The sequence below is a fragment of the Triturus cristatus genome, chromosome 6, assembly GCF_964204655.1.
Source record: "Triturus cristatus chromosome 6, aTriCri1.1, whole genome shotgun sequence".
In the NCBI taxonomy this organism is placed as follows: Eukaryota; Metazoa; Chordata; class Amphibia; order Caudata; family Salamandridae; genus Triturus; species Triturus cristatus.
In genome coordinates, this window is record NC_140589.1 from 281,655,107 (window position 1) to 281,799,285 (window position 144,179).

Genomic DNA, 144,179 nt, shown 5'->3' on the forward strand with positions numbered 1-144,179 from the left:
AAGCTAAATAAACACTGCCAGATAGTTTGCCACCACAAACACACTACATCACAGTGCAGCTGACTGACAAGAAGGAATAGTGTGGATGCAGGTGAAGTAAGTGTATCCAAAAGCATGATGGGGTTTGTAGTCACAGATAATGCTCCCCCTCCTTTTTGGCCCATCAAGACCTCTCTGAGACATGCCCACTTCCCAGGGAGTGGAAAATGACTGACAAGATGGCTGACACTGGGTCATGCTGTGGGGAGCACAAGGCCCAGCTAGGGCATGTGCGCAAATCAGAAGCAGGACACCACTGACTGACATCCTGAAAGACAACTTGCACGCCCTCAAATGGAAGCACGTTTCATGGTGGGATGTCTGGCTGGGTGGGAAGGAGGACTGACAGCTCTGACCATATTTTCCAGCATGTGGAGACACACCCCCCTCAACACAAACTCCACACAACTCACAGGGTAGAATGCATTGACCCACACCTCAGTGAAATATCAGCAAAAGATACCCCGTACTGGGTGCTGCTGTGTGAAGCACAGGGGCTCTCTTTGGACTTGTAGCCTAACAAACACCAGGATTTCACAGTCAGCCATCTTGCCATTGCTGTCACACCCCCTCACAGGGAAGCAGAGTCAAGAGGACGGAAGTATGGGCATGCTGGGAAGGGGGGTGTAGCCAAGAGTATGATGGGACTCGCAGTCACAGACAACCTACACCCACCCACATGGCCCAGCAAGATCAAACTGAACCATACTTGCCTCACAGGGAGTGGGTGGGGACTGTCAAGATGTCTGACACTGGGTTCTGTTGTGGGGAGCACAAGGCCATGCTGGGAAATGGGCAACAACAAACACCAGGACTTCACAGTCAGCCATCTTGCCATTGCTGTCACACCCCCTCACAGGGAAGCAGAGTCAAGAGGGAGGAAGTATGGGCATGCTGGGAAGGGGGTGTAGCCAAGAGTATGATGGGAGTTACAGTCACAGACAATCCACACCCACCCACATGGCCCAGCAAGCTCACACTGAACCATGCTCGCCTCACAGGGAGTGGGAAGGGACTGACAAGATGTCTGACACTGGGCTCTGTTGTGGGGAGCACAAGGCCCTGCTGGGAAATGGGCAACAACAATATCAAACTCTGTCCGTGAAAAGCTGGGAAAAAGCAGTGTACAGACAGGCATCTGTTCGTACAGTAGAAAATGTCATGTTTGTGAACCATTGATGCCTGTAGAAACATAACTCACATTGTGTCTCTTCCAAACACAGGTGGTGCTGGGCACCCAGCACCAAATGAAGAGGATTCCCAGTCCCAGACTCTGGTGGACACTGAGCTCTCTGGTTTGACTCTGTCTCTGTCCTCTTCAGATGATGACGACCAACCTGGCCCCTCCGGTGTGAGTCATCATGCAGCACCAGCAGCATCAACATCTGCACCCCCTGTACCCACGCCTCCAGCATCTGGAAACCGAGAGGGCACCCCCGCCAACACGGACAGACCAAGGCCACTGAACACCCACAGCACAGGGACACATGACCCCCCAGAAGCTACAGCAAACACCACCAGCAACACAACCCAAGGGGTCCCAGTGCCACCTGTGCTGGTCATGCCCGTGTGGATAGGGGTGCTGGGAGGGGTGGGAGGCAGAGGGCATGCCTTGCAGAGGGGTCTGGACTGCATGATGACCCCCAACTGGCACGCATCATAGATGCATACCAGGATAGCACCTGAGGATTTGGCCAGGTAGTGGGGATCCTCAAGGACATGCAACAAGAGCAGGCTGCCCACCATGCCCGCAGGGAGGCAAAGTGGGATGCCCTTACTGCGGTGCATCAGGACATACTCCAATGCCTCCGCCAGATCAACACAAACCTGTCCACCCCTCCCTGTGTGGCCACAACATCTTTTGCAACACCATCTGCCAGGGCAATGTTCTTTGTGCGCAACCTGTTCACCTTGTTTAATCGCACACAACTTGCCCACATGACATGGAGGGTTCATGTTGGGCCAATGTAGCAGATGACTGTGGACTTTACTCTGGACATTTCATCTACCAGCACTTCCAACTCTAATGTGAACTTTGGATTCCAAACCCAATGTACAGCACCCACCATCCTGTGCACTTTCCTCACACATGTTTGAAAATAAACTCACCAGTACACCCTACTTGCCTCAGTTGTGATTCCAACTTGTCATGTGTCATGTGTCATGGAGATGTCAATCTGCTACACAACACAGTGCATGCCAAATACTGCAACAATGTGACCAACGTTAGGTGAGTCATGGTGATGTGACAAATGTGAGGGAGACACACCACTATGGCAACACAACACATACTCACCATGGCCATGTTACTCATCCCACACAATGATGTTGACCTGAAACACATAGGTATGCCCAAACACAACACCTATCCACAGTCATTGGTAACAAGTCCACAGGTGATGTAAGCAAATGTCACTCAGATGTGGGAAGACAGACAACGCACCTAACAAGGCATAGCACAGGTTCATTACACATCAGCAACATGTTTATTCGAAATAGTTGCAAGGCAATTGCACGTTACGGTGGACACATGGTCACAGAGTGTCTGAGAATTGGAATCCAGGTGTGTGGCACATCACTTGATGCCAATTGACTACTCCCACACTGGTGTCGGATTCTGGGAGTTGGGGGTCAGTGTTGAACAAACAACAGGCAAATTACCCTGTGAAGGACAGACACAAGACACAGTCAAAAGCACAGCAGAACACGAGAGAAAAGCAATACACATGCACAAAACAAGAAACCTACACAAAAACAAGTTAGCAGTACTAACCTATTGTGGAGTACACACCACCTGAATGGACACATTACAGGCTCACTCCATACATTGACATAACAACCCTGGAAACTCACATTCAGGTGAAGAAGTTGTTGATGAGCTGTGAGTGGACGTCACCCTCATCTTCATCATCACTGGCACCGGACAGTGGCGGCTCCCCCATTGGGGTGTGGGGGCGTCGCCCCACTGCTTTCTCGCAGTGTGAGAAGGCAGAAACATAAATGGTAATATCTACCACCATTTATGTTTCTGCTTCTTCTCGCACGTCGAGAAAGCAGAAGTGCCTTGTTGGGGGTGGGCGGTCCTGCTCGAGGGCAGGGGGGAGTGGCTTGCCCACTGTTGTAGGTACTGACTGTTTGGTCGGCCTTGGGGTCGACCAAACAGTCAATACCCACAACAGTGGGCAAGCCACTCCCCCCTGCCATCGAGCAGAACCGCCCACTCTCCCTTTTTCTCTATGTAGGCTGCTACATGCAGCAGCCTACATAGAGAAAATGGCCCGGGTGGGCCGCGCTCTGCTGCGCCTCACCAATCACAATGCTGCCATTGCAGCGTTGTGATTGGCATAGGTGAGGGAGGCTGCCTTTTCTTGATGACGACGCTGGCGTTGCAGGAATTGGATTCGAAAACGCAGGAGGATGGCGAGGTCGGGAGTCATCTAGAAGCTGAGGTGGCTGACGCAGGATGGTAAGTTTTATTTTATATATATTTTTTTAATTAAACCCCTCCCGCCTCCCCCCGTGACGACCCCATTTCCACGCTCACCCGCCCGTCATGCCGGTGCACCAACTCCAGGAGTTTCTGAAGCTTTAAATGTATGTCTAAGATCTATAAACTTCAATTCCCAGAATGCATTTGAACTTGATAATTTACATTGTCTGTTCTTGTGTCAGATAATCCCATCCCGATGCATTTCGGCGTAGTAGCCTTCGTCTGAGGATATTCTGTAAATTAGGTTATTGTTAATGTGGTAAATGCACTTTTACATGACGGGAATGTTTGGTTAGAAAACGATAGTGATTGGTGATGGTGATTGTCAAACTAAACATGAATGAGGGCTTAGAGGCTCAGTTTTGCTGCTACGTGCTGGTCAGGCGCTGCTCTGCATATTTTGCACATATTGTATTGGTCCTCATACTTGCACTTTAAAAACGAATCAAGAATCATTCCAAAAGCTTTTAAGTGTTTTTAGACTGTAGTTTTTACCTTATTGGAGCTCACGTGGGGTATGGGGATTACTGACTTCCTGGTCTCCCGTGGTGCCGCCGAGAGCCGCCATCTTTGCATAGGGGCGGTCTAGCTCTCGGGCACACGGGACCATTTAGATGCGTGCCGGTCAGACGCGCAGTGGCCGCACGCAGCGGGCGCGCCGCGGGCGCGCCTAAGGCGCGCTTAAGGCAAGCCCGTCTGCGCCCGTCCGCGTCCCGAAAGCGCCCAGCGCTAGCCACGCTGTCCGCAGCCCTCGGACTTTGGTGACCCCGCTGGCATACAGCCGTGGGGATTTGATGCTACTTAGACCTAGCGTATGTACAGCAAACCCTAGTTGGGATGTGGGTTGCCTCCGGTCGTCAATCTGTACTGAGTGTCAATTCCACCTGAGCTCTGCCCAGAGAGGGTTGGATTCTCGTAACGGGGGCCTGCTAGAATCAAAGTCTGCCCTACCATTAGAGCCGGGCTGAGAAACAGTCGGTCGTTGGTGAAACACTACCAGGATATATTTGATCTTATCCTGGACCAACATCTCGACCTCCTGTTTATCACAGAGGCCTGGATGAATGATTCTTCTAATCCAATCGTCCAGATGACGATTCCAGTGGGTTATAAGATTTCCCGGACGGACCGCCCTTGGGGCAGGGGGAGTGGTGTTGCCATTGTCTATAGAGACGTTTGGGAGGTGACCCAGGAACACAATATTGTACTGGGGCAGGGTGAATTTCTGGACTTCACCATTGCTTTTTCGGCCCACAAAACGCTGGGTGGTACGTTAGTTTACAGGCCGCCCGGCTTTGCTGGACCTTTTTTAAGTGGTCTTGAAGAGGTGATTGTTCCTCGTGCTCTTCACTTCTCACAATATCTTTTTTGGGGAGATCTTAATATTCATTTGGATGAACGGGATTTGGGCAATACTCGAGAATTTTTAGATTCCTTGGATCTGTCCCAGCTTACTCAATGGGTTAGTCTCCCTACCCACTGTGGCGGCCATATCCTAGACCCTATTTGCTCTAATTTCCCTATTTCCATTGAAAACCCTCTCCCAGTCCCTTGGTCAGATCATTTTTTATCCTGTTTCACGTGGTCTGTGAGTGATGGGGTCGCTCCCAGTCCTCCAACGGCCAAAATTGATCCGGTAGCTTTTCGGGTCTTTTTAGAAAATTCCAGGATTACTCTCCCAGCCGATTTGAAAGGGGCTTTAGGTTGTTTCCCAGGGTGGATTGGGTGGGCAGTGGATAGTCTCTCTCCCCCGTTATGTCGTCATCGTTATAGGGACTCCCCCTCGAAACCTTGGTTCTCAGCTGATTTGAAAATGCTCAAACAGCACTGTAAAAAGCTTGAACGTCGCTGGCGCACTGACTTCTGCCCAGTGGCCAAGAGGGCACTGAGAGAAGCCCAGAAGGTTTACTATCTGGCCATTTGGAAGGATAAAAGTCTTTATTACACCGATCGGATCGAGTCCGCCAGCAATAATTCCAAGCAGATTTTCTCTATTGTCCAGAGTTTCATGGCTCCTGAAGCCATGGCCACTAAACTCCCAGTTTCAGCTGCTTGGTGCGAAAAGCTGTCTGACTTTTTTGTCGCTAAGATTCGGATCATTCAGGCGACGTTTGTTGGCCAGAGCCTTGCTCCGGCGGTGGGTCCTACGGCTGCTTTTTCGCTGCCAGCCTTTGCCTCTGTCGATCTCTCGGAGTCCCTCAAAATATTGCAATCTGTGAAATCTGGGTCTCCATCGGATCCGTGTTCGGCCAGGCTTTTGGCTTTGATTGCCGATTCAGTGAATTATGAGGTCAACATACTTATTAATCTTTCCCTCAATGAGGCAGTCGTCCCATTGGAGTGGAAACAGGCAAAAATCATCCCAATGCTAAAAAAGCCATCCCTTGATTCGGGGGACCCAGCGAACTATCGCCCTATCTCTTTACTCCCCTGTCTTGCGAAAATTTGTGAAAAGGTAGTTAACAAACAGCTTACCGATTTTGTTGAGAGCTCTAGTTTACTACATCCAGCACAATCAGGATTTAGAGCCACCTACAGTACGGAGTCTGACTTAGTCGAGGTCTCAGAATATATCAGAGAATATCTGGACTTTGGCGGTAGTGCAGCCCTCATAATGTTGGATTTGTCGGCTGCATTCGACACTGTTTCTCATGCACTTCTGTTGGCTCGGCTAGCGGATATTGGTATCACTGGTCAAGCCTGGAAATGGCTGGAATCCTTTCTCTCACGGCGCTCGCAACAGGTTTGGCTTCCGCCTTTTTCGTCTCCTCTTCAATTGGTTACCACAGGAGTTCCACAGGGATCTTCGCTGAGCCCCCTGCTTTTTAATATATATGTCACTCCTTTGGTTCAATTGGCAGAGGAACGTGTTGCCAAGATCGTTGCCTATGCCGATGACACTCAGCTCCTGTTTACCTGGAGTAAATCGGAATTCTCCACATCTAGATTGCAGGGGTGTCTGACAGCCGTTTTCCAATGGCTTTCTGCCGCTCAATTGAAATGCAATGAGGATAAGACGGAAATTCTCCTTTACGGAAAATTTCCTCCTCATTTCAGGGATTCTCTCCGGCCATCTGATTATCCTTCACCATCTTGTACGGGCCTCCCAGTTAAAAGTTTGGGGGTCTGGTTTGACGAGCAGCTGTCTTTCTCGACCCAGATTAAAAAATTGATGGGGAGTTGCTTCGGGATACTAAGGTCTCTCAAGAAGTTTCTGCCATTTTTACCGAGACCAGCGAAGGAAACAGTGGTCCGGGCACTGATCCTCTCTCGGCTCGACTATGCTAATGGACTATATCTAGGTCTTCCGGACTATATGTTCAAAAAACTGCAGGTGGTTCAGAACGCGGCAGCTCGGCTGGTGTTGAATATTCCTATTAGGAAGTGCATTGGACACTATCTGCGCACACTGCACTGGCTCCCGGTCAGGAAACGTGTTGAGTTTAAGGCCGTGGTCCTTACGCATCGCGCTTTGTATGATAGGGGTCCTCCCTATCTTAGAAAGCGTTTTGCTTTCTACATGCCTACCAGGCATTTGAGATCGTCATTGTAGCTGCTTGCGCATATTCTTCGGGTGCGTCTTCAGCGAATGGGGGGGTAGATCTCTTGCCTTTAGGGTAGCCACGGTGTGGAATACACTGCCGTTCTCTCTGCGTGCTTCTCAAGAGCCGAGTAATTTCAAGAAGCAGCTTAAAACGTTCTTGTTCTAATCTCTTTCTCTGCTCTGCTGACCTTTAGGCTCGCGCCGGGACACTCCCAGGAGTAGCTGTGCGCGCTATAAAATACAATACCATAACATATATTAAGTGAGCGGTGTTGCGTGTTTAAAAAGGTGATGGCGTGAATAATTAATTGAAGTGACCAGTGGGTTTACAGAGCATGGTGAATATAGCGGGTATAGAAATAGTTAGTAACTAAATGTGCCGAAAATCAGTGACCGAGTATCAATGGAGGCTTCTGTGTGTGTTAACAGAGTTTTTTAATGCGTGATTTTACAGCGCTAGCCTTAAACCTGTAATTGGCGAGAAAGAAACTCACTGGGGTGTTAACTGTGCCTCGTACGCATGCCAGAGCAAATGGATATTGAACGTTAACGCTTACCGGTAACAACCGTTGGAGAAAACGCGAGTGTCATTCTTGGTGAATCGGGTTCACATGGTGCTGCTGTGAGTTCTGGATGTTGCGTGCAGGAAGGGGTGGGGTTATATGAGTATGAGCGGTTACACGGGGCATAGAAATGAAAGAGAGGTGCCGGTGAAAGAGTTACAGAGTTACTAAATGGTAATGTGAGAATCACTATGTGATCGGTGAGAGTATAACGGTCACACTATTGAACAAAAAGAGACTCCTGGGTAAAAAGCATTGGACATAGTTCAAACAAAGTTTGGAACATGTACGTGAACGGTCTTATACAGATACAAAAATATATGTAATGAAGAAAACCATGTCAATGATAAACAAATATAGAGAGGACTTAATCAAAGATAACATAAGTATTCTATAAGTTCGTTCATGCCTGACGGTTTCATAGAGTTCAAAAGGAAAATCCAATGATTTTCTCATTGCAATAAAAAAATTGCGATTGTCTCTTCCTTCCTGTCTATGGATTACTTCCACGATGCAGTATTTTAGTTGGCTGATGTTGTGCCCTGCTTCCAAGAAGTGTTGTGCTACTGTGGATTTGGTCTGTTTGGTTCTGATATTAGACTTATGTTCATTTAGCCTTATTTTGATTTTCCTTTCAGTTTGTCCTATGTAGATTTTGCCACAAGGGCATTTTAACATATATATAATGTTTGAAGTATTGCATGTAGCAGTTACTTTGATGTTAATTTTATGCCCTTTCATGGGATGTGTTATATAGGATTCTTTGATTATGTTGTTGCAATTGTTGCAATTCATACACGGGATTGTGCCTTTAAAGGTGCCTTTTGCTGGTAGTAGACGTGGATGTTGTAGTCTTTCTCCAATATTTTTATTTCTGGTATAGGCAAAAATTGGTTCTTGCTTGAAGATGTGATTAAAATCCTGTTCCATACTCAAGATTTGCTAATGCTTTTTGATGATGCGTTTGTATGATGCGCTCATTGTGGAATATTTAGATCCTACTGTATATTGATCCTTCAAAAGGGGTTTTGGGGTGGTGCACCACCAGGTAAGTTTACCAGTAAATTACACCAAGTGGTCTGTAGTTGGTATATAAACAAAGTCTTTATTTTAATTCAATTGTTGACACAGAGCCTCAGCCAACGCGTTTCGTTCAATAAAGAACTTCGTCAGGGCATGAGTAACGATGCAAGTGCAATCCAATAGCGCCGGAGTTCATGTGAACCAGGAGTCGTCTCTCGGTAGGTTACGAGATGTGCTGGGTGTGCAGTCCTTAACAATCATCCAGTGCCACCATGATAAGGGCACTGTAGAGGTATCTGTGTTAAGACGGAAGTTCGCGTCCTCCCCTGGGAGTATCCCGTCTGTATATTGATCCTTGGATGACTTTGTTTGGATGTTAAATAATTCATTCCTGTTTTTTAGTGAACTGCGGTCCTTCGCCTGTAGTAGTCCTGGTCAGGGTATCCTCGGGCTTTGAATCTCTATATGGTAGTTTCTAGCTGTTTCTTTGCTCTTGACGGATTTGATATTATTCTTTTAATCCTCAACATCTGTGAGTATGGTGTTTCTTGAGAGGGTTTGGATGGAAGCTTTGGTAATGAAGAGTGTTGTTTCTGTCAGTTTCTTTCCTGTATAGATCGGTTTCGAAACCTGTAAGAGTCTTAGTTATTCTGACGTCCAAGAAAGTGATGGATTGTGGCTGGATGTCAAAGGTAAATTGTATGCGTCTGTCGATTTGATTAAGCTTATGAAGTTGATCTGATAGTACAGTTGTTGGACCTGTCCAGAGGATGAAGATGTCGTCGATGAATCTAAGGAATAGTTTTAAATGGTTGGACCAAGGTTGCGTGGTTAAAATGTGTTCCTCCTCGAAGCGGTTCATGAAAATATTAGCATATGCCGGTGCGGCATAATTTCCCATGGAAGTACCCGTCTTTTGTTGGAACCAGTCATCTTTCCACTTGAAATAACTGTATAACAAGGTAAACTCCATGAGTTCCATGAGGAAGATTTTTAGATCTAATTCATAGTCCATTTGTAGTAAGGCGTGTCCGACTGCTTCTATTCCTAATTGGTGCGGAATGGATGTATAAAGTGAGTTGACATCCACTGTGCACAGTGAAATTTCTTCGACCTCTGCGATGGAGACTTGATTGAGTTTATGTAAAAAAACGGTAGTGTCCCTGATGTATGTTCTCTTGGAGATAACATATGGTTGTAAGTGACGGTCAAGGAATTTTCCGATGGGTTCATGTAAGCTTCCCTCAGTAGTTACTATCGGTCGACATGGTGGTCTGACCGGATTTTTGTGAATTTTGGGTACCATGAAAAATGTCGGACTTTTGGGATTGGGTTGTATGAGGAATTTCCTGACTTTGTCGTTGATAACTTCATTATCAAATGCTTTGTGGACAATGGTTTGTAGTAATCCCATAAATTGCTCTGTAGGATTGGTTTCCAATTTCATGTAGGTATTAAAGTCTTGTAAGTGTGTCATTGCTTGTTCGTTGTAGTAATTGGTGTTTAAGATGACCAGCGCGCCACCCTTGTCAGCTTTGGTGCACATTATGTCTGTCCTTAATGATAACGCTTTCAATATGCCCATTTCCTTGACTGTAAGGTTATTGTGTTTGGGTCTCTTTTGGCAATTGAGTTTGGCTATATCATTCTTAACGAGTGTTTCAAAGATGTCTAGACTTTTATGGCTGACAGGTGCCATGAAAGTACTTTTCAAATATAGTCCTTTTAATGGATCTTCTCGGTTGTCGGTGGTGGGTTCCACAACGTTTTCGAACAAATGGCGTAATCTAAGTTTCCTCATGAGTTTTTAAAAATTAATATTGCGTTCTAAGGTGTTGGTATTGGTGGTAGGTAGAAAAGATGTACCTTTTTGTAGGATTTTTAATTCAACATCATTGAGATGGTAATCTGAAATGTTGATAACTAAGTTGTCCTTTGATTGCCTTTCTTGCTCTTGTCTTTCTTCGCTGTTGTTGTGCGAGTCTGAGGTTGATCCTTGTCCTTGTCCTTGTCTCTTTCATTTGCTCCTCCTGGGTCGTCTAGTTCCTTTGGGCCTCCCCCTAAAAAAGGTATTTCTCCAATAGCGGAACTTGATGTTGATATTGATGTTATAATGGGAGGGGTTGGAGCTGTTGTTGAATTCAAGGTTTGTTCATTTCTTAATGGTCTTTTGGATTGGCCGGTCATGTCACTATCTGAGGAAGAGGTGTCAGCGTTTGAAGTGTAGGGTTTAATCTGTCTACGTTTGGCGTAGATATCCGCCCACGTATATACTTCCCCCATTTTGTAATCGATGGTATCCCTGCGGAATTTACGTATCTTGCATTCGTTAATTTCTGCTGTATGTTTTGCTAGTTGAGTGTTGATGTCTTCCAGTGTTTTAGAAAGTTCCTCAGTTGTCATTGATTTGTCAAGTTCGGATCTGACATTCTGGATTTCCTTAGATAATTACTCTAGGATACTGGACAGTTCCTCGATAATTGATAAGATAAGGTCCAACGAACATTTGTTTAGGATGGCAAACCATTTGTCCTTGAACTTTTGCACATTTTTGCATAAGAAGGGTTTTAAAGGTATCCTTAGTCCCCTGGGGATCCTTTGAGCCTTATGGTACCTGATCATAGTACTCGCATGTAGGCGTTGGTTTATTTCTTTTTTGGATAGGTATAGAAGTTGACGTATGTTTTGTTCTTTAGTGCCAAACCAAACAGACCAAATCCACAGTAGCACAACACTTCTTGGAAGCAGGGCACAACATCAGCCAACTAAAATACTGCATCCTGGAAGTAATCCATAGAAAGGAAGGAAGAGACAATCGCAATTTTTTATTACAACGAGAAAATCATTGGATTTTCCTTTTGAACTCTATGAAACCGTCAGCCATGAACGAACGTATAGAATACTTATATTATCTTTGATTATGTCCTCTCTATATTTGTTTATCATTGACATGGTTTTCTCCATTACATATATTTTTGTATCTTTATAAGACCGTTCACGTACATGTTCCAAACTTTGTTTGAACTATGTCCAATGCTTTTTACCCAGGAGTCTCTTTTTGTTCAATAGTGTGACCGTTATACTCTCACTGATCACAGAGTGATTCTCACATTACCATTTAGTAACTCTGTCACTCTTTCACCGGCACCCCTCTTTCATTTCTATGCCCTGTGTAACCGCTAATACTCATATAACCCCACCCCTTCCTGCACGCAACATCCAGAACCACAGCAGCACCATGTGAACCCGATTCACCAAGAAGGACACTCGCGTTTTCTGACAACGGTTGTTACAGGTAAGCGTAAACGTTCAATATCCATTCGCTCTGGCATGCGTACGAGGCACAGTTATCACCCCGGTGAAATTCTTTCTCACCAATTACAGGTTTAAGGCTAGCGCTGTAAAATCATGTATTAAAAAACTCCGTTAACACACACACGAGCCTCCATTGATACTCGGTCACTGATTTTCGGCACATTTAGTTATTAACTATTTCTATACCGCTATATTCACCATTCTCTGTAAACCCACTGGTTACTTCAATTAATTATTCACGCCATCACCTTTGTAAACACGCAACACCGCTCACTTAATATACTGCCTTCCTTCATGTTTAGTTTGACGATCACCATCACCAATCACTATCGTTTTCTAACCAAACATTCCCGTCATGTAAAAGTGCATTTACCACATTTACAATAACCTCATTTACAGAATATCCCCAGACAAAGGTTACTACGCCGAAATGCATCGGGATGGGATTATCTGACACAAGAACAGACAATGTAAATTATCAAGTTCAAATGCATTCTGGGAATTGAAGTTCATTAAGTATGAACCAGAAAATCAAATGAATTCAAATGAATTGTGAAGCAACATATTCATTAAAACGAATTGTTTTTCAAAGCAAAACAAGCCTTTGTGTTTAAGAAACATATCAACAAGAGAAACCTTTATTCAGAAGGACTCTTTACCTGTGCCCGAGGGACATACCCCACGTTCATGGGGATGCACCAATATTGATATTTTTTACTCTCCAGTTCAGTGAGTGATACCTTGGTGCACGGCACATATGGATAAATTATCTTCAACCTGGTAGTGCGCACACTACTTCTTCGATAAGTTCTATAAACAACATCCTTCTCTGATTCCTCTAATGGGTGTTCTCTCCTGAGTGTGAAACGCGTTGACCGCAAGTAATCTTAAAGGATCTGAGCTTCATTACAAGCTAGCGTGGGCTGGGTCTAGCAAAACTGAAAGAAGCCTACAATGGCTCCTCCATTACCTGGCAGCAATTCCGACTGTGGTTTTAGACCAGCTGTGTCACGTTTGCGGCCCGACCGCTGCCCCCTTCAGGACCGCGTATACAAAGCCGCCCGTTGGAACCGGGCAGCAATACTGCTCCGCGAGATTCGGGACATTTGGGGGACTACTGAGGGAGCCAAGCAACTACCGCTCCCAGCGGCCTGTGTTTCCGGCGACGCGCGTGCACCGGAAGTGACGCGGCGCAAGGTCCGGGAGGCTTCGTAAGCCGGTGCCGGAGGAGAAACGCTCGCAGATTATTCTGGAGCTTGAACCAGCAGCATTGAGGAATCCTAAGAGGTGGTTCCCGGGTGCGGTAAGGGTGTCAGTGACACCGCCAAGATTCCTTTTGCCCACGCTAGTGTTTTCTTCGCTAGTCAACCTGGTAACTTCCGGTTTGACTGCCAATTTGTGAGACTCTTGAGAACTGCTTAATCTGTCCAGTATTGTGCGTGGGACGCAAGGCAAAGAGTGACATTACCAGGTGGTATGATTGCAATACCACGCTAAGGATATTTTGTACAACCATATTTCTGCCATACAAGTCGTTAACAAACAACGCCATATGTTATACCTGATGCCATATGTTTACCAGTGATAAGTGTGTGTGTTTGTCTCGTCTTCTAGCTGGGGGCTTATAGAGTGGCAGCTAGGCTGCAGCATAAGACCTCCTTTCCCAGTGACGCCTACAAGCACACCCTTTCGGGTGGGTAATTGTGTTATGTCCTCATGGAATGTATATTCTAATGCGGGGTGAACTGGGGGTTTATGTGTTGTTTGTTTACCAACAGTCCTGCCAATTGAGTAGTGTGTACCGACTGCGGCAACCCTGAGCAAACGGAAACTAGCTGGCCCTGAAGAGGCTTTGACAAACATTAATCGCCCTTCTTCTGGCAAAGCTAGATTTGGTTCTTTTCTTTTACAGGTAGACCTAGTTGTTTAGGGGAGAAAGACTGGTGGGGTAATTGGTTGACCTGTATGGCATAGTGTTAACAGACCTTGTGTTTTCTTTACAGATCTCCCTCCCCGCTGTTCCCTTCCTTTCCTTCCCCCGATTGACCCCCTTAAGCTTCTGTGCCTTTACGGCAACTCGGAATTAGGGTTGTCAATAGGGGGACCCCAATTGAGCAACAAACCGATCCTGAGAGGCCTCCGTGGGACCTGACGAGCGGATTTTCCTTTTGTTGCCAGTGGGCAACACTTTTCACAATTAGCACATTAGCGTTTTAGCCGGGTGACGGTACTCGGTCCAGTGACACCGTGGCTGCCCCCATGTAGACGGTAGCCTCTGAACAAAAAACCTGGATACATAGAAACCTTGCTTCTGTGTATATCAGCTCTGTCAGGGAATCTTTGAGGTGTCTAAATCTTTGTTTTCACATACCTTGATTAAGTGCATTAATTTGCGCGGGATTTGTATGAGATGGTACTAGTCTGGTCTGATACAATAGGTTTTTCCTCTTGACACCCTTAGTGTCAGAGTTGAGCACAAAAAACCACTTCACTCTCCTCTCTCTCTCTAGCACTCTACTCTCTCTGTACACATCACCCACGCAGAGAGGGAGAAGATATGAATGAAGGCCGGTGCTGGCTACTACAAGGCCGTTCGCTCGTGCCTTCAACTGAGCTTAAGGCGGAGGCCTCGCATGATATTTAGCGATCATCTCTTCCTCTTCCTGTCCTGGGCTCTCTTCCGGCTTGTACTCTCTCCATGCCACAGTCTGGGCTCCGGACAGTTGTCCGATTCTATCCTTCTCTCTCTGGCAGACTTTATCGCTAATTCCTGCCAACCTGCCAGTCTCCACCACATGGATAAGCTGCCACTCAGGGGATTGTATGGTCACTTATGTTCTGCCTCTTAATGTCAAACTGAGGTCTCTGTCCCAACCACGGAGAATGAGAGACAGGCCCATTCTGAAGTCAGGACCTAATGAGCTCCCTGTGCCTGTTGCTATCTTTTTCTTTTTAATCAACCCCTGCCCTGGGCAGCCTGAAGACACTGTAATATCAATAGATAAAGAATACACAAAAAGCAGAGAGCAAACCAGCTCAAGTAAAAGCCAAACACTGAGCCTGTTTGAGTATGAAGTGTCTTTGAATTCCAGACCATGCGTGGGGGCATCATGCCAGGAGACATGAGTACAGTTTTACAAACAGCCATTGAAAGGTTTGAGACTGATACCTTTTTATTGGGGCCCTGAGGCAACCTCGTCCTGCCTGTGTGAGCACTAAATAACTACAACAGTAAGGCAGGTATTATCACAGAGGGAAATGTGCTGAGAGCATTTAAAAGAACATTTTAAATATATTACTAATCACCAGCATCTTTTCCACATATTGAGAGGTACCTGGCCTTCTAAATGACTGAAAATAAGTGATTCGTACATTTTATTAGGGCACATTGTTCACGGAGCTCTGCGTTTAAAGCAGCCTCCTCGGCATTTCACAAGGTGTCCAGTCCCGTCCTGTCCTGCAGCGGGGTCACTAATGCACGGCATGACGCCCAGCTACCTGTGAAATAATGCCATTAGCGCACGGGTCTGGGAGCAGAAACCCACTTTTATCATGTTGTTAAGTCTAAACCCCACGTATCGGTTTTTATTTGATTACTTTGACATAGGTAACTGACTTCAATGACAACGGAGTAATCCCCTGCGGGGAAACAGTAAATTTTTTGATTTGATGTATTGTTTTTGGGAATTTGAGGCATGCTTTAATTTCTTTGACAATTGCGTGTTTGAAAGCACCACTCATATAGTTTTCTGTTTATGGGGGAATATGCATCATTTAAGGAGTGGTGGCAGTTCTGTTGCACATAAAGCTCTCTGATCAGGAGGCATTAAATAACGACTTATGTTTGAATAGCACATATGATATATACTATATTATATATATTATGCCTGTTGCACAGACGATTGCCATTACGTGATTATTGAATATTAATGTTAATGCCTGAAGTGGTGAGCTTTGCTTAATGTGACTGTGGCTGGTTTTAACCTTTGTGTGATTTCCTGATTACATCAGGGTCTGTTGTTCTGTTTTGCCTAGTTCTTAATGGGGGTGTCTTGTTTCTGGCCATTGGTGACCAGCAACTCTGGAGAAGTGTTTTTGAATATTGTTTTGAGACAACCAATAGTTTTTACTCCCTTTGAGGTTCAGGGGTTTCAAAGCCAGTGTGTGCCGATTGTATGGGGATGTAAGCTCGAGAATGAAGGAATTTCTTGCATCTAATTATGCCATTGAATGTTATGCTGACTCGGAGAAACCCCCCCATAGGTTATTCCGGCTCGCTCGCTAAGCTCGCTCGCCTCAGTGCAGTACCACGCTAACAATACGTCACCATTTTCAAATATCACCAGCCGCCACTGGTGCCGGAGGTTGGTCATCGTCATCCTGGATGAGAGGCACCTTCTTCCGCACTGCCATGCTGTGTAGCATGCAGCATACAAGGATTATTATGCACATCTTTGCAGGTTCATATGGGAGGGCCCTGCGGTCTTGTCAAGGCAGCGAAAGCGGCTTTTCAGGAGGCCGAATGTCTGCTCAATAACCCTCCTGCTCCAACCATGTGCCTCATTGTAGCGCATCTCGGCTGGTGTCACAGGGTTCCTGAGGGGTGTCAGCAACCACGGCATGTCGGGGTATCCGGAGCCACCTACACACACACAAATGAACAAGTAGCTGATTTTTGTAGGAGTGCGGAATACAACATTGACAAACACACACAATGATAAACAGTCAGTACACACCGACAAGCCAGGCATGCTGAGCTGGCATCTGTGACATCAGCGTTGCAATGCGACTACTCCTCATTATGTAGGCATCGTGCGCTGAACCAGGGAACCGTGCACACACATGTGTGATACACATGTCTGCAAGACATACCACCAGAGCATTGATCGAGTGGAAATGTTTCCTGTTACAGTATGTGTTGGACCTGGCCCTTTTGGCAGGTACACCCCTAAACTTTTTGCATTTATCCTGGCCTTTTTCCCTATGTAGTGTTAGTAGTTTTAGGCCTCTAGGCCCTATAGCACTCTATCCCCGTGTAAAGTGAGTGCGCTCTGTGTTACATTTAGTGAGACTGGCCTGCCCTCCCATAGGAATGCATGGGGGATATGTGTGTCCATGATAGTACCTGATGTGAGAGGAGTTCAGGGGCGAGTTTGGTATGTGCGAACTCGTGAGAATAAATGCTGCGCAATGGTGTGCGCAGATTTAGTGTGACTGGTGGAGAAGTGCCACTTCTAGAAGTTGGCATTTCTGTGTGCTGTGTGATGCGAATTGCCTGTCTGGCTTGTGATTGAGAGGAGCTGAGAGGGCTGGGAAATTCCAGGAGCCAGGGTGAGTCTGCCCGGTGGTGAATGGAGAGATCTGCATGTAGATGGGAGGGAGGAGTTGCACCTGGGACCTGAATGGGGCTGGGCCTTCCCTTCACAATGCTGGCTCCACCTCCTGTGGTGCGTCTGATGTCCCTGGCCTGTCCTGTGAATAGAGAGGGGAGCTGAGCAAAACAAAGTGCTCCTGAACCATTGTATCTGGTTCTCCCCTTGCCCTACAGTTGCAGAACAAAGGACATTTCTGTATAAAAGAAGGGGCTGTGACCCCATGAAAATGTTCTTGTTCTGGACTTGAATCTACCAGGGGCGTGCTGCTGCTGGGGCCCAGGGAAAGGCTTGCCTCCCTGGGCCCTGTTCTGCCCCTGGGTGCCTGGAGGACTTCTTTTTGGGGACCCTTCTGCCCTGCATTGCCCCTTGATCCCTAAAGGAACTCTTGCTGGACTTGCTCTTTTCTTTTTAGGAAGGTCTGTCTTTCTGCAGGTAGCGCCTAGCACCTTGTGAGCGCTACGATTTATTTTAATTATCCCCCAGAGGAGCACGAGGTCTCTGCAGCACTGAACTGCCCTTCAAGGAGAGGGAATCCCCGGTGTAGGGATTCCCCCATGCTTCATGATCTAGCGGGTGCCCACCCCGCATCGTGGTGCCTTTCGCGGGTGCCCACCCCGCTTCATGTTTTATTTTCAATAGCAGGAGCCCACCCTGCTTTACATCCCAATTCGGAGGGAGCCTACCCCTCATGGCGCCTGTTGGATTTTACCGCGGGAGCCCACCCCGTGTTTCACCGCTGCGGCCCGAGCCGCTAAAGAATCTGTCCCCGGGCCGCGCTCAGCGTGACCCAGAAGTCAGGGAAGCCTTCCCTGGGACAGGGGCGGGGCCTCGCCGGTCGCGGGAAGTTGCCTTAGGTTCATGTGGTAAATAATTTAATTACCGGGACTTAATTTGATACAGAAACATAATAAAATAGCTCAGTAAATAAGAGGCAGAATCCGTGGTATTAGAGGTTCGGAATGGGCTTTATTCCAATGGTCGATTATAATCGGTTGCTCCAGGTTCCATCACCACGAAGGTTCAGGAAGTGAAGTACATACGTTATTGACAATCAATTACTTTTATACAATAAGCATTACAGTGAAGCAAATACAAGAGGCGTAACAATTGATAGTGGAGATAATATATTCATACGTGGCAAAGATAGGCGTAACTGGGTGTGTTTAAAGAACGTCATCAGATGTGATGTCATAAGAGGGTGGTTACATGAAAGAATTTCGCAATGTCAGCAGAAATACTTGGCAGAAATGCGCGCGCAGCAGCATGACGTGTGATTGACGTGCAGCTAGGGGGTGAAGGGGACTTGACATTTAGCTCTACATGTGGCGACAAATGTCTGGAGGGTCAAGTCAACCTAATCCCAAATCATATCTAACATCCTATGTTTAAAGAACTATGTTATCCAAAAGAGAGGCCTTCTTGGAGTAGAATCTTATTCTATACTAACTATACTGACTGTTAGTGCGTGTACAAGCGTCTAAGTGTCTACACTAGATGCGAGGGCAGGAATCTTCCATGGTAACAGGGCTATGAATTACTTGCATAAAGACAGAGAAGCCGGGCCTTTGCTCAGTAGCTGGCAGAATGTTTACTTAAGCTACTAGACAGGAATGCATTGGGCAGGGAGCGGAGCAGATAATTTTCGAAGGTGAAATACAGTTCTTGGCAGGCAGCAAGCTGATGTCAGACATCGAGAGCCGCGCAGAGGATGAGACAAAGTTCATGGTCACAGATGCAGGCTCGGACTGGAGCTTCAGAGACAGAAAGCAAGAAAAGCTTGATGACAGAATCAGGGCCTACTTGCCTGGACTGTAAAATGGCATAAGTGAACCATATAAAGGCGGTGGCCTTTCGTACTTAGGAATGGAATATCCGGCCCATTCATGGCGGATCTGAAAGAGGACATGTTAACGGTGGACGCACATGTATTTGTGTCTTCATAACTGGAACTGGAGGAAACATACATGTACTTGTAACATGCACATAGAACCGTTGGGGTCCAAGATAGGGGACATAACTGACCAGAAAAATCCATATTTCCACATTCCCTCCTTGTCCCCTACTTGCCCGTCAAGAGATATCAATCTTCATTAATCCATTGATCTGTTCATATAGCATCATTTGTTCTTCTTCCTTCTTCCGGGATCTTGAATGAAAATCTTGATGTGGAATGCACGATGTGGCACACAGACCACAAATCGCTGGTCCACATTGCAGGCATAAGCAGCAACTGAATAGTATGAGAAAGCCAATACCTAGGAAGGATAGAACTCTCCATCCCCAGGCTGATAACACGCTCCAAAACCAACCGGACCAAGTCCAGGTGCCTGGATTCTGGTGTATCTGGCTTACAATCTTATGAAGGTGCGTTATAGCTTTATATACAGATGGCGAATTTTCTGGTATGAAAATGCAACAGCTTGATCCGATGACCCTACAAGCTCCGCCCCTATCGGCCAGGATGACGTCAAGGACAAGACGATTTTGAAGCACAACAATCCGCATAGCAGACTGCTCTTCTGTCAAATTGCCTAAGGCGGAAATAGTTTCGTTCACTACTGCTTCAAGGGTTCTAGTCAATCTACGTATCAGCTTACTATTAGTAACGGTACCTATATAGGGAAAGAGACCTTTATTGAAATCTGTGTATTTTTCCCATGCTGTTTCAGTGTAGTCGACTATTGGGAGATCTCTCCTTTCTCTATTGTGTACTAAATGAGTATTTCTGTGATAATCAGGAGGAGCTAGAAAAACAGGTGGCAAAAGGAATCCAATGTAGCAAGTACCATCCCAATCTAGAGGCAAACGTACATATGCCGTCTGACCACATATAAAATAGGAATGGCGGGAAGCTCTAAATGTAGACTTGCCTTGATCACTGAACTCTATTACAGTGGTGCATCTACTATGGCCCATATGTATGGAACCATTCTTTCTTACACATAATTCACCTTTTACTGGAAATACTGACATGGCGGGCAAACTTGGATTAGCTTCGGATTCGACATTCAAGATCAGGAGATTAAGCGTAAAATTACCTAATCCATATACTTCATTTTCTAGATCAGTTCCTGTTCCTTTGGGAAGTCCCTCCTTGTTGGGGTGGCAGACTTTAAGTAAAACTAAGTTCAGATTTCCCCATACCCCATTGTCTTGATAAACTGCAGAGTTCGAATCTTGGGAATTAATTAAACTAAACCATGCTCCACAGGAGCCGTTGTGTGTGAACGGATATGGAAAAAGAGGTAGAATTCCTTTATAGTTCTGATAGGGAGGGAGTCGGCCACATATCCAACAATTTGTAGCATTGCTAACCTGATGGGAATGATGTAACATACTAATAAAAGTGTTATTGCGCAGCGCAAATCTGTATGACAATTCATGCGGAGGTAATTCGCTAAAAGAATGTTCAGCAGTAATATTATAAACATGTCTAGAAATAGGATAACATATGTGCAACAATATACTTGCAGTAATTATTAAAAGACTAAGGAAAAACGAAATTAATAACGTCACTGTACAATGACTACGCAGTGATTTACAGTACGCCTGTCGTTTCAGCATTTTTCGGGTGTATTCTCTATTCAGGTCCAAGGGATACATGTCAGAGACAATTCAACCGCTTCACCTCGGAGAGGACTTAAACAATCAAATTGCTTGACTGATTGGACCTGAGCTTTAGTTTATAATGTTCGGCATTACTTTTTTCAACAAAAGGAAGTTTTGAGTCAATGGGTGAAGACACACAAGGTGTAGTTTTTATATCTGATGGTAGTCCATAAAATTTCTTGATATGACTTGAATGAATCCAGCCTTTCCTGCCTTCGATCTTCACGGCTGTCCTCGTCGTTAATAACACGAGCTGAGGCGACCTCCACCTAGGATCCAGCTGAGTCTTTCGATCAAAATTCCTCACGAAAACGAGATCCCCCGGAATTACGTCATGGGGTTTCACTTCAGTGTTGTTAGGAAAAGCTGCAGCTACCTGTGAACGACAAGATTGTAGTGCAGACATCAAGGAAGCCAAATAATCTGTCAGCATATTACAGTCAATATCAGTTATTTTACGTGGTATAGGCGTCCCCCACATATTTGGTGGTCTACCGAAGATCACCTCATACGGGGATAGCCCTGTTCGAGAGTGTGCTACCATTCTCATGTAAAAGAGTGCAACTGGTAATGCTACTACCCAGTCGACACCTTTTTCCCTGCATATTTTGGACAGTCTGATTTTCAAAGTTTGATTATGTCGTTCCACGAGACCTGCTGCCTCGGGGTGTCGGACACAATGAAACTTCCACTGATATCCTAGCAAAAGTGAAACGTGTTTCATTAATTCGGATGAGAACGGCTGGCCGTTATCTGAGTAGACAGCACGTGGTAAACCGTATCGTGGGAAGAATTCTCGAACTAGCTGCTTGGCAGTAGTCGGGGCAGTGTAATCTGATACCGGGTACGCTTCGGTCCAACGGGAAAGAGCACAAACAACTACGAGAACATATTTGAATCCTCGACATCGTTCCATCTGGATATAATCCATCTGGAGGACTTCAAAAGGGTGATCAGGAGGCTGAAATCCACCCTGCTCTACGGGAATGCTTTTTCCTGGGTTGAACTGACAACATATCATACAGGTACGAACTTTTTGTTTCACTGCTGCTCGTAAATGCTTGTTGAACCAAATATGTTGAATGCTGTCTAGCATAGCTTTCTCTCCTAGATGCGCTGGACTATGGACAGTGTTAATAATGACTTGGACCATTGAATCAGGAAGGAACCACACAGATTTTTCCTTCGTCATCCATCCTTGATCCGTTTGGATCCCTCCTAATTCAGTCCATTTCCTTATTTCGTCTGGAGTAGCATGTGTCTGTATGTCAATTACATCAAGAGCGGGATCCTTAACCATCATGCAATGTGTTGGTGTCTGGACTATTGTCTTTGTCATGTCGGATGTTTGAGTTTGAGCAGTCTGTTTAGCTGTTCTGTCAGCTAGATCATTGCCTTGAGAAATGATATCAGTAATTTTCGTATGAGCTTTACATTTCATAATCGATATTGCAATGGGCAAATGTATTGCATCTAATAAGGCATGAATGAGGGGTCCGTGCTGAATGTGGGCACCGTGAGAAGTTAAATAACCTCTCTCTCGCCACAGCACGCCGAAGTCATGTACAACTCCGAATGCATAACGTGAATCAGTGTATATGTTGACTTTTTTATTTGTGGCTTGAATACAGGCTTGTGTCAGAGCGACGAGCTCTGCTGCTTGAGCGGACAAGGTATTTATACACTTGGTTTCAATAATTTCAGTGTCTGTTGTGACTGCGTAAGCGGCCACTAACTCTCCTGTACTTGTTCTCATACATGAACCATCTACATACAACGTCAGGTCTGGATCTGACAATGGAACATCTGTCAAGTCTTGTCTGGGTTTCGTCGTGATTGTAATAACATCAATACAATCATGAGCTAGTGGGTCTGTTCCATTTACAGGTAAAAGTGTGGCAGGATTCAATGTGTTACAACGTCTGATTTCTATATGTGGCTGAAACAATGTTAGTTCATACCCTGTAAGTCGTGCTATAGTCAAGTGTTGTGTTTGCGTTCGATTCACAAGAACCTCTACTGCGTGTGGTACTTGTACTGTCAATGGATGTCCTAACACTATGGCATCGCTTTGTCTGATTGCTAAAGCTGTCGCTGCCACTGATTTCAGGCACGCAGGCAGAGCCTGAGCTACGGGATCTAATGTACTAGAAAAATAAGCACACGGTTTGTGTGATCCTGCTTGTTCCTGTGTGAGTACTGACAAGGCAGTACCTTCTCGTTCTGTAACAAAGAGTGTAAAATGTTTTTTGTAACATGGTGTTGCTAAAACAGGTGCTTGACATAAAGCTTTCTTTAGGCTTTCAAAAGCTAGTGTGTGTTCCTGAGTCCAAGGGAGAACAGTCGATGTGGCTGCCTCCTGTGTTGTTAATTGAATGAGTGGTTTTGCTAGAAATGCATACTGAGGGATCCACTGCCTACAATATGAAGTGAGGCCTATGAAAGCCCGCACCTCCTTTTGTGTCTTGGGTATTGGCATGTTATCTATTAACTGAATGCGGTCGGGTGTAAGCTGCCTTCCCTCCTTGGACAGCGAGTGACCAAGGTAAATAACTCGCTGGACACAGAATTGCAGCTTAGAAGGGGACACCTTGTGCCCCTTTTCGGCTAGAAATTGTAAAACCGTCAGTGATGCTTTTTCACATTCAGGTTCGCTTCGGGCGGTGATCAGCAGATCATCGACATATTGAAGCAGAGCAGTGTTGACTGGCATGTGGATACTGTCGAGTTCTCGTTTCAGTGCTTGGCTATAGATGCTGGGGCTTTCTGTAAATCCTTGAGGTGCGCGTGTGAATTTAAAGCTACGTCCATTTAAACTAAATCCGAACAAATATTGGCTTCCCGGATCTATTGGGACGCTGAAAAAGGCATTCTTGAGATCAATTACAGTAAAGAATGTTGCTTCGGAATCAATAGCTGTCAGTAATGAAGAGATGTCTGGAACTACGGGGTATTGTGGTACAATACATTTATTTAATTCGCGCAGATCAATTACCAATCGATATACTGGGGGAGCCTTTGGATCAGTTCGTTTAAGAATCGGAATTATCGGTGAATTACATACATTGGAGTCGGTCTCCACAACCACTCCTTGGCCGATAAGTTCGTCAATGATTTGCAGTAAAGCCATTACAGCATCTGGGGGTAACTTGTATTGTCGCATTCGTGGTAGTACCACTCCTGCCTTTAGTGTGACTCGATATGGTGTAATGTTCATGCAACCAACATCTGTAGGGCCTTGTGCCCATAGATGTGTCGGTAAAGTCTGCAGTCGGGAATCCATATCTCGAGACACATAATGACCTTTGAAATCACGTAAAAACAATCTTACTCCTTCCGGAGAACAACATATTATAGCTCCTAGAGCTTTCAGTGTTTTTATTCCTAACAAGTTTTCTGGACATGATTTAGTAAGCAATAAATCTGTAGTTCTGGTCAAGGGTCCTATCGTAAGTGGAAGAGGCTGTGATTCTTCATTAACAATAGGTTTTCCTGAAAAACCAAGGGAAATATTCTGTGAGCCTGAGAGGGGTGCCCCTGGAACTTCACTACGTTTTATGGTTGTTCGACTTGCCCCTGTATCGAGTAAAAATTTTGTATCTTGGCCTAATAATTCACTATGTACATAAGGTCCTTCTTGGTCTACAGGGACCTCGATAAGGGGTAAGTCAACTTCCCTCTCTAGGCTGGTTCATGCGTATCGTTGATAATCAGGATAGTCATACTGTGCGGTCTGGTACAGCTGTCGTGTCGTGGTTTGTGTGGCAGCAGCCGGCAACGCTGGTGCGGCTGGCACAAACTGTATAGACTGTTGTGGAGCTGGCATGGCCTGTGCATGCTGCGGTGCTCCTTGTTCATTCTGATCCTGTCTGGGTGGCCGTGGTCTTTCTTTTGTATTACCTATAGCGATATTATGTTTTAAAACTGGACAATCGTGTACGTAATGACCTGGCCTTTTACAATAGTTGCATGTCCCTTTTACAGGTCCTGCTGAATCACCGGAATGTGTCGTACCCTTTTTATGTCCTTCAGCTGGAACTGTCTGAGAGACTAGCATTTTCATTTTTGTGTCTTTCATGCGTCTTTGTTCATGTTCTTGTTCCTCTCTAATTCTATTGTAATGATACTGTAACATTTGTAACATCTGTGATGGGGTATTACCTTGCCATGTACTCTCGAATTTTAATACTCTATTCTTCACTTGGGGCAAAGAATTTTCAACTAATTTTGTCACAAACAGATGTGGGTATGACTCGCTACTTGCTTTTATACCACTATTTATACCAAAACATTTTTCGAATCGGGCATAGAAATCACTAGTGTCTTCATCTTGCTTTTGTTTACAGGCTGAAATTGCACCCCAGTCTTCCTTTTTCGTAGTTAATAAACGTGGCAGTACCTGTACTAGTAAACCTGGTAGTGCTTTAGTTTTGTCCCCAAGCCCCGAACCTGGACCTCGGGCCTTTTCTTCATTTTCTAATGCTGTCCACTCTATCTTTTGGTCTCCTACCTCCCACTCTTTTTCCTTGAGTTTTTCATAAATGCCAGCAGGCATTAATACCTTTAATATTGTCATAATGTCGGGATAGGTATACTCTCCCATGAGTAACATATCTTTAATTTCTCGGTGGAAACCCGCTGGGTCTTTGTCATGACTGGGTACCACTTTCTTCATTTCTAACAATTCTATTTTCGATATGGGCGTATATACATATACACGTTTAAACTGATTATCTTCGCCCTTTATTGGGTGTACTTCTCGTAAAGGATTCTGTCTGTCCATGTAATACATCGGTCTTTCCTTGATGGGCAATGAAACATGTTCTGGACATACAAAAAGAATGTACTGTTTTCTAGATTCTAGTATTTCCTTAATCAACTTAGTACCTGAACCTTTCCATTTATTCGTGAGTAATTCAGTCAATATATCAGGTAAGGGACCAGGATCTGAATGTTGGCTTTTATATAGTATAAGAAGTTGTTGAATCATATAAATCCCAGCTAAACGCTGTTCATCTGGGGTGAGGTTCAAAAATGTGTGTGCTACTGTATCATCACCATATTTTCCGGGACTGTCAATCCAATGAACGGCTGACCTGGCTAATTCTTGTTCATCCATAGAATCGAGAAAATGATAACCCCTTCGTTCTCGCAGTAATTTGTCAGCGGCTTGGAACGAATGCTCGGGGGATCTCATATTTATTATAGGTGTTTGGAAATTCCTGTTATTATCTGGACATATCGGACGTATCGGGTCAGTAAAATATCTAGTACTATTACAAGATCTTCCTCTACCTACATAGGCTATGGTTTCTGACTGTCCTGTGGACGGTCCTGATCCTTCTTCCTCCTCGTTTTGTTCAAACTGGTCTACCGTTAATCTTTCTTCGTGTAGGCGTTCTATTTCTTTACGGATCTTTCTGCACATGGCTATTATACATTTTTGTCTATCATGTCTCCCTTCTGATATATTCTGGCTCCATCTGGTAAGAGTTTGCATTATTTCCGGATCTACCCCCGGTCGGTCTTGATTTCTGATTATGCAATTTATGAGGAAACGTAACAGTTCCCCCTGTATCTCCACTTTCTGGTATTCCATAGCTCTGTTAATACATTCAGAGTCTCGCCCTGTTTGGACATAATGATATATATTATCTAGATGCATAGTCATTCCTGGTAACTTCCCTAAATACACCGCGGCTCGTCTGATACGTAATGATGCCAGGATCATTTCGTCCTCTTTGCCGGGCACAGGGTCATATCTACAATCTACTAGAAGTTCCTTAAGCGTGCGGGCATTTATGAGTTTGGGGGTACGTGGATGTGCTGACTCTTGAAAGGTAAGTTTATTTATTCTGGGTGGCGTAGAAAAAATATTGGTAGCACCTCCGGTAGCCCCGTCTGGAGTATCGGGCGTGAAAGGATTCGTAGAACGCGATACAGCAACTATAGGTGTGGACGACACAGCTATAGAAGTAGCTGTAGGAACAGATGTGGAAACGGACGTGCTTGCCGGAACTTGTGTCAGGATTTGATGCTGTAAGGATACAGGATCTTGGCGTTGAACCTCCCCGGCCAACGGTCTATGTGGGGCGGGGTTAGCATACTCGGGAGCTGCGTCATCTAAATATGAGGAAAGAAAAACATCTTCTGCGGTTCTAGGATGCCCCTTAGGATGTACCTTTATTGGAAATAATGGGGGTGGCAAGTCTTTTGGTATCCCCGCAGTAGCCTTAGGTAATCCCTCGGCCAGAAGGGGATACATACCCTTCATAAGGGCATGTCTTTGTCTGTCTACTTGTTCTGATTTTACTCGTGTACCTTCTTCAATTAATAGATTTTCTTGAACTTTATTTGAATTCTCTTTACTCTTCTCTTCCTGTCTACGTGCTTTTTCTGTTCGTCTATACGATTCTTTACGCCATAATTCAATGGCATCTTTCTGTGATTGTCTAGCTTTCTTTTTCCATAATTCTTCCTCTACTTTCACGATGCACTCTGCATCCCAGGTCCCAGTTGCGGGCCACCTCTGACTTTCTGGTAATTCCTTAGTGTAGTCTACCCATAAATCGAGAAATAATATAGCGTCTAGGCCGTGTTTATGATACATGAAGTACCCTGGAGTGCCCCTAGGAGGAATAGGAACAGCTTCTTCGAGTACCCCTTTTCTAGTTGTGATCTGTCTTAATTTCGAAAAGAGCGGCATATTGAGAACTGGTCTGCTACTTGATTTTGAACAAACTTAATACAATAACACACAATAATGAACAGTCATTCATACCACAATATGCAGGACGTATCAATACATTTAACATTTAACATTTAAAATGAGCAACGGTGATGATGACGATGATCTAAGAACTTAATCACTAAACATAATACTCGGCATTTAACTGAATTTTTCTGAATTTATATACTTGATATACTAGATATACTGCTAAACAGTACAGATACACTGCTGAAACAGTGCAGACCGGATTTGTGTACCCAAACCCGTCTTGACCGGCACAACCTATGTGCACGTCAGAACGCCTCCCCAGTAATGGTACTCACCGGGTAGCTCGGAACGGAAGGCCTCGGAACGGATCTGAACTGAACTTGAACCGGACTGGACTCGACTTGAACACTTCGGAAACCGGACTTGACTTGGGACTTCGGAGACTGGTGGGCCTCTGTGTACCTCGGATCTTGCTCTCTCAGCTAGGCTCTGGTCGGGATACTTCGCACTTCTCACCGCCTCGTCTGGGTGTTGATCGCAGCCTCAGTCGCCCCCGCTTGACCGGAGGGAGATACAGGAAATCCTGCTGGTACGCGTTGTTGTCCGTCCAGCTGTGGCAGGAGACCGGGCCTGCAACGCACCGCCGGCGCGTGAGATGAGAAAGTGTCCCTATTCGGGCGCCATTCATGTGGTAAATAATTTAATTACCGGGACTTAATTTGATACAGAAACATAATAAAATAGCTCAGTAAATAAGAGGCAGAATCCGTGGTATTAGAGGTTCGGAATGGGCTTTATTCCAATGGTCGATTATAATCGGTTGCTCCAGGTTCCATCACCACGAAGGTTCAGGAAGTGAAGTACATACGTTATTGACAATCAATTACTTTTATACAATAAGCATTACAGTGAAGCAAATACAAGAGGCGTAACAATTGATAGTGGAGATAATATATTCATACGTGGCAAAGATAGGCGTAACTGGGTGTGTTTAAAGAACGTCATCAGATGTGATGTCATAAGAGGGTGGTTACATGAAAGAATTTCGCAATGTCAGCAGAAATACTTGGCAGAAATGCGCGCGCAGCAGCATGACGTGTGATTGACGTGCAGCTAGGGGGTGAAGGGGACTTGACATTTAGCTCTACATGTGGCGACAAATGTCTGGAGGGTCAAGTCAACCTAATCCCAAATCATATCTAACATCCTATGTTTAAAGAACTATGTTATCCAAAAGAGAGGCCTTCTTGGAGTAGAATCTTATTCTATACTAACTATACTGACTGTTAGTGCGTGTACAAGCGTCTAAGTGTCTACACTAGATGCGAGGGCAGGAATCTTCCATGGTAACAGGGCTATGAATTACTTGCATAAAGACAGAGAAGCCGGGCCTTTGCTCAGTAGCTGGCAGAATGTTTACTTAAGCTACTAGACAGGAATGCATTGGGCAGGGAGCGGAGCAGATAATTTTCGAAGGTGAAATACAGTTCTTGGCAGGCAGCAAGCTGATGTCAGACATCGAGAGCCGCGCAGAGGATGAGACAAAGTTCATGGTCACAGATGCAGGCTCGGACTGGAGCTTCAGAGACAGAAAGCAAGAAAAGCTTGATGACAGAATCAGGGCCTACTTGCCTGGACTGTAAAATGGCATAAGTGAACCATATAAAGGCGGTGGCCTTTCGTACTTAGGAATGGAATATCCGGCCCATTCATGGCGGATCTGAAAGAGGACATGTTAACGGTGGACGCACATGTATTTGTGTCTTCATAACTGGAACTGGAGGAAACATACATGTACTTGTAACATGCACATAGAACCGTTGGGGTCCAAGATAGGGGACATAACTGACCAGAAAAATCCATATTTCCACATTCCAGCGGGGCTCCCTTGAGCGGCTGGGAGCCTCGGGAGCCCCCAGGTGAAAGAGCCGTGATGCTGCGACCCCAGGCGGGACTCCCTTAGTGAAGAGGGAGCCCCGCAGGCAACCACAGCACGATCGGGAGAGGCAGCCCCAGATGAGAGACGAGCCTCCTGATCCCCACCGGCGCAGAGAGCAGCAGAGCTCGGCAGCAGGATGGCCCGCAGCCCGGTGAGTGAAGAGGGCTGGGGGGGAAGAGGGGTCCAAGGCACAAGTACCGGTGCCTACCCCCTGAGTGGCCTCACATGGCAGAGGGCCGCTCCATCGTGTGCATGTGTGGTTTCAGAGCCCGTGTGGCTCCAGCAGAGCATGGTGATTCGAAAGCGCCAGTGCGCTCCCTTGTGGGCATTTGTGTTTTTGAGCACCAGTGCACTTCAACGCTTGAGGCATATTTACTTTAAAGGGCCACGATTGTTAAAAGGGCCAGAGGAGCCCGTGTTCTTTCCCACGTTTGCCCCCATAATTTTTAGAGCCTAGGGGGCTCCAACGTTTGGCACATTTGTTTTAAGGGCCACTGAGAGCCCATGACTCATTTGATTATTTACAGCTGCCCAGCAAATAGTGGGCAGCTGCACCGTTTAGGCCCAATTCCTGAGAGGGACAGAAGTGGCACAGAGGTTCCAGGCATTCCCCAGCTGTGCAGCAATTAGTGCCAGCTGCTAAGTTTAGGCCTGCGCAAAGTACGCACCCTTGACTGTCGCTGCATTGGCAGCAGCCCTGACTTTTTGACAGAGGGCAGGTGAGCCCTCTTTGGGATGGCCAGTTGGCCAGGGGATCGTTAGGTTTATAGGGCGCCAGGCCCTACTGTGATTTTAGGTGCTAGGAAATGTGATTCCTGTAGAATGATTTACACACCTGTGTTGATATCTCTTAATGTGTTTTATGATTATGAGGTTGGTTCGCATATTATGGTTTATGCTAGTGAGAGTTATTCCCTAATGTAGTTATACTTAGGAGGTTAGGGTCCAACGCATTTAGATTGGTGAGATGATTGCCTCATGTGTTTATGATGGTGAGATGGGCGCAGAAGGTAATTTGCGCCTGGTGTGATGCTGTGCATAATGTAGTTTATGTTACAGGCCAATGCTAAGTACAGTGATTACCAGTAGTCACTGGTTGTGTTCTATGTTTATGATAAGCTCTACATTTACTAAGTTCACTTTGTGATGGTACTGACAGTGGTCCAGTGGGCCCTGTCAGGTGTAAATAATCCCTTGTAAATATGACCTAATGCCAGGTGGCACCCTGTATAATATGTGCTTACTATTCTAATGTGTTATGATAATACAAAGGCTATTTTTATATACAACCTTGTGTGGACTTTCCTTTGTGGTGGGCCTTGGATGTTGTTGCTGTGTGCATGCACAAATGCTTTACACATTGCCTCCGGGATAAGCCTGACTGCTCGTGCCAAGCTACCAAGGGGGTGAGCAGGGGTTATCTTTAGCGTGTAACTTCTTTGCCCTGACTGGAGTGGTGGTTTCTGCCTGGCTTTGGCGCACACCTTAGCCAGCCAGAAATCCCATTTCTAACAGTATGCCTGCTCATGTGCCTGTGGTGGTATCAGGGCCACATGTGTCCCATCAATAGATCCAATGACGTTCGGCATCCTCCCCAGTGTATAAAAGGCATCCTTTATTTCAGAGGGTTCAGCTGGGCTAGGAAACTTGATGTACAGGTCAAGGAAACGCAACATCCCCTCCAAGACATCGCGTAGCACACGACTAAACATAGTTTGCGACATACCACCAGCAGTACCCACAGTGTACTGGAAGGTACCAGTAGCAAAGAAGTGCAGGGCTTCCATCACCTTCACCTCTGGGGTCAGTGCTGTAGGGTATGTCCGGCCAGGTAGCAGATGTGGCGCCAACTGCTCCGCCAACTCCTCAATCAGTGACCTGGTGAAGCGGTACCGTCGGATGCAGTCGAGTCGTACATTTCCATGGATTGGCCAGATTCATAGAATGCAACCGTGTTGGACCTATCACTTGGGACACATGGCACATATTCTGCCTCTGCAGCTCAGATATAAGGCTGGCTGGCCTCCAAGGAGCTCACTTGCCTGCACTACATGCTCCTGGACCACATACCTGCTACCACTGCTGCTGTCTCTGCATCCTCTGGCTCCTGCTATGGCACATACTCTGGAGAGAGCCCCAGCCTTCACTGAGGAGGAGAACCAGGCCCTGCTGGACAGGCTCCTTCCACAGTACAGCAAGCTGTATGGGAAACCAGGGGAGCAGGTGAGTGTGCAGTCCACCGCCTTCCTAATTGTGTATGTTGTCTGACTAGCAGTAATAGCAGTGTGTACACCAGTGGCAAGCATTCTCACTGACTACTTTCATCCCCCAAAGTATGTAGATACATGTAATGAACAGGTGTTCTGCTGCTAAAGTGCATTAGTGCAAGCTTAAACTTCCCAGACATTGTTAACATGTCAGATATGCAGGTGATTTGTCCTTCCCCATGGTTGCAGTACCTGTGTAACTCATTTCCCTTTGTGATGATGACATGTATATCCAAATGTGTGCAGCACAAATATGGGGTATGTGTGTTAATGGACTTTTAACTTTGTCATCCTCACAGGTTGATGCCCACCAGAAGCAGGAGATATGTCTGACCATCGCCCGGGCAGTTCATTTGGTGGGGGTCTACAAGCGCCGGATCTGCAACTGCCAGAAGAGGTGGCAGGACCTTCGGGGCTGGACCCAGAGGATCGCTAGAGTCCAGCTGAAGCTGTCACCTCCACACAGGAGGGGCGGACACCGGACCCTGACCCCGACATGCTCCGGAACCTGGGGGTGGTCTTCCCAGACCTGGATAGGCAGCTGAAGGCCAGACAGCAGCAAGAAGGGGGTAAGTTCATGCCCAATCTGTGTACTATGTCTGACATGCTAATTACAGTCTTTTGGCCTGGTCACACTTCCACATTACGTAGGTCTTGTAGTCCAATACTCAGGTCCCTCAATTGTGTGACCCCTACAGTCTGTTGCGTGTGTCACTAGGGCACTATGTCCCTGCAGTCAGCTATGCTTCAGCTACCGGACAGCATCTGTTCCCGTGACTCTGTTGTGTGTTTCATGCGTGGTTCAATTGTTTACCTAATGCCTGGGATCTGACATGTGATCTATATGTGCCCTTGATATGTGTTACAATTGCTGGTCTGACTCGTCACATGTGGCTAGGGTATTTAAAAAAAAACCATGCAGCAGGGGGACTCCAATTTGTGGGCCTCAGGAGTATGTATATCAAGTGTGTCACACTTGCTTAGCCACCTGACTACTGTCCAGGGCCAAACACTGTTTCACGTAGACCTGGGCAGTCATGCCTCCTCAAGGGCATTTAGAAACACTCTGTAATCCCACTCCTGTGTATCAACTTACAGGTTGTGCTTAGTGACCTGTCCCTTCAGGTGTCTGCCTCTGTGTCATAATGCTGTGGCTTCCTGTTACGTACAACTGGGGTGTCCATGATTTTGATGGTCAGCAGGACATCTGATATGTGACTGTGAGAGACAAGACCTGTGTGACATATAGGTGTGCGATCATCTGACAGCGCACAATGGTGTATGCAACTGTGTACTTCAGGCAGCTGGGTTACAAGCATGGCAGACTGTGATGTGCTAATGTACAGGGAGTTGTGTTTGCAAAGACTCATGTGTCTGATTTGCATGATGTGGGGCTTCGGGGTCCTGGATATGTTGTTTGTACGGGAGGGGCAAGTACACTTGTCAGCTGCAGAGTTAGCTTTACCCCTGAGCTATGATTGTGACACAGTGCATACTGTTGTTGTCTGGATGCCCTGCCCCTGTGACAGGAGACAGTGTTGACTGATTTTCCAGGCATGCCAGTGCCATGGCATTTAACTTGCTATGAGTGATCCTGCATTGTGTTCAAGTGTGCACCATGCACCCTATTGTGGCATTGACTATCAGGACATGAGAACATCATAGTGTGTGTTGCTGGCATGCATCACAAGCATGTGAAATGAGTCTCTGCCCATCCCTTCATCCGGACACCTGTACTGAGTCAGTGGCAAGAGATGTGCTGTGTGTATAGTGACATACTCCTCCATGTTCACTCGCATGTCCAACTGATGTGTGGGTAGTGCATGTCGGGACATTGGGGTATTAGCATCCAACATGCAACAGACATATGGGTGCAAGTCAAGGAGGGATATGTGTACCATGGTTGATGTTGAGAATGACAATTGGCTTATTATAAACAGTGTTGGCACTTTGAGCAGTGTTCAGCTGATGATGTCAGGGCTTGCCCTGTGATGTGATGTACTCACTGTGGTGTGTGCAGTCAGTGCAGGTGACTGATGTGGTTCTCTTTCTTCCTATTCCTATCCAGATACATCCACGGCCACAGGAGGGGACAGCTCCACGGACCAGGAGGAGCCACAGAGCCTGACTGGGACAGAAGGAGAGGAGTCGGGGGGACCCAGTGGCACGGAGGGCGAGTGGAGCCACACCGAGGAGTCGTCAGCACCCTCCCCCCCAGCTGAGGGCCACAGCAGCTCTGAGGATGACTCCCTTCTGGAGGCGGGTATCAGCAGCCACCAAACCACAGCTAGTGAGGCTGTCCCCGCCACCGCCCCCACCACCACCATCACCACCCTCCCATCGGCTCCCATCCCAGATGTCCGTGGAGGCTCCCGTGTTTGGGGGCATGTCTCCTTTGTGCCAAGCACCGCACCCCCTGCACCTGTGTCCCCTGCTGCCCTGATTGAGGAGTCTGTGGACTTACTTAGACAGATCCATGTCGGGCAGACATCGATGCTGAGTGTCCTCCATGCATACACCACTCTGTTGACGCAACTGGTGTTGTTCATGGATAGCATTTCATCGGGCATGTCTGCCCTACAGAGAACCAATCAGTCCTTGGCCTCCTCCCTGACGGCAGCAGTGTCCCTCCTCCAACAGTCCCACACCCCTCCTTCCCCTGCACCACCCAGGATTCCTAGCAGCCTACCTGTCCCAAGCACACATACACCAGCACATTCTCACAAAGCCACAGCCACGGGCGGCACACAAACACCCAAACCAAGGTCTAGACGTGCACACAAGCAAGTGCAGGGGACTGATACCACACTCACAGGGGCTGGTTTGCATACACACACACACAGTCATCCACAACCACTCCGCAGTCCTCCGAGACCTCTCCCTCCCAGCCCCCTTCCCTTGCCTCACCTGCAACCCCAACTCCACAGAACCTCTTCCTCTGTGACCTTGGCCTCTTCCCCACCGACCCAGCAGATCCAGATTACAAGGGGAAGAGGAAGTCCCCACACACAGAGGGGAGTGCCCCTCACACCTGGACACCCTCCCCTAGGCGCAGTCAGAATGAGACCCCCACCCGCAAGTCCCCCCAGAGCCAGAAGAGCAAGACCCCACCGCCGCCACATAGCTCCAAGGCAAAATCTCCGTCCTCCATCCCTCAAGCCACCACTCCAGAGGATCCCCCGCAACACCCTGCCCCAGGTTCCCCCACCCACAGATTCACCATCCCCAAAATGCTGAGGCCCTCCCCCCCTACCACTTGCTCCTCCACACCCAGTCAGATAGTTAGTGCCACTGATGTGGGGACCGTGCCCCACCCCTGGCCTGCCGACCTCACCTGCACCCCATTCCGCTCACATGGATTTAGGCACTGCAGTGGAGTCCACGACCATCCCGTCTGACTTGGGCACTGCAGTGGGGACCCACTCCACTCCATCTGACCTGCCCACTGAAGTTGTGCCGGCACCCACCCCATCTGACTTGTGCCCCACAGTTGTGACTGCACCCACCACTTCAGTCAGCTCCACTGCAGTTGCAAGTGACTCTCTTGCATCCACCACCCCTTCACTGCCTCCTTCTGCTGCGCCCTGATCCTGTCCCTGCGGTGCCTGGCCTGCCCCCATGTATGCCCCTCCTAGGTGATGTCCCCTGTCCTTCCAGTGCAGGCAAACAACGTGTGACAGTTGTCACTCAAGTTCACTCCTTGTAATTTGATAATGGACTGCCCATTGGCCTTTTGTTTTAACGGACGTTTCAGTTTTCATATGCTGAATAAAGCTTTTTTCTCAGATTAGGTTGATGATGTTTAGCATGCACCTGTAATGCTTGGTTTCCAATGTTAAATACTGAGGTGTTGAGGTGAGGTACTCCATGTGGTCCATGAGATATGTATCCTATTCTGGTCAGTTTCCATGTCATCCGTTGCAGCTAACTGGGTGTGTCGTGATCAACAATTTGTGGACATCTATGTGAACATTTCATAGGCATGGTCACATCTGTGGCTTGCACCCATGCACATATGATGTGCTTCCCATTGTCCAATGTGTCTATTTCCCTGACTTTGTGCGCATCTCCACTGGACCTACAGGTGTTGGCATCATTGGTATAGGAGCAACTGGGTCCTCTGTGCAACTTGCTGTACATATGTGTTGAGTATTTGCAGATGACTTAGGGGAGACTCACGTACCCAGGCTGTTGTGACCAGAGCCTTCATTGTGTGGTAACTGATGGCTGACTGACCAAGTGTTCTGCTGACATGAGTGAGACGTGCTGTGACTCTGTTTGGCACAGCTGCTTCCACAGGAGTTGGGTCCCCTCAGGCTATGTCACGGATGTGTTGTTCCGTGACATAGCCTGGGCCCATGTTGTGTGTTGTGTGGGCATGTGTGTGTGTGTCCACATCCCTTTTCATACACAGGCAGTGTTCCCTTGATATGTTCCTGTTGTTGAGGCTTGCTGAGTGGTACTGTGTTCATCCCACAACTTTGCCATGGGCTACCAGACGTGTGGGTGCATGACACGCTACTGTTAATTGGTGTTTCATCATTGGGATTTGTCTGTTCTGAGTGGTGATGATGTGGTCAGACGCAGATGGGACACAGTCAGGGGTCCCCAAGGCACTTGTTTGTTTGCAATATCATGAAGTTGTCCCTAGGTGGTACCTTTCAGTGATTGAGACATGTGTATGTGTGTGTGACTGATCTCACTTGTCCGGTTCAGGGCTGCAATGTTTGCAGGTGTCAGCATGTGTGCCTTGTGGTTCTCCTTGGCTTCTGCATTGTCCTGGGACTGTGGCAGGTATTTGGAAGGTTGCGTGAGCTTTGACGTCATGGCCATGTACTGCATACTGTGAAGTATGTCTGTCATTCACCAGGGTTGTAAATTGTCCTTGTGTGACGAGTCTGTGCACCTTAGTTCCTCCCAACATTCCTGTGTTTGTCATGGGTGCATGTGCAATGTCACCTGTCCATGTGGGCTTCACAGATACGCATTGGTGCAGTTCAGGGTGTGTGGTGTTGAGGGTGGACTGATGTAAATGTTTGCATGGATGGGCCCCTAGCTCCCGTTTGTCTATGGATGACGGGCCATGCTGAGTGATTTGTGTTTGTGTAGGTGTGATGTACGTTTGTGGCACAGGACACATGTCTGGGTTTCCCAGTTTGTACAACATCTACCTTTGTCAGCACAGTGGAGGTGTCATGCATGCTTGTGTCACCCCAATGTCTGGTCCCTGGGGGTAGTGCTGTTGTGTGTCAGTCTCTTGCTGTGTTAGTTTGTGTTCATTCCAGCTTGTGTCACATGTGTCTGTTGGGTTCCCTCTCATATCACAATGCCTGATTGCCCACTAAGGGTGTCCCAATGATGGTTTACTTTTGTATGGCACTGAATCCACATCTGTGTCGCTGTGGTTCAGCCCCCCTCATGTGTTGTGTAGTTGCCTGGGGATACTGAGACACACACACACACACATGTTGTGTCAGATGTGCAGTTTGAGGTTGCCTGTTTGTGTTTGTGCATCTGCATCAGTGCATTGGTATTGCTGTTGTGGGCCATTGTCTGGATGCTGTTTCTGTGGTTTTCCCTGCAGTCCCTTTGAGTCATATCACATCATTCTGCACATTCATCCTGGTTGTTAGGTGCCATTGCTGGCATGGAATGGGAGTTTGTGACCTGACACCTACAGTCTACACAGGTTGTTTTGATTAGTGTGTCTATTTTCGAGATGTGTGTATGCTTTGTGATGGTCACTTCTGCTCTTGTGTCATTGTACACTGTATTCATTGTCAGCCCCCATGTGTGGTGCTTGTCTGCACATGGCCGAGAGTATGTTTTGTTTTCACTGCACTGTTAGCCTCACCACATCTCTGTGGGTATGGGACACAGCCACTAGTTTGCCCCAAAAGTGTTTCATGTGTTGGGAGCAGGAATCATACATGCTGTTTGGCATTTGCAGCTTTGACCATGATGACACTTACCTTTTGGTCACTGTGATGAGGGGGGGTTTAGACCCCATCACCACAATGCTCGACATTTGCTGCAGTTTCCAACCTCACACTTAACTTTTGTTCTACACAGTGAGGGGGTGTTCGTTTTACAGTGACACAGTGCTATAGTGATGCTTGCCTTGTGTAGGCCACACTCATTCGTTGGTCACACATGTGCTGTTAGTTACATTGTATGTTCGAAATCATAATCACTGTTGTGGGAATTTGTCACAGACTACACACTGTTGTCATGATGTTAGGGGGACGTATTTTGCTGACATACCTAATGTTGGCGTATGATGGATGTGTGGCGCATCACCCATCCTATGGGTGGGGGTGGCGGGGTGATGGGCAACAGGTCCCCAATGAGTGGGGGTGGCAGTAGTGATGGGCAACATGAGCCCTATGGGTGGAGGTGACAGGGGTGATGGGCAACAGGTCCCCTATGAGTGGGTGTGGCAGGGGTGATGGGCAACATAAGCCCTATGGGTGGGGTTGTCAGGGGTGATGGGCAACATAAGCCCTATGGGTGGGGGTGGCAGTAGTGATGGGCAACAGGTCCCCTATGAGTGTGGGTGGCAGGGGTGATGGGCAACGTAAGCCCTATGGGTGGTGGTGGCAGGGGTGATGGGCAACAGGTCCCCTATGTGTGGGGGTGGCAGGGGTGATGGGCAACATAAGCCCTATGGGTGGGGGGTGGCAGTAGTGATGGGCAACAGGTCCCCTATGAGTGGGGGTGGCAGGGGTGATGGGCAACATAAGCCCTATGTGTGGGGGTGGCAGGAGTGATGGGCAACAGGTCCCCTATGTGTGGGGGTAGCAGGGGTGATGGGCAACAGGTCCCCTATGAGTGGGGTGGCAGTAGTGATGGGCAACAGGTCCCCCATGAGTGGGGGTGGCAGGGGTGATGGGCAACATAAGCCCTATGGGTGGGGGTGGCAGGGGTGATGGGCAACAGGTCCCCTATGTGTGGGGGTGGCAGGGGTGATGGGCAACAGGTCCCCTATGAGTGGGGGTGGCAGTAGTGATGGGCAACATGAGCCCTATGGGTGGGGGTGGCAGGGGTGATGGGCAACAGGTCCCCTATGAGTAGGGGTGACAGTAGTGATGGGCAGCATGAGTCCTATGGGTGGGGGTGGTAGTGGTGCTGGCCATACAACCCCTATGGTGGCCTGTTGTTAGTGGCCAGGATATGGATCCACTGTGTGTGTGTGACATTTTGCGGGTACGTGCCGTTTGTTTGTGTGGTAGGTGTCTGACTTACCGTCTGCGCCGTCGGCGTCTGTTCCTGATCCGGTCATAGATGTAGAGTACTGGTATGACCTGTGCGATGGGATTCATGAAGTTTTCGTCTCATACACGCTGCTTGTTGCTCCATCTCGTACCCGTTGCAAGCTGGTCCGTCTCGTAGCCGTGGATTGAGTAGTGCCGCGAATCGTAGCTGATATGCTTCTTTTACGGATGCTGTGACGTGCCGTATGTGGCGACCCGTCCAGCATGTAGGAAGTACGCATCATACTTGTCAGGGCGGAAACTGCTATGGATACTGCTTCTGGGCGACTCGGTTCGGCGTTAGGAGTTACGGCTCGGACGGAGAATGAAGCTTGAATCACAGCCTACGTGTCGGTCGGGTTTTTGGCAGTTATTCGCATCATACTTCATCTACAGAACGGTCCGGCTACGGGTGCGTGTCGGTCACACGGTAAGGCTACGGACTGCTCTCATAGAGCTGTCCGACCCGGATCGGAACCGACCCCGTAATGTTAATATAAATTAAACATATACATATAAATTGATATATATATACTTACTCCACATAGTGCAACAATAGGGAAAGCGTTGGATAGCGTGGGGTAAAACTTACTATTCACACTCCAGTGAGTGCAACAGTAGGGAAAGCGTTGGATAGCGTAGGGGTAAAAATTACTATTCCCATTCCAGTGAGTGCAACAGTAGGGAAAGCGTTGGATAGCGTACGGGTAAAAATTACTATTCTCACTCCAGTGAGTGTAAGAGTAGGGAAAGCGTTGGATAGCATAGGGGTAAAAATTACTATTCCCACTCCAGGGAGTGCAAGAGTAGGGAAAGCATTGGATAGCATAGGGGTTAAAATTACTATTCCCACTCCAGTGAGTGCAACAGTAGGGAAAGTGTTGGAAAGCGTAGGGGTTAAAATTACTATTCCCACTCCAGTGAGTGCAACTGGAGGGAAAGTGTTGCATAGTGTAGGGGTTAAAGTGACATACTTATTAATTAAATTAATTTTGTAAAATAAATAACATTTTAAAAATTAATTAACAAAAAATGTCATAATAAATACCAAAAAACAGGCTGGCAGGCAAGATGGCGGCCGATCCGATGGCCGAGTGAGTTGGGCTACACTTCCCCGCGGTGAATTTCCCCTACGGACTATGTAGTGACAAATATTCGGCTTAGGAGACGCACCTGGATGCTGTGGATCTTGCGCGGACGGAGGAAAAGGCAGCGTTCAGCTGGTGCTTTCTCCGGCGATGAGAATACTTGCTGCGGCGCTTACAGCTGTTTGGCTCCACAGAGGGCTTTGGCGTTTGCTGCCGCTGCGCCGGGACTGCTTGTTCTCCGTGCTGACACTGACGCCCTGCGGCTCCCTCCGGATTAACGCCGAAATGCCACCGAAAGCTGCCCCAAAGGTCTCGGTGAAGAACCCGAAGTCCCGCGGTGGTCTCAAACCGGCAGTGAATGCTGACTCCATGACTGGCGGACAAGTGTCAGCGGTAAGCGCAGGGTTGAATAATGCCTCTGACCCAGGTCTATCACCCCGCACCAAAGCTCCATCAGACAAGAGCTCCTTATCCGTTACCTCTCCACCCGCTGTTAGACACACTGCCCCTTTGTTTGTCAAACGTGCAACGAAGGCTTCAATACAGCTTCGGGACAAAGTAGGGGATAACGGGGCTCTGGATACCGTCCTTTGCCCTACAGAAGCAGACAATTTGATGGACAAGTCTGAGTTGACTGACAGCACTCACTTGATGACAAGAAATGTAGCAGCTGCTGAGGTCGAGACTCTAAATGTGGTGGCTGGTGTGCCAGGATGCATTCTGGGACCTGTAGTCCTACCTTCTAACTCTGATGAAGTTTCGAAGTCGTTGGTAGTATCGGAGGGTTTAGGCATGGATCAAATTGGAGGTAATGCAGATAATGACTTATTAGATAACTTCTTTTCTTTATCGGATGAATCCAACACATCAGATGAAGATGATGGGCTTAGTAGGGACTGGGCAGAATATGCGCTGGGAGGAGAAGATGATGCTCGATCTATATATACGACTCCCGGAACTGTCCGTAGAAATAAAACTGGGGTAGGGAAGAATCAGGGGGATACTCTACCTGATAACAACTCTGACGTTTTGGGGGAGAATCTAGCATGGGATTATTCTTTCTCCGCAGTGAATCACTCACGCCTAGGCCAAAAAGTAGACCACGAGAGCTCCACTACGCTTAAACCACCTGATACTCCTAAACCCATCACACTAGAAATGATTTATGAGACAATGGTCTCACACAGAGCGGAAACTCGATTGGAGAACGCTAGAACACAAAGCGCCTGTCGGAAATTACAAAATGCCATTAGACGCATTAACAAGTCAAGCGCTGAGATAGGCATCAGAGTTAATGAGACTGAAAATCGTATCTCTGCTCTGGAAGATGCATTGTCGACGCAGAAAGATATGGTAACTGCTTTAAAAAAACAGAAAGATGACGCCACCTGGAAATTATCTGAGCTCGAAAATCAAATGCGACGGAATAACTTATGTGTGCTTGGTGTTCCGGAGGGGGTGGAGCGGGATGATCCGAGACAATTTATTATTCAAATGTTTACCGAGGCTTTTCCGGAACTTTCCCAATGGGACTGGGGAACTCAGATCCAGAGAGCTCACCGATTCCCTATCTATAAAAAACAGCAAGTTACCCAGTCAGGTTCGGATCCTATATAGCCTCGTGCTATTTTGATCTCTATGAACAATTTCTTAGCAAGAGAAGCTGTTTATGATCTAGCTCGTCCCAACCATAAGAGATTGGCTAAGGGGATCCACTTTTTTGTCAGACCAGATTTCTCCCATGAAACAGTTTCTCGTCGATGGCACTTGCGCCAATTAATTCCTATGTTTCAAGCAAAAGGCGTGCAGGCGTTTTTAATGAATCCTGCTAAGTTCAAGGTGGTGGCGCAGGGTCAAAACAAGTTTTTTTTCTCTGAAATAGTGGCTAACGAATTTTTGCAACAATTGGCGCCTTTGGGCTGAAGATAGTAATGTGATTGAGTTAGCAGCTTATATGTAGTAGTCACTTTGGGCTCTTGTTTTAGGGTTGGGGGAACCGCGGGTGAGTGCTTCCAACTCCCCATCACCAGGACCACGGTCCTATTGCCTCATTATTGGGTGGGTAGGGTGGGAGGGGGGAGGTTGGAGGTTGGGGTGGAGGGGGGTACAGTAGAGGGGGGGAAGGTTGGGGTGAGGGTGAGGGTGAAGGGAGAAATGGGGGGAAAAAAAATATGTTCTGCAACCGTCTATTACATCTTTATGTTTCGTCACTTGAACTATTTATGATTGGTTTATTTAAAGGGCTCTTAGATTTGCAATTAAATGGCTAGCTTGAACTTAATAATCGCCACATATAATGTTTGTGGCCTTAATAGCTATGAAAAACGAAGGAAGATGCAAATGGAACTGAAACTTATTAATCCTGACATTATATGTATCCAGGAAACACATATTCCGTGGTCGGCACAACAGAAATTAGATGATTTGGGGTATGCTACGCTAGTTGCCTCTAAACAATCGGACACAACGCGGGGGGTGGCTATTCTGGCCCGTCCTTCTAGAATTAAAACTGAGCGTATTTTAGCAGACACATATGGCAGATGGGCTATTCTTGAGTGTTTAATTGGAAATAAGCGGTTTACCCTTTGTACAATTTATGGTCCTAACGTGGATGAGGCAAACGTATTTAATTTCCTAAACGGTGAGCTTGCTCTATGGCCTTCACCAGTTGTGTGTTGTGGGGACCTTAACATCCATTTAGATAGTGATTGGACAGGCTCCTCCTCGGCTCCATATCGGGGTCGTAAACCTAAGGTTTTCCAGGCATTAAAGAACTTGATGGCGGACCATGGACTGGTTGATGGGTGGAATTTTTTATATCCACAGATACCCGGCTATACTTTTTTTTCTTCTCCACACACTAAGTTTTTTCGGTTGGATTATTTTCTTATCCCCGTCGCTTGGGCTTCCGGCTGTCAAATCCAAATCCACCCTAAAGTGCTATCTGATCATGCCCCTGTAGTCATCTCCATCCCTAATGTTGCTACCATACGACTCAATAAGACCTTTACCTTTGATAGGAAGCTTTTGCTTGATACCTCTTTTGTGTCCTACATGAAAAAGTGGACCCCAGATTTCTTCCTGCGTAATCGCGGCTCAGCAGAACCCGCGGTAGTCTGGGATTCCTTTAAGGCTAGCTTCAGAGGTGAGGTCCTTAGCTTTGCGTTACATTTGCAAAAATTGCGGAAACAAAATCTGATACAGCTATACACTCATCTACGGAATGCGGAATTGGATCTTATAACTAATTTACAGGCGGCCATAGATCCTAAGGATAGTCTTGATAAATTAGCTTGCTGCAAAGCTGAGATTAATCTTGTTTGGGCCCAAGAGATCTCTCTTAAATATCATCTTTACCGGAAACAGATGTATGAATACGGTGAGACAGCCGGGAGATGCTTAGCTCAAAGGATCCGGGCGAAAAAGCAGATGTCTAATATTAAATGCATTTATAATGACCAACAGGTATTAATCCAAGATCCTGGGGCCATCATGAAAGTCTTTCATCAATTTTACTCTGATCTGTATTCCCAGCCGGATGCTGATGATATCCCATCTGATCTTGGGCTTCCAATTTTAGAATGGGACAGACTTGACCCTGGATCGTCCATTTTCTGATGAGGAAATTGAGCGAGCAGTCTTTAATCTTCCCTCTGGTAAGGCAGCTGGCCCCGATTCCCTTCCATCAGAGATTTATAAGACTTTGTTTCAAGAACTTCGTTTTGATTTACTGAACACTTTTCAGGCGGCTAGGTTGGGCATTCCACCTCAATCATGGGCCGTTGCCCATATAGTTATATTCCCGAAGAAGGGGAAACCTCCAGATCAACCCGGGTCATACCGTCCGATATCGTTGCTCAACTGTGATGGTAAACTATATGCGAAATTGTTGGCAAACCGCATGGCCCCTCTTGTTGCGGGCCTGGTATCACTACAACAACATGGCTTTGTGCCGGGGCGTGGGACGGTAGATCATGTCAATAGGGTCATCGCACTTCTCGACGTCGCGCAGGCTGAGTCCAGATTTCTGGGTCTTGCCCTGCTCGACGCCGAGAAAGCGTTTGACCGTGTATCCTGGAGGTTTTTGTGGGAGGTCATGACTCGTTTGGGATTTAGTTCTAGTTTTCTCCGGGCTCTCCAGATTTTTTATCAGTCCCCTACTGCAAGGATCTGTGCCATGGGCTTTAAATCTGAGGAGGTTCAGATCAGTAGAAGGACCCGACAAGGCTGCCCCTGTTCCCCAATTCTTTTTGCTTTTTATATTAATCCCTTTGTTAAAATGCTCGAGCTTAGCCTACAAATTCCTCCTTTTATAGCTCATGGCGTGAAATATAATGTTCTCGCGTATGCGGATGATATTGCCGTTATTACATCCGATTTGAATAAGGCTTTACCCTTTATAGAATTGTTAGCAGAATTGTTTGGGAAATACTCTGGGTATAAACTTAATAAATCCAAAACACAGTGTTTGTGCACAGATCAAACTCTTGCTTTTGATAATAGGATAATGGAAAAAGTGGTTTACCTGGGTTTTAAGATCAGGCCTAATTTGGAGGAACTTGATAATACCAATTGGAGCGAGATACTGGATAAATCTAAACACGCATTGGAATCTTGGCAGAGTTTGCATCTAACTTTGGTTGGCCGAGTTAATTTACTTAAAATGATTATATTACCCAGAGTACTTTATTTTTTTCGAGCTGTTCCCTTATTAATCCCTAGGTGCCAAATTCGCCAGCTACAATCAATCTGTGAAAAATATCTATGGGCCCCAGGAAAAATCCGCAGAGCCTCACGTTTTATGACACTCCCTCTTCTCCGTGGGGGTTGGGGAGTACCGGATTTCGCCCTGTATCAGATGTCATGTTTACTTTTAAGGATGCGTACCCTTCTGACTGGAGAGGAAGTATCCAATTTGGCAGAAAATCCCTCGATCTACCATATCACTCTTGGTTCATTTGCAAAAAATTGTCTGATTTCTAACTTTGATAGTAGCTACTACAAACGCACACGATTTAAAACTATCATATCCGCTTTCAATACATGGAAAACTGTCCGGAAAATGTGTAATATACCTAAATTCACGATATATACTCCATCTAAGGCTCCATACTTATTGCCGTCAATTTTTGACGACGCTGTCGCACGATACTGGTACTCCAAAGGTATCACATGTCTTGGTGACTTCATTTCTCCTGAAGGTTTCTTTCTTTCTTTTGATACTCTTAAAGCGCAATTTGATGTAGCTAACAATCAATTTTTCAAATATTTACAGATTCGTGATTTTCTATATAAACGTACCATGCCGCTGTCTTCCAACTGTATCATTGACGCTATCAGACTACAATCACCCATTGGAGTTATTTACAAACATTTATTAGCACATCGTACAGATGATATTGACAAAACTAATGAGAAATGGTCCGGCCGGCTAACATCTGCCTCTATTAATATTCAAGAATCTATCAAAATGGCCCATATGATTTTCTTTTCTGCGTCATTAAAAGCACAACTATACAAAACTATTTTTAATCGATATCACACACCGGCTGTGATGATGAAATGGGGTAATTCACCCTTATATTCTAACTCTGGTGAATGTTTTCGCTGCAAAGCTGGTGAAGCTGACTTATTGCATGTTTTTTATGCTTGTCCTTCTCTAACACCTTTCTTTAATCAAATTTCAAATTTTCTGGGTTATGTTCTTAGGAAACCTGTTGTATTTTCATCAAAGTTAATCTTATTCGGTATAGGGGAGGAAGTCATTGAGGGGCATCCGTTATTCGAGTTTCGTTTTTTTCTTTTCATTATTGCTGCTACAATCCGCTTATCCATAGCAACAGCCTGGTTGCAACCTCAAGCCCCGAGTTTTGACATATGGCGATCTAAGCTATTTAATTTGTATAACATTGAAACCAGTATATATTTGTTAAAAAAACCTCGCAAAAGACTTTTTGGTCTCACTATATGGCGCCCTTTAAAAGATTATCTTGTTGAAGTTTAACTAATATGATCTGATCTGATGTGATCTGATTTGATCTGACAGAACGATAGATGTTATTTAATTTGTTCTATGTTTGCTGATACATTGTAATGGCCGGTTTATGGAACATAATAAATAAATTATAAAAAAAAAAAAAATACCAAAATATGTAATTAATATTTACTTAAATAACATTAAATTACTTCCCACCCTATTCCCCCATAAACACACAACCCACTACACCTAAAGAATAACACAATTAATTTACTTTTCAATTAATCAATTGATACAAATGTATTAACGATTAATAAAAAATTATCAATAAATTAATTAACAATAACAAGAAATAAATAATAATAATAAATTAATTATAATTAAAAGAATTATAAATGTATCGCTTAATAAAAAATAATTACCAATTAATAATTATTTAGCAATAAATTAATAATCAATAACAATACATAAAAACATATTAATTAATTATTTATAATTTAATTACTACCCACAACCCGCTACACATAAAAATTAACATAATTATTTTAATTATCAATTAATCAATTATTAAAAATGAATTACCAATTAATAGTTAATCAACAATCCATTAATTAACTATAACAATAAATAAAAAAGAATAATACATTAATTAATATAATGACAAATTACTCAATTAATAAAAAATAATTACCAATTAATGATTAATTAACAATAAATGAATAATAACTAACAATAAATAGAAACATATTAATTAATTATTTATAATTAAATTACTTCCCACCCTATTCCCCTATAAACCCACAACCCGCTACAATTAAAAATCAACATAATTATTTTAATTATCAATAATCAATTAATAAAAATTAATTACCAGTTAATAATTAATTAACAATACATTAATTACCAATAGCAATACATGAAAAATAATAATACATTATTAATCAAAATAATGATACATTAATCAATTAATAAATATGAATTATCAATTAATAATTAATTAACAATAAATTACTCATCACTAACAATAAATAAAAACATTTTAATTAAATAATTAAATTACTTCCCACCCTATTCCCCTATAAATCCACAACCCGCTCTGATACTAAAACGCAAAGTTTACTTTAAAAAAAATTACTAATTTCTAAACATTTATTACATATATTTAAAAATAAAAAAATACACAAAAATTGTTAAACATACATATAAAATACATACTAAAATACATTATACTAATATAAATATCGATATTATTAACAACAATATTTTGCTAACGATATTACTTACTTCGATATTACTTCGATATTTAAAAAAACAATATTACTTACCTTAAGGTCGATATTCTGGTCACCGATATTCTTGACATCGATATTCTGTCCCTACGATATTGAAAACTCGATATTAGTGTATGTCGATATAAAAAAATCGATATTTTGACTGCACACCACGCAACCGTAAAGGAGAAAAACAAAAATGTGCAGGAGGAAGGTGAATGAATGCCCTATTAGAAAAGTGGACTAGCTGCGCTACACAAAGAATTGTCAAGCACTGATAAATGCCATTCTTAGTCCTAAATACCTTTCTACCTACTTTGACCCAGAGAACATGCCCCTTGACCTGGACAATAAGCCACACACATCATTCTGCTCAAGCGTCCTATTGCCACAAGCCATTCAGACGCTGTCCTGAAAAGCCATTTCTAAAAAAGCAGAGTTGACTACGTGCTGGATGTAATTTTGGCCATCCGGAATTGAACCTTCTTTATAATGGACTGAATGGAAGGACTATTTATTTAAACTATATTGCAGTGATTCATGAATCAGAAAAATTGCCTGCAGCACAAAAGAAAATAGTTTTGTTATATTAGTTAGGCCCCTATAGTTTGAAAGTTTAGAATCAAATGCCTAAAACACCTGTTGTAAGTGATTGTCAGCAACATGAATGTGAATCTTTTGATCAGTATATGGCGCACCCGAATAGGTTAACCATTGACTGTAAATTTGGAAATGTATAGGATGAGCTTATCAGACATCAACTAGTCATGCATACCAATAACCAAGCTGTACAGGAGCGGTTATGGGCAAATGGGGATTCTCCCTTGACTGATGTGATTAACATAGTGCGTAAGGGTGAAATGTCAGGAAGATGTGAAAAATAACTTCTGGTTAAAGGCAAAGACTGTGAAATTGTTGTTAAGTACAAAACTAAATCCATACCTAACCTTTAAAACACAAACCAAAGCTAGTACTGTTGGGAAAGGTAGATGCTACAGGTGTGACAGCAGGCGTCATTTGGCTTTCAGCAAATCTTGCCCTGCCTTAAAATAGGAATGCAGCATTTGTGGCATCATTGGAAATTTTGCCAAAGTGTTCAGGAAAAAGAGAGATGGTGAGAAATGTGTTCTAGAAGAGGATGGGCCAAATAATGATGCAGAGGAAGCATTTTATCGGTATAATTCTAGTAACATTATGAACCTCGCCAGCAGGCTAATTCTCAACATAGGAGATGACATCATTTTGAATAAGCCTGAGTGTATGCTAATGTGGGTGGCATTGAAATCAAAGTTTTTGCTGATACAGGTTCGCCGTACACCATCATTAATGAAAGTTTGTAGAGAAGTAAATTTGTTGGTAAAGTTTGCAACAGTTTATATGAACCGGATATACAGCCCCAACGGTATTCAGGAGAAAAAATTGATTTGTTACGTTACAGATGGTTTACATTCAAATTCAAGGGAAGAAGTACACGTGAAAAACTATGCTTAGCAAAAAAGGTTTTACCTGTTTTGGGTTGGATCGACCAAGGTAATTTACACATTACTTTAGACCCCAATAACGCAGATCAAGTGAAGGTAGTGGGCGAAGGTAGTAATGTGGCTGTTGTGATGTCACGTGAATTTCCAAGAGAGTTCAGCACAACCTTAGGAAATATAATACATTTTGAACACTGTATTGTTCTGAAGGAGACTGCAGTACCAAAAACTCATAAGGTGGAGAACATCCCCATTATGCTCCGGGAGGAAGTATCTACTGAACTGAACAAGTTAGTTTCTGCAGAGGTTATTGAACCTATTGAAGAATCTGAGTGGATTCCTCCAAAGGTTGTGGCACGACGCAGAAATGGCAAGGTTCGCTTATGTGTGGATCTGTGTCATTTAAACAATAGCATCGTAATAGACCGCTTTCCATTAAAAAAGATCAATGAAATGGTTAGTGGTTTAAAGGGCGCCAAGTTTTTCTCAACAATAGATTTGTCAGCAGTCTATCAGGAGATTTCTGTAACACCTGAATCCATTACATTTACAGCCTTCATTACACCTATTGGGTGTTTGCAATTTAAAAGGATGCCTTCATGGCTGACTTCAACTGCCCCTGTATTTTAGAGGTTAAAGTTTAATTTGTTCAACAAGGACGCAGGTCTCAGATTCTTTCAGGATAATATCCTTATTTTTGGAGAAAACAAAAGTATTCATGATAGCAGGGTCAGGGGCATTTTGGGTAAGAATGGTCTTACTGTAGAACCAACAAAATTCAAGTTTGCTGAAGAGAAAGTGTTGTACTTAGGACATGAAATTGGTGCAAATGGCGTTAAACCCAAAACTTCTTTGGTAAATGCTATCATGAAGCTATCAAGAAATGAAGACCCTGCCCCTGGTTGAAAGGATGAATGGAGGTCCTTTTTAGGACTGGTTCAATACTGCTCAAAATGTATTCCACATTTTGCATTGTCGTACTTTGGTATTTGGGACCACGTAGAAGACAGGGCCCTACCCCTGTTTATTCATGTCTTAGCAAACCGCGATTGGTCAATGCGGTATTTACAAGCGCTTTGCATAACGTCCCATTGCCAAATGCACTATATATACGTTATTATACATTGACTCCGTGGGTTCCATCTTGGAGCGGTGGCCATCTTAATAGTTGCCCTCACATAGACAAACACATTATAAGCAAGTACGGGCCTTTAGAATACATGTACTTTCTGCTTGACTTCTCCATGACCTGGGCAGCTGGTCTCCGCTGCCCCAGGTCAGTCCGGTCTCACGAGCTCCCCTTCCTCCGGCCACCTGTGATTAGCATCAGGGCTTGACACACCATAAAGTCCTTTCATCGCACACAAGCCTCCGGCTAATCACTTTCGCACCTGCTTGTTCCTGCTTTATGGCCTGTTTCTCAAAACAGGAGATGCTCATGTTTATTGGGGTCAGATGTGGGATCTGAGCCTTGCTGGGTAAATAATTGCGGGCTGGCTGAACTGAAATGTGAGATTGCAATCATGACTCTGCTTGTTCTTTGAAGTAAAATATGTGAAAGACCAACTGCAAGAGAGGGGCGGTGTTGCCCAGATTCTGTATAAAAAAGGAAACTGGTTTCTGTTCTGGAGACTGCCTCATTCAGTTGCTAAGGCTTCTGTGCGACGTAGTCTCACTCATTTGAGTTTAATAAAGATGTCTTTTCATATTTCAGCTTCTGTTGCCAAGTTCTTTGTGATATTATCAAGATATGCAGAATTTTATAATACCACATCAGGAAGTACTCGAAGTCATAGGGTGCTACCCCTAGCACCTCTGGAGTCTCAAAAATTGGAGTACTTCAGCATCTAGGGGTTTTCACATGAGGCAATTACTAAAAGATAAAGTGAAGTTCGAATGGTCAGATGCTTGCCAAGAGAAGTTTCAGTCACTCACTTCTACCATTGATAAGGTAAAAACATTGGAATTTTTTGATCCTAATTTGGACAGTTGTATTATCACTGAAGCTAGCGGAAAGGGTATTGGAGTAGTGTTATCACAAAAAGACAAGGATTGAAAGGAATTGATTGTGTCATTTGCTTCTCGGGTTTTGACACCCACAGAAGAAAAATACCCTACAATAAGAGAGAGCCTCTATTTTGTGCAGGGGCATTAGACCACTTTAGGGCCTTTGTTTGGGGGAAACCTGTTAAAATATTGTGTGACCATAAACCCTTGGTTACATTTCTTACTACAGAAGGTACTGTGGGAGAATCTGCAAGAATCACAAGGTTATCTATGCATATTCAAGATGACATCACAAAGTTGTGTATTTGCCTGGTAAGGGCAATGTTCTTGCAGATTGCTTATCTAGATTTCTTACCAAACTGGAGGAGTGTGAAGACAACACATAGAACAGTTTTCAAGTGGAGTTTGTGCATGGTAACAGGGATCATGCAGTGAGCAAGGAAGAGTGATTGGTTGAATGTGTGAAGGTTGAACTGCCCAAACAAGTCAAGGAATGTATTCAGTGCAACTGTACTAGCAAAACTAAATATGATTGCAAATTGAGACCTTATAGAGAGGTCAGGTCACAGTTGAGTCTAGATAACAACACTATTTTAAGAGGTGAAAGGATTGTACCTCCTCTTGAGTTACACAAATTGATCTCCCACTTGAGCCATGAAGGTCATTTTGGAACTGTACGGATGAAAAGTGTGGTGAGAGATTTATTTTGGTGGCCGGGGTGGATGCTGAAGTAGAGAGGTATGTGAAGGAATTGCACAAATTGTGTGGTAGCTGACAAAACTTACAAACATTGCATCCACCAATGTCAGAGAATTTTCCTGCTAAATTCCCTTGGGATTCGGTGGCCATTGAGCTATTTGGCTCTGTTGGCATTGATCAAAAGTATGTTATTGTACTGTTAGATTTATTTTCAAGGTGGTCAGTAATAAAAGGTGTCTAGGAAATCAATACTGCCACTGTACTTGAATTTGTAAACAAAGTTTTTGTATCGGAAGGGTCAACTAATACAGTCTTAAGTGACAACAGAGTACAATTCCTGTTGAAGGCAGCCAGAGATTATTTTAAGAAAGTAGGTATAGTTCATTGGACTACTGCCCCGTACAATCCAAGTGGAAACGGCGCTGTGGAGAGATTAAACCAAGTAATTAAGGGAGTCATACAATCAGCTTGCAGTATCAAACTCAATAGGGAAGTATAATTGCATAACGCTGTTTGGGCGTACAGAGTGACAAGAAGTGACTGTACAGGGTTATATCCTTTTGCGATTGGGAGAGAGGACATAAACCTAGGCCTAAATACAATACTGCTTTGTTACATGACTCCAGAATTCAACACTGGTCCTTAGAATCTGTTTGCAGCAGGTTGATGGAGCGTCAGGCTAAGGTGAAGGACTATTATGATAGAAAACACGGAGTGGAGCCTGTCAGTGTTACTGTGGAAAATTGGGTTCAGGTAAGGAAACCCTGTAAAGTGAAGAAAGGGGAAAGTTAGTTTTTTGAGCTGGAGGTACTCCTGATTGCTGTAAGAGTGAGAAGTGGAAAGGTCTGGAATATGCATCGTGTTGTTTTAGGTACCAGAGAATCATGAGAAGAATTTCCTGTGTCAGGTTTTGATGAGGACTTTCAATAGTTGGGCTCAGCGTTGGATATGGAAGGAAGTGAGAAGAAGGTGAGTGGAGATCAGTCGAGTGAAATGGAAGTTGTTGAAGGGTGTAATGAGGTTGATGATGGTGAGGCCAACATGATGGTCAGACCAACAAGGAAGTGATGGATGACACCATCGGCAAGATGTAGTGGTGGCAGAACAGGAAGAAGTTCCTGCAAACTGTGTGGAATGTATGATGATGAGGATGAGAAAACCCCCAAAATGGATGGAGCATTATGTATGTGATTGTGTGGGTATTCAAAGTTCCAAATGATTACTTGGTGTGATTTTATACTTGTGGTAAATATAATAGATGAGATTGTTATTTATTCTGTTATTGGTGTATAAGTCTCCTTACTTTTATTTCTTTTATTTTATTGGAAGAAGGGGGATGTGTTGTGTTTGCTTTGATATATTTTGTATTGCAATGTGGCCCCTGTGTTTGGCAAATTGTTACCGGACAGGGAGATGTAAGGAAGTGCCCACAAGTGGCTCCAGGCAATAAAGTTGTGCACTTGGAAATGTGTATTGTCGCATGTACACAACAGTGGGTTTGACTGAATTTTTGTTTAAAAGTATTTTTTATTAAATGATTGTTTATTTTGGTTACATTTTAAAATGAAAATATTGTTTTTATAAATAACAGTTTTATGAGACAGACTTTTTTTTAATGTTTGTGTGTTTTATGGGTGGATTTTAGGTATACTATTTATTTTACGATTTTACAATCATAAATCCAACCCCTACCTCCATGTATGCACTTCCCCAAAGGTTTTTTTGTTTGATGTAAGAATAGTAAATCTGATTGTCCCCACCCCCAATTAAAACACAATCACCAGTAATTCTTAGACTGGTTAGACTCCCCCATGTGTATCCTTTCCCTAATATGTGTTACTCTGTAGTTAGAATAGTAAATCTAAGCCCTCAATAAATGTACTTTCCCCAGCATTTTTTAGATTGGAGTTAGAATAGTAAATGTGACTCTCCAACATATGCACTTTCCCCAATATTTGTTAGACAGAAGTAAAAATGCCTATTAGACTGGACTTAGAATAGTAATTTTGATTCCTTCCCTCCCAAAGTATTGTTCCCAAAGTGTGGACAAGTGCAATTACAGTAGTGAATTTAGACGGTTTCTTATTATTTAAATGTTTTTGGATTAGAGATTAGTTACTAGTTTTTATTTCTTTCAACACAATACATTGTGTCCTCTGCACTCTAAATCAGACCCTTCTGCAAGTTCAGGCACAAATGGCAGGAATGCAATAGGCTGGTACAATGCAAAGTTGGACAAGGAGTGCAGCAAGGGAACAGAGGTAAGGGTCGACTTGGAAAATGCAGTTACTTCAATTCAAGTTAGAATTTTGAAAAACTGACTGCAAGTATATTCTGACTACTGAGCTGCAGGGTATTTGGAGAGTGATTTTATGGAAAGTTTCAGAATCCCAAATACGGGGCCAAAATACAAAAGATGGGCAGACAATTTGAAATCCTGTTGGGGAACAGAGAGGTTAGTGCAAGAGAAGCTTGACAAAGAGGTGGAAGCGGGAGGATGGCAGGGCCGTTTGAGTCGCCACCAATTGAGAATTTGATTATATCATGGCTTGGTTTGGTTCCTACAAAGATGGTAAATTAATGCAGGCTGATTAAGCAGTTACTGTGGTCAGAGGGCAGATCTTTTAATGATTACATTGATTGAAAGTGCTCTTCAGTAGTAAACACTAGCATTGATGAGGCATTATGAATGATCAGGAATTGTGGGACAGTAGTGGAAGTGATAAAAGCTGACATTAGGTCTGCTTTTAGGCTTCTACCTGTCCTTCTGATTGACCTGCCATTGTTCGGTATTCAATTTAATGATCAGCACTATATTGACAGAGCAATGCCCATTGGTGTGCAGTAGCCTGTGCAGCTTTTGAGACTTTCAGTACATTTTTGGGCTAGACAGCAAAGAAGGTAGCAAGTGCCTCACTCTCTTGATGATTTTCTTAAGATAGGAAAATGTGCCCGACCACAAGAGTGAGTTTCTACAGCTGTTAAAAGTGACTGATCATTTGGGAATATCACTAGCTGAAGAAAAGACAGTGGGCCCTACTAGGGTGCCGATTCCGATCCGTGAAAAAAATTTACCGTCCGACTCGTATCCGTATTTTTTTACGTACGAATCGTACAAGTACCGTACAAACTGCGAAGTACGATTCGTACGTGAAAATACATATGAATTGCGTCGGGAAAAGGGTACGAGAGGGAGCCAGAAATGTTTACGTCCGAATAGCGTCAGGAAAAGTGTCCGACAGGTAGCCAGACATTTTTACGTGCAAATCGTAAAACAGAAGTCCGAGCGCGCAAGTACGATCCGTACCACCTGTCCGAATACACAACCGCATGTAAAAGGCCCCGTACGGAGCGAACGCTGTAGCCTACATGTACACGGGTAAACTTGTGCCCGAATACGAGTCGTACAGCCCCCCTCACCCCGCACATGTCCGCACCATACCCCCGTATGTCAGCACCGTACCCCCCCTCCGCACCGTACCCCAACACCGTAGCACAGCCCCGCACCTGTATGGGCCGCACCCCAGGCCCGTCTCCCAGCCCCGCACCTGTACTCCCCGTACCCCAGGACCGTACCCCAGCCCCCCACCTGTACGCGTCGCACCCCAGGCCCGTCTCCCAGCCCCGCACCTGTACGCCCCGTACCCCAGGACCGTACCCCAGCCCCCCACCTGTATGCGCCACACCCCAGGCCCGTCTCCCAGCCCCGTACCCGTACGCACCGTACCCCAACACCGTAGCCCAGCCCTGTACCTGTACGCACCGTACCCCAACACCGTAGCCCAGCCCCGTACCTGTGCGCACCGTACCCCAACACCGTAGCACAGCCCCGCACCTGTACGCACCGTACCCCAACACCGTAGCCCAGCCCCGTACCTGTACGCACCGTACCCCAACACCGTAGCACAGCCCGCACCTGTACACGCCACACCCCAACACCTTAGCACAGCCCCGTACCTGTATGCACCGTACCCCAACACCGTAGCCCAGCCCCGTACCTGTACGCACCGTACCCCAACACTGTAGTACAGCCCCGCACCTGTACGCACTGTACCCCAACACCGTAGCCCAGCCCCGTACCTGTACGCACCGTACCCCAACACCGTAGCACAGCCCGCACCTGTACGTGCCGCACCCCAACACCGTAGCACAGCCTGCACCTGTACGCACCGCACCCCAACACCGTACCCCAGCACCCTCACCCAGCATCGCGTATGTACGGACCGTACCTACGCGAAAAAGACTCGTACAGAACCAGGACACTGTAAAACAGCACAAGGAGGGTCAATTCGACTCGCAAAACACCACAAAACACGTCAACATGACAAAAGACATCTCTATGACTGACCTGCCACATCCAAACAGGCAAACAGAGGACCAAATCATAACCACCTCTTATAACACACCCACCACAAATTCAAACACAGCCACACCCACAAATGGACCAATAAAAAGGGCCCACACACAACCCATGAGCCATTGCAACACACCCACTGCTCACAGACACCACAGACAAACAACTGCACCTTACTCACACCTCAAATACACCTTCACTTACACACCTTCACACAACCTCCTTCACAAACACCCCCTCTTCACCTTCACACACACACCGTCACATTCACACCCACACACCCACAACGATCCACACCCACACCCCACACCATGCCCACTGACAAGAATCCAAAGTTCACAACGGCGGAGCTGGAGCTCCTTGTCAATGAAGTCATCAGAGTCGAGCCACAGCTGTTTGGAACATTGGTCAGACAGACCAGCATAGCCCAAAAAAACAGCCTGTGGCAGAGGATCATCAATAAGGTGAATGCTGTTGTGCCCATCCGAAGGACCAGGCATGAATGCCAAGCCAGGTGGTACGATCTGCGCAGGGCAGTCAAGAGGAAAATGAACGAGGAATACGCCCAGAGTAACATCACTGGAGGCGGGCTGCCCCGCAGACCTGTACATTACCATCCCTGGGAGGAGAAGGTGATGGCCACGCTTCTGCCGGTGGGAGTACACGGAGTCGAAAGGAGTCGCAGAGCCTGGTGAGTACACAAACAACTCACGTAACATGGGGGGAATGCCATCCACACCCCAACTACAACAATGCATTCACCTACCCCCAAGCCCTCACCGCACACAACCATACCCTAAAAACTACGCTCATGCCACTAACGTCTCCATGCCCCATTCACAAATAAAGGCAATGCCATGTCCCAGGCCACACCAACCACAAACCCAAGACTGGATGTCCGAGATGCTGGGAGGGTGGGGCTCACACAACACATTGTGCAACTCAGAACCAGACACCATTGCCCACAGCCCATATGGCCTAGGTACATACCCATGCACCATGCCCAATGCACAGGGACTGGCAAAGTAATGACAAGGTAGCTGACACTTGGCCCTACTGTAGGCAGCACAAGGCCCTTCTATGCCCACTGTACACTCAAACAACAACTCCACTAGCTCACATACCCAGCACAGGAACTCACGCACACTGTCATGCCAGCATGCACCATGAGGGGACAGACACATCACCTGGGAGACTCAATGACAAATCACACTACACACAACAGCAGGCCTGGTCACACCCCCCCTCACACAAGCACACACCCCCGGGGCAGGCAACGGATTTACCCACTCTCACAATGGACATGTGACACAACAAGACCAATCCATAGCCAAATAAGCATCCCAGCCAAAAATCTACTGGCAAACACTCAGGAGCACATATCAATCTGCCCCCCGCAACATACCCATCCCCAAGTGTAGATTGAGAGGAATGCTAGGCACATCCAACCACCTGGAGGAACTGTGACTACTTGAATATGTATTAAACATGGATGTGGCATGAAACAGCATTAACATTGTCTCTCTCTCACACACAGGGCAACGTCATCGACCTCCCCCAAACAATGGGGGGAACAATCACAGTCCCAGACTCAGCGTGAAGAGGATCCCACCAGCAGCGACGACTCTCACCACTCCGTGGATGACCCCGACCAACCTGGCCCCTCTGGTGCCCAAGCCCCTGCAGCACCTGCGTCAGGTACATCTGTGCCAACCCCCACCCCCATTCCTGCCACATCCCAGGAGACACCCAGGAGCCCTGCTCGCACTGAACAACACAGCCAGTCTGACCAGGAGGGACAAGGTTCTCCGGGCACCCAGGAGGAGGCAGATGACCATGCTAATGCCATCCCTTAGGGGTCCCGTAGACCTGATGTGCCCACAACGGCAGGCCAGGCTCGTGTGGGCAGGGGTGGTGGGAGTGGAGGCAGGCGGAGGCGAGAACCTGACCAGCCAGCTGAGGGAACTGGTATGGCACACATGCGCCACATCCTGGACACATACCGGCGTGACACCAGGGGCATCAGCCAGGTTGTGTTGAGCCTCACAGACATCAAGGGGATCCTCAACGAGATGAAGAACCTACAGGCCGAGCAACATGCCAGTCAACAACAACATCAATGACAGATGGAGGCAAGACTGGCTGAGCTCCTGGCGGTGCAAACGGACATGAGCCGTTCACTCCGTCGGATCGCCGGCAACATGGGCCCTGTGCCACCAGGCGAAGACCACCACCAGCCACAGGGAGGGAGGAGGAGGAGGTTTCATCCGCCAGAGCATCACAAGCATCGTCAAGGCCTGCATCTGAGGTTCCCCCCAGGAAGGTGGGTCGTCCACGGAAAAGACCGTGAGAGTCAGCGGACCATCCACATCTCCCAGGTCTCCTGGCCTGGCACCTGGCCCTCTGGCGCAACAGCACCACCTCACCCAATGACATTCTCTGCCACATGGACTTGCTGGTCACAGTCTGACCAATGATGACCAACACTGTGGTCTGGACTCTGATGACTCCAACTGGCAAGGATGCCATCTCCCCCTGTGAACTTTGGATTCAATGCACCCGGTAGAGCACTTTACTTCATCCACCAAAAGACTTACCCCACCAAAATTAAATACATTATTTTGTCATGAGATGTTGCTGTCATTTGGCATTATTCACCAACATATGTGTGTGTAAATGTCAAACTATGCCTGAGTGTTGAGCTAACTCCACACATCCATACCCTGGGATCGGAGTCTGGTACAGGACACACATGGGTCACAATGTATCATTCAATGCAGACATGGAGCACAATACTCACCTGTGATGGCCTCAAGCTGCTGAGGGGGTGCTAGGGAAACTGAGAGGACACACCTATTTGGAAGAGTAACATTAAGGCGTAGAGGTCATGCCTCATTTGGAGGTTCCCGGGGAGGGAGTCCCAGGTATGTGTTCCCAGGTGGGAGAACTATGTCCTGCATGCAGGAGTACGGTGGATTAGAAGAATGGTGGCCAGGTCAAGGTTGGATGCACGGAGATGGCACTACGGGGTCTCGGATGACAGTGGTACAAGGTTGGTTTTGGGTCAGGGTTGTGGTCTGCCTCCTGAGTGTGGGTGAGGAGTCTGAAGGTCATCCTGCAGCACACAGTGATCCATTGCAGCTATCTCTGCTGGACGGTGATGTGGCTGGGGCGCGGGATGTTGACGCTGAGGTGTGCAGATGCAGCCTGGATGTGGACAAGTGTCCCTGGATTTTGGATGTGGCTTCGCCGTAGAGGGCAGGGCAGTATTTGACACGGATATTGTCGTGGACCTGGGGGATGGTCCGTCTTACCTTGGAGTGGATCTATCTGGGGATCATGTGCATAATGCTGAGGGTGTTGCAGTGTGAGGTACAGATGCTGGTGATTACCATGGCAAATTAGAGCAAGCAATCCATGATGCACAACATCTTGTGTGCGTGGACACTGGGTGCCTGTGCGGGGCTTCTGTGGGTGGGACACGAGCAGTTGAGCCAGCTGTAAGGGGACAATCCTCAGATGTTGACCTCAGTCCTGTACAAGTCCAGCCTCAGGTGGCTGCTGTTCTGCCATTCATCTATGGATCCCATGCAATCTTGAATATTGGAACTGGAAATGTCTGCGTCCTTGGTGAGGGTGAGGAGCGCCTGGCTGTCAATGGCATACGAGTTGATGATGAGGTCGTGTGCGCATGTGATGGTGGATAGGGGGGTCCTGGACACATTGTAGATTGACACGCTGAAAGATGATACCTGTGCCATGTGCCTCATGACGAAAGCATACTACATGCCGAAGGCTTGAGTCCCACTCCCATGGCCTTGCAGGGGTACAGATCTGGTGGGGAGTAGGAGGGACACGTCCTGGTGGGTGTGACAGGTCCTGGAAGGTGTGGCAGCGCTGTGTAGGCAGTCGGAGTTGCACACTCATCATGCAAAGGTGTTGTGTGTGCGCTCAGTGCATGCCTGAGAGCAGGCGGGAGATGTGTGGATGGACCTTGCTTGGAGGGTGGCTGCAACATCAGACTGTAGTGTGATGTGGGTCATGCAAGGACCTGAGGGTCATGCAATGTGCACGTTGCATGTGCAGACGGTCCAGCCTTTGGTACCGCGTGGCTGCAACTGTGGCACAGACAAGCTGAAGACAGCCAAATTAATGTGTTGAGGGAGGAAGGGAGGAGCACCTTTGATGTGTGTGTATTGCCAAATCTGGAAACTACGTGTGCCCTTGCTGCAGTGGCTGCAACAGCAGGCGGCATGTCCTGGGAATTATGCCACAATATCCACACAAAGACTAGGATGTCAGAAAGGACTACTGCAACAGGTGTATGTCAAGGAAGGAGTTACCGGTTTGCTATGGCACACCCAGAGACAAAGGATGCACAATCACCAAAGATGACTGACACCGGATCATTAAACTGAAGGCCGAGCTGCGCACAGGAAACATGCACAATAGAGAATCAAATACATGAAGAACAGCATGCAGGTTGCTAATCTACACATAGACTCATATGCACAATCCTTGACAACCATGCCAGAGATGCCGCATGCACAGTGGCAACAGACCTGCACTGACAGAGATGAGGCACCTTGGAGGCTGAGGAACACCTTTATTACTCAGGCTCACACCTATGCAAAAGCATCAACATTAACAGACTCACAGGTCTATTGGATTAACATGTGGCACCTACACCGGACACCCCCTTTGCACCACAGATGCTGTAAATCCATTGCACTGGCACACAAGTGAAGGGGTTGAGCCAAACATCCCCTGCTGCACACGCAGAGGCTGCAATTCCCCATTGCGCATCATATGGGGATGTCCCGCAATATGTCCACCCGTAGCCTCCCGTATGTTTCCGAGGGAAGTTGTACACACATTGATGCCTTCATCACAAACCACAATCCCATAACAGATGACTGTCACGAAGTGTGACTACCAATTCATGTGAGTCATGCCACATGTCATGTGCCCCATGGTGAGTCGACATGTATGCATAGTAACAAAACCTGCACAGGAGCAGTGCCCACACATTACAAACAACAACCACACCCAAAAAGCCCTGCTGCAATCCTTACCCAAAGGAGAATTTTCACCATGTCCGTGCATGTAACGCTGATTCAGCACACGTTGCATTACTCATGAGGAATAGCAGGAGCACAACGATGCCACGAGCAGACAGCATGCGCAACTACCTGGGGATGAGAGACACACAAGAAGTCAGGAAAAACATAGTCATCCGCATGCATGGTCATGTACTCTACATGAATAAGGTTGACACCATGCTAGTTGTCAATTGAGTGTGTCAGCTAAAATGTGTGGAATGACATCAGCACTCGAGTGACACATCAGCACACACCTCAAAGTCACTTAGCATACAGTCAGCTGGACACACACATTGCAACACATGCCACACAAGGCTCCAAGCGTGCACACTCAGACCCAGGAACTCACCATTATGAGAAGAAGTTGCGTATGAGCTGACTCCGGATGTCCTCCTCCTCCTCCTCCTCCTCACTTGCCTCGTGACCAAGGCCGTCATCCTCCACGGGTGGATGTTCCTGCTCATCGGGATCCAGGATGAGTGGCACAGCTTTCTCCACTGCCATGTTGTGCAGCATGCAGCACACAAGGAAGATTTTGAAGACCTTCACCGGTGCATCTGGGAGGGACCCGCCGGTCTTGTGGAGGCACCGGAATCGGCTCTTCAGGAGGCCAAACGTCCTCTCAATCACTCGCCTGGTCTGCCCATGGGCGTTGTTGTAACGGTGATCTACAGCTGTTCTCGGGTTGCGGACAGGCGTCACCAGCCATGGCATGTTGGGATAGCCAGAGACCCCTACATGGAAACATCATGTAAAGAAGTGGGTCAGGAGATGCTGTCACATACTAAGATACCGCTGAATACTGGACAAACAGAGTCTACTCACCAACAAGACGTGGGGCCCGATTCACAGAACTAACTTAAGACAAAATCCTAAACTTACTACCATTTTGGTATTCACAGAAGGCACTTACTCATTTTGGTATTCACAGAAGGCACTTACTCATTTCGGTATTCACAGAAGTTAGGACTCCTAACTTCAGGACTCCTAAATGCCTTCTGTGAATACCGAAAGTCTTAAAATTAGGATTTTTCACAATTTAGTAGTAGTAAAGTTAGGACTCCTAACTTTAGGACTCCTAAATGCCTTCTGTGAATACCGAAAGTCTTAAAATTAGGATTTTTCTCAGTTTAGGAGTAGTAAAGTTAGGACTCCTAACTTTACTACTCCTAAACTGGGAAAAATCCTAACTTTACGACTTTAGGTATTCATAGAAGGCATTTAGGAGTCCTAAAGTTAGGAGTCCTAACTTTACTACTACTAAATTGAGAAAAATCCTTATTTTAAGGCTTTTGGTATTCACAGAAGGCATTTAGGAGTCCTAAAGTTTGGAGTCCTAACTTTTCTACTCCTAAACTGAGAAAAATCCTACTTTTAAGACTTTCGGTATTCACAGAAGGCATTTAGGAGTCCTAAAGTTAGGAGTCCTAACTTCTGTGAATACCGAAATGAGTAAGTGCCTTCTGTGAATACCAAAATGAGTAAGTGCCTTCCGTGAATACCAAAATGGTAGTAAGTTTAGGATTTTGTCTTAAGTTAGTTCTGTGAATCGGGCCCGTGCTCATTCGTTGTGCAGCTGCAGCATCATTCCTGGCACCCTGCTAAGCCTCATGATGTAGGCATCGTGTGCTGACCCTGGAAAACGTGCACAGACATGGGAAATCACCATGTTAGCAAGACACACCACAAGGGCATTAATGGAGTGGTAATGTTTACGGTTACGGAAGGCTACCTCCTGTGCCTGTGGTGGTACCAAACCCACATGTGTCCCATCAATGGACCCAATTACATGGGGCATCCCTCCCAGGGCATAGAACTCCCCCTTGATACCTGTCAACTGCTCACAAGTTGGAAAATGGATGAATTCATCCAGGTGCTCCAACATGGCTTCTAAAACATCATGCAGGACACGGCTGAACATGGTCTGAGACATGCCACCCACATCAGCTATGGTCAATTGAAACGTACCGGTGGCAAAGAAATTTAGGGCTGACATCACCTTCCTCTTGGGGGTCAGCGCAGTCGGATAACTGTGTCGCGGTTGGAGGTGTGGGGCCAGCCTGTTTGTCAGGTCCACAATTAACCGTTGGGGAAATCTGTAGCGGCGTATGCAGTCACGTTCCCTCATGGCAGCCAAGTCTGGCATTGATCGGGGGAGAGGCGGTGCCCTGCAGAAAATTGGAAGGAATAACGAAGATTGAGTACATTACTACACCAATGTCAATGAACTGAGCACATGTTCAACAGCTAATACACATATGCCACATACAGAGTCTGGTCTGTGCAATACATCCTGCACATGTATGCCAGCCAGGTGATACTCCTACCAAGAGCCAGCTACAAACATGGATTGTCAAGGTCTACATGACATGGCATGAAAGTAGCTGTGGGCCAGTGTGAGTGAACAGCCAGACACATTACAGGAGTGACATACATCCACATATGTGCATTTGAAGGATGTCATCTCATACAGACAGCTGCTGGCAAGCTAGACGCACAGGTCACATGTCATGGAAAAAGGACAGACCACACACCTTGCCATGAAGGGGTACATGTCAAACATGATCACACAGACATTGAGACTACGCAGATATGTCCTAAGCTCACAAGTCCCTGTTAGATGCATACAGACACACGTCACGTGTTATTCCACATGTGTCCTGGTGTGCGTAATAGTGTGACATGGGCATCTACACACAGACACATGTTGGATGCAGCTACAGCAGATGGCGTTGACGGAACACCAACAGCAAGATCATGGGAACACATGACACACACATGACATAGTCACATCGTGGCACGCTGGTAGTGAGATGTCAGGTGTCATCATCCGTGTACCTGGCATCAGGGAACACTTGCGGGTGTTGGGGTCTATGCCATGCCAGTGATGCAGTGCTTGACAAGTTTGAACTACATGCACACATGTAAAAGGTGTGAAGGGGAAGTGCGCCACATGGTGCCCCATCACACATGACATGTGTACACAGGTCATCACACAACTATTGGGTTAAAACATGAGGAGACATGTGCCAGCTCACTGCCTGACACACCTAGGCCCTACACATGATACACTGCACTGACAATGACTTGATGTCCATCCTTGTGCGAGTCATACACCTCCATTCCTCTCCTGTGCGCCTCCTATCACCAGTGTAAGCTGTGAAATGCACCGTACACACGCTCTGAGGGCGTGTGTACGGTCGTATCGCAATATGGGGTTTGGGTAGGAGTACGCGTGTGTGCAAGGACCGTACAGACATACGTGTACACACTGGTCCTATCCCTATGGTAGTGTTGGCGTAGGCGTACGCCATAGAGATACGGCTCGTACCTGCGTATGTATGGCCCGTAGCACCATGGCGTACGCCTACGGCAACACTACCATAGTCCTACGGGCCCTACACACGCGGGTACGGCCCGTAGCACTAGGGTAGTGTCGGCGTAGGCGTACGCCATAGAGATACGGCGCGTACCCGCGCATGTATGGCCCGTAGCACCATGGCGTACGCCTACGGCAACACTACCATAGTGTTACAGGCCCTACACACGTGGGTACGCCCGTAGCACTAGGGTAGTGTCGGCGTAGGCGTATGCCATAGAGATACGGCTCGTACCCACGTATGTACTGCCCATAGCACCATGGCGTACGCCTACGGCAACACTACCATAGTGCTACGGGCCCTACACACGCGGGTACGGCCCGTAGCACTAGGGTAGTGTCGGCGTAGGCGTACGCCATAGAGATACGGCTCGTACCCGCGTATGTACGGCCCGTAGCACCATGGCGTACGCCTACGGCAACACTACCATAGTGCTACGGGCCCTACACATGCGTGTACGGACCATATCACTGGAGTAGTGGTGCCCTAGGGGTACGAGTGGAACGCACCGTACCTGTGTGTGGATAGTGAAATTACATAGGGGACACATGAGGGACAAGTATAAGGGCCTGAATGCATGCTGGTTGTCATGGAGACCGAGTTTCCAGTTCAAAATTTTTCATCAGGTGGCCAGCAAAAGTCGGTTGGAGACAATATACTATGTTGCAAAGTGGTTGTTGACTTGACATCATGCTCAAATTTTGAACCATGCAAAGGCCCTCACTGGGGTAGGTTTAAAGGGATTGGAGGAAACGTAAGATGCAAATGAGATTGACCAATCACTCTGTACTCTTGTAAATGAAACAGCCCAGCAAGGCAGATATAAGGCAGCCAGGACCCATGAGAGAGTACTTGCATGCACAACCTTTCATTCCACACCACTGCTGCTGCTTGTGATTCCTCTGGCACCATGTCCAGGTCTGTGGAGAGGGCCCAGCCTTTCACCCAAGAGGAGAATGAGGCGTTGCTGGACGTCATCCTCCCACAGTACCCCTGCCTGTATGGGAGACCAGGGGAGCAGGTGAGTGCTGACTCCACTAGCTTTGACTGTGCCCCTTTTTTGTGTCTGTCACTTCTGGCATTGTGTCCAGGTGTGACAGACATGCAATGTTGTTCGTTGTTGGTCCCAGGGGGGGGAATGCCTTATGTCTCCCATGCAGAGCATGATGTGGTTCATATCTGCACTCCTCACTTGCATCGTGCTTACTGTGACTATCACTGCATGGTGCATGCCACTTTCAGCCTGGCTAATCCTCTTGGGAATGTGGTTTCTATAGTCCTGATGTGATTATGTGGTCCCCCCAGTGTGACAGGTGACTGTACCCACAGATGTGTGTGAGTTGAGTGTACCTGTGGTGAGAGTGTCCAAATGATGTGTACGGGCCATGGACATTGGTGTGTGTGTGTGTAAGTCCCCTGTCATGTGGGTGAGTGTCTATGTGGAGTGTTGCACCCCAGCTGCATGGAGGATGCATATGCCCTACCCATCTGATGTGAGCAGGGAGCAGGGAGCCGTGCTGTGTGTCTGACGTGCGAGCTAGCCCCACACCTGTGACACCCCCCCAGTCAAGTGGCACATGTGCAGAGTGAGGTTTTTACCCGCAGTTGCCAATGGCAGATGATTGGCCTGTGGCTGTGTGTGTCTGTGTACTCCGCTGAGGTTGCGTGAGTGGCCTGGGGCATGTGACTGCTTTGAGGTGCTGTCCATAATCCTGGTGTTGCTTGTGATGCACAGTGTGAGCCATGATCAGTGATTGTGTCGCACCCCTCATGCCACCTGTGTACTTTCAATGCCACGTAGTGCTTTTGGCCTTCCCCAGAGGATAATGACCCTATGACAAAGGTGCAATGAGTTGGCTGCATACTATGCCCTGTTCAAACAAGCCAAATTGTTCTAATGTGTGTCTCTGTGACATGGAGCAGGTGTATTGATGTTGTCTCACTTTGTCATCCTCACAGGTAGCCACCTACGCCAAGGGGGAGATCTGGAAGCGGGCCGTCAGGGCCGTGAGGTCGGTGGAGGGTCGCAGTCGGTGCCTGGCCCAGGTGAGGAAACGCTGGCAGGACATCCGGTGCTGGACCAGGAGGATCGCCCGGGTCCTGCTGGGGGACTCACCTCCACGCAAACACGGCGGGCGCCGGCGCCTGACCCACCAAATGAAGCGTGTCCTGGCGGTGGTCTTCCCTGACATGGATAGGCAGCTACAGGAGAAGCAGCAGCAGGAAGGGGGTAGGTACATGTGTGTTTGTTGTGTGTCACCAGCTTTTGGAAGTGCTCATTCCTGGATACACTGCCAGGGTTTATATGTGCAGTGCATATCCTGTTCCCCCAAGTCACCGGGTGCTGTTCTTCCTCCCTTCCCCTCCTTGACATGTGTTCCCTGGTCTGTGTGTAGTCACTCTTGCACAAGGTAATCTAGGCTGCCAGTTAATCCAAGTGCCCAAAGCTTGCAGCATCATGTGTGGGGGTGGTCTGTGACATGTGTTGGGACCTTGCCTCTGCCCTGTCCAGTTCAGTCATTTTGGGGTCCATGATTGTTGGCACTGATGCTGAGTCTCAACATAGGAGTGTGAGGCTTGAAATGACCAGACTTGCAGCATGCATGACCGATGTTGTGGCCTCAGACATGATGTGCACGAGGGGGAGATATGCATAGTGCAGGGACGGTTGCTCCTGTTGCAGTCAGATCTTTCCAGGACCATGGAGCAGTGTGGCCACTACAGTCCCCTGAGAAACCTTTTCCTAGGAATCATGTGTGTCATCCAACACTGTGGACATTCTCTGTGTCTTCAGCATAGGTTGAGCTCTGTGGCATTTTACCCTGGCCTCATTTGTATTTACATAAAGTGTGCTACATGTGTCCACTGTACAGGGTGACCCAATGTGGCTTGTGCATACTCACTGTGGCCAGTGCCTGTGTGTCTCGGTACAACTATCTGATGATGGTTGTTTGTCAATAATATGTGTGGTCAGCCCCACGAGGGGTAGTTAGAGTTCCCTTTGGATTTCATGAAGCACATTTTTTGATCCCAGATGAAGAGGTGTAAGTCCTTCCTCTGTCTCAATCACATAGTCTCAGGTAGGGGGGGTGTTTGTGCGGACAAGGCCTACATGTCCAAATCTTATGTCTCCTTTCCAGGTCTGGCCTGTGTGTGATGACAGTCTGAACAGACACTCAACAAGTATGGACCCAGTCATGTTGTGCAGGGTTTAATGTATGTGCTTTGCAGCATGTGTCTAAAGTTTAAAGACATGGTTCATGCTCATCCTTTTTTGGCAACGGTGTGTGGTCCAGATGCTGTGCTCGACTGTCCACAGACACTTGCTTCTCTGTATAATTCGATGTCAAGTTATTTGCTGTTGTGTCATGCTCTCCATTGTTCTCAAGTGGGATGGTGGGTCAACCAACTGTGTAGTGCAGGGCCTACATATGTGCGTAGTATTGTAGATGTTACTCATGATGCTTTTTAGGCTATTCACTGTGACCTATGTAGTTTGGACTCATGTGTCATATGTATACAGGTGTGTGATTATTTCCTGTCTCTTCACCTTGCCCACAGCATCGTCGGGGGACACCGAGGGAGACACCGGCACGAACGTGGAGGAGGGATCCAGCACTGGTGCCACCAGTGCTGGGGAGTCTGGCGCAGCAAGTGGCACGGAGGGCGAGGGGAGTCAGGCGGAGGACCTGTCCAGTCCCAACACCGACTATGACGCTGACGGGTCCGAGGCTGAGCTCCCAGAGGGGGCGGGGCTGCTCCCACAGCTGAAAGCAGCACTCCATCTCTCGCCGCCCCCTCTATTCCCATCACCGCCCTCCCACTTGCTCGGGTCCCTTCTGTCCGTGCTAGGCGGCTGCATGTCTCCTTCGTGCCAGGCACCGCACCCCCTGCTCCTGTCTCCCCTGCTGCCGTCGATGCCGAGTCTGTGGACATCCTGCGGCAGTTGCAGGTTGGTCAGACATCGCTGCTTAATGTCCTCCATGACCACACCAGACTGCTGACACAGATGGTGTCGTACATGGAGGGCATGTCAGCAGCGATGTCTGACCAACGGATGTTGCTGAGGTCCATGGACTCGTCACTGACGGCATCAGTGGGTCTCCTGCAGCGCTCCGTCTCCCCCTACCCCTGCACCATCCACACTTCCCACTCCCATGCCTGTCCCAAGCACACCCAGACATCCCCATGCACGCACCCCACCAGACACAGGCAGCACACCAACAGGGAAGGCCAAGCGCACACCTCCTGTCACGCACACACAGGGGGAAGTAGGCACACCCACTGGGTCGGGGGGGAAACGGCAGACACGCAGCCACAGTGGGAGTCCCCAGTCCTCACGACCCACTTCCTCCAAAACCACTCCCCTTAGCTCCCCTGCCCAACAGTCAGACAAAGAGTCCTTCATGGCCAGTCTGTCCCTCAGCCCCAGTGTGACACCACCCCACAAGCTGTCGAGGAAGTCCCCGGGCAGGGGAGTTGAGTCCCCCCCCTGTCCACACCCTCCCCCAGTAGCGCTGCAACCCATCCCTCCGACCCCCTCCCCCTCCTTGGGGCCTGTGGTTCCTTCGGGTGCAGGGGAGATGCTGGAAGACCTTGCAACCGTGTGCAGCGATATCCTAACCACCACCTTTGGCGCTGCCCACCCCCTGTGGTGGAGTCGTCCGCCCCTGCACCCACAACAGCTACCCTTGCCCCTCCTGTCCCTGCGGTGCCTGGTCCTTCCCCCCCACATGATGCCCCCCCCCCTGTGGATGAAAAGGAACTCTGAACTGTGCAGGCAAGCTAGGGGAGACGCGTCCCAATGTGTCCCCCCCCCAGAATTCGCATATGGACTGGCCTATGGGCCTTGTATATAGTGTACATTTCGAATCCAATCATTTTTTTATGCTGAATAAAGCATTTTGTTTTTCATTTGCACACAAATGCTTTTCTGGTATTGCTGTTGGTGCTGCTGCTCCCTGAGTTGGGGTGGTGATAATGTGTTAGGTGTCTGGGAAATGTTGTAGTGTGCTGCTCATGGGGAGGAGCCTGGTATCTGCGTGCCATCACAAGGTCTCTGCAAATAATCTTTGGTCATGTAAGCTCTTACTGCATGGTGACATTGTCCCAAGGAGTGTTCCTTCGTCTGTGGCACCTGACTTCTTCCCTGCAGGGTGTTTCCCAATTGTTGTGCTGACCTGTGTCTACATTTCCTTGCTGTGTGAGGGATCCCTTCAACTTTGCCCATGACTGCTCAGCAATGTCTCCGCCTGCATCGTCTGTGCCATCCTTGGTAGTCACTGTACTTGTGTATGGAGTATGTTGCCATGGCTTAATGTGGACATGGTCCCTTTTCCGCACTATGCATGTGTGTACTCCCAGCCTAGCACACATGTGTTACTTGTTCTGCAGGGTATTTGGGCACCTGACTGACAATTGTGGGCATTGTATCTGTGGGTACTCCACCCTTTTCCCTCCATGGGAGGCAACAACTTGTTGGCAGCCCCAGCACCTGTACATTCCTATGTGGGTGACCGTGTGTGTTCCCTTAGGCTCTCTTAGTTGAGTGGGGTTTAACATGAGTATACAGTCTTGTTGCATGAGCTCAGTGTGTGTATTGTGCTGCCACCACCAGGGGTGGGTATGCATGTGTAAGTTGTCATCACACCCACATGTGGTGTGTCATGCAGTGGGGGAAGGACATCCATCCTCATGGGAGTGGGACACTGCTGTCAGTGATGTGTTGTCATGGCACTATCAACATAGTCGCACATGGTGGATGCCTTCATGCACCCATGGAGTTTTGCTAATGTGAGGATGATGTACACACCCCCATGTCTCTTTCCACTGCTGGGAGTCCTCTGCACCCACCCCTCATTTGTCTGGGTACTGCTGGGAGTCCTCTGCACCCACCCCTCATATGTCTGGGCACTGCTGGGGGTCCTCTGCACCCACCCCTCATATGTCTGGGCACTGCTGGGGGTCCTCTGCACCCACCTCTCATATGTCTGGGCACTGCTAGGAGTGATCGGCACCCACCCCTCATATGTCTGGGCACTGCTGAGAGTGATAGGCACCCACCCCTCATATGTCTGGGCACTGCTGAGAGTGATAGGCACCCACCCCTCATATGTCAAGGGAGAAAATCAAAACCAACTGTCTACACTAAACTAGTTTCAATATGCCCAGAAGTGGGTCAGGATTGTAGAAAAAACCACGGACCACTACTGACTCAAGAGAGATAAAAAGACAAAGAAGGAGATATAACAGTACGTAATTTATTTAGATAACAGAGATCAGGATAATAATCGTTGTACACAGAATAAACAGTATAGGATACACTCCAATACACAGCTATATGTAGGTCCCACACAGTAAAACAAACATACACACACTCATTCATACATCATACTCATATATAGGACAGGACAAACATAATTGCAAAAAAGTTGCTTTTCAGTAAGGTTTAAAAATCACATCAACAACGTGTACATTTAACAGAATGGCAATTCAAACAGGCTCGTGCGCTCCCAGTTCTTAGGGACAGATGAAGTCTTCTGGTGGGCATGAGAAAATAAGAGCCAACGCACGTTTCGGTGTTTGCCCATACAAGGCTACACCTTCATCAGGGCAACGGTGATGGAGGGCGTGTGGGACAACACAGAAGAGACCTTTGAATCAAGTCAGCGAAAGAGACTACAGTTCTTCTAAGTGGCTTTCGGGGAGCACGAGAGGATTTATCATCAGAATGAGCAGCCCATCCATAACTTGGTGCAATAGACTGCGAAATTCCAGAAAGACAAGTAAGAGACTCCTCAGGGAGGGTTAAAAACGTCAGGGATGGATTCTCCTAGGTATAGGAGATATGCGAAACGAGAGGGCCGATGCCTCACTAAGACCTGCTTCAAACATTGAAGGCCGCCATCGGGCGGGGTAGTAGGCTTAAGCGTAACGCACACGACTCTCCGCGGTCGTAGCCATACAGGTGAGGATAGGGACTGTCTCAGCTCCGGACATATATAGCAAAGCCGTTGATGAAAACGTCACTCAAGCGAAAAGGAAACAGCAATGATGTGCCAGGATAGGCACCCACCCCTCATATGTCTGGGCACTGCTGGGGGTCCTCTGCACCCACCCCTCATATGTCTGGGCACTGCTGGGGGTCCTCTGCACCCACTCATCATATGTCTGGGCACTGCTGGGGGTCCTCTGCACCCACCCCTCATATGTCTGGGCACTGCTGGGGGTCCTCTGCACCCACCCCTCATATGTCTGGGCACTGCTGGGAGTGATAGGCACCCACCCCTCATATGTCTGGGCACTGCTGGGAGTGATAGGCACCCACCCCTATGTCTCTGTCCACTGATGTGGATCGTAGCACGACACCCACCCACCCGCCCACACGGTCTTCAGGCCTGGGTACGGGCCGTACCCCATATGTTGGGGTGCCGTAGGGGTACGGCCCGTACCCAGGCCTTAAGAGCGTGGGTACGGCCCGTACCACCATTGTTGGGGTGACGTAGGGGTACGCATGGTGCGACCCGTACCCACACTCTTCAGGCCTGGGTACGGGCCGTACCACCATTCTTGGGGTGACGCAGGGGTACGCATGGTGCGACCCATACCCACTCTCTTCAGGCCTGGGTAAGGGCCGTACCACCATTGTTGGGGTGACGTAGGGGTACGGCTCATACCCAGGCCTTCAGAGCGTGGGTACGGGCCGTACCCATGCTCTTAAGGCCTGGGTACGGGCCGTACCCCCAATGTTGGGGTGACGTAGGGGTAGGCATGGTACGACCCGTACCCACGCTCTTAAGGCATGGGTACGGTGCGTACCACAATTGTTGTGGTGACGGGACGCGTCCACGTCCACTTCCGTTGTGGCGGGATGCAGGCCTTGGTGGACACGCCCCCCGGAGTGACCAGTCCCTGGAGGTACGGTATGTACAGGGCATGTATACATTTTGCCTTGGGTGGGGGTTATGTTTCCTGCCCCTGCCCCCCACCTTTGCCCCTGGGTGTTGTTCTGACCTTCTGCGGCATCTGCGTCGGTTCCTGTGCACCAGGTCGTAGGCTATGAGGGCCAGGATGACACGTAGGATGGGGTCCATGGCTGTCCGTCGCGTACAGGTGCTCCTTCCTCGCGTCCTCCTCAATTTCCCGGCAGTTTTTGGCTCCCGTAAAAAATGCTACGTGCGGAGTGACGTGGGCACGAATCGTACTTGCTGGTTCGTAAAACGCTGCCTGACTCCGTCCGGACGTCACGTACGCGGTGTCCCGGATCGGAATTGTGGGTATATTTTGGCCGGTCGGTGTTTTGTACGAATCGTACGGAAATTGTATTTCTGTACGAATCGTACTTGCGGCTTTGTAAGGTGGTTTTCCCGGGTACGAGTCGGACGGAGAAAACGCTCCGTACGACGGTTCGTACCCGGGTGTTACAGGATCGGAATCGGCACCTAAGTGTTTAAAATTCTTAGGCATGGAATTGGACTCAGTAGCTATCGAGTCACACTTCCCTGCTGACAAGAATGAGACTAGTAGAATATGCATTAACTATGAACAAATGTGAACTACATCTCATTTAACAGATATTAGGACATCTCAACTTTGCATGCTGAGTAGTGGCTTCAGGCATAGCTTTTATTAGGAAGTTAACTTTTGTAATGAAAGAGGTGTCAAAATCTCATCATCGCATGCACATTACAGAGAGAGTGAGGGAGAATTTAAGGACTTGGCAACATTTTTTGACAACATATAATGGGGTGATGGTGCAGAAGTTTGCTGACCGGCTTTAGGAATATCTTCTGATGTGTCTGGAAAAGGGGGGGCTTGGGTTGTACTGGAAACGGAGAGAGTGTGCACAACACTGGCAGGAAAACTGGAGAAATAAAAAGTTACAACTGTGCTTTTCTGGATTTTTACCAGTAATGGTGGCAGTAAGATTATGGGGCAAAGAGTTGGTAGGGAAAAAGGTTATGCTTCGAATAGACAATGAGTCAATAGTGCTTATTATAAATAGACAAACTACTAAGGATATGTGCCCCTTTTTTATTACAGAAATTTGTTCCGTTGTGTTTGCAATTGAACAGTGTTTAGACAGAATATCGGAATCAAACATATTGTGGGAGAAAATATTGTGCCAAGGCTATCAAGAAGGAAAATATCATGAAGGTAGGTTTCTATAGGAAAGCAAAGTTTTACTATATATAAACCCACATAGATGTACCATGATGGAATATAACTCATTACAACGCGAGTCATCACAATGCGGTCCATTACAACGCAGTCGTTACGACTGCGTTGTTACCACGCAATGCCATTACTACGCAAGTCATTACATCGACTTGCGGTAGATGGTGCGCTGACATTAGAAATGTATAATTTACTATTCCAACTCCAGCCTACGTAACAGCAGGGAAGGTGTTGGAATAGTTAACTATATTATTCCTAATGTTAGTGTGCCATCTACTGCAAGTCGATGTAATGACTTGTGTAGTAATGGCTTTGCGTGGTAACAACGCGGTCGTTGCAACAACCGTGTTGTAATGGCATTGCGGAGTGATGACCGCGATGTAAAGGTCGTCTACCACCATGATAATATCTATATCTTCAGGGTACGTTGATGTAGAGTTAAGAATAGTAACTCTATACTTGCCTGTTTGCACTTACAATCTAGATATTGTGGTCCTTGGTATTTTTAAAAGGATATTCTGTCCACACAATATTTTTGGTTCTGATATTCTGTCAGCAATCAACTGGAACATCCTGTTCATAGCAAAACATATTCCAGGGATACAAAATCAGATAGCTGACACTCTGTCTCAAACACAGAGGGAGTTCTGTGGTTCTGTGTACCTTCCTGCACAAAATCACCCAAACAACGCACACACCCTTGCACCATGGCGCAAGGGTGCCTGCACTGGCGCATGGCAGCCCATTGTGCACCAGCGCAGGGAAAAAGGACAGGGATGCGCCATATCCTGTAGATACGGTGCATTCCTGCCCCTTTTTTTTTACACACGGCAGCACAGCAGGAAGGCTTGCTGCGCTGCCGTGCGCCAAAATATTGTAAATGAGGCCCTCTGTTTCAAAAGTGCATTGTTTACTACACAATTTTTAACTAGATAACTGAACGAGATAGTGCATGCCCTGCCAAAACAGCACAACTCAGAAATATGGGCCAATGGTTGCTGTTCCGTAATCCCAAGCCATGGTGTCTACAGATCAGTCACCACCCTGTAGAAGCATCATCAAGTTAGTGCATGCTTTGTAGACAGCGCAATACTGTTGGTATGATACGATTCCAGTATCGGAAGAGCATCATAAGGCCAGTGGAAATGACGTCAGAGGCACACTGCATACCTCACCCAGTGCCTGCATCAATGCCAAACTCAACCGTATGGCCTGGAAATCAGCGCCTCCGTTGACACGTGCAGCAGCATTTCAGCTATGACACTTCAGTGGACTAAACCTACTCTTACTAGAGTCTCTGTGTACTCCCGTCCTGGATTAGTAATAGGTTGACTGCAACTATTCTCTATAGTTCCCCGCCCTGTTTAGGCCATACCATAGTCTTCAATCAAAAGAGAATAAGCATTGGCAAAGCCAGTAGGCTTGCCACTTCAACACTGTTGCAATATTATTTATATAGCCTGTAACTATTCAGTCACATTTTATAAACGCATATTTAAAGGAAAGGTAGTCAATCATGCACAATAATGTAATCGAACTAAAAAAAAATCACCCATGGCTATGTAATGCCCAGTTCGTTCGAATACTATGATAACTTTAGTCAGAAATGGAAATTTGACCGAGCAGATCGTTTTTTCAAATAGTGATTTTGTGCACAACATGTCGAACAGCCATACTGAAAATACAGATTAGAAGCCACAGTGGCATTTATTACTCTATCCTTCACCCAAAACTGGTGAAGCTAATAGCTGCAAAGTAGAATATCTCAACACTTGAAAGAAATGTTATGGCTCAGGAAATACATCCCTGTCTAGAGTCTTAGGCTGGAGCTCGGTTTTATTTCAGCCAATTTAATAACACTTAAAGAGGTAATGTTATTTTACTATGATGTCCTCCAAGCGGGCAATGGCATTTCTTTGGCAATGGTCGATGTGAAACTTCTAATGAGATATGTTAGCACTAGATGTGGGAGCTCTGTATCTAAGCTTAAAAGTTGGAATCATTCGCTTGCAATATTTAAGCCTATTTGAAAAATGCAATTAGGGTCCTGGCACGCTTTGCTGACCTTGGCTGTTTCAATACGAAACCATTTTAAAATATATGCATTTCTGTACAGGTATGGCAAGCTTGAGTTTCGATTAATCAGTTCCATCTGAAGAAACCTGGAATTAGTGATCACAGGTGCTTTTAATTGTTTTCTGTTTGCAATGGAGATCTGGGTTCATGTAATAATCTATGGAGGATTTCACCAAGAGTTTATTAGAAGATAAATAGTCTAAGGGGAGGACCTAATGAATGAACTAAAGATTTAGCAATGTCATTCTTTGAATGACAGATTTTCCACGTACCAACTAGCTAAAATAACACAGATCTCTCCTCAGCTCTAATGCAGTCCTTGATTATACTTGGGCAAGTGGATGGTTCTTGTTGGACTTGGCCCTTTCTGCACGGTCATCGCATATTTTTACCTCTATTTGCCTTATTTTGCGGTACCTCTTTTTTTTCACTTTTAGCACTCCGTACACTTTTTCCCTGCTAAACAGTAGTAAAGTACTTGAGCTCCCCTTCAGAATTTTTCCTGCTAAACAGTAGTAAAATGATCCTGCTCTCCCTTGAAAACATGGTAAAATTGGCCTCCACCTGTATGGTACACTTAATTTATGTGCATGTCCTTAATATATGGTACTACATGTACCCAACTTGTCTCAGGCCTGCCACTGCAGCCTGTAGTACAGTTTTATGCTGCCATTTCGATCAGAAAATACATATTTTGCAAGGCTTAAACCGTTCTTTTTAATGCTTATATGTCACACCTAAGGTTGACACTATAGGCTCATAGTGCAGGGTGTATGGTATTTGAAAAGCAGGACCTGTGTGTTTAAGTTTTACTTGTCCTGGAAGTGAAACCTCCTAAAGTTGTATTTTACTTTTGTTACATTTAATAAGTGATAACTTCAGATTGGACGCAGATAGAGAAATTATGTTTACTCACAAATTAATTGTATTTTAAAATCCTCTTTGTTGGTAAAGTCAGATTTTAAATTACAAATTTGGAAATGTCAGTTTTAGAAATTTGTCATTTTCCTGCCAAAAACAACTGTGCCTTTCTAGCAGTGTCCTGGGTCACATGACTGTGACTGTCTCCCCTATTGTGGGTTGTGTATTGCTTTCAGACAAAAAAGGATAGGTTTGAGGGTAGAGGGTCTTCCTGACAGGATGGCTAGGGAGGAGTTGTCACCTACTCTGATTACACCTCAGAAGGCCCGGCCTGCAGCACACACAAATGAACATGACACCGGGAATGCTCTTGCCTTTGTCGCCATAGACTGTTTGGAGCCAGGACCAAGGGGAAAGGGAAGAACTGACCAGAACCAGTTTTGGGAGTAGATCAGGAAATTTCCTTTCACAAAGGTCAGGTATAATTGTGGCATTGTAACAGCTTTTCCTGGAACTGGGGAATATTCAGAAGAAGAATTGCCCTGCTGTCTGAGAAAGAGGGATTGCCATGCTGACTGAAGAAGGGAGATTGGGGTTCCTTGTGCTGAACCCGCGCTACCCAGATTAAATCCAAGTGCCAGGTGACTGACCTTCTGTGTGAGCTACCAGGGCACAATAATCTTCCAGAAGTCTCCCTGCACTGCCTAGCACCAACTGGCGCTGCATGGACCTATCTAAGACCTGCTGCTGGCCTCTTCTGGAGTGAGTCCTGATCCCCAAGAGGTCCCCCTAGATCCTGGACCCTTGGATGCCATCAGTGAGAACGCCCCTTGAGAAAAGGTGAAGTTACAGAAGTTTTGGGCTCCTTGCAACAGCAAAGTGACCTCTTCGTGCCGAGAATTGCCCACCCGCAATGACCGCCAACACGTAGCTCCAGGCAGACCATCTCTTTGAGCTGACAGTGACCACCTGGGAAAACCAGTAATGCTAGACCTGCACTTCGCACAGACAGCGACAGCACGCAATGATCAACCAATGCGAAGATACAGCGACGACCGGTCTATCATGCGCCAGCAATGATCGTCTTCAACTCTCACCTGGCTCCTCGCGCTGACAGCCTCCTCATCACAACCTTCATCAACACCTTCAAAACTATTTGCCCCGGAGTAAAGAAGGTAACTGTTCAGCTGAACTAACCTGGTCCCTGTATTCAGTCTGCACTCCATCATGATCTGCCTGAACTTGTGATCTTGCTATTTTCACCTAAAACATTAAATACTCCTATTTACGGTTCTTAGGATTTTTGTTGTTTTGGTGTAATTTTATTCACTAAAATATATTCTATCTTTATAAACTGGTTTGGGATTTTTCTTAAGTTGTGTTTTAACTTCATTAGTGTTTGAGTGCTGCATAAATACTTTACGCATTGCCTCTAAGTTAATCTTGACTGTTTTGTGCCAAGCTACCATATGGTTGAGCACAGGTTAATTTAGTTACTTTTGTGGTTCACCCTGTCAAGGATTGGGTTTATTATTTAAGTGAGGCTTCCATCTCTCTTAACTACTAACCCAATTTCTTACATTGGTGTTCAGTTGTGGGATCCAGTATTTGTGTTTGCGCAGTGCCACTCAGTGATTTTGTGTAAAACCCAAAAAACTTAATAATAATCTGCCATCAGATTTTACTTTCTTTCAAAACAAAATTCCTTGATTTACTATTTGTTTTCCTGTTTTCAATATCCAGTTCCTGCCTCACATTTGTGCACCTGTGAGACTTTACACGCATTGAGCTGGATCTCAAGAACCTTGACAGCTACAGTATAGCAGAGCTGAAGATGTGTATGGAAAGGGGGCTGAAGCTGGCCAAGGTCTCCCTCAAGTATAAGTACACAATAGCCCCCTGAGACTTTGAGGAGGTTCCACATCCTGCAAGCTGCAGCACAGTAGCAAGATGATGATGAGGAGGATGAAATGGAAGAGGGAGAGCAAGAGAAGGATAACTTGGCAACAGCCCCAGAGCAAGAAGGAGAGGCCCCTGGCGAAAGAACCAGAAGAGAGAGAGGGGCACATAGGAGTGAGGTCCCCTTACTGGATCCATAGCATGGAGCAGTGTGTTCTCCCACAAATGTCCCCTGAGCAACTGGAGAACAAACAGGAAAGCAGAAAGAGACTTTAAACTGCAGCAAGCTGGTCCAACTGAAATTGGCTGCAGATGAGATGAGAAGCCCGAGACAGAGAGACCCCCATCCAAGAAGAGAGCAGAAGCAGAGAGGGTCTTGGCAGAGAAGAAGCTGTTCTGAGAAGATGAAGGGGCCTCAGAGGGAAAGAAATGTTTGTTAGCTCATGAAGTGAGTCTGAAAAATCTGGCCTTGAAAATAAAGAAGCTTACAGAAATGAATAGTAACGGTGGCAGTGAAAATAAAGTGTCAAATGGAGACAGAATGGTCCACATACTCAAAGGCCTGGTGCCTAGCTTTGAGATGCAGGATGATATTGATAATGTCAGAGCCGAAGCCTCCTGTTTGATTAGATGGCCTTGACATTAGTGAATTGGATAGGGGGGGGCATGTCCTGCAGAGATGAAGGGCTCTTTGAAGAGATCCCCTTGCTATTCTGGTGTGAAGAATTAGGGTATTTGCACACGCTCCCGTAAGTTTTAAAATCCAGGTCAGCCGATTGAGCCTTTGCTTGGCTTTCGGTCCCTGATCTGACCCCACGCCCCTTTCTGTTTCCCGCAGCGGATTTTCCTGCTCTCTGGACTCCACTATCTTTGACCGACATAGCGGACGTCTTTCTTTTCCTCACCTCACAATCCGCTATTAAATCCTTCCCCTGACCTCCCGCTTGCCCGTTATCAGCTGACACACAGCCGCGTATATCTGAAAGTTACAGCCGCATCTTCACCCAAGAACCACACTCCACGCTGTTACTTGAAGCGTAAAAGGCCATTTATTAGGACAAGGTTGCAATCCTTTAAACATTATTACATAGTACATAAATGCAATAAATATACTTTCCCCATCCCATACCAACTCATTCTCCATTCTTCCTTCTCAAAACCATCTCACCTGTTTGACTCTTCCCCATTCACTTGGTGACCTCCTTCCTCTCCCCATTCTCACCTTCACTTGCCCTCCGAGCATCCTCTGTTGCATTTCCTTCATTGCCTCACGCGCCCCGCTATCAGTCACCCGTGTACCGTTCTCCCCCCCGAGGGATGGATCCACCCGTATGCGACTCACCACCCCTCCAAAGTACTGCTCTGCAACCTGCCCTAAACTGGCACGCTCAAACCCGAAAACCACCCCAAGCCCATCGCATAAGACCTGTAGGGTGGGTGGGTGAACAAAGTTTTCCTATGTCCTCCCAGTGGTGCTCGGGTGTTACGAAGAGGCTGTTTCTCCTCTCCCAAAATGTTATAAAGCCACCCAAATCCCGCCCCTTCCCCTTGCCCCTCTAATCTCACCCCCCGCCTTGTCCTTCCGGTCTTTGCGCGAATTCCCCAGGGGAAGACTGGTCTGCGACCTTCACTTCCCTGGGTGCCGCATCACGCAAGAACCACACTCCACGCTGTTACTTGAAGCGTAAAAGGCCATTTATTAGGACAAGGTTGCAATCCTTTAAACTTTATTACATAGTACATAAATGCAATAAATATACTTTCCCCATCCCATACCAACTCATTCTCCATTCTTCCTTCTCAAAACCATCTCACCTGTTTGACCCTTCCCCATTCACTCGGTGACATCCTTCCTCTCCCCATTCTCACCTTCACTTGCCCTCCGAGCATCCTCTGTTGCATTTCCTTCATTGCCTCACACGCACCGCTATCAGTCACCCGTGTACCGTTCTCCCCCCCGAGGGGTGGATCCGCCCGTATGCAACTCACCACCCCTCCAAAGTACCGGCAACCAGGGAACCCCCGTAGGGCAGTTCTCTGCCCCACCCCCCAGCTCTCAGGCACCTTTCGCCTCCCACCAGCCGACCCTGCGGCACCCAGTGGGAGACCAACCCACCACCCAAACGTGTGTCCCGTTGAAATCATCATTGATGGTACAACCGTCAGTCGCGAAAGGTGCCAACCTGCACAACACCACGGATACCCCCAAGGGCCTATTGCAGCGAATGCATCCACCACCTCGTGGCAGCCGGTGGCCGACAAGCCACCACTTTTACATGTGTCTCGCGCAAACAAATAACATATGCGAGGCAAATGCCTGTCCGGGAAAGATGCCCCCTTCGGGGGAAAGACCATGCCCACTTTTGCTTGCAACCCATGTAACAAAACCTTTTGTTGGGCCAAACCTCGTCAGTGACAGGAGCCCCCCCTGTTTTGGTGAATGATCACCCACCACCTGTATCTGTCCCCCAGATCTACAAATCACCTTGCGTCGAGCCAATCCGTGACCGGAAGGTGCCCCCACATCGCAGTGAACGACCATCCACTGCCCATTACTACGCCCTGGGTAAACAAATCACATATCGCGGGCCACTCCTCGTCCATGAAAGGCGCTCCCCCACATAGGGAACGACCATCCCCCACCTTTGCCTGCATCCCGTGTAACCGATAAGATTTTTTTGGGCCAACTTTATTGGCGACAAGTGCCCCCCCTCGCGGTGAACGACCATCCACCCATTTGTATGCATCCAGTGTAACAGAGAAGATTGTCAGGCCAAACTTCACTTGTGACAAGCGCTCCCTCCTCGGTGAACGACCATCCACCCTCTTGATTGCATCTAGTGTAACAGAGAAGATCGTCTGGCCAAACTTCACTTGCGACAAGTGCCCCCTCCTCGGTGAACAACCATCCACCCTTTTGCTTGCATCCAGCATATACAGATTGGATTCTTGGGCCAAAACCGTGCTTGTGCCAAGTGCCCCCTCCTCGGTGAACGACCATCCACCCTTTTGCTTGCATCCAGTGTAGACAGATATGACTCTTGGGCCAAAACTGTGTTTTTGCCAAGTGCCCCCTTTGCAGGAAACGACCATCCACCCTTTTGCTTGCCTCCACTGTAAACTGCTAAGATTTGATTGGGACTGAACTTTGTTTGCGACAAGTGCCCCCCTTGCGGAGAACGACCCACCACCTCTTTGCTTGCATCCAGTGTAAACCGCTAAGATCATTTGGGCCAAACGTTGCTTGTGACAAGTGCCCCCCTTCGTGGTGAACGACCATCCACCACCCGCACCCGCACCCAGAGGAATAAGTAACATTTGTGTACGGGCCGATCCCTGTCCATGCAGGTGCCCCCCATTACGGTGCAATCCTTCTTACCCGGCCTGTACCTGCGACCCGTGTGGACAAGCAACAGCTGTTAGGCCAACCTCGACCAATCGCCTCCATCATCCGCTTCATTGCCCATGTCCCCCTCCATGCATCATATTGGAAAGCCACACCCGAGATCCCAGTAGACATCTGTCTCCCACCTGTATCCTCAGATCGGGGCAACTCCTTATTTCTCGTAACAAAATGTCATCCGAAACAGGCCACAAACACCCCATATCCGTCCCACAAACACCCCATATACATTCCACAACTTCCCTCATCATTACACAGCCCTGCTGTAAACCGGCTAGTTCACCTCCTCCGTTGTTCCGTGCCCGGGACAAGTGGCCACCCCACCAGGCGACAGCCTGGACTCCTGTTCCACTCCCAACTCCTGTAGTGGAAAAAATTGATTAGTCCTGCATGAAGTGCATCCCTCTTCCCTTAGCCCCCCGGCTGGCAAGTGTCCAGTCGCCACCTCGTCACAGAAACACCTTGTCGTACACCCGTAGCCCTGAACATGTAGCCGCCCCCCCCCAGGGTCCTCCATCCGCCACCTCTGCTAAAGCCCCACTAACATAAGAACCATGCGCCACCGTAGGCAGCCCTCACCCAACAGCCTGGCCTCTGTATGCGGCTGAGAACGACCTGCAGCACTGAGATTCCACCCTCCACAGCTGGAAAAAATAACACCCACCTGGCCCCAGGCATTCACCCTCAAGTCAATAATCACGGTGCCTTTGAAAACTGTCCCCAACCGTAACCGCTAAACCCCCACCCCAAATGCCTAGCACCCAGTCACACCATCCTCACAATGCTCCTCAAAGCTCCTACGTCGTCCTGCTCAAAATCATGAGCCCCATTATGCACCCCCACACACACCAGGTGCCACATCTCTGTCACCACATGCACCGCCCATTCATCTGTCGCTCCACCTCGACTACAGCATCCTGCCTCCAGGGGGAACATTAACAGACTCCCAGGTCCCCCGAACCCCTGAAAAGAGCATAGTGCCATTGTCCATCCACCAAATGCACCGCGCGTCGTATCCCCGCACCACACATCCCAAACCATCCCTACACATACCTACCGCGTACACTCTTTCCACTGCCCCATTCGGCCTCGCACTCTGCGCGCCTCCAAAATCCCCGCCGGACACCCTACCTAAACCCCCCCATGTGCAGCACTCTCAGACCCCACATGCTGTCAAGACGCCAGCGCCCCAGTCCCCCAGAGCCCCACTGCGCTGCACACCCCCAGCCATCCCTATACGTTACAGTGCGTATGGAGGGCGCTCCGATACCTACAGGGCAAGCCCCGCTATATAAAACTTGAAATAATTAAATCAGAGGGGAAAAGCCTATCAGTCAAACCCGTCTCACACTCCAGTGCAAACCGCAAGAAATACCACCCATCATCACATGCGGCATTTATGTCAGCTGCCATGTCCCCGACCCCCCGCAGGGGTGGGCCGCCATCGTAACCATCTAAACCCGCTCACCAGCACATGTGGACCCATGCAACACTCTTTCAGAGCCCCCCCACCCCTGTCAGAACAAATCCTGCATTTGCGACAGAGTCCCAGCTTTTACACATACAACATCGAGCGCCACGGACCCATGGCCTCCAAATAACCGAGAAGGGCTTCCTAGCCCGGTCAACTCCCCGCCCTCTCCTGCACAACGACGTTGGATATCCAAACCGCCACTTAGTAAAACAACCCATTCTAATGGCACCCAATTTGTCAGCATGCCCCAGCTGTGGGCAATGCCCGGACAGTGCATGTACGCCCGTCCCCAAGTGTAACTGCCCCGTCACTTATTGTACCCATAACCGCTTGCGTGGCAGCCGGCACCTCAGTCTCCCCTAGCGCCAGCGCTCCTCCCACTTCGATAAAGTCCAGTGACCAGTGGCAAAGAATACCACAATGCTCAACCAATAAAATACCATTGCCGAACATTCCATTCCAGAAACCAGCGTGCTCACTTCCGTCCCCCAGCACCCCAGCGCCCTTCCGGTCCCATGGCTACCCCTCACGTGGCCCCAAACAGTCCTCCAGCAGCCTGTTGTAGCAGCACCTGCCGCCCCATCCACCTGCCTCCCCCCCTTCCATCACAGCCCAATGCACCCCGGCCACCAGCCTCTGACTCCCCGTCCGTGCAGCTCCCCCCCTGCCCCATCCGTAGACCCGTACCTTAGCGTCTGTCCAGGACCTCCTCCTGCTCAGGCGATGGTGTTCCCCGACGCCGTCGTCCCCTCTGCACTGGTCTGTATCCATCCGTGGCTCCTGGAGCAACAACAAGACAGTCCAGTTACCTGGAACCCCTCCAACCCTCCTTGGCGACCCCGCTCAACAGCCGCCCCCATGCGCACTACATCGCTCATTCCACAAACCCACTCCACAGTCCTACGGCATCCCACCACATCCATATCAACAAACCCCCTACTCATTCCAGACATCCACGCCAAACTGTCACACACTGTGGTCAGCACTTCGAAAAGCCACGCCGCTGAAATGTTTGTTGCTGTGCGATCCCGTGACGGAGGGCAGGCCGCCGCGGACCCCCCTACTACTTCTGGCCAGCATACTGAGGCCATCGTGCGCCCCGCTGGCATCCACGTTACTGCCGGCACCAGACCGGTCCTGGTTCCCCCCCCCCACCTGGTCACTCCAACCAGGTGAGCCCCGAGCAACACTGGGCCTCGCGCCGTGCGGGCGGTACCTCGCCCCTACTCATGGTACCCCTAAAAGCCACCTGCATGCCCCGACCGCACCCCAGGGCCCTCCCACGCGGCAGCCCCAAGCAGGGCCCTCCCCTGCGCCGCCTCTCGTCACGTCTCCCCCCCAGCTCACCAGCCCACCGGGCCTCCCCCCCTAGGGTTGCGATAGGGAGGCACATACATACCAAAAACCTGTTCTAGTGACCGCCCTCCCGCCTCAACCGGGCCTACATATATGCCACAGCTGAGCGATGCTCCGCGTCCCCGCACCCCCACCGCCCCCGAGGTAGCCAGCTCACTCCCAATACCGGGTGGAGTCGTGCCTGAGCCCGCTGTTTGCCGCTGTTGCCCCTTCCCCGTACCGCTGCGTATACCGGCGAAATTCCTCCCGTGCTGGCCCAAAAAGAAACCCCTATAGAACTCTGCCTGAGTCAACAAGAGCTGACGTTGACTGGGTGACTTCCGTCACGCGCGTAACCCTTTATCTGGAACCATTATGGGCAGCTGAGATATCGGTCTTGGAAATAGAAACACAGCCGTCTATTCCAATGTCCTGCCTCTTGCCAAAAACGGGGTGCCATAGCTCCAGGTGGCGCCCGACCACGCGGCCCAACACCTCAGAGGCACCTACGCTGATGCCCGCACATGCCCGCAGGCTGACCTGGCACCCTCCCGATGTGCGCGCCGGCCGCAACCACACCCCCCTCAGCCCCACCCCCGCATCTCAGCGCAGACAGCCGTCCCCAGCAGGTCGCCAGTGAGCCCATAGCCCCAGAGGAACTTTCTCTCACACTACCCTGAAAACCCGCAGCTAAGAAACAAACCCTCACCGATCGACCAATCGACCCCGGCCCCCCCCCACCCACCTACTGACTACAAAGTTTTCCTGTGTCCTCCCAGTGGTGCTCGGGTGTTACGAAGAAGCTGTTTCTCCTCTCCCAACATGTTATAAAGCCACCCAAATCCCGCCCCTTCCCCTTGCCCCTCTAATCCCACCCCCCACCTTGTCCTTCCGGTCTTTGCGCGAATTCCCCAGGGGAAGACTGGTCTGCGACCTTCACTTCTCCTGGGGGCCGCATTCCGACATTGACTCGCGGCCGCGTCTTACTGAAATTGACTCATGGCCGCGTCTTTTTTAAATTGACTTGGGCCGTGTCTGCAAGCTTATGAAAGCACGGCCGCGTCTTCATGGCAGTTACAAGCTCCTGACTACCTCGTGTTCTTTTTTGTGCAACTCCTCGCATTTCCCTTTAATGTATGATACATATCTGCCTCATGTAATTCAAACGCGTGGCGCGCGTTGACTTCTCTCGTGTAGAGACTGAGACTTTTTTGTTGGACTTTTTGTCAACATTACTTTCCTTCCTGACGATACTTACCAGGACGGTTCCTGAGTACTATACTCCTTGTTTTACCGGCCACTTACACAACTGCGGTTGGAGGAGCAAAGAAGCATTTGCCTACCTATCCTGATTTATGCAGTCTGTTGCCATTATTTATTTTCCTCTGAGATGTCCAGCTGGTAAGTGGATTCTTCATCTCTGCAGAACAAGCATTTTATTTACTGATTGATTCACCTATGATAAAGCTTGGGGGGAACTTATGAGAGTTGTTTATTTTCTTTCCCTTAGGCTATTACCCATTGTCTTCTCCTCTGACTTGACGCCCTTGAGCCTGCTGGGGGAATTAAGAAGTGGTCGCTTGTCCTGAGTGTATTCCCCACATCTCCTTTAGTTAGCTGTCTTGTATGAGACCTACTGACTATCCATATTAGGGGCTGTCTTTGGGAGTGTGGGGAGCTTCTCTTCATTCCTGTGGGTCGGGCCTATTTCCAGGTTAGTGCGCTCGCAACAGATAAGCGGTTCACAACCTATGAGGTAGACCTAAGAATGCATAGGGTCATAGAGAATGTTTGGGGGCTAGTTTATGGAAACACATTACCATGGTCGGAGGGATACACTACTGACCATTGAGATAACTGACCATGTGTCCAATGCCCCCATGAAAGAAGCCTTATCACAAACTTTGATCTGACGGGGAAAGCAATACCACGTTAGGTTTAGGGACCGTTCCAAACTGTCTGATGAATTTTGGGTAGATTTTGTAGACTGCTTCAGTAAGACACTGACCCCAGACATTTGATTGTTTCCAGTTCGTACATAAGCAGGGCTTAGAAACCAACGACAGGTGGGAACTCCACAAGGATGCCCCTTGTGGCCTTTGGGAAGGCTGTCCCCAAGAGCAGAGGGTAGAACGTGTGCTAGTCTCCCTTAATTGAACTTGTGATACTTGTGGGGGGGGAGTTGTCACTTGCACCAGATCACAGTAAATGTGATCCGTCGACCATGGTAGTGGAAAGGCTGGTTTACTTAGATCGGTATACTGGACAGATATGTTCGGTAGCCCAGGCCCAAGGGCCAGACGTTGTCCACCCTATGGTTCAGTTATCACTGGAATGAGGTGGGGAAGTGGCCAAGAGGAGGGTCATGGTCAATGCCCGGATGCTTCTAACCTGCGCTCCATAGTGGTCGGCCAGAGCTTATGACTTTCCCCCAGTATAGCGTGACCAGATAACTGTGAGTGGCGCTTTGTGCTTCTTGGCACTATTTTCACTTTACACCTTAAAAACTCATATCTCTGGTTTTACTAGTTAGATTTTTGTGTTTTTGCTGTCATCTTATTTGCAAAAAATTACAATTGGTTTGGGATTTTTCTTGTGTGTGTTTTCACTTTATTGTTGTTTTAGTGTTCCTTACATACTTTACACATTGCCTCTAAATTAAACCTGACTGCTTTGAGCCAAGCTACCAGAGGATTAAGTATTGCTTTATTTGGGGTTTGCTTGTGTTTCCGCTGACACAGAGTAGGGTTTCACCCCCGCCCAGCAGTAAACCAATTTTCAACAAAATTTAAAATGAAAAGAAATATTCACTGAGCTGAGGGTTAAGCACAGGTTAATTTAGTAACTTTTGTGGTTCACCCTGACAAGGATTGTGTTTATAAGTTGAGATGCGTTTCACCTCTCTCAACTAATAATACAATTTCTTACAGTTCTGTGGCTTTTTATGTTGCCATCCAACACAAGTTCAACAGTGATCAACTTCCTCAACAATTGATTTTTTCATGGCCCAAATAGCCCTCTGTCTCAGGTGTCAAACCAAGCTCTATAAACTTTGTGATAAGGTGATTCTAAGCCAGTTTAATTAGGATATTTAATTGTCTAAATATTTGCATGAGGCAGGGGCTGTAGCTCTGTGAGTAAACATATACCATAGCTGGGAACATGTATGGTAACATGGAGTGCAGAAGAAGCAAAAACATTTTCGAGTTTAATCTATGCTAAAAGAGCCTGCAAAGTATCCACAAAGTTTTACAAAAACTACTATAGGGACCATAACTGGGCCAACTTCCTCGTCATCTGCAAAAGCAATTGTGTCAAAGACTTTTGGTTCAAAATATTTGGAAATGCTTTTTGTAGCAAGAATAAACTTGATCTTAAGACAACCAAATTAGAGTGGCAGGCTCTAATTTCAGAACTTTATGCATGAAGCACCCAATTTACTCAGTACTTCCTCATACTCTATTGGGTTGTTTCAGAAATTGATTAGTTCTTTATACAACTCTAGAGTACCAGGGCCAAGTGGCCTCTCACGTATGATTTTTAGGCAGAGCTTCCCTTTTGGGTCCAAACTGCTAAATTATTTTTCAATTACAATTTACAAAGTGGTAACATTCCAAGTTCTTTATCAGGATCCTTTATAACCCCTTTAGATGGAAAAGGTACCTCGGTCGGCATCAAGGGCAAAGATTTAGCAAACTTTCTACAGAGCTACCTCTTGCTTTCTAAAAAGCATGCACAAAGTGCAGCTGTCCTTCAGCTCAGACTTGTATTTAATGTAGGCTGCAGGCACACAGAGCAAAGTTAAGAGCAGAGAATTGTCCACATTGTAAAAGTGCCATTTGCAAAATGGTAATGCAAAACCCAACTTTATCACTAAAGAGGATTTATCATCAGAATTCCAAAGCTATTAAACATGAAGTAGCTACTCCTTATCAATCAGGAATTAGAGCTTGAAAAGGTGCTTTAAGGAATCCCCAGTGCTGGCCGATGGAAGGAGTAGGCCTCATAGTAGGGAAAAGCGAATTCAGCTGTTTGTCACTGCCCTTAGGGCTACTTTGGACCTGCCTCATAAGTGACTTATGTGTAATAAAAGGGAGTTGAAGGGCTTGGCAGAGTTTTAAATGCCAAGTACAAGTGGCAGTAAAATGTGCATACAGGCCCTGTAAAGGCAGGCCTAAGACAGGTTTGAAAGGCTACTTGTGTGGGTGGCACAACTAGTGCTGCAGGCCCTTTAGTAGCATTCAGTGTACAGGTCCTGGGTACCTCGATACCACTTTACAAGGGACTTACAGGTACAGTAACAATGCTAATCATGTATCCAACAATGTCACCATGTTTGGGAGAAGCGCATGTACTTTAGCACTTGTTAGCGATGGTAGAGTGCTCAGAGTCCTAAGACCAACAAAAAGAGACAGCAAAAAGTGGGAGGCAAAGGCAAAAAGCTGGGGGAAGACCACCCTAAGGATGACAGGTCTAACACACCGGTTCCTCTCAAGCATGTGGTAAGGTAAGAGCAAACCCTTCTTGCACAGGCCCCAACACATTCAATACCCTCCCCTTTCCCACCAGTTCTATTTGATTTATGATATGAAATCATAAAAATACACTCCAAGAAATGTTAGTGTGTTTAGTGCCACGGTGATTTCAGGACGCTTTTGATATGAGCACAAGGCTCATTCCAGCCTTATCTGTTCCTGGATTTTGTATCTCCTTTGTTCACCAGCTACCAACTGGACATTTTCAGTCAGGGCGTGTCCCTATGGATTCTGAAACTGTACATAATGTATCACCATGCTTGCTAAAGTCAGTCCTTCTGCAGCAATCCTAGGGGGCTGGTCAAACTGGACTCCACTTGAGTGTATCCTGAATAAAGCTTAATTGGTTTGTCTTCACTACTGTCTGACCGACTCTTCATTTGTATGGAAGGCTGGGAGGTGGTGGTGAGTGACCGGGGTGACCCTAATCGGGTCACTTCCTTCATTCCCATAAGAAACAATTTGTCAGCGTTTACAAAGTGAAAATGGTGAAAAGACTTTCCATTAGTCACTCATAAAGCAAAGCAATTCATACAAAATCTTCACTGTATCCATCATTGTCAGTAGAGTTATTCGCCTTCATAACTTCAACTTTCACAGTTGAAATGATTATTGCAGTATATGTGATCAACAAAAAGTATTACATTCACATATACCTTTCTCAGTGGGAAGGACAAATATCAGCCTTTGCCAGACAAAATAGTTCTGAATACATCGCACAGTTTCAAGTGGACTCAAATTGGTATGCTGTGAAATAGCAGTAGTATCAACAAAATCCAGGAACTGATAAAGCTCAAATGAGCCTTGTGCTCACACCAAAAGCTTCCTGAAATCACCATGGCTCTAAACACAAAGGCTACACTAAAGTAATTAGAAAGTAAAACCAAAAGCAATATTACTTAAGGCAATTATCTTGTGTGCTCATGTGCTCCTTGTGAAAGAGCAAAATGCTGCCACTCAAAGTGAAATTAACCAGTGGATTAAGTAAGCTGACCATTGCACTATGCTGTAAGCAGTAGTAGGCAGAAGTTAAATGTGAATGACACAACAACAGACCAATGGATGAAGAAAGGTGGGGGAGAGGAGTTGGCCTAACGGCTAGGGTGGTCTACTTCAAATCTGGGGAACTGGGTTTGAGTCTCAGCAATGACGCTGAACATCCTGTGATTCTGGGCAAATCACCTAATTTCCCTTTGCCTAACAAAAAAAAAAGAATGTGTCCTCATGTAACACAACTGGTGCTATGTAAAGCGCTCTGATACCCGATTCGGGTCACGTTCGCGCTAGATAAAACTCCGTAAAAAACAAATAAGGTGGCTGAAAGCTATTTCAGATAAGAATAGTACACATATAATTTATTAAAACCTAAGGTCTTGGCTAACTGTAGGCCTAAACATGCAGAGGGCATTTTTGGACCTGGCCATTTTTGCAGGGTTATCCCCAAACTATGTGCCTTCTTCCTCCTATTTTTTCTGACCAGTTTTGATGGCTTTAGGACTCTGGGCACGTTTTCACTGCTAATCAGCGCCTAAGTGCAGATGATCTCTGTCTAAACTGTATTGGTGATTGGTTTATGCATGACTGGCATATCTGATTTACTAGTAAGTCCCTAGTGAAGTGCACCAGAGGTGCCCTGGGCCTGTAAATCAAATGCTACTAGTGGGCCTACAGCATTGATTAAGCCACCAAAATGAGTTGCCCTGCAAACATGTCTTAGGTCTGCCAATGCAGTGTCTGTGAGTGCAGTTTTAAACTGCCATTTCGACCTGACCAGTGAACCCACATGCCAGGCCCAAAGTTTCCCTTTTAGTACATGTAAGGCACCCCTAAGGTAGGCCCAGGGCAGCTCCATGGGCAGTGTGCAGTGCATTTGAAAGGTAGGACATGTGCTGGTGTGTTTTCCACGTCGTAAAAGTAAAATACTGCTAATTTTGTTTTCACTATTGCAAGGCCTATCTCCCGTATATGGAACGTTACATTGCATTCTTTTTTAACGCATGCCATTACAACGCGGTCATTACAACGACCGCGTTTTAACAATGCATGCCATTACAACGCAAGTAATGGCACGTGTTGTGTTGCATGCAGTGTAAACAATGTTTCCCCTATCTCACCCATAGGGTAACATGGGGATTGCCTTAAAATATCTTTTAAGCGTAATATCCCATTGGGAGCAGATAGACATTTGGGGTTTTTGTGTCTAGGAATTCTCAATTTAAAAATGCATCTTTTGGTAAAGTTGGTTTTTAAATTGTGTGTTTGAAAATGCCACTTTTATAAAGTGGGCATATTCTTGCTCAACCATTCTGTGCCTCTGCCTGTCTGTAAAATCCATGTCTGGGTTGGCTGACAGTTGGGCTCTTGTTCTTTCATTCTAGACACTCACACAAAGGGAGATGAGGTGTGCCTTGCATATCTTGATGAGGCATAGCCAGGATGATGAGCCTTCCTAAGCTAGACTGGTGGGAGGAGTTGTCAATGACACTTGAATAGGGCTGTGCCTGTCCTCACAAAAAGTTGTCTCCACCCCCTTGTAGTGTGTTTGAAGCCAGGTCAGGGAAAGGCAGAGCCTTGTGCAGTACAGCCACTTTCCTTGGAAGTTTACCTCCTTCAAAGGCAGAAAGGGGTATAAGTATTGGACCTCTGACACCCCCCAAAAAACACTTCTGGACTAAGGACATTCAACCTGGAAGAAGAAGAGCTGGATGTTATATGAGGGACTGCCAACCTACCTATTCCTTTGTTGGGCTGTTTTGGGGAGTGAAAGTACTGGACTTTGCTTTCTGAATCCTGATTACAAGCTTCTCCAAGCTCTTATACATGCTTGCCTCCTGTTAAGAAGTATCAGAGCTATCAAAGACTTCACCTGCATCTTACTAACAGCACCTGGACTTTGCTGGGAGTCCTGATTGCCAAATGGTTCCAACTCAAGTTCCTGGGCCCTTGACACTGTGTGGCTGGTGCTGCAACTCAGGAAAAGCAACATCCAAGCCTTCAGCAACGCCACTGCCTGCACCAGAGCCAAGGGCACCAATTGTTAAGAACACAACGCACCACCCTACTTACACCACAGCCCTGGTGTTGCCGACCACAACAACCTATTGATACCGACTTCATCATCGAGGTCGCTGCCTGCACCTGAGACGAGGGCACTGCTCGTGAAGAGCACAATGCATAACACCAACTTGCACCGCAGCCCTGACTCCTCTGACAACAGTGCTCTGCACCGATGCCGCTGCCTGCACTGAAGCCGTGGGCATCGCTCGTGAAAATCACGATGCACCACTCCGACTTATACCGCATCCCTGATGTCTGTCGATGCCAGCACCTCAACCACATCATCACAGAGTTGATAACAGACTTTGTTGACCTCCTGAACTCATCGATACTGAACCGTCGGAAGTAACCAACGCATCACCTTCCCTACACAGCAGTAAGGAACTGGTGCCACACCAGCACCAGTGACGCCTCACCTCCCCGACACTGTGCAACATCTTTGCTTTCATTGTTTTCAAGGTACTGTTACTGAGGGTTCTGTGACTCCGTAGCTAATCTGTGCTTCCCACGGTTGGTGCCAAACTGTTTTATTTGTACCTGTCACAACGTAAAGATAGCCCCAGGTGGAACTGTTGTTTGCTAGGAGCTATATTTTTACAGTAATCTTTCTCAAAGTGATATATTGACTTGTGTATGTTGGATTTTTGTCGTTTTGGTCTTGATTTATCTAGAGAAATATTGGCTATTTTCTAAACTGGTGTTGAGGGGTTATCTTAGCTGTGTGTCTTTCTTTTCCTGACTAGAGTGAGGGCCCCTACTTGGACAGAGTGCAAACCACTGCGAACTAGAGACCCCAATTCTAACAGGAATGAACTACACTGGTGCTGAAATCATAAACATGTTTACCAGGGCTCCATGTGCTGCACTTTTTGGTGCACTCAAAGTACCCAAATAACATGCAATCATGCAGAGACCTCAACCTCTACTTATAGAACACCAGGGAATAAATCTCTTCCACCACCTTCTGCGGTGTTCTGTAATAACATGCTGTATTCTTGTAAGGATGACCTGTGAATAGATGGCCATGCACACAAATTGGACTACGGGCCATCTGACAGACAATTATTAAGCGAGTTGTTAAGCCCCTGGGCTTCCTCTTCAAATACAAGGAAAGTCTGTGATGGAGAGGTAGGTTTCCATCAGCTAGTCTCGATATCCTGCATTGACTATAAAACTGAGTTTTTTATGTTAAATGTTATGCAGCAATCCAGAAAGCAGGGTGGTTGCTAGAGTTGAATGTGTTGTTGCTCAATCCTTTGACAGTTACTCCCTTGCCTGTTGGTGAATGGGGTCTCTGCAGACATCTCTCTTAAGAAAGAGGATTATTTACATCTGTACGTGGCCTACCTGCTTCTTTAAACTCCACACCTGCCCTTGTAGGAAGGCGCAGTTGTATCCAGGACAGACATCCACATCCGGCTCAAATCATTCAAATCCGCAAAGTAGGAATTCACTCATAATAAACCATCTGCCCACTCAGTAGAAGGAAACCAGTGCAGCATGCCTCCATGAAATCCAAACAACTTCATGCTGCCAGACAAGAACGAGTAAGAACCAAGAGACAGCAACAACTTTATACGGAGTCATAGTCCCTTCAACAGAAAAACGGCAAGCACATACTCTTGATGCCTGACAAGAAAACCAGTCCAAATGAGAATATTTATTTATGTATTTACAGATGCATTTAGAGCAAACATCACTAATAGATATCAGATTGCTTTATATAAGAACATACATACAACTACATGCAAGCAGGTTACATGACCACAGTTTCAAACTTAAAACACGAAAGCATACCAAGGCTAATATTTTTCTTTTTACCTTTTGTGCTGAAAAATACTATCAGCTACAAGATGCACCACAAAATTGCTGTGAATGAAAAGGATGAAATGATGATACTCCCCATAACCCAGTCCTGCATGGCTGGCAATCATCAATATCAGGCATTTTATGTCGGCAGCCATTTTCCTTGCAATTATGGCCCACGAAATTAAGACTAGGATGGTATTTTGAAGTAATAAGTTGGGGTGCATTCTAGTTTTTTAATTTAAAGCACATTTCAGAGATGGCATCCTCTGGCAGCCAAATACCATTTAATTGGCTACTTTTCCTCTCCTCTAGAGCTCCTGTCATTCCCTCCGTTGGCCATAAAACTTCCTCCGAATCAGCAACCCCTCTTTCAGGCTGGTAGGGGGACACCCGCTGATTCATCACCTTGCCCTGTTGTGGCTCCATTCATCATCCCCATCCCATTGAGGTCAAGCAGAGAAAGACCATGCCAGGCCCAGATCAGAATCTGGTTAATCTGCCACCAGTCCTTCTGATGATGAAGTCATCCCAATGCCCAAGAAAAAGCCATCTTCTGTGATTGTTGCATTGAGAAGCCTCCCATGCTGCTGTTACCTTCTCTGGGACCTTCCATAGCTTGGTAGTCCTCAGTAAGTCAGTAAGTCAGCAAGGCTGGCACAATGGGGGCAGGCAGTGAAGAGCCTATGATAGAATTTAGGCTTATGATCTCTGTACATTCGCTCCTATCTATACCTCTGCCATCATAGAATGCAGCCATTGTTGTCAAGTTTGCACCATCCTCAGCCCTTGCTCAGCAGTATTTCAGGGAAACCACCGACAGAGCCCAAAGAATCTTACAGGTTGCACTTCTCCAACTCAGTGCGGGAGAGGGTCAGTAGGCCTGACATTTACACTGCATACCCCACACTAGTCTTCCTTCTCACCTTTGTTGTTTCCCTGATGTGCAGAAAACAGACAGAAAGTAAAAGAAAAGTCCCTCTTTTTAGAAATTACTTATGGAAACAACACCAGTGCCAGAGTGGCAGCAAGTGAGGGAGGAAACTCTCAAGCCAGAAAACAAAAGAGACTGCTGAGACTCAGTGAGATTTTCTCAGTCCCAGGATGATCTGTGAAAAGATGGCCATGTACTCAAATTGGACTACGGGCCATCGAACAGACAATTATTAAGCGAGTTGTTAAGCCCCTGGGCTTCCTCTTCAAATACAAGGAAAGTCTGTGATGGAGAGGTAGGTTTCCATGAGCTAGTCTCGATAGCCTGCATTGACTATAAAACTGAGTTTTTTATGTGAAATGTTATGCTTCGTTAATTGCTTTAATTAAGCTCTATCTCATCTCTTAGGCTATCCTGGGTCTGATACAGAATCCACAGGAATTTTCGGGTGGAAGAAAAAATCCAAGTTTTATGAGTCGTATTAAAGGTGTAATGATTACACAGTAGCCTACAATTAGTGGGCGGTTATTCTAATGTTTGGCTTCCAAAAAACAGAAGCAGTTGTCTTTAGAGTGTGATTTCCTGATTCATGCGAGCTTAAGGGGGTGGAGAGAAGAAGATCTGAGGAAGCATGTAGGAATTTAATGCTCAAAGTGAGAGTAGGTAGCTGGAGTCACTGAGATGGAAAGCTCAGTGCTACAGGCATATACTTTTGAAAATAATGTGTTTGAGTACTAGAAGCTAGCCCAATTTAGCAAGATAATAAGAGAGGCGCCAATGTGAAAAGCTGAAGACGAGGAAAGCATCAACATGTTGGATCTCTGGACCTCTGGCTGTCAAATAAGATGGAACAGTGAGGGAAAGTGATTTGTGATTGTCTAGGCAAGATAGAATGTTCCCTTGGAACACCCACTAGTGGGAAGATCGAAGTATGCATGTAATGATTTTATGCCATTAAAAAGAAACAGAATGTAGAGATCTTGCCAATTTGAATGGTAAGCAAAAAGGCGTGATCAAAGCAGAAATAGAAGTTATGAATAGAAGACATTTGGATGGGGAGAACTTAAGATTTGCTAGACCCATCCAATAAGCCAAACATAATGATCTTTGTTTGACTTCACCTCCTTTGCGTGGTTTTCCCTCACGTTTTTGCCTTCCCTCCTCCTGTTTTTGCTGACTTTCTTTTGGCTGGCTTTAGGACTCTGCACACTTTACCAGAGCTAACCAGTGCTAAAGGTCTTGTGCTTTCTCCTTGAAACATTTAATGGACTTGCAAGTCCCCAGTAAAGTGGTACAACTTGTACCCATGGCTTCTAAATAAATTCTACTAGTGGGCCTGCAACAATAACTGTCCTACCCACTTTGGTAGCCTTTTTAAACATGTCTAAGGCATGCCATTGCATCCTGTGTGTGCAGTTTTAAACTTCCATTTTGACCTGGCAAAATAGACCTTTTGCCAGGACTAATCCTTTCATTTTTCCTCAGGGTAGGCCCTAAGTAGCCCAGAGGGCAAGGTGGAGTGTATTTTAAAAGTTGGGCATGTCCATTTAAGTTTTACATGTGCTGGTAGTGAAAACACTTACATTTGTTGTTCACTACTGCAAGGTCTATCTCTCTTATAAGATAACATTGGGTTACTTTATTGCATTTAATTTAGTGCTAGCTTTCAATTGGGAGCAAGAAGGAATGCTGAGTTTGGTGTCTAAAGAATTGTAATTTTAATTCCTCTTTAACAGTAAAGTCGGATTTCAAGTCACAATTCAAAAAATGCCACTTTGAGAAAGTTATGCAAAAACTAGGACCAAAGTCTTAGACAAAAAGTCTTCATGAACATGTATTACAGAACACAAGAGCCGCATTAGAAGCAGGACCACTACTTCTCCCTTAGCGTCCCATTGGCAACAGCACCACCACACCATAGCCCAACTTTGTTTCTGTATTCTAGAAATAGTAAAGGTTCAAACAGATAGGGACATGTCTAAATTTTTGTCTCAGCGTCAAATGTTTTGGATACGGTTTTTGGACACTCATGTCCAAAGGTCTGAATGACAAGCTCGAATTTTCCTGTTTCTTATGATGCATTTTTTTGTTTTCTTGCTATTTGCCAGTTTCTCTTAATGATGCCTATAGTTATTTGAGCTATGCAATATGTTACTTGTTTTGCTAATTTCTCCTTGCAGTGGAACACTCTCTGCATAGCTGCCAAGGTTCCAGATTGGTATGTGTGACGTTTTCATAATTTCAGTGTAATTATGAGTGACATTTCAACGACTATGAGTGACACTTTGTCACAAGCAAAATCAAGCAATGAAGACGAGGGAAACATTATATCATATATGTAACATAGCACATAAACAGGGAAGAGCTGTCAGCCAGACCGTCAAACACAAAGAGAATCAAAGAGAGCAGCACTCGAGAGACAGTGAGTTCAGGTACCTGCAGGTCTGTGGACTGATGCTGGGTGATAAAATATAATGTGTACTGTTTTAAATAGTTTCTTGTGCGTGTATTTAGCAAGAATTACCTTTCAAATTGTATTACTAAACGACTCTAATGCAGGGTACAATTTTCTGTGCTACAGTGCTTCATGATTGTGAATGCAAAAGCAGAAGAGCTAATAATATATAATACAGATCTTGATTTAAACAAATTTAAGAAACAGTCACTGTACTTGGGATCTCTATCCAGGAAAAACACTAACCTTTCCCTCGCAAAGCTCGAGGTTAGCACATCTCATTATTCACGTCACAATATCAAGAAAAAACAAGCATTGGAAATGCAATAGGTCTCGCATTTGTTGGAGCTGGAGCTATTGGTATTGTAAATGGCAATGTTTTGTACTTTGAAAAAAGGTCTTGTGTTTGTTGGAGCTATTCACATTGTAAATGGCAATGTTTTTTATTTATCCTTAGGGTTCTATATAGCACAAACTTAACAGCCTCTGTTGTGAATTTCGATTCATCAAAGTTTTGTGAGCCCTGAAATTTGCACAAGTAAAGTGCTAACAGTATAAATATGGGCACTGTTTAATAAACGAAGCCACTGCAATACAAGAGCAAAGGTGACCGAGTGACTGCTTCTGGGTTTACGGAGTTGCTTACACTCACTGCCCGTTAAAGCTAGCTAGCCCCCTACTATGAGTTTATCAAACTTAATGCTATGTTTTCTTATGTTACGTTATGCTATGCTATGTTATGTTTTGTTATGCTATGCTATGTTTTGTTATGCTATGCTTTGTTTTGTTATGCTATGCTATGTTTTGTTATGCTATATTTTGTTTTGTTATGCTATGTTTTGTTGTGATTTGCTATGCTATGTGTTGTTTTGTTAGGCTATGCTATGTTTTGTTAGGCTATGCTATGTTTTGTTATGCTATGCTATGTTTTGTTGTGTTATGCTATGCTTTGTTATGCTATGTTTTGTTTTGCTATGCTATGCTTTGCTATGTTTTGTTATGTTCTGTTATGCTATGCTATGTTTTGTTGTGTTTTGTTATGCTATGCTTTGTTATGCTATGCTTTGTTATGCTATGTTTTGATTTGCTATGCTTTGCTATGTTTTGTTATGTTCTGTTATGCTATGCTATGTTTTGTTGTGTTTTGTTATGCTATGTTTTGTTTAGCTATGCTTTGTTATGCTATGCTATGTTTTGTTATGCTATGCTATGTTTTGTTGTGTTTTGTTATGCTATGTTTTGTTATGCTATGTTTTGTTATGCTATGCGTCGTTATGCTATGTTTTGTTATGCTAAGCTATGTTTTGTTTTGTTATGCTATGCTACGTTTTGTTTAGTTATGCTATGCTACGTTTTGTTGTGTTTTGTTATGGTATGCTTTGTTACGCTATGTTTTGTTTTGTTATGTAATTTTTTGTTATGCTATGCTATGTTGTGTTTTGTTATGCTATGCTATGTTTTGTGATGCTATGCTGTTTTGTTGTGTTTTGTTATGCTATGCTTTGTTTTGTTATACTAAGTTTTGTTTTGCTATGCTATGTTTTGTTGTGTTTTGTTATGCTATGCTTTGTTATGCTATGCTGTGATTTGTTGTGTTGTGTTAAGCTATGCTATGTTGTGTTGTGTTTTGCTATGCTATGCTATGTTTTGTTATGCTATGCTATGTTTTGTTATGCTATGCTATGCTTTTTTATGCGATATTTTGTTTTGATATGCTATGCTATTCCATGTTTTTTATGCTATGCTATGTTTTGTTTAGTTATGCTATGCTATGTTTTGTCATGTTTTGTTATGCTATGCTATGCTATGTTTTGTTGTGTTTTGTTATGCTATGCTACGTTTTGCTATGCTATGCTATGTTTTGTTATGCTATGGTATGTTTTGCGATGCTATGCTATGTTTTGTTGTTTTTTGTTATGCTATGCTTTGTTTTGTTATGCTATGTTTTGTTTTGCTATGCTATGTTTTGTTATGCTATGCTTTGTTATGCTATGCTGTGATTTGTTGTGTTGTCTTATGCTATGCTGTGTTTTTCTATGCTATGCTATGTTTTGTTATGCTATGCTTTTTATGCTATGTTTTGTTTTGATATGCTATGCTATTCTATGTTTTGTTATGCTATGCTATGCTTTGTTTTGTTATGCTATGCTTTGTTATGCTATGCTATGTTTTGATATTTTTTGTTATGCTATGCTATGTTTTGTTGTGTTTTGCTATGCTAGGCTTTGTTTTGTTATGCTATGCTATGTTTTGTGATGCTATGCTATGTTTTGTTATGTTATGCTATGCTTTGTTTTGTTATGCTATACTATGTTATGTTATGCTATCAGTGGAAGCACAGCGTGAAGGCGATACACTGAGGACAAATGAGTGTGTGGCAAAGGAGCAGAGAGTGATGTAAAGTTAACTAAGGACAACATAGGAGGAAGGGAGAGATGGAGAAACATGATGCAAGCGTCGATGTATAGTCATGAGCGAGGAAACATGAAAATCTGCTGCGCGCTGACAAACACACGTGCTGAAGATAAAGTTGAATGGAAGCACAAGCGATTATCCTTACCGTTTGTCTGATCGTGCCTTTACATTTATTTACATGCGTTAGAGGACACGCGCTGTAGATGATATGAAATGAAAGTACAAGCGATAATCCTTCACGTTTGGCTGCATGCTGTTAGTTGAAGATGGGTAAGACTTCCCTTGAAATCGGAACAAGCGCGTATGAATCAAGGCTCAGCAAAATAAAAGAAAATCAAAGGCGGTAAAAGGCTTGAAAAGTTTGTAGCGGCGAAAGTGAAAGTAATCGAGCAGAGCATCAAAGGGCTGGGTGAGAAGGGAGGGGGGAATGCAAGGGTCAAAGCGGCTAAAGTGAAAGAAAGCTATAGAGAAGGGAGGGGGGAGTGGAAAGTTTGTAGAGGCGAAAGTGAAAGTATGTTGTGTTGTGTTTTGCTATGCTATGCTATGTTTTGTTATGCTATGCTATATTTTGTTATGCTATGCTATGCTTTTTTATGCTATGTTTTGTTTTGATATGCTATGCTATTCCATGTTTTTTATGCTATGCTATGTTTTGTTTAGTTATGCTATGCTATGTTTTGTTGTGTTTTGTTATACTATGCTATGCTATGTTTTGTTGTGTTTTGTTATGCTATGCTATGTTTTGCTATGCTGTGCTATGTTTTGTTATGCTATGCTATGTTTTGCGATGCAATGCTATGTTTTGTTGTTTTTTGTTATGCTATGCTTTGTTTTGTTATGCTATGTTTTGTTTTGCTATGCTATGCTTTGTTATGCTATGCTGTGATTTGTTGTGTTGTCTTATGCTATGCTATGTTTTGTTGTAGTTTGCTATGCTATGCTAGGTTTTGTTATGCTATGCTATGCTTTTTTATGCTATGTTTTGTTTTGATATGCTATGCTATTCTATGTTTTTTATGCTAAGCTATGTTTTGTTTAGCTATGCTATGCTATGTTTTGTTGTGTTTTGTTATGCTATGCTATGTTTAGCTATGCTATGTTTTGTTATGCTATGCTATGTTTTGTTATGCTATGCTATGTTTTGTTGTGTTTTGCTATGCTATGCTTTGTTTTGTTATGCTATGCTATGTTTTGCGATGCTATGCTATGTTTTGTTGTGTTTTGTTATACTATGCTTTGTTTTGTTATGCTATGTTTTGTTTTGATATGCTATTCTATGTTTTTTATGCTATGCTGTGTTTTATTTAGTTATGCTATGCTATGTTTTGTTGTTTTTTGTTATGCTATACTATGTTTTGTTATGCTATGTTATGTTTTGTTATGCTATGCTTTGTTATGCTATGCTATGTATTGTTTTGTTATGCCATTTTTTGTTATTCTATGCTGTTTTGTTGTGTTTTGTTATGCTATGCTATTTTGTGTTTAGTTATGCTACGTTTTGTTTTGTTATGTTATGCTATGTTTTTTTATGCTATATTTTGTTATGCTATGCTAAGTTTTGTTTTGTTATGCTATGCTATGTTTTGTTATGCTATGCTGTTTTGTTGTGTTTTGTTATGCTATGCTTTGTTTTGTTATGCTATGTTTTGGTATGCTATGCTATGTTTTGTGATGCTATGCTATGTTTTGTTGTGTTTTGTTATGCTATGTTTTGTTTTGCTATGCTATGCTATGTTTTGTTATGCTATGCGTTGTTATGCTATGTTTTGTTTTGTTATTCTATGTTTTATGCTATGCTATGTTTTGTTTAGTTATGCTATGCTATGTTTTGTTGTATTTTGTTATGCTATGTTTTGTTATGCTATGTTATGTTTTGTTTTGTTATGCTATGCTATGCTTTTTTATGCTATGCTATGTTTTGTTTTGTTATGCCATTTTTTGTTATGCAATGCTGTTTTGTTCTGTTTTGTTATGCTATGCTATTTTGTGTTTAGTTATGCTACGTTTTGTTGTGTTTTGTTATGTTATGCTATGTTTTGTTATGCTATATTTTGTTATGCTATGCTATGTTGTGTTTTGTTATGCTATGCTATGTTTTATGCTATGTTGTGTTTTGTTATGCTATGCTTTGTTTTGTTATGCTTTGTTTTGTTATGCTATGTTTTGTTATGCTATGTTTTGTGATGCTATGCTATGTTTTGTTGTTTTTTGTTATGCTATGTTTTGTTTTGCTATGCTATGCTATGTTTTGTTATGCTATGCTATGTTTTGTTATGCTACGCTACGTTTTGTTGTGTTTTGTTATGCAATGCTTTGCTTTGTTTTGCTATGTTTTGTTATGCTATGTGTTGTTGAGTTTTCTTATGCTATGCTATTTTTTCTTATGCTATGCTATGTTTTGCTATGCTATGTTTTGTTATGCTATGCTGTGCTTTGGTTTGTTATGCTATGCTTTGTTATGCTATGCTATGTTTTGTTTTGATACTTTTGTTATGTTATGCTATTTTTTGTTGTGTTTTTTTATGCTATACTGTTTTGTTATGCTATGCTATGTTTTGTTGTGTTTTGCTATGCTAGGCTTTGTTTTGTTATGCTATGTTTTGTGATGCTGTGCTATGTTTTGTTATGCTATACTATGTTATGTTATGCTATACTATGTTATGTTATGCTATACTATGTTATGTTTTGTTATGCTATGTTATGATTTGTTATGTTATGTTATGTTAGGCGAGGCTATGTTTTTTATGTTATGTTGTGTTTTGTTAAGTTATGGTATGCTATGCAATGGTTGTGTTTTGCTATGCTATGCTTTGTTTTGTTATGCTATACTATGTTATGTTATGCTATACTATGTTATGTTATGCTATACTATGTTATGTGTTGTTATGCTATGTTATGATTTGTTATGTTATGTTAGGCGAGGCTATGTTTTGTTATGTTATGTTATGTTTTGTTAAGTTATGGTATGCTATGCAATGGTATGCAACGCTAGGCTATGTTTTATTATGTTATGTAATGGTATGTTTTGTTATGTTAGGCTATGTTCTGTTATGTTATGCTGTTATTTTATGTTAGGCTAGGCTATGTTTTGTTATGTTATGCTATGTTATGGTGTATTAAACTACTGTGGATTTTATAACATCCAAAAGCTGATGAATGGAGCGGGCTTGCACGTCTTTGGGCTTGTGCGCGCTCCCCTCCCTCCCCCACCACAGTACTTTGCATTTTGCCCTGTGTCTGTGTTTAGTTATGCTACGTTTTGTTGTGTTTTGTTATGTTATGCTATGTTTTGTTATGCTATATTTTGTTATGCTATGCTATGTTGTGTTATGCTATGCTATGTTTTATGCTATGCTGTTTTGTTGTGTTTTGTTATGCTATGCTTTGTTTTGTTATGCTATGTTTTTTCATGCTATGTTTTGTGATGCTATGCTATGTTTTGTTTTTTGTTATGCTATATCTTGTTTTGCTATGTTTTGTTATGCTATGCTATGTTTTGTTATGCTATGCTATGCTTTGTTTTGTTATGCTATGCTTTGTTATACTATGCTATGTTTTGTTTTGATATTTTTTGTTATGCTATGCTATTTTTTGTTGTGTTTTTTATGCTATACTATTTTTTGTTATGCTATGCTATGTTGTGTTTTGTTATGCTATGCTATGTTTTGTTATGCTATGCTGTTTTGTTGTGTTTTGTTATGCTATGCTTTGTTTTGTTATGCTATTTTTTGGTATGCTATGCTATGTTTTGTGATGCTATGCTATGTTTTGTTGTGTTTTGTGATGCTATGTTTTGTTTTGCTATGCTATGCTATGTTTTGTTACGCTATGCGTTGTTATGCTATGTTTTGTTTTGTTATGCTATGTTTTATGCTATGCTATGTTTTGTTTAGTTATGCTATGCTATGTTTTGTTGTGTTTTGTTATGCTATGTTTTGTTTTGCTATGCTATGCTATGTTTTGTTATGCTATGCTATGTTTTGTTATGCTACGCTACGTTTTGTTGTGTTTTGTTATGCAATGCTTTGCTTCGTTTTGCTATGTTTTGTTATGCTATGTGTTATTGAGTTTTCTTATGCGATGCTATTTTTTCTTATGCTATGCTATGTTATGTTATGCTATGCTATGTTTTGTTATGCTATGCTATGCTTTGTTTTGTTATGCTTTGCTTTGTTATGCTATGCTATGTTTTGTTTTGATACTTTTGTTATGTAATGCTATTTTTGGTTGTGTTTTTTATGCTATACTGTTTTGTTATGCTATGCTATGTTTTGTTGTGTTTTGCTATGCTAGGCTTTGTTTTGTTATGCTATGTTTTGTGATGCTATGCTATGTTTTGTTATGTTTTGTTATGCTATACTATGTTATGTTATGCTATACTAACTTATGTTATGCTATACTATGTTATGTTTTGTTATGCTATGTTATGATTTGTTATGTTATGTTATGTTAGGCGAGGCTATGTTTTTTTATGTTATGTTGTGTTTTGTTAAGTTATGGTATGCTATGCAATGGTTGTGGTTTGCTATGCTAGGCTTTGTTTTGTTATGCTATGCTATGTTTTGTGATGCTATGCTATGTTTTGTTATGTTTTGTTATGCTATACTATGTTATGTTATGCTATACTATGTTATGTTTTGTTATGCTATGTTATGATTTGTTATGTTATGTTATGTTAGGCGAGGCTATGTTTTTTTATGTTATGTTATGTTTTGTTAAGTTATGGTATGCTATGCAATGGTTGTGTTTTCTATGCTAGGCTTTGTTTTGTTATGCTATGCTATGTTTTGTGATGCTATGCTATGTTTTGTTATGTTTTGTTATGCTATGCTTTGTTTTGTTATGCTATACTATGTTATGTTATGCTATACTATGTTATGTTATGCTATACTATGTTATGTTTTGTTATGCTATGTTATGATTTGTTATGTTATGTTATGTTAGGCGAGGCTATGTTTTGTTCTGTTATGTTATGTTTTGTTAAGTTATGGTATGCTATGCAATGGTATACAACACTAGGCTATGTTTTATTATGTTATGTAATGGTATGTTTTGTTATGTTAGGCTATGTTGTGTTATGTTATGCTGTTATTTTATGTTAGGCTAGGCTATGTTTTGTTATGTTATGCTATGTTATGGTGTATTAAACTACTGTGGATTTTATAACATCCAAAAGCTGATGAATGGAGCGGGCTTGCACGTCTTTGGGCTTGTGCGCGCTCCCCTCCCTCCCCCACCACAGTACATTGCATTTTGCCCTGTGTCTGTGTTTAGTTATGCTACGTTTTGTTGTGTTTTGTTATGTTATGCTATGTTTTGTTATGCTATATTTTGTTATGCTATGCTATGTTGTGTTATGCTATGCTATGTTTAATGCTATGCTGTTTTGTTGTGTTTTGTTATGCTATGCTTTGTTTTGTTATGCTATGTTTTGTTATGCTATGTTTTGTGATGCTATGCTATGTTTTTTTTTTTATGCTATGTTTTGTTTTGCTATGCTATGCTATGTTTTGTTATGCTATGCTATGTTTTGTTATGCTATGCTACGTTTTGTTGTGTTTTGGTATGCAATGCTTTGCTTTGTTTTGCTATGTTTTGTTATGCTATGTGTTGTTGAGTTTTGTAATGCTGTGCTATTTTTTCTTATGGTATGCTATGTTTTGTTATGCTATGCTATGTTTTGTTATGCTATGCTATGCTTTGTTTTGTTATGCTATGCTTTGTTATGCTATGCTATGTTTTGTTTTGATATTTTTTGTTGTGCTATGCTATTTTGTGTTGTGTTTTTTATGCTATACTATTTTTTGTTATGCTATGCTATGTTTTGTTGTGTTTTGCTATGCTAGGCTTTGTTTTGTTATGCTATGCTATGTTTTGTGATGCTATGCTATGTTTTGTTATGTTTTGTTATGCTATGCTTTGTTTTGTTATGCTATACTATGTTATGTTATGCTATCAGTGGAAGCAAAGCGTGAAGGCGATACACTGAGGACAAATGAGTGTGTGGCAAAGGAGCAGAGAGTGATGTAAAGTTAATTAAGGACAACATAGGAGGAAGGGAGAGATGGAGAAACATGATGCAAGCGTTGATGTATATGAGCGAGGAAACATGAAAATCTGCTGCGCGCTGACAAACACACGTGCTGAAGACAAAGTTGAATGGAAGCACAAGCGATTATCCTTACCGTTTGTCTGATCGTGCCTTTACATTTATGTACATGTGTTAGAGGACACGCACTGTAGATGATATGAAATGAAAGTACAAGCGATAATCCTTCACGCTTGGCTGCATGCTGTTAGTTGAAGATGGGTAAGACTTCCCTTGAAATCACAAGCGCGTATGAATCAAGGCTCAGCAAAATAAAAGAAAATCTAAGGCGGTAAAATGCTTGAAAAGTTTGTAGCGGCGAAAGTGAAAGTAATCGAGCAGAGCATCAAAGGGCTGGGTGAGAAGGGAGGGGGGAATGCAAGGGTCAAAGCGGCTAAAGTGAAAGAAAGCTATAGAGAAGGGAGGGGGGAGTGGAAAGTTTGTAGCGGCGAAAGTGAAAGTAATCGAGCAGAGCATCAAAGGGCTGGGTGAGAAGGGAGGGGGGAATGCAAGGGTCAAAGCGGCTAAAGTGAAAGAAAGCTATAGAGAAGGGAGGGGGGAGTGGGAGCAGCTGTGCACGTGCATGTGATCGTGCACTCAAGGTTTAGGCCAGCCAAAACTGTGGGTAGCACTTTGAAAATCCCACATACAAAATGTCTCTTCGAGCCTTTGGCTCGCGAGACCTAATGATCTTACCATCCTCCAGGTATGCCTGTCAAATGCCTGCTCAAGAGTCCCCTGGACACCTTTAGAAGAAGCAGATTGGTTCCGGGCTCCTATAACTTCTTTAACCAATGCTGGCTCTGCACGCTCTATAATTGCAGGTAGACTCTGGTCTACAGCTCAGAGCTGGCTGAAGGCAGGCTGTAGCCACCGCGGACCGTGGCAATTAAAGTTATCCCCCAGGCACGCCTCCAGTCCAGTAAAAGCCGTCCAGGCCGCTGTCTCTGGTCTACACAGCAGGCTGAAGGCAGGCTCAGCCAGGCCTGAGCCACCGCAGGTCGTGGCAATTAGTTGGCCCCCAGGTCTGCCTCCAGTGAAAGTCGGGTCCAGGCCGTTGTACTGTCCTGACTCCTGTGAGTCCTGGGCGGGGCCGTCAGTCTTCGGCTGCCGTAAACTATTGAATTCAGCAGGGGGGGGAGTAAAATAGCAGCAGCTGATAGCACACGGCAGCCCAGGCCTGTGCGAGCTGCTGCATGAAGCGCTGCAAATGTCACAGCCGGGTGCCATGATTATCTGTACTGCGCTCTGGCCGTGATTATTTGTAGCGCTCCGGCCACGTTATTATCCTGCGCTCCCTCCGGCCATGATTATAGGCATTCCTCCCTCCGGCCATGATAAACTTACTAGCCAGCCGCCTTTTTTACCTCTCCTAAACTCCCCGCGCTCCAGTAGTAGGAAGCGACGTCCCCCGCGATGACGTCAGGCTGACAGTGAGTGCCGCGTCACTGGATTGGAAACACCATGATACACTTTAAAAGTTGAGTAAGGCTGCCAGCAGCGTTAGCTCAGCTGAGAGTCTCAAGCATGATTTAGCAGCGCACGCAAGTCACGGGCAAGCCACAGTCTTTGTTTTATACAGTGCTTTCTATGACAGCCACCACACAGCATATGCGTGACAATGCGTTTCAGTGCGGTAATGCGGAGTACCACACTGAAATGCGTTGGTCTAACGCGTGATGCGTGATACTTGGCAGGACTGTCTCTGATACCTCTAGCTCCTCATTATCCACTATTTGTTATCCCTTGATAGTTTGCCAGTTCATTCCTTTTAGTTATATCATTGCACTAGGGGATCCATACTTTTATAGTTACCTCGATTAATGCATATGCTTTCTTTAACCTCATCTTTCTATGATACTGGTGGCTTGTACCCTATACATGTATATGTGTGCCATAAGTAGTGTTTATTTTAATTTTATGTTTAACTTAGTATCCATTTGAATTTATGTAATGTACTGTATTTGTTTTCCTCTTACAGTATGTGGACTTTCCAGTTATTGTACATTTTGGCAGGAGTAACTCTGTTTGAGTCTTTTTTCCATTTTCATTTGCCTTCCTTTTAATATTTCCTTTCTGTCATCTGAAATTATCATGATTTTCTTTTAGAGCACTTGTTGTATGCTTTCTGGTTTATTGTTGTTGCGATCACTTTTGGCAGTTAATGTTGTGTATCACGCTGTTCCTTTAAGAGCAGCACACGTTTTGACGCTGGGGCTTAAATTCTATGTCAGGACTGGAGGCTCTGATTATGCTTCTCATTTCTTTACTGAAGAAATCTCAGCAGCCAATCAGATAACAATAAAGAAAACAAACAGTACAATACCCATGAACACACACTGGGTATCACATGACAACCATAGAGAATCCCCTATAAAAGGTCCATAAGAGAATACCATATCCTCTTTCTTTGCTGCCTCGGCAGCCAGTTAAGTGCTTTATCTCCATTACTTACATTTTGTTTCTTGTTGGCTTTGCCTGCAGTGCGCTGCTTATGGTGTCCTTTATGGTTGTGTTTCAGCCTGGATTCTTTCATGCGGCATTAGCGGTTCACGCGTGTTGCGCGTTTTCCATTTTATTGTTTTCTCTTGCCGGTATTGGTTCTGGGAGCGTTTTCACCTCTCCGGTCCGGGCGCTTTGTGCCTGTGCTTTGCTATTTGTGGAGTGGGAGTTCGGGGCTTGGGGACGCGCGTACTAGCATCGCGGAGTCCTCTTTTGATTGTGTTCAGGCGGCCGCTTCCGCGCATGCGCGGTGGCCATTTTCTAGTGTATTTTTGCCGGTATTTGTATATCGGGTGAGTGCGGTAGCAGCGCTTTTACAGCTCTTTGCCCACATGCCTGTCACAGCCCCAATTACGTCCGAACTTGTCAATATTTACAGTTTGGGCTGGATAATAGCGCATAGGCATTACCTAGAGTGGTTCTTGGCAAGTCCTCCCTCCACTCTTGATTTGTTTACTTTAACCACTGTTACTTTGTAACTGTTGTTGGCTTGCTCGGGGTTACCACTACCCCTTATTGCTTTCTGGCAGTACTCTTGACTATTGTGTTTATACAATGTTTATACTTCCTCCAGTGGGCGTTATTGGCACATTCTGTGTTATTATGGCTGAATATTATGACAAGGAAGAATATTATGATGAAGGGCCCTCTGGATCCATGGAACAAGAGTTGGTTGAAGCGCTTGATGTGGGTGTCCAACACTCTGTGAATAAAGCGCTGGTTCGTGCTATTGAGCCCTTGAAACGTCACCTATGTTCCTATGCTTTGCAGCAAGGCTGTCTGCCTGCTTCATCTGGTTGTTCCTCATCTAGTGGTGCAAGGGTTGCTAACCCTCATTAGTCAGATTTTGCTAGATTAGTCAAAGCTTTATCTAATCACCATTCTTATGTTCATCCTTCCAAGGACCTTTCTGCTTCTAATTCTCCTCATGCTGGAGGTGGCGACACTTCCTCAGACACAGCTTCGGATCAGGACGATGCTCCTCCTGCTAAAAAATCTCGTAAGGAGCATTTTGTCGATGCTCCGTCGCATCCTAAAGTCCTTAATTTTGTTCCAAATGACATTGTCCATCCTAATTCTTCTTCCTGGCTTCCCTCCACGGAGGTAGCGGAATATGTGCAGTCCCATAATCGCCAACCTTTTGACAAAGACGTGAGAACGCGTCTGCGTTCTGAATGTCCTCGACCGGACTTGGCTGACAAGGTGGCGGAAACACCGAAAGTTGATCCTTTCATAATGACTTATCTGAAGAAGTATACCAAGGATCCAAAAAATGGGATCGATAGGGCATGGCGTTCTTGTCAAGACAAGTTGTTGGACTTGCTTGGCCCCCTCACCAAGATTTTAGAGATAGGTTACAGTGCTAAATAAACCGCATCTTCCATTAGCCCAGATGATTTAATTGAGTGGGCTCAGAGGGCCATTTGCCAATTGGGTAACGCCAACTGTGCTATGTCATGTGAACACAGGAGATCTATTCTCTTAAAATTGGACCCAAAGTTAGCAGAGTTGTCCTCATCTGAATCTGGCCCGTTAGCTCAGGGTTTTTTGTTTGGACAGCCTTTTCTCAAGGAACTGACAAAATTTGTTGCCACTTTCATTGCCCTGGATAAGGCTCAGTCCTCCCTCAAATAGGCTTTTCGCCCGGTTTTTGGCCGGGCTGGACAATATAGGGGATGGTAGTTCAGCCGCGGTTTTCACCAAGGAGCCGAGCGTGGCTCTCAATCCCATCGTGGAGGTTATCAAGACTCCGGATATAACAACACCTCCTCCTTCTATCCCACTCGCAGAGCCCGCAACAGGTTCTGGAAAGGGCGTTATGGTGGAAATCAAGGAGGACACCAAGATTCCTCCCCTTCAGGTGAGCTTGATTGCGTTTTCAGAAGTTTTGTTGGGGGGCAGAATCCAATTTTTTCTTCCCAATTGGCAACAGATCTCGAACGATGCATGGATTTTGGATACTGTAAAGGGTTACAAGATAGAGTTCTTCAGTTCCCCCATTCAGACTCTGCCTCCATCGCCCCTAGTTTTTTCCCTGCAGGATCAAGCTGTCATTTCCACGGAAATAGATTCTCTTCTGAAAAAAGGGGCCGTTATTCCGACCACCCGTCATCCTCAGGGGTTCACCAGCAACATCTTTTAGGTTCAAAAGAAAGGGCGCAGGTCCAGACTAGTTCTCAACCTCAAGGATTTCAATGCTGGGTCATTTATCGACACTTCAAGATGGAAGGCACCCATCTTCTTCAAGACCTTCTGCAGGAAAGGGACTGGATGGTCCGTTTAGATCTGAAGGATACATATCTGTCAGTTCCCATTTACGGCCCTCATCGTCTATTTCTGAAATTCCAATGGCAGGGAGTCTGGTTCGAGTACAGAGTTCTCCCTTTCGGCCTATCGTCAGCACCTTAGTGCTTTACGAAACTTCTGAGGCCTGCCGTGGAGTCTCTGAGAGCCCGGGGTGTTCGCCTGATAATTTATTTGGATGACATTCTCATCATGGCTCATTGCCCTCGTCTGTTGCTGACTCATTTGGAGTGGTCAATCGATCTTTTACAGTCTCTCTGATTTCTTGTGAATCCACAGAAGTCAGTTTTCATCCCGCCTCAATCAATAGAGTTCCTGGGTTCTCTGATCAATTCCCTCACTTGCCAGCTCCTCTTACCCAATCAGAAGATCAGGTCTATCAAGAAGGAATTGAGATTGATTTTGCACAAACAGATTGTATCATTGAGATCTGTAGCCCGGATAGTTGGCCTGCTAGTTTCCTCAATCCAAGCGATATTTCCGGGTCCTCTCCACTACCGAGCACTTCAGCGACTCAAAATCCGCCATCTCCTGAAAGGCCTCAAATATTCAGATCAGATTCCTCTTTCAGAGGAGGCGAGGTGGGAGATGTTGTGGTGATTAGAACACATGGAGTCTTGGAATGGTCGATTCCTGTTCGGAGTGTCTCCGGAAGTGGTGATAGAGTCCGACGCCAGTCGGTGGGGATAGGGAGCCCGTTGCGGTCAGGTAACTACGGGGGGGCCGGTGGTCTCAGGACTAATTGTCTCTCCATATCAATTGTCTGGAACTTCTGGCTGGATCCTTTGCGATCCGTTGTCTTTCTCCTCGCAAGACGAATTGTTGCATTCTTCTCCGCATGGACAATGTGTCAGTGGTGCGGTATGTGAACAAATTGGGGGGGATGAAGTCCAAGATTCTAGCAGAAATCGACAAAGATTTCTGGCACTTTTGCCTTCAGAGGAAAATCACAGTGATTGCGGAGTATCTTCTGGGGTGCAATAATCTGATTGCCGATTGGAATTCTCGTCATCTCAGATCTCAGCGATTGGAGGCTTCGTCCTCGTATCTTCAGGTCTCTCATTCGGCTTTGGGGTCCGTGTCAGATTGATCTATTTGCCTCTCGACTCAACAGGCAAATTTCAATGTTTTTCAGTTGGCATCCGGATCCGGAAGCTCTAGCCATGGACGCCTTTCTACAGGACTGGCCGTCACATCTGTGTTATGCCTTTCCCCCATGTGTGATGATTCCCAGGGTCCTAGCACGCACAAAGCGTTATCAGTCAGAATTGATTCTGATCACTCCTCTATGGAGGGCTCAGGCTTGGTTCCCGGTTCTTCTGGAGATGCTTTGTGCAGTGCCGCACCTTCTTTCCCAACGCTGGAATCTGTTGCTGGACCCTCTCAACAACCCGCATCCATTGATAGAATCGGGAAACTCCTTCTAGTTGCCTGGCGGGTTTCGGGGATCGCTGGAAAATCACAGGCCTTTCACGAGACGCTACCATATTTATCAGCTAAGCTTGGTCTCCCAACACACACACATGTTATTCTACAGCCGGGAAACGTTGATGTAATTGGTGTGCTCAACGGGAGGTGGATCCCGCTACAGTGAATGTCTCTTTGATTGTGAATTTTCTTGCATCCATTGCTTCTTCCGGTCTTGCCTATAGAACGGTTAATAATTTTCGAACTGCCATTTCTGCAGGCCATATAACAGTCAATGACAAACCTGCTGGTGAGCAACCCTTAGTCTGCAAGCTACTCAGGGGTATCAGGTTGGTAAAACCTCCTTGCCCTAAATACTTTGAATTATGGGATGTATCTACTGTTTTACAATTCTTGGAGGCTTGGCCCTCCAATAAATATCTGTCACACAAACACCTTTCTGCAAAATTAACAATGTTATTATGTTTGGTTTCTTGTAAGCGTGTTTCTGATATCCGTGCGCTGGATCTTGCAGGTCGTAGATTTTCACCAGAAGGTGTCACTTTTGCTCTCTCCAGACGCACTAAGTGTAATACTGCCTCTATTACTTATCCGAGTTTTCCTAATAATCCTAAACTTTGTGTGGTGCAAAGTATTAAGGATTATGAGGTAAGTGCTGCTTAATTTCGACAGGATATGAGGGGTCAGTTGTTGATTGCTCTGCAAAAACCTTTTCGCCCAGTGAGCCCGGCTATATTATCAAGATGGGTGAGATGGCTCATAGATGTTACAAAATTTGGTGCACATTCAGCTCATGAAGCTATGGCTTCCAAGGCTTTATCTATGGGGGTTAGTTTACTAGACATTATGAATGCAGCTGATTGGTCATCTGATTCTATGTTTAAGGCCTTTTATTATAAACCGATTGTGGACATTGCATCTGTAGTGGTGGCGCAGCTTTAAACAAGCATAATCGGATCCTCTGGTCCTGACATGGAAATAAAAATTTGCGAACATACGTGACAAGAATTTTCAATTCTATTAAGGTCACGGAGGCGAGGATTATCCCACCCAATTCTGCATTTCATGGTTGTTTTCCATTATCTGTATGTATATTCCTTGTTTTTTCCCTCCCCTTTTACTGTACTTTATTCCATGAGGGAATGTTGCATTACGACTCTATATTTCTTTTCAGGTTCTGATCCCAAATGATGTTCATTGGTCTTTCTCCATGAACTGTCTTCTGGCTACCTACAGGTTCTGGTTTTCTGAAGATGCACGCATCAAGTCTTCTGTTTCCAGCCCGTTGGACTGCTGTTTTCAGTTCTCAGACTTCTTTCTTTCCTCGTTCTTCTCAAATGTTGGACTGGTTTTCCTCACCTTAACTGTTATGCTTACCAAAGAAAGAGGATATGGTATTCTCTTATGGACCTTTTATAGGGGATTCTCTATGGTTGTCATGTGATACCCAGTGTGTGTTCATGGGTATTGTAGTGTTTGTTTTCTTTATTGTTATCTGATTGGCTGCTGAGATTTCTTCAGTAAAGAAATGAGAAGCATAATCCTCGCCTCCCTGTCCTTAATAGAATTGAAAATTCTTGTCACGTATGTTCGCAAATTTTGAATTGTTGATGCGTACGCATATGCGTAAATGCAAGCTCCGGTGCCGATGTTGCTCACTTGGGACATTTACAGGGATACGGTTTCCCCTGCACTACTCGGTTCTTCTGCCGTAGGCTCCTAGTGAGTTCAAATTTGGTGAGTCTTGGTACCATAAGCTCCACGTTTGTTTTTCAATGTAGTTCACTCACACCTTCGGTGTGTTTATTATGGCGTCCTTTCGGTCATCTAGACATACGGTATTGTCTGATATTTCCGGAAGATTCACCAGTGAACTAAGCTTGTTCTATTTTGGTTTGGCGTCGATTAATATGTTTCTTTGCTGGTGAGTTACACTCTTTAGTTATAATTGGTGACGTTTTAATTCTTTTGGGTCTCTCGCACGCTTAAAGCTCATGCGTTTCATTTCTCAGCACCACTTTATGATGTAGTGGTCAGCTTTCATGACGCTTCATTGTGGCTCGTCGCCTGTTTCAGGTATAACATGCATTTAGTTTCACGTAGTTGGTTGTGGTGGCACGAGTGAGTAACTTCTCACTTTGCATGCTTTTTTGAATCACGTTGCACTTGCTTTTAGAGCTCTCACCCATGAATATTGTTCTTATTGGTACTAATTATCAAGTCGTGTAATCTTTTCAACATTGTGCACACATATGTTTGTCACCCATTGGTCTCCTATTGATTTGGACATCTTTCATCTTTTACCTTTTTATCTCCCTCTTGTGTCCTTCTCCTCCCCTTACTCTTTTGGTATGCCCTTATGGTACATTCTGCTTGAGCGAGAATTATTGTGTGTTTCACATTCTCATTATGCTGTTTTACGCATTTTATTTTGTGCTCTGCACCTCGCGGATATATACTTGATAAGTGTTTTTGATCTGTATATTGAGTTATTAAGAATACACACATCCAGTTACTTTATTTGTAGATTCCCCTGACGAAGGCCAGCATTCATGCCCAAAATGCATTGGGATTTAAGTACTACCCTTGGGATCCATGTGTGTGCTGTTTAACACATTTGAAAGAAATACCCCATCGGGATCTTCATCAAACTGTTTCTGAATTAAAGACTTTTTGTGATCCACAATTGATGTTTCTGCAGAGAACTTTCTTCAATGAATCTACTGTACCTACGAGTTGATCTTTCTTTATGCGATTGATGACAAATGATTACTTGTATACCATATTGTTGAATACTCAGTTGAGTTCTTTTAGGAAGTGCATACCGAGTCTAGGACTTTGGTCCTAGTTTTTCCATTACTTTCACCAAGGGGGTGGGCTGAACCTCCTCTCTGGATGCACACCACATTGATTATTGTGATATAAGAAAAAAATGTTGTTCCTTTTGTCTAAATTTGAGTGCAAATCGGCTGTTTGTTCCTCCTTACTTTTAGAAAGTTGGCATTTTCTTGCCCTAACCATTTGGTGCCTACACCCAGCATGGTGGGTCACATGACTAGATGCAACTCTCAATTGGTCTGTGTATTGCTCCCGACAGTGAGACAAAGGAGGGGAGCTGTCAACTACCACACTTACGCATCACAAAGCCTCTGCCTGAGCAAACTCTTTAAGGGTCTGACACTAGTCTTTTGTGCACCCAGAGAAGCTGGGGCCAGGGCAGGGAGGCAGGGAATTCCAAACACCTCTGGGTAGACACCTCCAGAACCTTCTCCAACTTCAAAGCTGACACCATTTATAAATATTAGGCCCTCACACCCAACTCTTCGGTGTAACTCTGAACCTCTGAAAGACTCAGAAGGACTGCTGTGCTGCTCTGCAAGAAGAACTGTTAGTCTGTTGCTCTGCTTCTCTGCTACCTGAGTGAAAAGTGCTTGGTCTGCATCTTGAACCCAGGACCACCACAGTGACTCCCAGGGCTAGTTGGCTAGACCCTTGAACAGCACCTCGGGAACAGAAAAGGCTCCAACCACCTTGAACCAAGTATCTGGACTGTCTGGTGTGAGTCTTATGACGCAAGTGGTACCACCCCAGTCGTGGATCTTTTGAAGTGAACCTGACAGTGCTTTGCCTGTCCAGCTGTGGCCCTGTGAGCAGAACCATTACAGCATGACAAATTTCCTTGCAGCCACATCTGAACTGCAGCTGCGCGATACATCTCCGAAGCAGGACTTTGCATCACAGCCCGCGGCTTCATCTGAAACGCGGCTGCACGATGCATCCTTGACACAGGCCTTCACATGACACGTCCCTCAAAGACAGCATCCTCAACAACGATTCAGGACTTTACATCGCAGCCCCACATCTTCCTCGGAACTTTCGCTGCGAGATGAATCCTCAACACGGAACTTTGCATCGCACGCCTCTCATCGAAGGGATTCTCAACAATAATTCAGGGCTCCACACCACAGTTCCTCCACTTCCTCAGAACTGCCAGTGCACAACATATCCTCAACACAGTACCTTGCAATACCCCACAGCCAAGATTTAAGGTACTTTGTTCAGGGGCCTAACTTAGTCCCTGTATCTGCTCTGCACTTCATTGTGGTTGGCCTAAAAAAAAGTCCAGCACAACCAGATAACCACTAGCCTCTAGGCACTGGTTTTACTTACATTTTCAACGTTGCATTACCCCGGTTCTACTGATTCGATGTTTGTAGCTTTGGTCTCAAATAATTTATTACATTTTATTCTTTTTTAAATTGGTTTATGATTCTTCTTTTGTTGTTTTTTCACTATATTACTGTTTAAAGTGTTGCATAAATAATTTCCACAATACCTCTAAGTTAAGCCTGAATACTTTGTGCCAAGCTACCAGAGGGTTCAGCACAGGTTAATTTGGGGTTTGCTTGTCTCTCACCCTGCCAAGAATTGTGCTTGCTGCTTCCCCCTTAAACAGTAACCCAATTTCCAAAAATCTTCACCAACAATTCAAATATTGGTGTTATTCATAGGCAGTGATGAAATGCCCTGGTTAATCACCATTACTTTTTAAAAAACTTGTATTTTCGTGTGTTGTCACATTATTGATTGCTTTTAACCAAAGCACTACGTAGCGCTCACTCGCGCTCAGCTGATCACTCGGGCTGCATCGCGCCCTTCTTTGCTAATCAACTGCAGCCGCCTTAGACACCGGCGTGCGCGCAGACTCCGCCCCTTTTTCAGGCCACGCCCCCTTATCCTGACTACTTAAACCGCTGACATCAGCGGCAACGTGTAAAACTGGTCCCAGTCCTGAGGCGGAAGCCGGGAACTGGTGGTACTCTGCTGCATATTTTAAAAAACTTGTATTTTCGTGTGTTGTCACATTATTGATTGCTTTTTAACCAAAGCACTACGTAGCGCTCACTCGCGCTCAGCTGATCACTCGGGCTGCATCGCGCCCTTCTTTGCTAATCAACTGCAGCCGCCTTAGACACCGGCGTGCGCGCAGACTCCGCCCCTTTTTCAGGCCACGCCCCCTTATCCTGACTACTTAAACCGCTGACATCAGCGGCAACGTGTAAAACTGGTCCCAGTCCTGAGGCGGAAGCCGGGAACTGGTGGTACTCTGCTGCATATTTTAAAAAACTTGTATTTTCGTGTGTTGTCACATTATTGATTGCTTTTTAACCAAAGCACTACGTAGCGCTCACTCGCGCTCAGCTGATCACTCGGGCTGCATCGCGCCCTTCTTTGCTAATCAACTGCAGCCGCCTTAGACACCGGCGTGCGCGCAGACTCCGCCCCTTTTTCAGGCCACGCCCCCTTATCCTGACTACTTAAACCGCTGACATCAGCGGCAACGTGTAAAACTGGTCCCAGTCCTGAGGCGGAAGCCGGGAACTGGTGGTACTCTGCTGCATATTTTAAAAAACTTGTATTTTCGTGTGTTGTCACATTATTGATTGCTTTTTAACCAAAGCACTACGTAGCGCTCACTCGCGCTCAGCTGATCACTCGGGCTGCATCGCGCCCTTCTTTGCTAATCAACTGCAGCCGCCTTAGACACCGGCGTGCGCGCAGACTCCGCCCCTTTTTCAGGCCACGCCCCCTTATCCTGACTACTTAAACCGCTGACATCAGCGGCAACGTGTAAAACTGGTCCCAGTCCTGAGGCGGAAGCCGGGAACTGGTGGTACTCTGCTGCATATTTTAAAAAACTTGTATTTTCGTGTGTTGTCACATTATTGATTGCTTTTAACCAAAGCACTACGTAGCGCTCACTCGCGCTCAGCTGATCACTCGGGCTGCATCGCGCCCTTCTTTGCTAATCAACTGCAGCCGCCTTAGACACCGGCGTGCGCGCAGACTCCGCCCCTTTTTCAGGCCACGCCCCCACCTTTCAACATAAATGTGTTTGCATAGGACGCGCAGCGGACGAGCGCAGCGGGAGCGCCGTTTGCGCGCCGAAGGCGCGCCTAAGGGAAGCCCGTCTGCGCCCGTCCGCGCCACGACCGCGCCAGGCGCAGGAACCCCTGCCCAACATCCTCCAAACATCAGGTATGCACCCAACTACCTTCGCAAACTTCAAGGCAGATCTGACTGCCCCTGCAAACTTGATCTCTCTAATGTATTCGGTCCCACCAGTTGTAACAATTGTCGTTGGATTCTCAACTTCGCCACCAAGCAGCCAACTCCTCTTAAACGACCTCACTTCACTGGAGGTCTGATTAACGCCAGGTCCATGTGCAAACACAGTCAGGACATCCACGACCTCATTATCGACCACAACTTGGACTGCCTTATGATCACCGAGACCTGGCTTACTGAAGACAGTAATCCTGACATAGCCATCGCCCTCCCCCCAGGGTACTCCTTTCACAGACAGGATAGACTGAAAGGTAGAGGAGGAGGTGTCGCGGTCATTCTAAGGAACTCCTTCAGCTGCCACACCTTCTGCCTCGACCCCCTCACTGATGCCGAGGGACTAGGTTTCTCCATCAAACTTAGCCAAACCCTCTCCTTTTCAGGTGGTCTGATCTACCGCCCTCCTGGAAATGCTGCGAAATTCCTCGGCTCCCTCAATGACGCACTTGGACACTTCCTACTCCGATACCCTCATTTCACCCTCTTGGGCGATTTTAACCTGCATCTGGAAATACCTGTTGACCCCTCCACCAGTAACCTGCTGCAGACATTGGATACCTTTGACCTGCAACAGAGCGTCAAGCTGCCCACACATTCCCTTGGTCACACCCTGGACGGTGTCTGTTCTAATTTCCCAGCCATCTCCACCTCACCTCCCATTCCCCAAATTTGGTCGGATCACAGCCTGATCCCTTTCCATATCCTCAATGTTCCCCCTCCTAACTGTAAAAAACCAATCCGCCAACACACTCACTCCATAAATTGGAAAACTGTGCAGGCAAGTCTTATCTCTCATCCCTTTTCCCCTTCTAACGCCCCCCCTTCCTCTGGCAACATCGATAAAGATGCAGTCTCCTTTAATAACTGGCTTTCTCAAGAAATCTCTGAACGATGTCCACCTAATAAAAAAGAAAACACCCTTAAAAAAACGAAAATCAAAGCCCCTTGGTATACGCCTGACCTTACCGCCGCTCACCTACTCGGCAGGAAAGCAGAACGCAAATGGCGTAGATCATACGACAATGACGACCGTAGCAACTACATTCGCCAGAGAAAAAATTACCTCTCAACTATAAAATCAGCAAAAAGAACCTACTATGTAAACGCCATTAATGATGCCAGTCAAAAACAACAAATCCTCTTCTCCATAGTAAAGTCTTTTACTAAACCAAAAGCCCTTCAACCAGAGATCCCCCCGTCCCAAGAGCTGTGTGATAAGATCTCCGACTACTTTGAGGAAAAAATGAGTTCTATCCACATCAACTTCCCCCCTTCCCCTCCGGTGTTCTCATTTTCGGAGCTAGACAAATCTCGCCCAACTACAAACTGTCTCAATCATTTCTCTCCGGTAACCCTAACTCAAACCAGAGAAGCGATCCTCTCATGCAAATCGGGCTCTCCCTCTGACCCTTGTCCCCCCAAGATCCTCCACACCATCATTGATGAAATAAACCCCATCATTAACGAAATAATTAACCTCTCCCTCAAATCTGGCTCTGTCCCGCTCGCCTGGAAAAAAGGTGTGGTTAAACCTCTGATGAAAAAGGCAAACAAACCCCCCTCTGATTTAACTAACCTTCGTCCCATCACCCTGCTACCTGCACTGGGCAAAATCACGGAACAATTAGTCCACAAAGAGCTCAAGTCCTTCCTTGATGCCCACAACCTACTTCACCCCCAGCAATCCGGTTTCCGGTCTAGACATTCTACCGAGACCGCCCTGATCGAGCTGACCGACACCATTAAAAACCTCCAAGATCAGAGGAAGAAGGCCATCCTGATCCTTCTTGACCTTACGGCGGCATTCGACACTATTTCCCACTCCATACTGCTCAACAGACTTATGGACATTGGCATCACCAACTCAGCCCTAGCCTGGATCAGTTCCTTCCTCAGTGACAGGTCTCAAACCATCTCACTGGGCCCTTTCCAATCCAAAGAAAAAAAGATCTCGTGTGGAGTCCCCCAGGGCTCCATTCTAAGTCCCCTCCTATTCAATATATATCTCATCCCCCTGCTCTCACTCATAGAATCGTTCGGCATAATTGTCACGTCTTATGCCGACGATACTCAGCTTGTCATCCCTCTCGACGACAATTCCAACTCGGCCGAACTTAACCTCAAATGCTGCCTCACTGCGGTCTTTCAATGGATGGACACCAACCATCTTCGCTGTAACTCCAGCAAAACCGAGATCCTGCCCATTGGAAAGAACGCATCCTTCTGTCCCGCTCTGTGGTGGCCTGATAACTCTGCTGCCCCACCCCAGACAGTTTCATCGGCCAGAAACCTCGGAGTCATCTTCGATTCCGATCTTTCTTTCGATTCCCATGTCACAACTGTAGCAGGTAAATGCTTTGGCATTATAAAATCCATGAGAAAGTTCTTTGACTTTCTCCCGCTCGATTCCAGAAAGACCATTGCGGTAGCCCTCATTCTCTCTCGGGTGGACTACTGTAATGGCCTTTTGGCAGGGACCAAGAAATCCACCCGACTGAAACTGCAAAGTGTCCTGCACACTGCCGCGCGTCTTGTCTTAAAACTCCCACGCAAATCTTCTATTTCCACTGCCCTCAGATTCCTTCATTGGCTCCCCTTGCACAAGAGAATACTCTTCAAAATTCTCGTTGTAGCCTTCCGAGCCTTCCACAAATCCGGCCCAGTCTACCTGTCGAAACGCTTCCCTCATTACATCCCGGGTCGCATTCTCAGATCCTCTCAAGAAAACCTCATGACCCCCCCTAAATTCAACCTGAAGTCCAAAGGCGGAAAAACTCTCAGCACCCTAGCTATTAGAGCCTGGAACAGTACGCCAAGGCATCTTAGACTTCAGACGCATGAGAAACCATTTAGGAAGCACCTTAAAACGTGGATTTTTAATCTCTCTGACGACTGGACTAAAGCAGCCATTTAACCCTCCACCGCCCTTCCACTGATCTGGTCCCAGGTTTTCACAGCGCCAAGATGCTCCCTTCGGAGCGAACGTTTGCGCTCTATAAATACCCATCCAATATTCCAATATTCCATTACCCCTAGTCCATCTCATGACAGGGGCAAAAAACGGGAAGATCCATACCTGCCAGTCCCATCCACCCACCTAGCTGCGATAAAGGGGGCTGACACTCCAGGCTCCTCCTGTGTATATCTAAGCCCTCATCAAAGGACTGAAAAGAGGGAGGGTGGGTCGGGGTGTAATGATTGTGACGAGGATGAGATGGACTAAGGGTATTGAAGATTACCAGTAAGTAACCCTCATCCCAGTCATTATAAAGTGAGGTACACCATAGCTGAAGTCCTTGGACAAACATAAGCCTACGAAAAATAAGGGGACATCTTAGTAGAATGAAAACATATATAAAATGTACCTAATCTACTGAATTCCCCACGCAAAAAAAACAGTTCTACAATCACTCAATTGCCCTGCAGAATTCAAGATCCCTGTTCCCAAACACAAATAAGCATCAGAAATATGTTCAGACTGCACTGCTTAACAAAAGTATGATCAGAAGACCAAGCTGCTGCACGACATATCTCCCGAATTGATACTCCCTGGAATTCCACCCAGGAGGCTACCATTTCTCGAGTAATCTCCCTTGGACTTAAGGATCTACAGAAGTGCCTTGCAGGGCTAAGATTGTAGATTTAATCCAATTACTGAGAGTCGAGGTAGTCTCCTTCTTTCCCCGTCCTGCATGTCAGACTTCCTGTATTGCTGGGACCTGTTGACATAAATGAAAAGGGCTCTCTTAACATTCAAAGTGCTCAACAGTTGCTCTTTTGCATTTTATGAAGTAGGAAAGAAAGATGAAAGAAGAAGTTCTTGAGCCCTATGAAACACGAATTGACTTTAGGAGCAAAAGTAGGATCAGGCCTCAAAATGACCCCATCGCCTATAAACCGAATGAATGGAGGAGTACAGGCTCCCAACTCATCAATCTTCCTAGCAGAAGTGACAGGTACCAGAAATTAGAGGTTAAAGGTAAAGAAATTGAGTGTACTTCATCTAAAGGTTACAAAAGGAGGGAACTGTAAGGCTTTGAGAACCAAGGAAAGATCCCAAACTGGAGAGATAGAGTTTTTCACAGGCTGTGAGACAGAGAAGCTCTTAAAGAGTCTCGAGATTGAAGAATCCACCACCCTAGAAGCACAAGTGGACACAACAAGAATATGTGCCAAACACCAAGGGTCATATTTATGATTCCGTTTGGGTAGCTCTTGCACCACGCAAGGTGGTGCAATAATAACACAAACCTAAAGTCATATTTTTAAAGTCACGCAAAGCAACTTTGCGTGTCTTTGAATGACTTCAAACATCTTGAACACTGCAACCCAGCTCAAATCGTTGTGTTACATTACTCTGCGCTAGGGAGGCATTTCATGGGTATTGTGTGGGTGTTCCCACACAACTCCCATAGTTTTTGATGTATTCCCAGATTTTCCAAACCTGATAAACATGGGAAGGCGCCAAAAAGATACGCCTCACCAGGTGATAAATATAAATATTTCTCCTTGTTTACTCCTCTTTCTGCAGCACACAAAGAAAGCGGAAAAAGCCTCTCAGCATTGTTTTTTGCAGGAAGGTGCAAAAATGAATCATGCCTACTACACCTTTGTACCATGGTGCAAGGGGGGATGTGTTGGTGCTAGACTGCCAAAATGGCGCCATCGGTAGGGGAAAGGACAGGAATGCACTGTGTTGCATAAATATGGCACATTCTTGTCCTTTCCCTGTGATGCCAGACAGCACAGCAAGGTGACTAGCTGCACTGCCCAGTGCCACAAGGGTCAAAAATATGGCCCCAAGTGTCAAAAGACTTTGAAGGCTTCAAATAGGATTTTAGCATGAAAGATTGCCTAGAGTGCTGAAGAACCTCCTCCGGAGGAGAGGGTAGACCCCTTGCTAAGAGTCGAAGAGAGAGAGGAGAAAGATTAAGAGGACATGAAGATCTTGGAGGTACCCAAGTTCACAGCAGAGCCAGAGATATCAGAGGTGGAAGCATTAATCTCCATGGCCAATAAGTTACCACCAGAATCAAGTCTCCCTTTTCCTCCTGAAACCCAAAGAGAACCTGCTGTATTAATGGAAAGGGAGGAAAGGCATACAGCACATGATTCAGCCACTTCAAAACCAATGCGTCTACTCCCAGACTCCCGCCTCCAGGAACCAAGAGCAGAATCAGTGGGGCACAGCATTGGTTTTGGTAGCAAACAGGTCCAGGTATGCAGTGGCAAATATCCTGCAAATCTTTAAAATTGTCACTTTTAACAATTTCAATTCCTTAGAGGATGGAAATTTTCTGCTGAGATGGTCGGCTAGCACATTGTCCAATCCCCTTATGTAAACCACTGACTGGTAAGCCAGGTTCTGTTCTGCCCAAGACACCAACTGCACTGTGATCTTGCTGAGAGATCTGGAAAGGGTGCTCCTTTGATGATGTATGTAGGAGACCACCACAGTGTAGGCTGTGTGAACTAAAACATTGTTCCCCAAAATAATTTTTAAGGTACAGAAGACAGCCATCGATGACTTGAAACTCTCCAACAGTAGCCACCTGCATTGACATGTCTTGTGCATCAAGGTAGCACCCCAACCCAGACTGCTCAGATCTGTAGTCAGGACTAGCGGAAGGTTCGGGTGCATCTTCACTCCTTTGGAGAGATTCTGGGCATCTAACCAACACTGAAGGCTGAGTCTGACTACGAGAGAGAGAGAAACCAGCTTGTCTCATGAGTCTGCTACTGCGGACCAATTGCTGTTTAGATACCAAAGAAGAGACCGTAGATGAAGCAATGCCTAATGAACTGTATGGACAGCTTCTGCCATGTGCCCTTGCACCTTAAACCACAGCCTTGCAGGAGCTTGACCTCTGGAAAGAAGATCCCAAACTGATGATTAAAGAAGAATCCTCCTTTCTGGGAGAAATGCCTTCCCCTGATCTGTGTTGAAATGAGCTCCAATGAATACGAGATCCTTCAAATGAGAAACTGGCATTTTGCGATATTCAGAGGAAGACTGAATACCAAAACGTCTCATCTGCCCCCAAAACTCCTTCAGGAATCCCCTGGAGATGAAGGTGAGTTACAACTGGCACCATCATGCTCCTGAAGAAGCTTGGAGATGGCTCAAAGAGAAAGGCCCTGAATTGCCAATGCTGGTGCTCTATTACAATCCCCAAGAGTCTGTGGTGAGGGGGTGCAATCGGAATGTGGAGGTAAGCATCTATGAGATCCAGAGGCTTGCGGAAATGACCCACCGGAATCAGAAGAATGGTCCTCTGGAGTGTCTCCATTTTGAACTTTATACATTGAATGTACTTGTTGAGATATTTCAGGTGGATGACTAGATGAAAATCCCCTGAGGATTTTGGGACAAGGAACTCTATTGAGTAGAACCCTTCACCATTCTCCTTTCTGGGCACTGGAACAATGTCCCCTTTTTGTTGGAGAGACAAGTCCCCCTCTAACAGGGCTTTCTTCTTTACTGTTTCTTGAGGCAGAGGTGTATGTATGATCCCTGTAGGAAATAGATCAGACATAAACTCCATTCGATAAACTCCCTTGACCACCTGACGATCTGTTGTTATCAGCTCCCTCTGTAAAAAGAAATGCTGAATCCGACCTCTGACCTTTAATGTAGAGCGAAGAGCCACAGCATAGTCAGGAATCCTGACCCTTGACCCCTGGATCCTGCTTCTGCTCCCTGTAGTATTCAAAAAGGAACGATCTGCCTTAGGATCTACCAGAAGAGTCCTGAGTCTGCTGATGTCTCGATGGTTGACGAAGGTATGACTTCACTTTCAAACAATCGGATGACCTTGAAGAATGGCGCTGGAATAAAGACGAATGCTTCCTCTCCCTAAACATGCAATGAAGCTTATCCTCCAATCCTACACTAAACAGCCAGGAACCCTCAGAGCAACTGCCCATCATTGGAGCCTCTATGATGCAGGTTCCTCCTGGTAGCAATAAAGGCTGCTCCAGCAAGGGCGGCTGCTCTCATCACATCGAAAGAAATGTCAGATAAAAACTCTGATGTTCCATAACCTCTAATAATAAGATTCAGATTGAATGGCTGAGAATAGAATCTTGAACTCTGAAATCAGGGATTGGGCTGTATAAGCTCTATAAATGCCAGTCCACAATGCCACATGAGCCCCTGAAAAAACTTTCTTCAAGGTAGCGTCAACTTTTTTGTTAGAGGGGTCCCGTAAAATAGATTCCACTGCCATGGAAGAAGGCCAGTAAGACTTGCTACCACTGAACCGACATGAACAGTATCTGGCAGCAGTGTTCTTATATTTTCAAGGGGATAGAGCTTACTCATGAACCCAGGTACATTAATTGTATCTGGATCCTTCCATTCCTGATGGACCACATCAAAACAAACAGATGAATCGGCAGTTCCAAATGAAAAGACTTCTGAAACTGGCGCAGCAAAGAATTGTCTGAGGTTCCCGGTTTTCGACAGGAGAGAGATTCATATTTTCTCTGATGCACCCCAATAAATTTGCCATTATATCATCAGAAATATATTAGCCCTTATAGTCCCACAGAGGTGGAAGGCACCTCTACAGAATTTGAGGCCATAGAGTCAGAAAACGTCTCTGCAGACTTCTTGGTAGTAGACACAGAAGAATAATCTTTAAAGGCAGCCACGGTCGGAAGTACAATTCCTCTAATTCTGCTGTGTTTTGGAGAAGGGGAGAGTGCAAATGAAGAGAAGGAGGAAGAAGGAGAGGTGTGTTTCTCTTAGAGGAGTGCTTGCCCACATTGCCACAGAAGGCGCAGATGCACCAGATTGCCTAAAAGCTGTCCAAATGATTAAAACCCCCATAAAACAGCACTTACCTTCCACTTATATAATGCAGGAAAAAGGCATGCCAGTCCAGATGTTAAAAGTGAAGGGATGCACATGGGCATACTGAAACACCTCAAACACACATTCAGGGACCTAAATCCAGCTCGTATGCACGAAGTGAAGCTGTGCTCTCTCCGACCATCCGAGGAAGGAGCAAAAAATGGTGACTTCCCCTCAGCAGAGAGAAAAGAGGGAAGAACTGGGCCATCCCTCCGTGAGCAGGAGGCCATCCTCTCAAAGGGGAAGTGCTCTTGCAAAGGAGGCGCGTGCTCCCCAGGCCCGACCAGGGAAGAAACATGCTCCAGTCCTGGACCCAACCCGGCAGGACCTCTACGTCGTTGCTCCCATTGCAGGAACTAAAAATAAGGAAAGTTATCCCCCTTTATGGCACCCAGGTTGGTGGGTGGGGCTGACAGGTATGAATCTTCCTGTTATTTGCACCTGTCATGAGATATTACCTCACTTTGGGGCCGATTCACAGAACTAATCTGAGATAAAATCCTAAACTACTTTTGGTATTCACAGAAGGCATTTAGTAGTAGTAAAGTTAGGAGTCCTAACTTTACAACTACTAAATGCCTTCTGTGAATACCAAAAGTAGTACGTTTAGGATTGTATCTCAGTTTAGTAGTAGTAAAGTTAGGAGTCCTAACTTTACTACTACTAAATGCCTTCTGTTAATACCAAAAGTAGTAAGTTTAGGATTTTATCTCAGATTAGTTCTGTGAATTGGCCCCTCTGTAATGACTGTGGTGAGGATGAGGGAGGTGTGGAGAATCGTACCTTGCCAGAGCTGGTATGATCCTCAGTGCAGACAATGAATTGGAGCTCATGAGAGTAGGCGTTAAGAGAGTACCCAAAAGTTAAATGGCCTTCTCAAAAACATATAGCAGTTGAACAGGGTTGGACTCGGGGGGGATCCCTAAGCCATATCCTGTTTAACATCTTTATGTGGAGACTTGGGGACCAAAAATGAGGATGCGTGTGTGTGTGTGTCTTTGTCTTTAAATAAATATAATGCAATCCAGCATAGGGCATTGTCACAGTTGCCTGCTTCTGTTAGCCTTGAGAGTAGATTGTTTTGGGACAATATATGAGTGGTATAACAATATCTAAGGGAGGTTTCAGTACTGTACAATTGTTGAAGCCTTATCCAAACATGATATATGGCAGCATTCCTTTCTAGGAAATTTGGAAGTTTGATGGGAGAGGAAGGGCAGAAGTAGTTGCAAAATTGGTAAAGAAGCAGCGGAGGCTGGTATTAACGGGCGGAGGGGGCGTTGCCCTCCCAGCTTCGGAGCGCAGACAAAAGGGAGAAAATTAACACCATATAGCAGCTTTAAATGATCACTTCTTGGTGCTCCACTTCTACCCAAAGAATAATTTTAATATCGTTTTTTTGTGAGTCGGACCCTTGGACGAGAGTCCTCTTATGCATGTGCTGAACTGGGCGAAGAACTCCTCGCCCTCGAGGCACAAGCGAGGAGTGTGACATCAGCCTGATGGGAGTGGCTGCACAAAGAAGCAGTAAATAGTCTTCAAATGGGGTGCTTCTGATATGGCCCAGGGCGTGATCAGCAGAGCCTCATTCACATTAAGGGGAAGGGGTGGGGCTGGCCGACCGCAACACAGTGCAGTGGGTGGAAACGATTGTAGCACTCCTCTCGCCTTCGCACTGTTAGGCTTTTCATTGGACAATGTAAGCTGGGGGCATTGGTTATGATTGAGTTCAGCTTGTTCCTATTTCCGGGATCATCATGTACGTGTTGGCTCTTTATGGCGCGCAACAGACACCATCAAGCTGCCCCCGACCTAAAGTGACATTACAGGCACCAGTTGGAAAAAGAAAGGCGCCTGCAGCCACGGTAAAAAAACGAGCGCACGATGTAATGACTGCGGTCTAGTTGTTGTAGCGACATCGAACACACACCCCTACATCCGCAGGCCAGGCGTGGCCTGCGGGGAGCCAATAAAGGGAGGCAGCCCGCTCGGGGGCAGGGCTTCCGACTATAGCACTGAGTGTGGGCGATCTGTACTCTCCCCGGCCCCTATACCCTGTCACCTCAGACCGTGTATACCAGCAGCCCCCCCTAGACCTACGGAGAACGGGACACTGGTGACGAGGGTGGGATCCGGTTCCACGCACACCCACCCGACAACGACAAGCTGAGAAGGTCGGGGTGGCACCGGGGACTCCCACGACCCAAAGCACTATCGAGAGGTGAGCGGGCCCGAAGGTCACACGGCCTGACCCCAGTGAGCAGTGGAGGGTCCAGAGGGGCAGGCGAGGCGCGGGGAAGACGCCACGAAGCGGGAAAGAGCGGAACCGCCGCGCGGAGCGCGACCCACACGATAAGGAGCTCTGCGCGCATGCGCAGCTACAAGCGGCCTACCAGTATACACGCGAGCAGCGCGAACAGGAGGACCGGCCAGCACGTGGCAGGGGGAGGCGCGAAAGAAAGGAGGAAGGCGCGCGCGACAGCGAGGACAACCCCAGGGCTGCAAGGAGTCAGCAGGCGGCCCAGAGGGTCCGAAAAGGAGGAGAAAAAAAAAACAACAACAAACATTGGCCAACACAAGTCGGTTACAAACAAGCATTGGCCAAAGTAAATCGTCGCTGCCACTCCCCGATTTTGCCCAATCACCCCACAAGCAGGAGACACTACAGCCAAACGCTGAGCGCTTCACACCAGGAAGGGGCGAGACGACCCTCATATCGGGCCACGGAGGAGCAGGGAGCCAAGTGGGAGAAGCGCAGCAAACTCGACGACACGCACAAAGGGAGTCAGGAGGAAGGGACCGAAGCAAGTCAGAGGGAGTCAAGCCATGGCCGACGACGAACCGGCGACCCCTGCCCGCATCCCATATCAGCACGCCGCATCGGGAGTCCTGCCACCTTTTAGCGAGGTCGAAGATCCATCAACCGCGTCCCCCAGGTGGAAACTCTGGCTGGAGCGCCTAGAGAACTACTTCATGGCATCCAGGGAGACGGATGGGGCGATCAAGAGGTCGTTGCTACTCCACTATGCAGGGGATGAAATCTTCAAACTTTTCAAGCACTTACCTAATACTGGCATGGTGAACGACTACGATGCGGCTGTCCGGGCTATCAATGGGTACTTTGAACCGCAGTTGAATCTGGATTTCGAGGTATTTAAACTGGGGCAGGCACGGCAGCGGGAAGATGAATCCATGGACCGATTCTACGCGCGGGTGAGGGAACTCGCAAGTACATGCACCAACGAAGATCAACCCAAAGCCATACGAAGACAGATCATTCAAGGATGCAGGGATAAGACGCTAAGGGGTTTGATCCTGAGAAAACCAGGCATCTCGCTTGAAGACATGCTCGTATTAGCCCGGTCGCACGACCTATCAGCGGTGAGGGCCACCGCCATGGACCAAGCCCTGAACAAACACTCGGGAAAGAGCGACAACATCAAGACGGAAAAAGTGGATGCGGTAAAGACGACGGCAAAGCACAGATACCACAGGGACGCCCGGAAGGAAGGTTCATGGGCAAAATGCGGATACTGCGGATATGAACCACATGCAGCCAAAGAATGCCCCGCACAGGGGAAAACGTGTACGAATTGTGGGATCCCGAACCACTTCGCATCTGTCTGTCGACGGCGCAATCACACCAAAGGACACAGGGACCCAAATCATTGCCGAAAGCAGTGCGACAACTATCTCTAGGTGACCCGATGCCCCCGGAAGGAGCCAGGGTGGCCCAAGAAAGATACCTACCAACGGTGGACGAATATTCCGATTCCGAGGACGAAGAAGTACACATTATATCTTTCGCACAGGAGCTGAAACGTAGGAGGAGGCCACAACCGACGTGCACTGTCCAGTTGGGAGGGAATGAGATAAAGGCGATAATCGACACAGGGGCCACAGTGAATGTGATGGGACTGCAGCAATTTAATCAATTACGACCCAGGCCACAGATAATACCGTCCAGGACAAGGATCTTTGCGTATGGGGCCCATACCCCTCTCCCACTGAAAGGAAAGATGATTGTACCCATCAAAGCTGATGAAGTCGAAGTAACAGCAACAGTCCACATCATCGACAGGGAGGCAGAAACACTACTGAGTAGCCACACGGCAGAGGATCTGAAGCTAATAGCCTTCGCACATCGGGTCCGAACACACCAGGTGGATGAACTACTGGCTCAATTTCCAGAACTCTTCAAGGGCCTGGGATGCATCAATTGCTACTAGTTTCCCTCTGAGGCGGAAGCCGGAGGTTTCATTGTGCTCCCTTGCACCTCGCATGTATATTTGTATGGCAAAAACGATTGTGACAAATTATTGTTTTTAAGGACTGTGAATATTTTAAACTGCTTCGTTTTTATGAAATTGTCTCTTTGAGACCAGATCACCTTGCCTAGTATCGAACTGCCCTCACTTAGCGCCGCTGTAGGCAGGCGCAGGGAAGCTGGGAATCGAACTTGGCCGCCATCTTGCTTTGGGAAGGCTGGCCGAGAGCTCGGCGCCCCTCCCGCCCTCCCAGTGTATTTAATCCTCGTTCTTGCAGAAACGCAGGTAATTGCTACTAGTTTCCCTCTGAGGCGGAAGCCGGAGGTTTCATTGTGCTCCCTTGCACCTCGCATGTATATTTGTATGGCAAAAACGATTGTGACAAATTATTGTTTTTAAGGACTGTGAATATTTTAAACTGCTTCGTTTTTATGAAATTGTCTCTTTGAGACCAGATCACCTTGCCTAGTATCGAACTGCCCTCACTTAGCGCCGCTGTAGGCAGGCGCAGGGAAGCTGGGAATCGAACTTGGCCGCCATCTTGCTTTGGGAAGGCTGGCCGAGAGCTCGGCGCCCCTCCCGCCCTCCTCACGCCCCGCCCAAATTATGTACATAAGCAAAACCATCGCCCGTCCGCGCAGCGGGCGGGCGCAGCGGGCGCGCCGGCGGCGCGCCAAAGGCGCGCCAAAGGCGGGCCCGTCTGCGCCCGTCCGCGCCGGGACCGGGCCCAGGGCCACGACCCCTGTTTCTCGCATTTCTTACTCTCGCAGCGAGCTTAGGGAGCTGTGCCCCTCATACGCTCCACTATGCACCGAATTTGATGTCATGCCCACATTATCGGCATCTCATGCACGGTGCGCTCACTGCAATTCTTCGCCCTTGCTCGTTACCCCCCCGCTGCATAGCAAAAGTCGAGCTACGGAGGTAGACACACATATTTCCATGGCTCTTGTTAATGCGCGATCACTGAGCAAGCACTGCCAGGACATAGCCGATCTGATTAGCGATTTTAATTTAGATGTACTTTATATTACAGAAACATGGTCTGACGAAGCTTCTGCGCCTGACTATGTTACGGCAGTTCCTCCAGGCTACAGTGCCTATCGGCACGATAGGCCCAAGGGAAAAGGTGGTGGAATAGCCATTATTGTAAGAGACCAATACCAAACCCGTTGTGTACCTATACCCATTAAAGCATGCGAAGCCATGCATTTTGACATCAAAATGGACCCCACGTTCAATTTTAAGGGAACTTTGGTATACAGACCCCCTGGCACCAGATCTGCGTTTCTCGCAAATCTTACCAATATCACTGAATCTATAGCAACAGAAGTATCCACCACATTACTAGGTGATTTTAATTTTCACCTAGAGCTTCTCAGTGACAGGGACACCACAACCCTTATATCTGATCTTGACTTGATGGGCCTTAAACAGCTGGTGACTACCCCCACCCACCAGGCAGGCCACACGCTGGATGGAATTTTCACAAATGTGGAAGGACTGTCCGTCACCTCTGTTCTCCCTATGACCTGGACAGATCATTCTGTCATTTTTAGCGAACTTACCATCAAAGGCCCGCAGAGGAAAACAGTGAATCCTGCAACAGAAGGCACATTTAGAGTTTGGAAGGATATTGACCCTAGCGATTTAATGTCGCTTCTCAATGCGTCAACCCCGGAACTATCCACCGATCCAGCGACCGCTACCAATCAATTCCAAAAATGGCTGGGTGAAGCTTCTACTCAGTTGGTACCTACCAAATCAATTTCTAAAAACAGAAACACGCCTAAAGCTCAGTGGTACACGAAAGAATTAAAAGACCAAAAACAACTCACCAGGAACAAGGAACGACAATGGCGTAGAAGTTATGACACTGAAAGCAAGGACATTTATAAGAAAGCCCTTGCTACTTATAAATTAATGATTATAACTGCCAAAAAGGATTATTACACTCGCCATATAGAAGCTGCTAAAAATTCTAGCAAACAGCTTTATAATGTTGCAAAAACCCTTGCGGGAAATGCTCCAGATCTCAATCCACCCCCTTCACAAACATTATGTGATGCCTTGTCAGACTTTTTCTTCACTAAAGTCAATGATATCTATCAAGCATTTAATCTGGATCAGGCTCATAGTAGTGCTTCCACCTCTTTGATCACCTCTTTGATTAATCCAACTAGTACTACCATGACCTCTTTTAATGCCCTCACCACTGATCAAGTTATGAGCATTTTTAACACGATTAAAGCAGGATCAGCCTTGGATCCTTGCCCCTCTGCTGTATTAGCCACAGTACCAGATACAGTCGTCCCTATCATAACCTCCCTCTGTAACATTATTCTAGCATCCGGTACCTACCCTGACTCCCTGAAAAACACACTCATTAAACCTCTGCTTAAAAAACCTGGGCTAGATAAAAGTGAACTTAAGAACTACCGTCCCATTGCTAGTCTCCCTTTTCTAGCAAAGGTCATAGAAAAGGCTATGAACCAGCAGTTATCAGCCTATATCGAGAACAACCACCTGCTGGATGATACCCAGTTCGGCTTCCGCAAATACCACGGCACGGAAACCGCCCTCATCAAAGCAGCTGACGACATAAGAATCATTCGTGACCAAGGAGGTACTGCTGTATTAGTCCTCCTTGACTTGTCGGCTGCTTTCGACACGGTTGACCACAAGATCTTGGTCGACCGTGTCGAGAGGATGGGCATTCAGTCCACCGCCAGAGACCTTCTGGCCTCGTTCCTGACCAACAGAACTCAGGCGGTTACAATGGGTTCCTTCCAGTCGGCCGACCTGTCGTTACCGTGTGGGGTCCCACAAGGCTCATCCCTGAGCCCGACACTATTTAATATATATGTGTCGGACCTTGCTAGTGTCATCAAAGCATACGGGATGGGCCTGACCTCATACGCAGACGACACTCAGTTGGTTCTGGCCATAAAGGGAGACGGACAGGAAATGGCGGAGAGATTTCAAGATGGGATGATTGCCATAGGTGAGTGGATGGCAAGAAATTGCCTGAAACTCAATTCCGAGAAAACGGAGGTGGTTATCTTCGGCAATCTCTCCCCAGCCTGGTCGGCAACTTGGTGGCCAGCGGCCATGGGCACTCCTCCCTGCCCTACGGCCAAGGTTAGAAACTTGGGTGTCACTTTTGACAACCAGCTCAACTTTATGGCCCATGCGAATAAGGTGGCTGTCAATGCTCACTTTAAGTTGAGAATGGTAGGAAAAATCACTCCTTACTTGCCAGAATCAGCAGCAAAAACACTGGTTTCCTCACTAGTGTTGTCATCTCTGGACTACTGTAACGGTCTGCTGCTCAATGCCCAGAACAGAGTCATAAAAAAACTACAGACAGTGCAGAATGTCGCCGCCCGAGTGCTCTCAAAAAAACCCAGATTTGCTCCCATCTCGGACACGCTTAAACAATACCACTGGTTGTCCATTCACAACCGGGTCAAATTTAAAGCGCTGTGTATTGTCTTTAAATCGCTCCAGGAACTAGGACCCAGATTCCTTAGAGAGCAACTGATCCTCTACATCCCCCCGAGAATGCTCAGATCCACCTCTCTTAAGCAACTGGTGATACAACGCAGTCGAACAACCTCCTGGGGCGATCGCCGCTTTTCAACTGCGGCCCCTAAACTCTGGAACACTCTGCCTATCCACATAAGAACTAGTTCCACTCTCCTTCAGTTCAGAAAAAACCTGAAGACCTGGCTGTTCAATCAGTGATTTCCATCTCCGCATTTCTGTTCCAGGGCGAAACCTCTATGCAATTTCAGCGCCGAGACGCCTAAGGGTAATTGTACGCGCTCTATAAATGGCATTAAATAAATAAATAAATAAATAAGTGTGACCCGATACGATTGCACATCGACAAGACGATCAAGCCAACTGCGTTGAGGCATCGCAGAATCCCGTTTCATTTGAGGCCCGTGGTGGAAAAAGAACTGGAGAACCTGGAAAACCTGGGAGTTATCGAAAAAGTCTCGGGGCCCACCCTTTGGGTATCACCCATGGTGATTGTAGAAAAACCGCGCCAACCTGGAGCCATTAGGCTGTGCATCGACATGAGACTGCCAAATCGTGCCATCAAGAGGGAACGCCACCTGACCCCAACGATGGACGATATAATTGCCGATGTAAACGGATCACGGTGGTTTTCGAAGATTGACCTGAACGCCGGCTACCACCAGCTGCCCCTGGCTGAGGACAGCAGATTCATAACCACATTCAGCACCCACACAGGGCTCCGGCGGTACAAAAGACTTAACTTTGGGATCTCCTCGGCGGCCGAGGTGTTTCAAAATACCATCCGGGAGCTGCTGTCTGGATTGCCGGGAGTCATCAATGTCAGCGATGACATCCTCATTCACTCGGCAACGGCGGCCGAACATCACAAACACCTGCGAGACACCCTTGGGAGACTGAGCGCTCATGGTGCGACGTTACACAAAGACAAGTGCCAGTTCTTTCAGCCAAAGATCGAGTTCTTCGGCTACGTGTTTAGTCAGGAAGGGATTCAGGTGGATCCTCGAAAATCCAAAGCTATCAAGGACGCTTCCCCCCCGACGTCACCCACAGAGGTCAGGAGTTTTCTTGGCATGGCCATCTATTGCGGCCGGTTCATCCCGGGGTTGGCGACGTGGAGCGAGCCGCTTCGCGCCCTGACGAGAACAGACACCCCGTGGAAGTGGGGACCGAAAGAGGAGGAAGCTTTCCAGGGGATTAAGACGGCACTACTGGAAAAGGCCACGCTGGCCTACTTCGACCCCAAGAAGCGGACAGAAGTACTAGTTGACGCGAGCCCTGTAGGGCTGGGTGCGGTACTTACCCAAGAACAAGGGCCGGGCCAGTGGACGGCACTAAGCTTTGCCAGCAAAGCCCTCACCCCAACCGAGGCAAGGTACGCCCAAATTGAACGTGAGGTGCTCACCATTAAATGGGCGTGTAGCCATTTCCATCTATACCTACGAGGGCATCCGTTTGTAATGGTCACCGACCACCAGCCACTGGTGCCCCTATTCAAAGGAACCTCACCCCATCCGCCCCCGCGGATAGAGAGATGGGCGGTCCAGCTGCAACCGTAGGAGATGGAAGTAGTGTATCGCCCGGGTGCCAAAAACCCGGCGGATTTTCTATCCCGTCACCCACCGGTCCCAGATCAGACGGGGACAGATGAAGAATGCGATGAGTTTGCTCAGTGGGTTGCCCTCACTGCATGCCCCCAGAACATGACACTGGATGACATCAAAGAGGGGGCTGAGACGGATTCAGTGTACATGAAGACCTTGAAAGCGGTTCAAGAAGGATCATGGACGGGATACCTACACCAAGCAAACGCATGGGCGCAAGAAGACAGTGAATCACTCACTCAGATGTGGCGCATCCGGCACGAATTAAGTGCCACAGAAGATGGCATACTGCTACGCAGCCCAAGGCTAGTCCTCCCGTCGACCCTGAGACAGCGAGCGATCCAACTTGCCCACGGGGGACATCAAGGGACCACCAAAATGAAGGCCAGAATCCGAGAGAAAATGTGGTTCCCGGGACTGGAACAGATGGTCGAGGAACATGTCCGAAGCTGCCTGGCCTGCCAGCTCACGGGCGAGCCGGACCGACCCCAACCCATCATCACGGAGGATGCCTGCCTAGTACCCTGGGAAAAAGTTACCGTGGACTTTGGGAGCTTCCCCGGCGAGGGGCACACTCTAGTGGTAGTAGATGCGTACTCCAAATACCCCGTGGCAGAGAAAGTGAGGTCCCCGGCTTTTGGACAGGTGGGGCCCGCCCTTGAGAAGATATTCTCCATGTTTGGTTACCCCAAAGAACTCCTCAGTGACAATGGGCCACCATTTCAGGGCGCTGAATTTGCCACCTATCTCAGCCAAAGAGGGATTCGGCACAGACGCATCACACCCCAATGGCCTCAAACAACGGGGAGGTGGAACGTTTTATGCGCACCTTAAACAAGACATTCCGCATAGCCATGGTGGAGCAGGCTGACCCAGAGCAACGACTTCATGAATTCCTGAGGGAATATAGGAGCACACCACATTGCACCACCCAAAGGAGCCCGTGGAGCCTCATGTTCCAGGGGACCAGGAGGGACCTCCTCCCCAGTAGCCCGGAGTGGACATCAGTGCCCGTCGACCAGGGAGGGACCCAGAAGAGACGCGAACAAAGCAACCGACGAGCCAGTCACCGCCGGAGGGCCGCATCCAAGATACCCTCGCTGGGAACGCAGGTGATCATTAAAAATAGGCGGCCCGGGGGAAATTTTCAAACCCGGTTCGAACCCGGCCTCTGGACTGTCGAGGCCGTAAAGGGGACCATGGTCACCGCCAGGAAGGGAGGGGAAACAGTGACAAGAAATGCTTCCTGGTTCAGAGCAATTCCACCGGTGGATGGTAGAGGGGGCACCGAGGAAGGGCTGCTCCTAGAGGACGCCACGCTGGAAGATGAAAAGGAGACCACTGTGGAAAATACGACAGTCACACAAGGGGAGGCTGTGGCAGCACCCATGCCCGTGGCAGCCACTGGTAGCCCTCGGACTTTGACGTCGAGCGAGGGACCCCGCTCGGGGAGGTATGGATTGAGGCCAAATCCCCAGCCTAGCCAAAGACTGAGAGACTTTGCATGCCGGCTGAGACCCAACCACCGACATCAGGGGAAAGCGCAAGAATCCAAAGAATGTGTAAAGTGATTGTTATGCATGTTAAGTTGTTATACATGTTTCAGAGTATTGTTGGGGGAGGAAGAGAAAAGACCCCGGAGTTTGGTAGGGATGTAATGACTGCGGTCTAGTTGTTGGAGCGACATCGAACACACACCCCTACATCCGCAGGCCAGGCGTGGCCTGCGGGGAGCCAATAAAGGGAGGCACTATAGCACTGAGTGTGGGTGATCTGTACTCTCCCCGGCCCCTATACCCTGTCACCTCAGACCGTGTATACCAGCAGGCCCCCCTAGACCTACGGAGAACGGGACACACAGCAGGTTTGTTTTTTCAAGTTACCAGGAGCTGAATTGAGGGTGGGGGCTGCAATTAAATATAACATATGTGCTAAGTCTTCCTGCCTGCCGTATTACTAGGGACACAGCCTGTCTCTGAAGAAAAATTGAAGAAGGCATCTTTGGAATTGTCTTTAAAAGCGACGCATTCTAGCAAACAAGCTCTTGCAAACTCACGCTGTGACCCACTTGCTAACATATACGCATTTGTTTACACAAAGTCACAGATGCTTACATTTGTGCAACAGTATGGTGCACACATGTGCTGACACTTATATACACACACTGCCATGCACACAAGCGTCTGTTCATATGTACATGCGCTGTGTGCACATAGGCTTGCGCACAAAGGAGTTTCCTCTACAGATATATAAACACAAAACCCCCCGCTTTTTTTGCAAACACTTGCACACCCACTCTTGACAAAGCACACATAGTCAAACATGTGATTAGAATTAACCCTATATTGCTTTGGAAGAAGGTCTGGGTGTCAAACGAGACCAGTTTTAATTGTGACCTTAAAAAGGATTGTTTAAAACTTGATAGGGTTTCCTCTATTCCCTGGCTCGGTTATATTAAACATCTAGCAAGTGAAATCGGCTATCCTGAATATTATGAGAAGCCTGAGAGCATGGCACTTATCTCAAGAAAGGTATTGAAAGCAGATTGTTTGGTCCATTTACACGATAAAAGATGGTCCAAAGAAAGTGAAAAAATAACTGTTATGGATAATCAGTTGATGCTAACATGTTCAGGCATTCAGCCATTTTTGGTCCAAGTTCTGGGAAGCTTCGAACAAATGCTTTTGACTCGCTTTCATCTGGGGATTCTGCACAGACTTATTAGCTACCCAGCTACCAATGTTTGTTCCAGAAATTTGGTGCCATGCCCATGTGATGATATATCAAGCCACTCAACTTTGCACACGGTCCTAGTTTATAAATTGTATTCAATTCCAACAAAAAGGTTCATAATTCCGATCTTGAAAACTTTAGGCTTAAGACAATGTGGTATAGTATTCTTGAAGTTACAAACTTTGGATAAGGTAATGTTCACGGAATCTGTTGCCTTATTTTTAAAAAGTGTCATTAGGTTCAGGAATTCAATGTGAAACCGACTTAGGCTGAAGGAGTTATGACATATTTAGCCAAAGTCTATTAAATGAAATTTTATAAAGTCTGATGCATTATTATTATTTTGTTTGTTTAAAGATCTATACATTGGACAACTATGTGTATCTGGAAATTTGGTTTTTATTCATTCATTAATTTTTAGCTTGCTATGTAATTTAATTGAATGTGTATATTATAGTTGTGCTTTTATGATTTATTTTTAAATCGAATAAAGCTATCTTTGAATTGAATTGAATTGAATTGAATTGAATTGAATTGAACATAGTCAAACATGTATAGTGCTGAATATTGCACCAATATAAGCCATTTTTTAAAATATTCTCAGGGGATCCTCCCCAAAAACCTCCCTCAGAACAATCAGGCCCGCTCACTTCGATTGCTCGCATGCCAAAAATTGTTAATTGGTGTTGCGCCTCACTGCTTTTAAAGTCCACCAGCCGCCCCTGTTAAGAAGGCAGGGTAAGCTTAAGGTTTTTTTCTGACAGACATACCTAAGGCCTATTTAAAGTACACGGGGACCGTACTGGTTAGGAGGGAGGCATTGCAGATTTCTGTAAGAGGGGGAGCAGCTTGGCAGAAGTAAAAGAATCAGGGTTGAAGCGGGGCCAGGTTCTGAAATGACATACATATCCTCACACATCCCACCCCTTGATGGACAGTGTTGGAAGTTTGGGTCCTAATCACTTACAGCCGCCACCAAATGCTGGAGGCGGGAGTCCCCGACCCCTCGCTTCAACGTTAGGCTAAGTAAGGACACCGTCTGAGATAGCCCTGCTCACCCCCTTAGTAACTTGGCACGAGCAGCCAGGCTTATCTCCAAGGCACAAGTGTTCAGTATGTGCAACCACGCTCACAGTAACCCCATGATGTCACCACAAATAGTCTCCACACGAGTTTTGATAAAACTAGTATAATCTTAATATAAGCAATTATACAATATGACCACATGATACAAAATCAACATAAAAGAATGGGTAGCATTCTTTCCGGTGGGTTGGTAGGTTCTAATCCCAATCACCACTTCTAACCATGAGTTAAGTTGACTTCTAACTGTTTCTAAAAGGTCAGGCCAGTCTTATTGCTAGAATCACACACGTTGCAAAAGGAAACAAATACTGCAATGCGTAACGGTATTCTGTTATACTGTGCAACAGAGAAATAATGCCATACTTAGCGCCACAGTCATGTACTTTGCAATTGAAGGAATAATGCAATGCGTATCACCACCAGCTTGCTCTGTACCAGGAAGAAACAAAGCAATGCGTCACACTACAATCCTGTATGGTGCAATGAAGAATTAATACACTGCGCTACGTTATACCCAGATACTATGCACTGAAGAAATAATGCAATGCGCCACATTACAATCAGGTAATATGTAAGGGAAAAAATAATGCAGTGCGTAGCGCACCAAGCATGTAGTTCGTCAGGCACAAATGAGGTCAGGCGTCATACGACAGTTTGATAGTTCGTGAGCAGCAATAATGTAAAGTGTAATACAACAGTTTTTATGGATCAAATGATGACACAATAGTGCTGCTTCCCACTCCGGCCCCAGCTCTGCCCCTCCTTGGGTCAGCACGGGCCAGGATCCGAGCTGAAGTAACGGCTCGCGCAGCTGACAGAAGCGAGAGGCTGAGAGTGTGTCCCTCAGGGCCCGCACCCCACCCCAGGTGATGCTCCACGTTACCTGGGGGCGTGCGACCCCACTCTCCTCTCCGACGTCACTAGAGATTTCTACTAGTAAGGCAAACATACTAATCATGGCCAACCAATCACCATTACATTTTAAACAGGGAACTCCTGTACTTTAGTCCCACAACAAGGTCAAGAAATGGAGGAATTATCTACCATCCACGGTACCTCTCCACAATATCAAGCTCACAACAAGTAACCGGATGGTATGTCCACTATACCTAAATGTAAGTGCAGAAATAAGGGTGTAAAAATTATCCAAATGATAGAAAAAATATTTATATATAAAGACGAGAACCCTCACTCACCAAGGGGACAAGCTTCATCATTGGGTTCCCTCTTGCACACTGTGTCCGCAAGGTACACAGTGTGGGCTATAACTCTCCCACAGGAGAGGAGCGTGAGGTGCTTTTATCCTCCAATGTGCATATGAGTGAGGGGCAGAGTGAAAAAATAATATAAATGGGTGAATTAAAACTATCTCTACAAGGGACAAATTAGTTTATTCTGCTCGCCCAAGCGGATAGAGTTAAAAAACAGTATGAGGAATAGGGATATGGATGTTCCCTATTTGACTAGGTCAACATGTTTCTGCCTTACGTGAGTTGAATTCATAGGCATTCATCAGGACCCCAATCATGTCACTCTGCTTTTAATATGCACAAATTATAAATGCCATACATAATTTATATGGAACATCATAGGACCAGCTGCAATCTGGTCTGTAATCTGTAAATATGAACAGAATACATTTATTATCATGAAAAGATATTACATATGTAAACCACAAACACCCAGTGCATGTGTAAACCAATGTGTCATCCACCTGCATCAGTGAGAGTATACCAAAATTATTAACTCACAAGTCTCAAAACGATCTTCTACCACATCCTTAGGTGGCCATGTATGTGCGCATCACAGGAACCTAATTTTAATGATTTCAAAATAGTTAAAAACACAACTTAATCAATATCTGGCATGTATATTGATCTTCATTCTTAAACATATTCACATTGTAGATTACGAGGCAATTCATCAGTAATATTTATATAAAAGAACCATTGGGCCATGATATGTATTGCCCTAATATGTTGTAATTAGTGTGTGCATGATCATAAACACACTAGCAAGATATCACTCTCAAGTTATGAGGTACTAGTGGGTCAATGTGCATCTTATTACAACAGCGTTGGCTGACATCCACCAATAGAGTCAACTCAGCGCCAATCACCGTCTATGACCTTCACAACTGTACAAACACGTGAGATAGAGCACAAATATTTGTGCTCTTATTTTTACACTTACATTTAGGTATAGTGGACATACCGGTTACTTGTTGTGAGATTGAACTCCTGTACTTTGATACTGATCAGCAGTGGCAAAGTACCCAAAGCACCTAAATTGGCTATTCTAATCCGGAAAATGGTATATGGGGAAAGCAAAAAGTTTAGGGAACTTTAGCCAAAAAGGCCAAGTCCTACAGACTTTTGGTGATCTGTTCCATGCCTATTATCACATATCCTTTGTTGTATTGTGAATCATGGGTAAGCCATACAGGTATATTTACACCTTGCTATTTGTGGCAGCAGGACACAGTAGTGAGCCGTGGCAGTGCGTCCATTAGGGCGCTGGGGCGTTGACCCACAAGCCGACGCACCAGCGCCAGCTCTGAAATGACAATGCATGTCAGTCAACATGACGCCGGACCACCCACCCCCTTCAGAGTCTGAAGGGGGTGGGTGGACGGGCGTCATGCTGGCTGACATGCATTGTCAGACCAGGGATAATAGCGGAGTGCACAGTAGGCAGCAGCACAAGTGCGCATGCTGGGTTTAGGTCGGAGAATTTTTCTGACCAGCCCAGTCATGCGCACTAGTGTTGAGTCTGGCTGGCGGCTGCGCATTAGAAAAGCGAGGGTTGATCAACGCCGCAACCCTCAGTCTCCTAATGTGCAGGCGGGCGGCGAGTATCCCTGCTAAGTTATTCCTGGCGCTGCTGGAGCAGCGTCAGGATTGGCTGATAGGGGTTGCCAGTGGCTGGGCTGAGCGTGTGGCCTAGCGAGGGGTTTCTCTCTCTCGGAGGCTCCTTTCTGGGTTTCAGGGACTCTTTGCTGCTGGACATTTGTGAGGATAGTGGACGGAAGTCTGCGGTGGTAAACATGCCCTGCGAGGCCGCTGACTGCCGAGGCCGAGGGCTGTGATTGCCGAGGGAGCCGGAACGATGCTCTGAGGACTTCCACGGGATGCCCTGGCGGGGACGGGTCCTGGTCCAGCATGCTGAGGTCAGAAGAGGCCCTCTCAGCTCTCTGGACCTGCTGTGAGCACTGAACCCCTCCACAGACAAGGGTGTGTTAACGGCACCCCACTAGAATAGAATGTGGCTGCGTCGCTTCCCACGGAAGAAGAAATGCTGCCTTTCCAAGCTCAGCCTTAAGAGCGGAGCGCGTGGGTTGCATACTACCGTGCCATTGCATTGTCATTAGAATACCTTTAGCATTCAGTAATGCGATCTGGGGCAAGACCGGTGCTGCGGTCTGTGTCATGGATTAAGTGAAGTGCATTTGTTGACATTTTCCTTTCATTTTGTTAGTTTCATTGTGTACTAAGAACATATACCCATAGATGAGTGAATGCCACATAGCCATCAAAATGGGGACAGGACTAGAACACCCTTAGAACACCGACTCAAAACTAACCCGTCTGCTGTTTGCAATGGTAATATCAGAATCCCAGTGACAGGCCACCTGGTTGAGAATAGTGCTATGAGGCCATACCAGTGGCAGAATGGGTGCTCTACAAATGCCAACAACGAATCACAAGAATAGCTAGCGCAGGGGAGGATGTCAGTATTTCCTGAATTTGTGCTTATTGATGCCTGGTGGTGTTGTGCACGTGACGTGCACTGTTATGGTCCTGTCACTACCTGCACGTTTTTGGAAACTTAAGGAATTTGTGCATTCTTGAAATCTTTTTCCCTAGGGAAACGACATCCTGCAACTTTGGCCACTACTGGCACGCGAGTGTTTTGTCAACTGGTCACATGCCGCGAGAGTCACTTTCAGCCACTTCTTGTGGGACCCATACTTAGTTATAAACGAAAAAGTGTATGCTTTGTGCTGTGGTCTCAGAGGGACTATCGTGGTGCACGGCCAGTCCACAGCTTTGCACGTGCCTTGCAAATGCCTCACAAACTGAGTAACGTTTGAAAGGGGCTCACTCAGATATAGTGAGACACACACTCACTCTAGTGTTGATAATTAGAATTATTGTTTTGATGCAAGCAAGTCATAACTGGTCTTTGAACTGTGTTATGCTGACAGCCGGGTGGCATCTTGAGGAGCGCAACAACCAAGAACAAGCAGGCGGGTAAGTGAATTAACAACAGGCATTGAAGGCAGGACACCAGCAGAAGAACGCATATCCATATTTCTACTAGCGCGCAAGTGTTGAACTCTTGCAGATCAGACTGCTAGTTGTCTTGTTTGTGGTGCAGTGCAAAGTGGGTGCTTCCTATTCTTAGGAGTGCTCTTCATTTGATATTGGCATAGCTCACACGACTCTGTCCCACCTTCCTTCTGTCTGTTCCTCCCTTCTCGAGCACAGTGGCAGTATCTAGCGACACTCGACCCAGACGGAATTCTAGACACTATAGGAGACTCTGTATTATTTAAAAGAGTGTTGCGATTTTCGCAGATGTTCTGATGTATGACGTTTGAGAGTGAGCACTACAAATGCATTGGACACCCCACAAGGATATTGAAAAAGATGCACAATTAATTTACAACACTTATTTGCACTGATAAATGTGCATCTAAAATAAATCGGTGTTAG